The sequence below is a fragment of the Tachyglossus aculeatus genome, chromosome 2, assembly GCF_015852505.1.
Source record: "Tachyglossus aculeatus isolate mTacAcu1 chromosome 2, mTacAcu1.pri, whole genome shotgun sequence".
In the NCBI taxonomy this organism is placed as follows: domain Eukaryota; kingdom Metazoa; phylum Chordata; class Mammalia; order Monotremata; family Tachyglossidae; genus Tachyglossus; species Tachyglossus aculeatus.
Window position 1 is genome coordinate 137573011 of NC_052067.1, and position 142973 is coordinate 137715983.

Genomic DNA, 142973 nt, shown 5'->3' on the forward strand with positions numbered 1-142973 from the left:
GGTCATGCTGTTTCTGAGCATTTAGGAGAGTGCAATATAAGAGAGTTTGTAGATATGTTTCCTACCCACAGGGAGCTTACAGTCTAGAAGGGGAGATGACTATTAAAATAAATTATGGATATGGACAGAAGTGTTGGGGGGATGGGGAGTGAGGGGACTTCTCTGCAACTATCTGCTCGAAATGAGGCTGTCAAAAGGGGTCCGAACCCAATTCCAAATTGGGAGAGAAATTGAACACCGTCGATGGGGCAGATACTTCTGCCTCTCATGGACACTTCAGTGAGATGGATGACCCCACCCTTTTTCCAGGGGAAATGCTGCAAATGTCCTCCTACCAGTTCAGTCCTTCTCCAAAGTCTGAAAGAGAATGAGTGACCAAGGAACAGTGGAGAACACCTTTCTCAGAGAAGGAAGTCAAGCACTTCAGTGTTCAGTACAATGCCTGACACCTACTAAGGGCTTAAATATACCAGCAAAAAAAGTCTTCAGCAGGAATATTGCTCATTCCCATGAAATATGCAAGATTGTATACTGGAAAGCAGGGATCACGTCTACTAATTTTCTTGAACTCTCCCAAGTGTTTAGCACAGTGCTCTAAACATGCTAAGTGGTCGCCCAGCAGATGGGCTAAGTGATGGAAGAGGAGAAGGAGGGAGAAGAGGGTGTCTTTGTTACTCTTGGAGTTCTCGCCAAGGTCAGGCCCTAGTGGCTCCAACTTTTAGACTGTGAGCCCCCTTTCAGACTGTGAGCCCACTGTTGGGTAGGGACTGTCTCTATATGTTGTCAATTTGTACTTCCCGAGCGCTTAGTACAGTGCTCTGCACATAGTAAGCACTCAATAAATGCGATTGGTGATGATGATGATCATCATCATCATCTTGCTAAAGAAGCACCTAACCACCATGGACAGGGACCCCTCCCAGGTTTTTCCATTCCAGTGTTTAACCCCCAACAACTAAGACATACTTCATCACATCCAGCTCCACCCTTTCTCTGTGAAATAGCCACATTACCTCCCCTTGTCCTCCTGCTACACCTCAAAACCAGTTCATCAGACTTTCAAGACTTTAAAGGGATGAGGAATTTGAGGACTTTTTCGAGGATCCTTTTGGTCTTAACCCCATAGATGATGGGATTCACCATAGGCGGTACCAGGATGTAGATATTGGCCACAAAGATGTGGATGTGGGGGGCTATGTGGTCCCCTAACCTGTGTGTGAGGAAGGAGAAGAAGGCCGGGGTGTAGGACACCAAGATCATACATATGTGGGAGCCGCAGGTCCCCAGGGTCTTGAACCGGGCGTCCTTGGAGGGGAGGCGGAACACGGCCCGGAGGATGAGGACGTACGAACAGATGATTAGCAGGAAGTCCAACCCTCCCGTGACGAAGGCGACAATGAGGCTGTAGGCCCGGATAACCCGGGTCTCAGCACAAGCCAGCTTGACAAGCACCATGAACTCGCAGTAGGTGTGGGCAATGATGTTGGTCTTACAGTAGGGAAGCCATCTGAGCAGAAAGGGGTGGGCGCTGAGCAGCAGGGTCCCACGGAGGAAGATGGCCAGTCCCACCCCCCTGACGACCGAGTTGGTCAGGATGGCGGAATGTCTAAGCGGGTGGCAGATGGCCACATAGCGGTCGAAGGCCATGGCCAGGAAAAACCCAGACTCCATGGTGGAGAGAGAGTGGATCAAGAACATCTGGGTGAGGCAGCCTTCGAAGGAGATCTCTCCATCATTAAACCAGAAGAGGCTGAGTAGCTTGGGTACCACCGTGGTACAGATGACCAGATCGGGTCCTGCCAGCATGCAGAGGAAGAGGTACATGGGCTCCTGGAGACTGGGTTCCATTTTGATGATGATGAGAAGAGTAAAATTCCCCAGCAGGGCCATCAGGTAGACCAGGCCAAAGGGGATGGAGATCCAGATGTGGGCGGCCTCCAGCCCCGGGATGCCAAGCAGGATGAAGGTGGAGTGGTGGAGTCTGGTACTGTTGGAAGTGAACATGGTATAGGTTGTCAGGTGTCTTTAGCTAGAGGCAGTGGAAATCGCCCAACCTTGTGAGGCTGTCAGGTGATGAAAATGTCCAGTCCAGTCAAACAGACCTTAAGACACATCCTCAACTCTGAAAGGAACAACTTGGATAATTAGCATGCAATTGGCCTAGGTTGAAAGTTGACATGAGTGATTCTGAAACAATATGCTTTGTGTTAGCTTCACCTCAAAACCAGTCCATCACAGTTTCATTCCTTAAACTCATTTCTGATTCTTTGGGATTTAAAGTATTTTTTATTCATTTGCAGAGGCATTACCAGTCTTCATTATTCCCTTTAGACCGTATGCTTCTTGCGAGTAGGGTGTGTGTCTACCGACTCTATTGTATTGCACTCTTCCAATTATTTAGTACGGTATTTCTTCTAATCTGTAAGTCCCTCTGTGGACAGGGAATGTGTCTGCTGTCACTGTTGTATTGTACTCTCCCAGCACTCAGTACAGTGCCCTGCCTGCAGTAAGCTCTCAATAAGTCGATTAATTGATTGTTCGGCACACAGTACACAATCAAATGCCAATGATTGGTTCACATGAACTCGGTCCACCTGCTCACCCATCAACGTAGGGTCTTGCTTCCTTGATCTGTAATTGATTTTAATGTCGGTCTCTCCCAGTAGACTTTAAGTTCCTTGTGAGCCGGGAATATGTCTACCAACTCTGCTAGAATGTTCTGTTCCCAAGTGTTGAGTACAGTGCTCTGCATAAAGCCTTCAACAAACACCATTCATTGACTGACTGATTTTGGGGGTGGGGGTGGGGGGTGAGCTTGGACACAGACAGCTAAGGGGGTGGGGTACTAGCAGCAGGGCATTGAGGGAACAAGAGATGGGGTAAACAAGGAAAAGAGGAGGGAGGGAGGGAAGTAAAAGGAGGGAAAGAGGAGAGAGGGAGAGGGAATGAGAAGTAGGAAGAGGCGCTTACTGGTGCTTCTCCTCTTCCTCCTCTGCTCTTTTGGGTCCTTTCCAGGTATGAGGGGTGAGTCCAGGAGGCTCAGAGTAGAGGGAATGGAGAAAGGTGCTACAGGAGGGCTGCTTGGGGTGTGTTCTATGGGGCCACAGGGGCACCCAGCTAAAAAGGCATATAGTTCTTCTCACCCACAGCCTAAATTCTTATGGGAAAGGGTCATCCTCCCATCGCTCCCAAAATGATGACCTGAGCAAGCCTGCCACAGTGAGCATGTCCCTCTCCCCACTGGCCCAAGCTGGGATCCTGAGGCACAGCTGCAGAGGCTCCGGGCAGGACAGTTGGAGCCACTAGGGCCTGACCTTGGCGAGAACTCCAAGAGTCACAAAGACACCCTCTTCTCCCTCCTTCTCCTCTTCCATCAATTAGCCCATCTGTTGGGTTGGGCCGGAAGCTGTTCTTCCAGCCGGATCCAGTGCCCACAGGGGCAAGCTGCCCACCACATGCCCCCACTCATACACATACCATTCCAGGACACTGCCTGCAGCATGTGGGTGGAGGTGAGAGACAACTTGCCCCCATGGGCACTGGGGCTGTGGGGAGCCCTGCAGCCCAGGGAGAGCAATGGGCACTATACCCTGCCTGCAGAGGGCAAGGAGGTAGCCACCATTGGCACTCCATCTTTCATCCAATTGCATTTAATGAATTCATTCATTTGATCATATTTTGTGAGCACTCACTGCATGCAGAGCTCTGTACTAAGTGCTTGGTAGAGTAAAATGCAACAATAAACAGACACACCCTGCCCACATGAGCTTACAGTCTAGACAGGGGGAGACATATATGAATACAAAAAAAAATACAGCTATGTAAGTGCTGTGTGCCTGGGGTTGGGGAGAACAGAGGGAGCAAGTCAGGGAGACACAGAAAGGAGTGAGAAGAGGAAATGTGGGTTTAGTCAGGGAAGACCTCCTGGAGGAGATGTGCTTTCAATAAGGCTTTGAAGGAGGGGAGAGTAACTGCCTATTGGGTTTGAGGAGGGAAGGCATTTCAGACCAGAGACAGGACATGGGTGAGGGGTCAGCAAGAAGGCAGGCAAGATAGAGGGACAGTGAGAAGGTGACTATTAGAGGAGGGAAATGTGTGGGCTGGGTTGTAGTAGGAGAGTTGCGAGGTGGGGAGGAGGCAAGGTGATGGAGTGTTTTAAAGCCAATGGTGAGGAATTTCTTTTGATGCAGAGGTGGACAAGAAACCACTGGAGCTTTTTGAGGAATTGGGTGAAATGGCCTCAATGTTTTTATAGAAAAATGATCTGGGCGGCAGAGTGACTACTGGACTGGAGTGGAGAGATGAAGGAGACCAGGAGGTCAGCAAGGAAGCTGACCTCCAACCATTTTCTGACTCCTGCTCTAAACACTCTGGGGACAAAGCTACTGGCATTGCCCCCATGGTGCCAAATCCTTGAAGACCATCACCCCTATGAATTGGGCACCTCTGTCTCTAATGCTTAATCACTACTCATTCCTTTTCTGGTGGCCTTTGTTGTCTATGTGTATTTTATCTCTACAAATATTTGTTTGTTAAATGGGAGGAAAATGTTTTTCCTCAAACCCTAGAATCCAAGAACTAGTGGGGGACCTCATCCAGTCCCCTCTCCCAGGTGGTGCAAACTATCCAATACAGATGGGAGACAGTCCTATTGTACTAATCAGACACACACACACAACTTCCCTCAGGAACCTATTTCACTCACTGACAGTGAGCCAATATTCATATGTCTACAGGAAATTTGTTGGTTCCAAATCAGTCCTCCAGGAAGGCAGGAAACTTGTCAATCTCCTCCCTGAATTGGATTTAAAGAAATTTGTTCTGTTCTGGGTTTAAAGAAATTTGAGTCCCTTCAGCCTTCTATTGAAATCCCCCTCAGCAAGCTGGGAGTGAAGTTGACCTACCCATTCTACTGTAGCCACAAATCTGTGGGCCCGCAGTCTGTCATGCCTTACCAACTCTTGCTGCAATGGGTGGTCCCAGATATGCCCATTGTACACTATAGAGTAGAGCCAACTCCCTGGGAAAACAACAAAACCATGGGCTCTGTGGTTCCACTTTACCTGGTGATTCCATTTTCTGACTAAGGGGAAATTGCTTCATTTCAAAGGGGGAATAGTTTGATCTTTTCAGAAGAATTCCCGGGAGATAAATGCTGAACTAAGTCCTATGTGGAGATGTTCTATGGGAGAATTGGTACATTTTCTGTTGCATCTCAAGATTTGCCTCAGAGACCTCCATGCTGGGCCTGACCAATTGTTTGGGCTCCAAAATGCTGCCCCCAATTTTGCCCCTCCTTGCCCCCTCACCTTTACCCTCTTTTTCTAATTATTTTTGGGGGGTACTTGGTAAGAGCTTACTATGTGCCAGGCACTGTACTAAGTGCTGGAGTAGATCAATCAATCGTATTTATTGAGTGCTTACTGTGTGCAGAGCACTGTACTAAGCGCTTGGGAAGTACAAGTTGGCAACATATAGATACAGTCCCTGCCCAACAGTGGGCTCACAGTCTAAAAGCTACAAGCTAATCAGGTTGGACACAGCCCATGTCCCACGTAGGGCTGAGAGTGTTATTCCACATTTAACAGATGGCGGAACTGAGGCACAGAGTAGTGAAATGACTTGCCCCAGGTCACACATCAGGCAAGTAGTGGAACTGGGATTAGAACCCAGGTCCTTCTGACTCCCAGGCCTGTGGCCTATCCACTAGGCCACCCTCTTCCCCTGTGATTCTAAAAGGCTCCAGAAAAGAATGCAATATCTCTCTTCCTTCACTGGAAGATTGATTCCTCAGTTTCTGGGGGGTCCTAGCTGGGGTTTAAACAATCCTCGAAGATATAGAATTCTTCCTCAAAATCTCATTTTATCTTGTCAAGTCATCTCCAACCCATAGTGACTCCATGGACATCTCTCCCAAAACACTCCACTCTCCATCTGCAATGGTTCTGGTTTAGTATCCATAAACTTTTCATGGTAAAAATACAGAAATGGCTTACCATCGCCTTCTTCCACGCAGTGAACTTGAGTCTCTGTCCTCAACTCTCTCCCATGTCGCTGCTGCCCAGTATAGGTGAGTTTTGACCTGTAGCAGATCGCTTTCCACTCGCTAGCCACTGCCTCAATTAGGAATTGAATGGGTATGCCTCTGCTTGACTGTCCTGCCCATAACCGAGACTGGTAGAGTACTGGAAACTTTCCAGGTGCAACATTAAGAGGGTTCTTCAAAGTACAGGAGCTTTTATATTTCAAAACCTCATAGACATCATCTCCTCTTCACCCTTACCACATATTTATGGGACAGACAAGGATCATTTGCTCCTTTTAATAGGTAAGGAAATGGAGGTCCAGAGAGGTTTTAAGTGATGGAGCTGAGGTCTGTTAAGCAGGTCAGTGACAGAGTTGGGGCTAAAACCTAAGTCTTCTGATTTCAGATCTGTGCTCGTCCCACCAGGCAAGATGGTCTAAATCTACCCTACAACCCCCAGACTGTAGATTTCATACATTTTATTTCCCTGTTCCTAGTGGGAGATAAAACTGATTCATTCCAATAACTCAACCAATACTCATTTCCAGAGGAAATTGTCATGGCTTTGCATCACCCAAAATCCTGGCTTTCTCATCTCCGGCCTGAGCAGTCTAGTTCTAACTGTATCTTGTCCTAACTCTACCCCTGCGGTGATCTCTGTCAGCCCCCCATCCAGATTGTGAGCCCGCTGTTGGGTAGGGACCGTATTTATATGTTGCCAACTTGTACTTCGCAAGCACTTAGTACAGAGCTCTGCACACAGTAAGCGCTCAATAAATACGATTGAATGAATGAATACGATTGAATGAATGAATGAATCCCTCCCAACCTGAAGAGTCCACACTTGCCCACCTCCTTCCCATCTCACCTGGGTCCTCTCAGTCTCAGCGCAAACTGGTGGATTTCTCTTCAGTGTCCTCTAGGGAGGGTGGCTCCTCCTATCTGCAAGCCCCACACCCATCAGTAGGAACCCCAACCCACATCTCCCCTTCCCAGTTAGAACCCAGAGAGGCTGCTGGTGGGCAGTGCAAGGAGGTGGCTCGATGTGGACAGGGAATATTTCTGTTTTATGCATTGTTACATTGTACTCTCCCAAGCACTTAATCCGGTGCTTTGCACACAGTAATTGCTCAATAAAGACCGACTGACTGTGGGGTTGGAAGAATCCATATGCAAATCACTGAAACTCACCTCCCTTTCCAGTAAAGAAACTACTTAGAGGGACTATCTCCCCAACGCCCCCTCTTCACATCCACCTGGCCTACCCTCTCCCTCTCCTCCATGCATCGTCTCTGAGCAGACATTGCATCTTCCTTTTCTCCCACCCTCTCAGCCAGTCAGAGACCCTCACATAGTACTCAAGCCCCCTGACTCTGCGCAGAAATCCTGTGGAAGACCGGAGTGTTCCTCTTGGGCACAGGCTGAGGTAGGTGGAAACCTTTCCAGGTGCCACGTTCTTTCACTCACCTTGTCGTGGAAGCCCGCATGCCCGAAGTAAATGGGGCACCTGGTCACTGTCTGGGATAACTGCACCAGCAAAAGCAGTAGCCACACCAACCAATTATGCTTCTCCTCCCAAGTGCCCTCAGGTTCCCTGGACACTTGAGATAGTTTGGCTCAGATTGGAATTGCCAACAGGACCAGAGGGGTGGCAAGGAACAGAAGGCCCTTGGGTTTTCTATTGAGGACTGAGACCAAACCCCCAAGGGGCGTATCTCCCCCAACCCGAAAGATTGGGCTCCTTTGACTGAAAGTGATGGAAACCGCTTTCTATCTATCTCAGCTCTTAGTACCGTTCTTGGCACAATGGAAGTGCTTAACAAATGCCGCAGTTATTATTTCTTGGAAGTCCTTCTCAGGAGGCATAGCTGCTGCCATTCCCCACGTCTGCAATGACCTCCTTTCTCTTCTTCCCCCATCCATGTCAATTAATCAAGTAAACACTTGCTATGTGCCCGGCACTATACTAAACCCTGAGGTAGATATATTTGTACATATTTATTACTCTATTTATTTTACTTGTACATATTTACTACTCTATTTTATTAATGATCTGCATATAGCTATAATTCTACTTAGTCTAACGGTTTTGACACCTGTCTACTTCTTTAGTTTTGTTGTCTGTCTCCCCCTTCTAGACTGTGATCCCATTGTTGGGTAGGGACGGTCTCTATGTTGCCAACTTGTTCTTCCCAAGTGCATAGTACAGTGCTGTGCACACAGTAAGCACTCAATAAATACAATTGAATGAATACAAACTAATCAGTTTGGACACAGTTCCTGTCCCACCTTTGGCTCACTGTCTTAATTCCCATTTTACAAATGATTACAGATTGATGGATTACTTCATCTGTAAAGTGGGAATTAAGACAGTGAGCCAAAGGTGGGACAGGAACTGTGTCCAAACTGATTACTTTGTATCTACCCCAGGGCTTAGTATAGTGCCTGGCACATAATAAGCACTTAATAGGTTGAAGTGCCTGTACTAAGCACTTTGGAGAGTATGACAGAGTTGCAAGACATATTCCCTGCCCACAGTGAGCTTACAGCCTCTAGAGGGGGACAGACAATAATCTAAATAAATAATTTTAAATATATATTTTAAAGATATATGCCTAAGTGCTATGGGGTTGATAGTGGAGAGGATATCAAATGTCCAAAGGTCACAGATCTGTGTAATAATGATAGTAATGATGGTATTTGTTAAGTGCTTACCATGGGACAAACACTGTTCCAAGCATTTGAATAGTTACAAGCTAATCAGGTTGGACACATTCACTGTCCCACATGGAGTATACAGTCTTAATTCCCATTTTATAGATGAGATAACTGAGGTCCAGAGAAGTGAAGTGACTGTAGTGTGACAAGATCACACTACAGATAAGTGAGGGAGCTGGATTAGAACCCAGGTCTTTCTGACTCCCAAGCCCGTGCTCTATCCACTAGGCCTTTGCTTCTTTCAAAACTTTAGCAATTCTTCCACTTTCAGGAAGAAAGCCCTGAATAATGTCATTCCTGGGCTTCCCTCCCTGTCCCTCCACCCAGCATTTCTGTATCTCTTGTCTGTCGCCCTGAGGCTGGCAGAGATTCAGGGTGCTTTTCCCGAACTCTCAGAGGTCATTTTCCACATTGCAAGTCACTTCATTTCTCTGTGCCTCAGTTACCTAATCTGTAAAATGGGGATTAAGACTGTGAGCTCCCTGTGGGACAACCTGATCACCTTGTAACCTCCCCAGAGCTTAGAATAGTGCTTTGCACATAGTAAACGCTTAATAAATGTGATCCTCATCAAGTCACTTAACTTCTCTGTGCCTCAGTTACATCATCTGTAAAATAGGGATGAAGACTGGGAGCCCTATGTGAGACAACCTGATTACCTTGTATCTACCCCAGAGCTTAGAACAGTGCTTCGTACATAGGAAGTCCTTAACAAATCCATGATTATTATCATTATTATTACTAGACCCACCTATCAGCTGGCTTGTCTCCCTTCTGAACCCATTCTGCACATGCCTCTTCACACCTCCAAATCCTCCAGTGGTTCTCCTCAACAAACAGAACCTCCTTACCATCGGCACTCAGTCAGTTCTCTCCCACCTATATTGCCTTGCTGCTCTCCTACTATCAATCAATCAATCGTATTTATTGAGTGCTTACTGTGTGAAGAGCACTGTACTAAGCGCTTGGGAAGTATTAGTTGGCAACATATAGAGACAGTCCCTACCCAGCAGTGGGCTCACAGTCTAGAAGGGGGAGACAGAGAAAAAAACCAAACATATCAACAAAATAAAATAAATAGAATAGATATGTACAAGTAAAATAAATAGAGTAATAAACATGTACAAACATATATACATATATACATATATACAGGTGCTGTGGGGAAGGGAAGGAGGTAAGATGGGGGGGATGGAGAGGGGGACGAGGGGGAGAGGAAGGAAGGGGCTCAGTCTGGGAAGGCCTCCTGGAGGAGGTGAGCTCTCAGTAGGGCCTTGAAGGGAGGAAGAGAGCTAGCTTGGCGGATGTGGGGAGGGAGGGCATTCCAGGCCAGGGGGATGATGTAGGCCGGGGGTCGACTGCAGGACAGGCAAGAACGAGTCACGGTGAGGAGATTAGTGGCAGAGGAGCGGAGGGTGCGGCCTGCGCTTAAAGTCATCAGCTACTACTGTTCAGTACATACACTTTGTTCCTAAAATGCCCTCATACTTACTATACCTTAGGCTTATCCATCTCACCACTGACATCTTGCTCATATCCTCCTTCAGGCCTGGAACCCTTTCCCCCTTCAGATCCACAAACCCCCTCTTTCTTTTTTTTTTTAATGGTATGTGTTTAGAACCTGCTATGTGCCAAGCACTGAACTAAGCTCTGGGGTAGACACAAGTTAATCAGGTTGGATACAGGCCCTATCCCTCTCCCTGACTTTTCCGTCACTGTAGACGGCACTACCATCCTTCCCGTCTCACAAGCCCGCAACCTTGGTGTCATCCTCAACTCCGCTCTCTCATTCACCCCTCACATCCAATCCATTACCTAAACCTGCCGGTCTCACCTCCGCAACATTGCCAAGATCCACCCTTTCCTCTCCATCCAAACCGCTACCCTGCTGGTTCAATCTCTCATCCTATCCCAACTGGATTACTGCATCAGCCTCCTCTCTGATCTCCCATCCTCCTGTCTCTCCCCACTTCAGTCTATACTTCACTCTGCTGCCCAGATTAACTTTGTACAGAAACGCTCTGGGCATGTCACTCCCCTCCCCAAAAATCTCCAGCAGTTGCCTGTCAACCTACAAATCAAGCAAAAACTCCTCACTCTCGGCTTCAAGGCTCTCCATCACCTCACCCCCTCCTACCTCACCTCCCTTCTCTCCTTCTACAACCCAGATGGCACCCTCCGCTCCTCTGCCGCTAACCTGCTCACTGTGCCTTGATCTTGCCTGTCCTGCTGTCGACCCCCGGCCCTCATCCTTCCCATGGCCTGGAATGCCCTCCCTCCACACATCTGCCAAACTAGCTCTCTTCCTCCATTCAAAGCCCTACTGAGAGCTCACCTCCTCCAAGAGGCTTTCCCAGACTGAGCCCCCTTTTACCTCTCCTCTTCCCCATCCCTCCCTCTGCCCTACCCTCTTTCCTTCCCCACAACACTTGTATATATTTGTACAGATTTATTACTCTATTTATTTTACTTGTACATATTTACCATCCTATTTATTTTGTTAATGATGTGCATATAGCTTTAATTCTATTTGTTCCAAAGATTTTGGCACCTGCCTCCATGTTTTGTTTTGTTGTCTGTCGTCCCCTTCTAGACTGTGAACCCATTGTTGGGTAGGGACCGTCTCTATAGGTTGCCGATTTGTACTTCCCAAGTGCTTAGTACAGTGCTCTGCACACAGTAAGCACTCAGTAAATACGACTGAATGAATGAATCCCTCACAGGGACCAGAGAGCACCTCATAGAGCACCAGCCAGGGAGTCAGAAGGTTCTAATCCCACTTCTGCCACTTGTCTGCTATATGACCTTGGACAAGTCACTTCACTTCTCTGGGCCTCAGTTACCTCGTCTGTAAAATGGGGATTCATTCAATATTTGTTGAGCGCTTACTGTATGCAGAGCACTGTACTAAGTGCTTGGAGAGTACAATTCGGCAAGAAAGACAATCCCTGCCCATACCGGGCTTACAGTCTATAAGCCATTCACTTGGCCTTGTGATCTGAACTTGTAGAGTGACCCAGTGTTTAGGCATCCATTTCGGGATCCCCACCCCACCCCTAAGTGGCAGCGACAGGATTACAACTCAGTTCCCCTAATTTTGGAGGCGTGTGCTTTTTACCTCAGGTCGGGCTGCTGCAGGCCTTTTCCAGCACCACTCTAGGAGGAGCAGGGGCTCCCAAGGCCCCACATGGTGGTGTTTATGTGCCAAATGTCCCCGCTGGACCCCCCGGAAACGTGCCACCTCAGGGAGCCCAGTGCGCACGCACCAGCTGCAGAAGCCCCCGCAGGCCCAGGCTGGCCTGACCACTGCACACTTCCCACATGGAGTGGATGGAGACTGGAATACTGGGAAGCTATTTCACTCCCCACTGTGACTTCTCAAACCCCAGGCTTGCCTCCTTCTAGCTCCCTAAGGTTCCCTTAGCATCACGGCCCTATGTGCTGCTTTCCACGAGGGGATCAGTCAGGTCCCAAACTAGGGCAAGGCCCAGAGCCCCGATTCAAGACTATGAGCCACTTGGGGACAGGGACTATATCCAACCTGATTAACTCGTATCTACCTTAGTGCTTAGAACAGTGCTTGGCAAATAGGAAAAGCTTAACAAGTATCATAATTATTTAATCATTATTATTATTATACTTAAGGTTTGTACCTCTAGGCGCTGTTTCCACTCCAGTCTCCTTGGCTCACTGAAGGTGCCCAATGGGGTGAGAAAAGAGAGGTGGGGAGGAAAGCCTGCTGGAAGAGCTGGGGTTTGTGACTGTGGAGAGAGGGACCAGGCTTCCTTGACAGTAAAGCGAGCCTTGGTTGTGGGGAGGGATGTGGTGGGTAAATTGGCAGAGAGAGGGAGGCAGGACTGGCAGGTGACTGGAGAGACAGGTGGTTAGTCAATCATTAACTATGGAGTCTTGGGGGAGGAGCAGTTTGGGGGAGGAGGTCCAGCCAAGTGTATGATCACTGACCCCGCCCCCCACCTAGGATGAGCACCTGGTAGGGGACGGATAGTGACCACTTGCACCTGCCATGGCCAGAAAGGAAGTTTCAGCCAGCCAGGGGAGGTGGGAAAGGTGGAAATAAAGAGGGCTGTGGGTGCAACTCCTGTAGTTTCATTGCTGCTTATTCATATAACTATCAAAATGGAGAAGCAGCATGGCTTAATGGTAAGAGCCCTGCCTTGGGAGTCTAAGGACATGGGTTCTAATCCCACCTCCAATCTGATTCACTTGTATCTACCTTAGTGCTTAGAACAATGCTTGGCAAATAGGAAAAGCTTAACAAGTATCATAATTATTTAATCATTAGTATTATTATACTTAAGGCTTGTACCTCTTGTCTGCTGTGTGTTCTTGGGCAAGCCATTTAACTTCACTTTACCTCAGTTACCTCATCTGCCAAATGAGGATTAAGACTGTGAGCCCTGTGTGGGACAACCTGATTACCTTGTATCTACCCCAGCGCTTAGAACAATGCTTGGCACGTAGTAAATGTTTTACAAATACCATCATTATCATCATCATCAAAATGCTACCTATGTTGAGTTCCTGCCTCTCCCCAACAACCCTGACTCTCCTAATTACTGCCTTCCCTCAAGCATCCCCAAACCCTGCCCCTCCTGGGCACCTGCCTCTTCCCCTGCATCCCTGGGACCCTCAACTCTTACTCTCTCCCTTTTCACCCATGGCTCCACCAACCAGTGCCTATCCCCCACCACCCTGGGTCCTGACCCTTCCAGCATTCCTGACCCCAGCCTATTCCCAACCCCAGACCCTGCCCACCTCACTCCTTCCCCAGCAGGACCTCTTCTCATCTGCAAGCTTGCTGTGGGCAGGGAATATGTCCCTGTTTCTGATTGTATTGTACTCTCCCCATTGCACACAGGAAGTGTTCTGTAAATACAATTGACTGACTGACTGTGCGATGGAATCCTCTGGAATGACCAGAGACACTTCCCTCCATGTTCAGGATGGCAGTTCATCCCCTGCCACTGCCCCTGCTTCTGCCCAGCCCTGCCAACCCCAACCCTGCCAGTCAGCCTGGGTTTGGGAGCAGGGGAATGCCCGAGGGGAGTCTAATAGTGTGGCAATGGTCCCAGTAGGTGGAAAGAGGGTTAGGAGGTACAGAGACAGAAAAGCCAGGAGGGAAGGTGGTTTGCAAGAAGAAGGGAGTGCTGGTCTCATTTTCCCCACTCCCCACCATGCTCTCCACCCTCCATCTTTCCCCAGAGCTTCTGGTGTTCATTCATTCATTCATTCATTCATTCAATCACATTTATTGAGCACTTACTGTGTGCAAAGCACTGTACTAAGTGCTTGGGAAGTACAAGTTGGCAACATATAGAGACGGTCCCTACCCAACAGCGGGCTCACAGTCTAGAAGGGGGAGACGGACAACGAAACAAAACATATAAACCAAGTAAAATAAATATGTACAAGTAAAATAAATAGAGTAACAAATATGTACAAACATATATACATATATACAGGTGCTGTGAGGAAGGGAAGGAGGTAAGGCGGGGGAATGGGGAGGAGGATTGGGGGAGAGGAAGGAGGGGGCTCAGGCTGGGAAGGCCTCATTCATTCAATCATATTTATTGAGCGCTTACTGGGTGCATTCATTCATTCATTCAATGGTATTTATTGAGTGCTTACTGTGTGCAGAGCACAGTAAGCACCCATGCATGCATGCATAGGCCAGGGCTAGGCCCAACCCTTGCACCAGAGCCCTGCTGGGCTCCTGGGGTCCAGGCCCGGTTGCAGCCGAGCCCTCCTTCTCCATGCAGCCCCCTCCCTTGCAAGCCCCCCATGCAGCCCAGGCTTCGCCCCTCCCCTTAAAAGTGGCACTCACTCTGACCCCAGAATTCAGCTTTAACCCCTCTGATCCACAAATAACCCTCCGGTGGAGGGATAGAGGAAAAACTGCCAGATGTAGCTCGAGGGGCAGGCAGATGAACTGAGAAGACCCAGGCACTAGATTCAGTCTCTAGATTGTAAGCTCACTGTGGGCAGGGAATGTGTCTGTTTATTGTTTTATTGTAATAATAATAATGATGATGTCTGCTAAGCACTTACTATGTGCCGAGCACTGTTCTAAGCACTGGGGTAGATACAAGGTAATCAGGTTGTCTCACATGGGGCTCACACTCTTAATCCTCATTTTACAGATGGGATAACTGAGCTACAGAGAAGTTAAGTGACTTGCCTAAAGTCACACAGCTGCCAAGTGGCAGAGCTGGGATTAGACCCAGGACCTCTGACTCCCAAGCCTGTGCTCTTTTCACTAAGCCATGCTGCTACTTTCTTAAGCACACAGGACAGTGCTCTGCACACAGGAATCATTCAAAAGGAACAACTGGCTGGCTGACTGACAGACTGACTGAAAGGAGGGACAGATGGAGACACCAGCTCTGTTGGACAATGGAGCCAGAGTCCCCCTGATTATTCATTCATTCAATCATATTTATTGAGTGCTTACTGTGTGCAGAGCACTGTACTAAGTGCTTGGGAAGTACAAGTTGGCAACATATAGGAATGGTCCCTATCCAACAACGGCCTCACAGTCTAGAAGGGGGAGACAGACAACAAAACAAAACATGTGGTCAGGTGTCAAGTCATCAGAATAAATAGAAGTAAAGCTAGATGCACGTCATTGACAAAATAAATAGAATAGTAAATATGTACAAGTAAAACAAATTGAGTAATATAATCTGTACAAGCATATACAGGTGCTGTGGGGAGGGGAAGGAGGTAGGGTGGGAGGGATGGGGAGGGGGAGAGGAAAAAAGGGGCTCAGTTTGGGAAGGCCTCCTGGAGGAGGTGAGATCTCAGTAGGGCTCTGAAGAGAGGAAGAGAGCTAGCTTTGAGGATGTATGAAGGGAGGGCATTCCAGGCCAGGGGGAGGTTGTGGGTTAGGGTCAACAGCGGGACAAGTGAGAATGAGGCACAGAGTGGAGGTGAGCAGCAGAGGAGCAGAGGGTTCAGGCTGGGCTGTAGAAGGAGAGAAAGGAGGTGAGGTAGGAAGGGGCGAGATGATGGAGAGCCTTGAAAGCCGAGAGTGAGGAGTTTTTGCTTGATGCATAGGTTGACAGGCAACTGCTGCAGATTTTTGAAGAGGGAGTAACATGCCCAGAGCATTTCTGCACAAAGATGATCTGGGCAGCAGCATGAAGTATAGACTGAAGTGGGTAGAGACAGGAGGATGGGAGATCAGAGAGGAGGCTGATGCAGTAATCCAGTCGGGATAGGATGAGAGATTGAACGAGCAGGGTAGCGGTCTGGATGGAGAGGAAAAGGCGGATCTTGGCAATGTTGCGGAGGTGAGAACAGCAGGTTCTGGTGACGGATTGGATGTGAGGGGTGAACGAGAGGGCAGAGTCGAAGATGACACCAAGACTGAGGGCTTGTGAGACGGGAAGGATGGTAGTGCCATCTACAGTGATGGGAAAGTCAGGGAGAGGGCAGGGTTTGGGAGTGAAGATAAGGATTATGATTAGGGAGCAAGCCCACGTGTACACCATCATGACTGGCCTGATTCCCAGCTTGGTCCTCCCAGGCCTCTAGCCCATCCCGTGAGCTGCCCAGAGGGGCTGGAAAAACCTGAGTCAAATCTGTCTGACCAGTCAGTTCTCCCCACCCTATTTTCTCTCCCTACTGAATCACCCATGCACTTGGGTCTGCACCTCCTAAGCACTTGGATACTCACCCCACCCTCACCCTCACAACAGTTAGGATGTATCCATCTTTTCAGTTGCTTTTTAAAGGTATTTGTTAAGCATTTACTATGGGGCGAACACTGTTCTAATCGCTGAGGTAGATAATCGCTGGGTTAATTAGGTTAGACACGTCCCCATCCCTCATGGGGCTCACAGTGTGAGTAGGAGGGAACACAGGAGAACTGAGGCACAGAGAAGTTAAGTGACTTGCCCAAGGTCACATAGCAAGAAATTGGCTGAACCAGGATTAGAATAATAATACTTGTGCTACCATTTAGTATGTTTCAGGCACTGTACTAACCACAGGGGTGAACACAGGCCAATAGGGTGGGGCACAGTCCCTGTCCCACGAGGGTCTCACAGTCTTAATCCCCATTTTACAAATGAGGTAACTGAGGTCCAGAGAAGTTAAGTGACTTGTCTAAGGAAACACAGCAGGCAAGTGATGGAGCTGGGATTCAAACGCAGGTCCTCTGACTTCCAGACCCAGGCTCTTTCCACTAAGCTAAGCTGCTTCTACTAGCTGTGATTAATTTTATTGTCAGTCTCCTCCAGCTAGATCCAAAGTTCCTTGAGGGCAGGAATTGTGCCTACCACCTCTATTGCATTGCACTTTCCCAGTTATTTAGTACAGTGTTCTGTACATAGTGAGCACTAAGTGAATAGAACTGTTTTATTGACTGATTTGTTCATTGTACACAGACTCTGCCTTGTTCCAGAAGAGCAGCTCCTGAAGTCTTTCTCTCCCAGCTAGGCTGTAAAATCCTTGAGATCCTGGATTGTGTCCTCTTTCTCTATTATGATCACCCAAGCATTTAGGTCAATGCTCTGAAGAAGAGTAAACACTCAGTAAATTCAGAACACCCCTGTGCTGGGCAGCAGCAGAATGAGAGAGGGTCGAGGACAGAGACTCAAGTTGACTGCACGGAAGGAGGCCATGGTAAACCACTTACGCATTTTAACCCAAAAAAACTCTATGGATACTCAACCAGAACAACTGCAGATAGAAGAAGGGAATTTTGGGAGAGATGGGCCCATGGCATCTCTATGGGTCAGAGACAACTCGACGGCATAAGACAAGACAAATGCCGGTGGTCAACTGGTGGATCAATTGAGCACCTCCTAAAAGCAAGAAGAGAGCAGGGTACACAGCTCCACCTCCCCTGGCCATGTCATTATTATCATCATCATCATTATTATTATATTTGTTAAGGGTTTTTCTGGGTCCAGTACTGTTCTAGGCCTTGGGCTCGATATAAGATTATCAGGTTATCCACAGTCTCTGTCCCACATGGGGCTCACAGTCCAAGTAGGATAGAGAATCAGCACTGAATCCTCGTTTTACAGATAAGGAAATTGAGCCACTGAGAAGTATGTAATTGTACAAGGTCACACAGCAGGCAAGTGACAGAACCAGGATCAAAATTCAGGTCCTCTGACTCTCAGGCCCAGGCTCTTTCCACTAGACCATACTGCTCCTCATCCCATCGCACTCATTCATTCAGTCATATTTACTGAGAATTTTATGTATGCAAAGCACTTTAAGTGCTTGGGAGAGTAAAATATATCAATTCATTTCTTCGTTTACTCCAAACATTTGCTGTTATCAAGTGTATCTCCTTCTGTTCTTACTGTCTGTATACCAGGTGTGACTGCCTGTCTCTCCATTATATTGCAAGTTCTTGGAAGGCAGGAACTTCATCATTTACATTTATTGGGCACTTCCAAACACCTATTACAGGCTGTCCTGAGTTTACCTTTAGAACGACAACAAAATAATCTTTACAATGTTTCTATATGTACAAACAGTTCAGCTTTACAACACATCGGTTTCAACTTTATGACACTCATCTACTTGACAGCATTAGCTCCATTAACTGCCTGCAGTACTACATGGGAGATGTTGGGGTTGGGGCAGGGGGGACAGAAAGGCACAGGAGCCCCAGAAAATGGGGAACCAATTAAAAAAACTGCAGTGGGGAGAGAAAGGAGAAACAGAAATTAAAGAGGACAGGGAGATTGGAAGAGGAGAAGGTTGATAGGTCAGTTTTATTTCACGTGAAGTAATAATATGGAACCTCTCTGATTTAATACAAATACATTTATGTAGCTATATTACCCAAGTGTGATTTTCTAAGGTCACAATTCTGGAGTATCACTGAACCGGAACTAAGAGACAGGAGTGGATGTCCAGGGTATCCACTGAAAAGAGCTTAATTTGAGGAATGCAGAAATATCTTAAAATCCAGAGGTGGAAATAACCCCCGAGAGACAATCAAATCAAGCCTCATGCTTCCGGGCAGGTGAGTTTATTGTATCCTTTCAATCAATCAATCTATCAATAGTATTTATTAAGTGCTTATTCTGTGCAGTAGGCATACAGGGGAGTTCAAGTTAGAAGATGAGAGCTTGCCCTCAAAGAGTTTGCAGTCAAGTGGATATGACAGAGATTCAAATAAAGGACCGCTTATATCTGCCTCAGCTCTTAGAACAGTGCCTGGCATGCAGTAAGATTTAACAAATACCATAATTATTATTATTATCAAAGCATCTTAGTATTCAATGGAGAAATGTACTAATATTTAAATCCAGATCCAGCCCTGGGATCAGAATCTCCAAGGGAAGAACTACCAACAGATACTGAGGGGAGAAAATAAGAAGGTCTGTTCGGTAAAAACAACAATCTTTTTAGATTGTGAGCTTCCAGTGGACCACAGGTCATACTTGAACGATTATCCTGTACCTTTCCCCAGTCCTAGGGGAAAGTGCTTAGTGCGGAGGAAGAACTTAACCCATGCAATAGTAACAGCAATAATAGCAACAACAAAACAGCTGTAGATGAGTGCTGGGGAGAATATTTCATGGGCTCCATCCCACTCCCAAGCAAGGCCATGGGGAAGGAGCATGGCTAGTGGATAAAGCATGGGCCCGGGAGCCAGAAGCCCTGCATTCTAATCCTTGCTTTGCCACTTGCTTGCTGTGCGACGTTGGGCAAGTCACTTCATTTCTCTGGGTCTCAGTGTCCTCAACTTCAAAATGGGGATTTAATAATAATAATAATAGTGATAACAATGGTATTTGTTAAGCACTTACTGTGTGCAAAGCACTGTTCTAAGTGCTAGGGGGGATACAAGGTGATTAGGTTTTCTCATGTGGGACTCACAGTCTTAATCCCCATTTTACAGATGAGGTAACTGAGGCACAGAGAAGTTGAGAGACTTGCCCAAAGTCACACAGCAGGTAAGTGGCAGAGCCAGGATTGGAACCTATGACCTCTGACTCTGAAGCCCATATTCTTTCCACTGAGCCATACGGTTTTTTCAATACCTGTTCTCCCTCCTACATAGGGTGTGAGCCACATGTGTCACAGAGATTGTATTCAGTCTGCATCAGCCTCCTCTCTGATCTCCCATCCTCCTGTCTCTCCCCACTTCAGTCTATACTTCACTCTGCTGTCCGAATTATCTCTGTGCTGAAATGCTCTGGACGTGTTACTCCCCTCCTCAAAAATCTCCAGTGGCTGCCTGTCAACCTATGAATCAAGCGAAAACTCCTCACTCTCAGTTTATCACCTCACCGACCGTCCTACCTCACCTCCCTTCTCTCCTTCTCCAGCCCAGCCCACACCCACTGCTCCTCTGCCACCGCTAACCTCCTCACTGTACCTCATTCTCACCTGTACCACTGTCGACCCCCGGCCCATATCCTTCCCCTGTCCTGGAATGCCCTCCCTCTGCACACCCGCCAAGCTAGCTCTCTTTCTCCCTTCAAAGCCCTCCTGAGAGCTCACCTCCTCCAAGAGGCCTTCCCAGACTGAGCCCCCTTTTTCCTCTCCTCCTCCCCACCCCCCTGCCCTAGCTCCTTCCCCTCCCCACAGCACTTGTATCTATATTTGTACAGATTTATTACTCTATTTTACTTATACGTATTTACTATTCTATTTATCTTGTTAATGATGTGCATATAGCTTTAACTGTATTTGTTCTGAGGACTTTGTCACCTGTCTACATGTCTTGTTTTGTTGTCTGTCTCCCCCTTCTAGACTGTGAGTCCGTTGTTGGGTAGGGACGTATTTATATGTTGCTGACTTGTACTTCCCAAGTATTTAGTGCAGTGCTCGGCACACGGTGGGCGCTCAATAAATATGATTGAATGAATCAATGAATGACTTACCCGTATCTGCCCCAGTGCTTAAAACACTGCTTCACACACAGTAAGCACTTAACAAATGCCATAGGAAAAAAAAAGCCATACATAGTTCAATAGTGCTCTAAATTATTGGAATGGCTGCTTCTGCTTGCCCCTCCAGCAGGACGGGACTTTTTTCCATCAGTGTTTGGCAGAGGGTAAAGTAAAAACTCCACAGATCCCAGAGGCCCAGTGTTATGGAGACCTATGGCCTGCATGGTTGTCTTTCCAGATGCTTTACTACACTGCTAAGACCGCTAAGCTTCTCAGCCTCCATTGCCAAGGGGATTCTTTCATGAGAATGCGTGGGAAGCAGTGGATTGTGGGAAACAAATTTGGATTTGAGAAGACAAATTCCAATTTACTTTGTTGCAAGCTGGCAGTCACTTTCAGAGAAGGATGGGAATCAGTTTGAATGAGGGACGTTTTGTAGGGCAAGGATTTTCTGGCCAAGTTCCTTCTTGAGACAGGAGATTGATGTTGTGTGGAATAATATTGGCTGTTGATCAGATTCCAGATCAGAATATACTTGGATTCATGCTGAATAGACAAGTAGGTCAGAATCACTTTTCTGTTCCTTTGTTACTGGTTCTATTCTTTTTCCAAGGGGAGGCCTGTTATAAGTGTCCCTTTAAAATAAATCATGGGAGAGGTTAGGAGGAACATTGTAAATAATCAGTGAGAAAGAGATTTTGAGTGGCACAGTTTGGTTAAAGAATGAGGAAGAACAGCCATTGGTTAAGTCGGCTTGGCAAAGATAAATTTTGACTCCAGGTTCCTATAAATCCCACACGGAAAAGACTTGCCCATGTTTGATCATTCCTTTGTGAGACCTTAAATTAAATTCCTTTGCTGATGTACTGAATTTGGGAGGCTAGTGGGAACTATACTTATTGGGTGGAGTTATAATTTTGCTCTCCAGTTCACTACAACTACACTAGTGTATTTTTCAGTAAATTTTTCAGCCACTGGCTTTGATCGCCTATGTGTACCATTGCTTTAAACACAGATGAGATTGAGATATTAATTTTTCTTGTGTAGTTTTAACAGTAATGTACCTGGTATTCTGCTTAAACTTATGCCTTCTCTTTTGAACCATGTGCATTTTCATATATGCACATGGTGTAAGACTGATCTCATTCACGTATATACTCTTATGCCCCTTGTAATATCAGTTATCTTTTGGTAGCTCTAAGTACATCTTTAGGAGAATAGGGTGATTCTTAGAGAAATGAAGTCATTATTTTGAATATTAGCAGATTCCTGTAAAAGAACAGTATTCCCTTGAGACACTGGTTAATAAAAAACATATTTATCTTGTAAATTTTCCCTTCAGTATTTTTCAAATTTAAATAAACACATGCTGCCCATTTAGTAAAATTTATTTATATTCTTTTCGCAATAGCATGTAAATTTGTCTAGACTTCTGTTGTCAAAAGACTAAAATCAAAGATACAAAATTTATAATGGAAAGCGCAGCTCAACCATAGTGCAAATACCTAAAATAACCCTAGATATCCACCATATGTGTACTGCTGTAGCACTAATATATCCCCCATAAGAAAATGCTAAAGCTGGAACACAAAAGCATTAAGAAGACTAATGACAGTAGCTTTCCCACACAAAAGCAGAGGATCTCAAGTTATCGATTCAGCCAATTCATTTTTGTGGTGGTAACTTAAACGAAAACATATTTTCCACAGAAGTCACATCAGACCCTATCTCATAGGATAATAAATTGAGCCAAATGAACTCCCTCATGGAATTTAAGTGATTTCCAATTGCAGATAAATGCCTAAATCCAGGCAGACCCTTGGACTTCTGAAAAGAAGTAAATTATCTAAGGTCCTTTGCAATCCTAGGGTGGTGTCATTCTACCAATCTGAGGAGAATGACCTCCAAGATTCAAATAGCAATACGCCCATATAGGAACATCGACGTCAAAAGAATGAGCATTTTACTTCCAAAAAAAGAGCACATTTCCCTCATATTTCCCCATAAAATCAGGACTCCACTCTCTGTTGCTTTAAATATTACTAAGCTGCAGAGGGAAACCTGAAGAAATCCTTAAACTATTTTAGTATTATGAAACCAAGAACTTTTAAAAATGTTTGGTTCTGCATGATTCATAGATTTAGAGAGTGTATTACCCCTTTAGACTGTAAACTCCTTTAAAAAAAGGTGGGGGGGGGGGGTGTTTGTTAAGTGCTTACTATGTGACAGGCACTATACTAAGTAGATACAAGCTAATAGTAATAATGATGACATTTGTTAAGCACTTACTATGTGCTGAGCACTGTTCTAAGCACTGAGGAAGTTACAAAGAGATCAGGTTGTCTCACGGGGGGCTCACAGTCTTAGTCCCCATTTTGCAGATGAGGTAACTGAGGCCCAGAGAAGTTGGGTGTCTTGCCCAAAGTCACACAGCTGACAATGGGTGGAGCTGTGATTTGAACCCATGACCTCTGACTCCAAAGCCCGGGCTCTTTCCACTGAGCCACGCTGCTTCTTTGGTACATTCCCTGTCCCACATGGAGTTAATAATAATAATAATTTTGGTATTTGTTAAACACTTACTATGTGCAAAGCACTGTTCTAAGTGCTGGGGAGGATACAAGTTGATCAGATTGTCCCATATGGGGCTCACAGTCTTCATCCCCATTTTATAAGTGAGGTAACTGAGGCCCAGAGAGTGAAGTGACTTGCCCAAAGTCACACAGCTGACAAGAGGCGGAGCAGGGATTTGAACCCATGACCTCTGATTCCAAAGCCTGTACTCTTTCCAGTGACCGTATTAATCCCCATTATACAGACGAAGTAACTGAAGCACAAAGAAGTTAAGTGACATACCCATGGTTACACAGCAGACATGTGGAGGAGCCGGGACTAGAACCCAGGTCCTTCTGACACCCAAACCTGTGCTCTAACCACTGGCTCCTATCCACTAGCAGCCATGCTGCTTCTCCTTATAGGCAGGGAACCTGTCTACTATCTGTGGTACTGTACTGTCCCAAGCATTTAATACAGTGGTCTGTACATGGTAAGTGCTCAGTAGAGACCGTTAATTGATTAACCATTTTGAATTTGTAAGAGAAGCAGCGTGGCTCAGTGGAATGAGCATGGGCTTTGGAGTCAGAGGTCATGGGTTCAAATCCAGGCTCCACCACTTGTTAGCCGTGTGACTTTGGGCAAGTCACTTAACTTCTCTGTGCCTCAGTGACCTCATCTGTAAAGTGGGGATGAAAACCGTGAGTTCCCCGAGACAACCTGATCACCTTGTAACCTCCCCAACACTTAGAACAGTGCTTTGCACATAGTAAGTGCTTAATAAATGCCATTCGACTGTGAGCCCACTGTTGGGTAGGGACTGTCTCTATATGTTGCCAACTTGTACTTCCCAAGCGCTTAGTACAGTGCTCTGCACACAGAAAGCACTGAATAAATACGATTGATTGATTGATTGATTGATTATTATTTAGTGTTTTTATGGTATTTGTTAAGTGCTTACTATGTGCCAAGTACTGTACTAAGCTCTGAGGTAAATACAAAGTAATCAGTTTGGTCATAGTCCCTGTCCCACCTGGGGCTCACAATCTTAATCCCCATTTTACAGATGAGGGAACTGAGGCACAGAGAAGCAAGTGGTCACACAGTAGACAAGTGGCAGAGCTGAGATTAGAACTCAGGTCCTCCCGACTCCCAAGCCCGTGTTCTATTCATTAGGCTATGCTGTGTCTCAGTTTAATCGGGGGGAGACTTTCTCGAGTTCTTAAGTCTCTTACCCCTTTTAATAAAAAAAACTTTCTTCTTAGCTAGGTAAAAAGGATGTGGTTTCTTACATTCTTTTTACATGATTTGCATTTTTCTTTTTACTGGGAATATTGAATATGTGTTGAACATTCCCATTATCTTCATATGAAAAGAGTTGTAAAGAACATGATCTCTCCTCTTCAGTAAAGAAGAGGAACATGCTATACATAGCTATTCCACACTATCCTTGGATCGATATAGTATTCTAATTTCCTGTTTGAAAAATTAGGGGTCCTTATGAGTATATTCCTTTATTAAAACTTCAGGTCTCTTTAAATGCAGCACAAGATTTTGAAATTACTCCTCCTCGAAGTCTGGGTAGCACAGAAAGTGACAAGTATTCCATGCAACTTTCCAAATATAGTCAACTCTGCCCAAATGCCAGTTTTTCACTACATATTTTGGCCAAAACGTGATGTCCAAAACACATAGTGACACCATGCATCTGCCTGGGTACAGCGCTATGTAGTTTTGGAAGAAATGATCAAATATATGTGTATGTACATAAACATAAAGTGAGTACTACAATGTGAGTTTCCTGTACTGGTTGTACAAGAACAAAACCTGTGCATTATAGAATGGGTTGTATAGATTCTGTGTGTTTCGCACATAGTAAGTGCTTAACAAATACTATAAGTATTATTATTATTCTGCCTATATAAACACTCAGTTCTCTCACAACAAGCTGGAGGTCATGTTCCTGACAAGCCCCGTGCTAATAGAAACCTGTGCTATGAAACACATGTTTTAGTCGATACCTGACAAACATGCATGCACGTTGCTTCTGCCATCACTTAGTTTTTTATTCAGATCAATCAATCAATCAATCAATCAATCATATTTATTGAGCACTTACTGTGTGCAGAGCACTGTACTAATCGCTTGGGAAGTACAAGTACAAGTTGGCAACATATAGAGACAGTCCCTACCCAACAGTGGGCTCGTTGTCAGAAAAATATTCCATAATTACATAACACCATTTTACCCAAGATGTATAGCCCGTTATAGAATAATTGAGTGTATCTTGGGAGTTTAAGCTTTTTGTTAAAGGTCTTCTCTGACAGCAGGATTGTAATTGAAGCAACGTGGCTTTGTGGATAGAGCTAGGGCCTGGGAGTTAGAAGGACCTGGGTTCTATTGCTGACTCTGCCTGCTGTATGACTTTGGACAAGTCACTTAACTTCTCTATGCCTCAGTTACCTCATTTACAGAGTGGGGATTAAAACTGTAAACCCTATGTGGGACAGAGACTGTGTCCAAAGCTATTATCTTGAATCTACCTCAGCATTTAGTAAAGTGCCTGGCACACAGTAACTACTTAAGAAAAAACATTGGAAAAAAAAAGAGAAAAAGATTTGAATTAACCAGGGACGGTAATGGGATGCATTCAGCCTTGCTCTGGCTCCCTCTTTTCCCACGACCAGCATATGTCCTCCCCCTGGCCTGGAATGCCCTCCCTCCACACATCCGCCAAGCTAGCTCTCTTCCTCCCTTCAAAGCCCGAGAGCTCACCTCCTCCAGGAGGCCTTCCCAGACTGAACCCCCATTTTCCTCTCCTCCTCCCCACCCCCCAACACACCACATATCTCTTCCCACAGCACCTGTATATATGTTTGTACAGATTTATTACTCTATTTATTTTACTTGTACATATTTACTATTCTATTTATTTTGTTAATGATGTGCATTTAGCTTTAATTATATTTGTTTTGATGACTTGACACCCATCCACAGGTTTTGTATTGTTGTCTGCCTCCCCCTTCTAGACTGTGAGCGCGCTATTGGGTAGGGACCATCTCTATATGTTGCCAACTTGTACTTCTCAAGCGCCTAGTACATTGCTCTGCATACAGTAAGCGCTCAATAAATACAATTGAATGAATGAATGAATGAATGAATGAATGAATCCAAAGAGAAGCAGCATCTTAGAGAAGCAGCATGTCTTAGTGGAAAGAGCCCGAGCTTGGGAGTCAGAGGTCATGGATTCTAATCCCAGCTCTGCCATTTGTCAGCTGTGTGACTTTGGGCAAGTCACTTCACTTGTCTGGGCCTCAGTTACCCCATCTGTAAAGTGGGGATGAAGCCTGTGAGCCCCCCGTGGGACACACTGATCACCTTGTAACCTCCCCAGTGCTTAGAACAGTGTTTTGTACATAGTAAGTGCTTAATAAGCCATTGTTATTATTATCTACACTATGTGACCACTGATTGGTGTTTTAGTTGCAGATGGACAGTGTAACTTAGTGGAAGGAGCCCGGGCTTGGGAGTCAGAGGTCCTGGGTTCTAATCCTGGCTCCGCCACTTGTCTGCTGTGTGACCTTGGGCAAGCCACATAAGTTCTCTGTGCCTCAGTTACCTCATCTGTAAAATGGGATTAAGACTGTGAGCCCCACATGGGACAACCCGATAACCTTATATCTATCCTAGTGCTTGGAACAGTGCTTGGCACATAGTAAGCGCTTAACAAATACCATAATAATAATAATAATAATAATGCATTGATAAGCAGTTGGGTAATGCAATTCTGCTAACAAAGTCCTTAGCCTCTTTTCCTCATTTTTCTAATCTGTAAGAATCAGAATAGCAGGAATCTTCAAATTGACATTTATAAAGGTCCTGGTAAATCCACCAAAGTATATAATGAATACCATGGTAGTTATATCATTCAGTATAGCAAAGTGGATAGAACACCAGCCTGGGACTCATGAAGGTCATGAGTTCTAATGGTGGCTCTGCCACTTATCTTCTTCGTGACTTTGGGCAAATCACTTAACTTCTCTGTGCCTCAGTTACCTCACTTGTAACATGGGGAGCGAGACCATAAGCTCCACGTGGGACACAACCCAATTTGCATATATCCACCCCAGCGCTTAGTAGTACAGTGCCTGGCACATAGTAAGTGCTTAACAATTACCTTTATTATTTTACCATATTTTAATTACCATATAATAATTTCACCATATCATTATTATGACTACATTTGTCTCTCACAGGATAAATTTAGTCATCGGTCATCTTTGGTGGTAACAGTTAATGTTTCATATTTCTGTGATTTAGTGACCCTTTGTGGAACCCCCTGTAGAATTTGGTTATCACCTGTTCTCCTTTGTAAATGTGAAGGTGTATGTAACTCATAAGGTCTTTCATCTCAGAAAGTTCCTATTTTAATTGATTACATTATTGTGTCTTGCTTTCAAACCAATTACTCTGATTCACACCATATTTTCCCGTAAGACTCTTTACTTCCACCATTAATCTCTTGCAGGTAACCTTGTTGGGTGTTTTTAAAAATCGAATTGCTGCATAGCCTTTGAATTTCCCTTATCTAACTCTGAAGTAATATCATCAAAGAACAAAATTAGTTAAGTATGACCTACAATGGCTAACATTATGTTTGCTTTCCATTATTTAATGTGACTTTCCAGGTGCCTGTTGCTTCTCTTTCCCTGACCGCTTTCTAATCCCTTCAGATAGTTTCTGGTATTTTCCACACAAAGAGATGTTAATTTACAGTGTTGTAATTACCAAGTTTTTCTCAGTATTTTTGTCCTCTCCTTAAAGCCTTTTGTTACAACTCAGATTTTGGTTTCAGTGGACTCAGAGAATTCTCCGAAATCCCGTTGTTGGGTAGGGATGTAGCCAACTTGTACTTCCCAAGCGCTTAGTACAGTGCTCTGCACACAGTAAGTGCTCAATAAATATGATTGAATGAATGAAACAAATAAATATAAAGAGATGTAGGTAGGTGTAATAGGGTTGGGGAGAGGGAGTGTTTACTCACGTGTTTAGCAGGAAGAACTTAAAGGCACACACAGGTGATGTGGAAGTGTTGAAGTAATAGTAGGAGAGGAAATGGAGTGGCGAATTGAGAGATGAACCCTCCTCCTTTCCAGTTTATTGCCAGGAACAGTCAATCAATAAGTGGTATTTATTGAGAGCTTTACTCTGTGCAGAGTTGGTAGACATGATTCCTGCCCTCAGCTAGCCCCTCCCTGCATTCTCCTACCACTGTTTCTCCCCCAAGGTCCAGAAACCTCTTCCTAATATCCAGTTGCACCTTTTTTGGTGAAGTAATCCCATTTTTTCCTCCTTTTCATTCCCCGGTATAGAGGGGGACATTCGAGTAGCATTCCACTAGTGAAGTCAGTCTCCCCTCAGCTTTCTCTTATCCAAGATAAACAATCCTTTCCTCGCCTGACCCATTTTCCATCCTTTCCACTATTTGTGACACTTTTCTATGGACACTCTCTAGTAGCTACCCAGGGGAAAATAGGTCCTGGCTGAAAGATAAAGGACATTTAGGGTAATCAGTTGGAGAAGAGAAGGCTGAGGGATCATTTAATAATGGCCCTCAGGTATATGGGGGAAACATGGAGCCACTATTCTCTGTGTCCTCGGGGGACTGAACAAGGAAATGGACTAAAATGAAAGCACTGTGAGTTTGGTTTAACATATAGAGACATAAAACGCTGGGCAGAGGAGCCTCCATCCATGGGGTTTATTCAAAAAACAACTGGGACTGAGTGCTTCCAGATGATAGCTCTAGACTTCAGTCATTCAGTGACATTCACTGAGTGCTTACTGTGTGTAAAGCACTGTACTAAGAACTCTTTTTTGAACGGTATTTGTTTAGCACTTACTAAATGGTGGAGTAGATACAAGCAACTTCGGTTGGACACAGCCCATGTCCCACATGGGGCTCACAATCTTAATCCCCATTTTATAGATGAAATAACTGAGGCCCAGACAATTGAAGTAACATGCCTGAGGTCACACACAGACGAGTGGTGGATGAAGTCCTTCTGACTCCCAGATCTGTGCTCTATCCACTGGCTCATGCTGTTTCTGAGCACTTGGAAACAGTAGCTTAGAAACAGCTACTCTCTTAAAATGTAAGAGAGTAGGTAGATACATTCCCTACCCACAAGGAGCTTACAGTCTAGAAGGGGAAAATGAATATTAAAATAAATTACAGATATGGAAAGAAGTGTTGGGGGGATAGGGGAGTGGGGGTCTTCTCTGCAACTATCTGATCAAAATGAGACTGGCAAAAGTGATCCTAACCCAATTTCAAACTGGGAGAGAAATTCAACATTGTCTATGGGACAGACATCCCTGCCTCTCACAGACCTAGCAGTGAGATGGATGACCTCACCCTTTTTCCAGGGGAAAAGCAGGAAAGGTCCCCCTACCAGCTCAGTCCTTCTCCAAAGTCTGAAAGGGAATGGAAGACTAAGGAAAAGTGGAGAAGACCTTTCTCAGAAAAGGAAGTCAAGATTGTATACTGAAAAGCAATGGTCATGTCTAGTAATTCTCTTGAAATCTCCCAAGAGTTTAACACAGTGCTCTGCACATGTTAAGTGGTTAATAAACACCACTGATCAATTGATTGATCCACTGATCATCTGGCTAAAGGAGAACCTAACCACCACGGACAGAGACTCCTCCCAGGTTTTTCCATTCCAGGTTTAACTCCCAACAGCCAAAACTTCCTTCATCACAACCAGCTCCACCCTTTCTGGGTGAAATAACCACATTACCTCCCCTTGTCCTCCCACTACACCTCAAAACCAGTTCAATAGACTTTCAGGACTTTAAGGGGAAGAGGAACTTAAGGACTTTCTCACAGATCCTTTTGGTCCTCACCCCATAGATGATGGGATTCACCATAGGGGGCACCAGGATGTAGATGTTGGCCACAAAGATGTGGATGTGGGGGGCGATGTTGTGCCCAAACCTGTGTGTGAGGAAGGAGAAGAAGGCAGGGGTGTAGGACCCCAAGATCATACAGACGTGGGAGCCACAGGTCCCCAGGGTCTTGAGCCGGGCGTCCTTGGAGGGGAGGCAGAACACAGCCTGGAGGACGAGGATGTACATACAGATGATCAGCAGAAAGTCCAACCCTCCCGTGAGGAAGGCAACAATGAGACCATAGGCCCGGATGACCCGGGTCTCAGCACAAGCCAGCTTGACGAGCGCCATGAACTCACAGTAGGTGTGAGCGATAATGTTGATCCTACAGTAGGGAAGCCACATGAGCAGGAAGGGGTGGGGGCTGAGCATCAGGATCCCACGGAGGAAGACGGCCAACCCCACCCCCCTGATGACCGGGTGTGTCAAGATGGTGGAATGTCTAAGCGGGTGGCAGATGGCCACGTAGCGGTCGAAGGCCATGGCCAGGAAGAACCCAGACTCCATGGCAGACAGAGAGTGGATCAAGAACATGTGGGCGAGGCAGCCTTCTAAGGAGATCATCCCATCATTGAACCAAAAGAGGATGAGTAGCTTGGGTACCATCATGGTACAAACGGCCAGGTCAGCTCCCGCCACTATGCAGAGGAAGAGGTACATGGGCTCACGGAGACTGGGTTCCATCTTGATGATGATGAGAAGAGCAAAGTTCCCCAGCAGGGCCATCAGGTAGACCAGGCCAAAGGGGATGGAGATCCAGAAGTGGGCAGCCTCCAGCCCCGGGATGCCAAGCAGGATGAAGGTCGAGCAGTGCAGTCCGGTAGCATTGGAAGTGAACATGGTATAGGTTGTCTGGTGTCTTTAGCTAGAGGCAATGGAAATCACCCGACTTTATAAGACTATTAGGTGATGAAAATATCCAGTCCAGGCAAATAGACCTGAAGACACATCCTCAAAACTGAAAGGAACAACTTGGATAATTAGCACCCGATTGGCCTAGGTTGAAATTTGACATGAGTGATTCTGGAACAATATGCTTTGTGCTAGCTTCACCTTAAAACCAGTCCATCACAGTTTCATTCCTTAAACTCACTTCTGACTCTTTGGCCATTTAAACTCTTTTCTATCCATTTGCAGGGTCATCCCCACTCTGCATGTTCCCCTCTAGACCATAAGCTCTGTGCAAGCAGGGTATGTGCCTATCAACTATCATATTACACTCTTCCAATCATTTAGTATGGTATCTCTCTAATCTGTAAGTCCCCTTATGGGCATGGAATGTGCCTGTCAGCACTGTTGTATTGTACCTTCCCAAGCACTCAGTACAATTCTCTGCCTGCAGTAAGCACTCAATAAGTCAACTGATTGATTGATAGTTCAGGACACATTAAGCAATCAAATACCATTGATTGGTCCACATGAACTCTCTCCTTCTGCTCACCCATTCACGTAGGGTATTGCTTCCTCAATCTTTAATTAATTTTAATGTTGGCCTCACACACTAAACTTTAAGTTCCTTCTGAGCAGAGAACATGTCTACCAATTCTGTTGGAATAATAATAATAATAATAAATGGCATTTGTTAAGCACTTACTATGTGTGAAGCACTGTTCTAAGTGCTGGGGGGGATGAAAGGTGATCAGGTTGTCCCACGTAGTGCTAACAGTCTTAATCCCCATTTTGCAGATGAGGTAACTGAGGCTCAGAGAAGTTAAGTGACTTGTCTAAGGCACAAAGCAGACAAGTTCCTAGGTGTTCAGTACAGTGCTCTGCATAAAGCCTTCAACAAATACCATACATTGACTGACTGCTTCCAGCACTTAGAACAGTGCTTTGCACATAGTAAGTGCTTAACAAATTCCATCATCATTATTATTATTTTGAAGGGGTAGGGTGAACTTGGAGACAGACAGCTGAGAGGGGTACTAGGAGCAGGGCATTGAGGGGACCAGAGAGGGGGTAAGGAAGGAAAGGAAGAGGGAAGGAAGGAGAGAAAAGGAGAGGAAAAGGTGAGAAGGAGAGGGAATGGGAAGTAGGAAGAGGTGCTTACTGGTGCTTCTCCTCTGCTGTTTTGGGTCCTTTCCAGGTGTGAAGTTTGAGTCCAGGGGGCTCAGAATAGAGGGAGTGGAGGATAGTGCTCCAGGAGGGCTGCTTGGGGTGTGTTCTATGGGACCACAGGGGCACCCAGCTAAACTGGGGTATAGTTCTTCTCACCCTCAGCCTAAATTTTGATGGGAAAGGGTCATCCTCCCATCACTTCCAAAATGATGACCTGAGCAAGCCTGCCACAGTGTGCATGTCCCTCTCACCACTGGCCCAAGCTGGGATCCTGAGACACAGCTGTGGAGGATCCAGGCAGGACTGTTGGAGCCACTAGGTTCTGACCTGGGGAAGAACTCCAAGAGTCACAATGACACCCTCTTCTTCCTCCTTCTCCTCTTCCATCACTTAGCTCATCTGCTGTGTTGGATCGGAGGCTGTTCTTCCAGCCAGATCTGGTGCCCACAGGGGAAAGCTTACCAGCATCACCACCCCCCACCGACCCCATTTGAAGACACTGCCTGCAGCATGCAGGTGGAGGTGAGGGACAGCTCACCCCCATGGGCACTGGGGCTGTGGAGAGTCCTGCAGCCCAGGGAGAGCAATGGGCACTATACCCTGCCTGCAGAGGGCGAGGAGGCAAGCCACTATTGGCCCTCCACCTTTCATTCAATCGTATTTTGTGAATTAATTCATTCGATCATATTTCTTGAGCATTTTCTGTATGCAGAGTGCTATACTAAGCTCTTGGCAGTGTACACTACAACAAGAAACAGACACATTCCCTGCCCACATGAATTTACAGTCTAGAAGGGAGAGACAGACATTACTATAAAAAAACAATTACAGATATGTAAGGGCTGTGGCCTGGGGTTGGGGTGGAGGGAGAACAGAGGGAGCAAGTCAAGGTGACACAGAAAGGAGGAAAAGAAGAAGTAAAGGGGACTTAGTCAGGGAAGACCTCCTGGAGAAGATGTGTCTTCAATATGGCTTTGAAGGAGGGGAAAGTAATTGCCTGTCAGATTTGAGGAGGGTGGACTTTTCAGGCCAGAGACAGGACATGGGTGAACGGTCTACAGCAAGGTAGGAAAGATAAAGGGACAGTGAGAAAGTAAGCATTGGAGGAGGGAACAGTGTGAGCTGGGTTGTAGTAAGAGAGTAGCGAGGTGAGGAGGGGGCAAGGTGATGGAGTGTTTTAAATCCAATGGTGAGGAGTTTTTGGTTGAAGCAGAGGTGGACGGGCAACCACTGGAGTTCTTTAAGGTATGGGGTGCAATGTTCTGAACGTTTTTGTAGAAAAATGACCTGGGCAGCAGAGTGACATATGGATTGGAATGAGGAGATGAAGGAGACCAGGAGGTCAGCAAGGCAGCTGACCTCCAGCCATTCTCTGACTCCTGCTCTAAACATTTTGGGGACAAAGCTGCTTGTATTACCCCCATGGTGCCAAGTCCTTGAAGACAATCACCCCCACGAATTGGGTACCACTGGCTTTCATGCTTAGTCACTAATTCATTCCTTTTCCGATGGCCTTTTTTTTCTATTTGTAATCTATCTCCACAAATACTCATTTGTGAAATGGGAGGAAAGTGATTTTTGTCAAATCCTAGAATCTAAGAGCTAGTGGGGGACCTCATCCAGTCCCGGGTTCCCACGTGGTACAAATTAACCAGGACAGATGGGAGACAGTCCTATTGTGCTAATCAGACTCCATAACTTCCCTCAGGAACCTATTTTACTCACTGACAGTGAGTCAACATCCTTGTGACTACATGAATTCCGTTGGTTCCAAAGAGTCTTCCAGGAAGGCAGAAAACTTGTCCATCTCCTTCCTGAATAATACTGTTCTGGGTTTAAAAAAATTTAAGTCCCCTCAGCCTTCTCTTGAGATCCTCAACAGGCTGGAAGTGAAGATTACCTACCCATCCTTCTCGAGCCACGTATTCCTCTGCCTGCATTCTGTCATGCCTGACCAGCTCTTGCTGCAATGGGTGTTCCAGATATGCCCATCGTACACTATAGAGTAGAGCCAACTCCCCGGGAAAACAACAAAACCATGGGCTTTGTGGTTCTACTTTACCTGGTGATTCCAATTTCTGACTAAAAAGAAGTTGCTTCATTTCAAAATGGGCAATTCATTCATTCATTCAATCGTATTTATTGATCGCTTACTGTGTGCAGAGCACTGTACTAAGTGTTTGGGAAGTACAAGTTGGCAACATATAAAGACAGTCCCTACCCAACAGCGGGCTCACAGTCTAGAGGGGGGAGACAGACAACAAAACAAAACATATTAACAAAATAAAATAAATATAATAAATATGTACAAGTAAAATAAATAGAGTAATAAATACATACAAACATATATACATATATACAGGTGCTGCGGGGAGGGGAAGGAGGTAAGGCAGGGGGAATGGGGAGGGGGAGGAGGGGGAGAGGAAGGAGGGGGCTCAGTCTGGGAAGGCAATAGTTTGATCCTTTCAGAAGAATACCTTGGAAATAAATTCTGAACTAAGTCCTACGGGGGGATGTTCTATGGGGGTACAGTCCTTACCTTGGCTTGAGAACTGCATCTCAGGATTTGCCTCAGAGACCCCTATGCTGGGCCTGACCAGGTGTTTGGGCTCCAAAATGCCGAACCTAATTTTTCCCCTCCTTGCCCGGTCACCTCTACCCTCTTTTCTTAATTATTATTTTTGTTGGCACTTGGTAAGAGCTTACTATGTGCCAGGCTCTGTACTAAGTGCTGGAGTTGTTATAAGCTAAACAGATTGGACACAGCCCATGTTCCACATAAGGCTAAGAGTGTTATTCCCCATTTTACAGATGACAGAACTGAGGCACAGATTAGTGAAGTGACTTGTCCAAGGTCACACATCAGGCAAGTGGTAGAACTGGGATTAGAACCCATGTCTTTCTGACTCCCAGGCCTGTGGTAGGCCACCCTCTTCCCCTGGGATTCCAAAAGGCTCCAGAAAGGAGTCCAATATCTCTCTTCCTTCACTGGAAGATTGCTTCCTCAGTGTCTGTGGTAACCTGGCCAGGGTTTAAACAATCCTCAATCTTATGGCATTCTTCCTCAAAGTCTCATTTTATGCTGTCAAGTCATCTCCAACTCATGGCGACTCCATGGACATCTCTCCCAAAGCACCCCACTCTGCATCTGCAATATTTCTGGTAGAGTAACCGTAGAGTTTTCTTGGTAAAAATAAAGAAATGGCTTACCATTGCCTTCTTCCATGCAGTAAACTTGAGTCTCTGCCCTCGACTCTCTTCCATGCTGCTGCTGCCCAGCACAGGTGAGTTCTGACTTGTAGCAGATTGCCTTCCACTTGCTAACCACTGCCCAAATTAGGAATTGAATGGGTATTCCTCTGCTTGACTGTCTCTCTTGTAACCGAGACTGATAGAGTACTAGAAACTCTCCAGTTGTGACCCTGAGAGGGTTCCTCAAAGTACAGGAGCTTTCATATTTCAAAAACTCATAGAAAGCATCTGCATTTAACCCTCACCACATATTTATGAGAGAGACAAGGATCATTGACTCCTTTTTATAGGAAAGGAATCTGAGGTCAAGAGAGGTTAAGTGATGTTGCTGAGGTTTAATAAGCAGGTCATTGACAGTCGGGGCTAGAACCCAGGTCTCCTGACTTCATATCTGTGCTCTTCCCACTATGATAAGCTGGTCTAAACCTACCCTACATCCCCCAGACTGTAGATTTCATCCATGTTTATTTCCCTGCTCCTAGTGGAGATGAAACTGGGTCATTCCAATCACTCAACCAATACTCCTTTCCAGAGGAAAATGTCATGGTTTTTGCATCACCCCAATCTCCTGGCAATCTAATCTCTGACCTGAGCAGTCTATTTCCAGCTGAATCATGTCCTAAATCTATCCCTGTCATAATCTCTGTCAGCGCCCCACCCACCCCACCCTCCCAACCTGAGGATTCCACACTTGCCCACCTCCTTCCCATCTTAGCAGGGTCCTCTCAGTCTCAGTGCAAACTGGTGGATTTCTCTTCAGTGTTCTCTATGGAGGGTGGCTCCTATCTGCAAGCCCCACACCCATCAGTAGGAACCACAACCCACATCTCCCCTCCCCAGGTGGAACCCAGAGAAGCTGCTGGTGGGCAGTGCCTGGAGATGGCTCGATGTGGACAGGGAATGTGTCTGTTGTGTGCATTGTTACATTGTACTCTCCCAAGCACTTAATCCAGTGTTCTGCACACAGTAAGTGCTCAATAAAGACTGACTGTGGGGATGGATGAATCCATATGCAAAGCACTAAAGCTCACCTTGCTTTGCAGAAGGGAAACTACTTGGAGGAGCTGTCTCCTTAAAGCCCCCTCTTCACGACACCCCGGCCCTCCCTCTCCTTCTCCTCCATGTATCTTCCCTGAACAGACATTGCATCTTCTTTTTCTCCCACCTACCCTTTCAACCAGCCAGAAACCCTCATTCGGTACTCAAGACCCCTGACTCTGCCCAGAAACCCTGGGGAGGACCGGTGCGTTCCTCTTGGTCACAGGATGAGATAGGTGGAAACCGTTCCAGGTACCACATTTCTTCACTTACCTTGTCCAGGAAGCCTGCATGCCCAAAGTAGATGGGGCACCTGGCCACTGTCTGGCATAACCACACCAGCAAAAGCAGTAGCCACACCAACCAATGATGCTTCTCCTCCCAAGTGACCTCAGGTTCCCTGGGCACTTGAGAGAGGTTGGCTCAGATTGGAATTGCCATCAGGACCAGAGGGGTGGCAAAGAGCGGAAGGCCCTTGGGTTTCCTGATGAGGGACCTGAGACCAAACCCCCAAGGGCCGTATCTCCACTAACCCGAGAGACTGGGCTCCTCTGACTGAAAGTGATGGAAATGACTTTCTATCTTTCCCAGCTCTTAGTGCAGTGTTTGGTACATTAACAAGAGCTTAACAAGTACCTCAATTATTATTTCTTGGAAGACCTTCTCATGAGGCATATCCTCTGCCATTCCCCATATCTGAAATGTCCTCCCTTCTCTTCTTCCCCCATCCATGTCAATAAATCAATTAAGCCCTCACTATGTACCAGGCACTGTAATAAACCTTGCTGTAGATACAAACTAATCAGTTTGGACACAGTCCCTGTCCCACATGTGACTCACTGTTTTAAGTCCCATAATACAGATGATTACAGATTGATTGATGGATTAATTCATCTGTAAAATAGGAATTAAGACAGTGAGCCACAGGTGGGGCAGGAACTGTGTCCAAACTGATTAGCTTGTATTACTCCAGGGCTAGGTATAGTACCTGGAAATTAGTAAGCACTTAATAGATTGAAGTGACTCTACTAAGCTCTTGAGAGAGGAAGACAGAGTTGCGAGACAAATTGAGGGAGTCTGAATTAGAACCCAGGTCTCTCTGACTTCCAGACCCGTGCTCTATCCACTAGGCCTTTGCTTCTTTCAAACCTCTAGCTGGTCTTCCTCTTCCAGGAAGCCATCCCTGATTAACATCATTCCTGGGCTTCCCTCCCTGTCCCTCCATCCATCCCCAGCTTTTCTGTACCTCTAGTCTGAGGCTGGCAGAGAGTCTCTGCCAACCACAGGGTGCTTTTCCCTGACCCTCAGAGGTCAGTAATCTCTGGTGGAAGCAGGTGTGCTTTTCCACATTTCTCAGACCCACCTGTCAGTTGGCTTGTCTCCTTCCTGAAACCATTCTGCACATGCCTCTTCACACCTTCAAATACATCCAGTGGTTCTCCTCATTATATAGAAACTCCCTCCCTTCACCTTTAAGACACTCAGTCATCTCTCTCTCACCTACTTTACCTTGCTGCTCAACTACTACTATCCAGCACAAACACTTTAATTAAATGCCCACATACATACCATACCTTAGGCTCATCTGTCTCACCACTGACATCTTGCTCATATCTTCCTTCTGGCTTGGAGCCCCTTTCCCCTTCAGATCCACAAATCCCCTTTCTTTTTTTAAAAAAAGTTACGTGTTTAGCACTAGCTATGTGCCAAGCACTGTACTAAGCTCTGGAGTACATACAAGTTAATCATGTTGGACACAAGCCCTGTCCCTCTTAGGATCACAGTCTTAATCTGTATTTTGCAGATGAGGTACCTGAGGGACAGAGAAGTTAAGTGACTTGTCAAAAGCCATACAGCAGACAGGTGGTGGATCCAGGATTAGAACTCAGTTCTCCTGACTATCAGGCAGATGCATTTTCCATTAAGGCACACTGCTTCTCTTCATAGCCCTCCTAAAATCACATCTCCTCCAAGAAACTTTCCCTGACTTAACATTTCATTCCCCAATCTATTCTGATAATTATGGTATTTGTTATTCTCCCTGCTCTATTCTCCCTCCCCTCTGAGTCACTGATGCACTTGGGTCTCTACCCCTTAAATCCTTGGATACTCACCCCAGCCGTAGCCCCACAGCACTTACTTACACATCTTTATACTCTCACAGTTCCCCTAACTGTAATTATTTCCATGTCTGTCTCCCTAACTACATTGTAAGCTCCTGTAAGGCAGGAATCATGTTTGCCAACCCTATTGTATTATACTCTCCCAAGACTTTAGCACCATATTCTAAGTCCAGTAAGCATTCAATGAATACCATTAATTGAAAGATCGATTGGGCCTCAGTTTCCTCATCTGAAAAATGGGGATTCAAGTTCCATTCTAGATGCCCCCTTCAGACTGTGATCTCCATGTAGGACAGGGACTAGTTCACAAACTGAGAGCTCACCTCCTCCAGGAGGCCTTCCCAGACTGAGCCCCTTCCTTCCTCCCCGCCCTCCCCCTCCCCATCCCCCCCCACCTTACCTCCTTCCCCTCCCCACAGGACCTGTATATATGTATATATGCTTGTACATATTTATTACTCTTTATTTATTTATTTTATTTGTACACATTTATTCTATTTATTTTATTTTATTAATATGTTTTGTTTTGTTCTCTGTCTCCCCCTTATAGACTGTAAGCCCACTATTGGGTAGGGACCATCTCTATATGTTGCCAACTTGTACTTCCCAAGCGCTTAGTACATGCTCTGCACACAGGAAGTGCTCAATAAATACGATTGAATGAATGAATGAATGAAAAATGGCAAACTAGGAAGGGTTCCAGGCTGAGAGACCTTGAGAGGCCAGTCCACCCTAGTCTGGCTCCCACCTCCAGGTACCTGGGCATTTGCAATGCTTTGCATTTCCTTGGACAGAATCCAGTTCCTCCCAACTGGCCCAGCTCCTGTTCCAGAAAAAAAAAGCCACTGAAATAAAAATAATAATGACGATGGCATTTGTTAAGCACTTACTATGTGCCAAGCACTGTTCTAAGTGCTGGGGGGAACACAAGGTGGTCAGGTTGTCCCACGTCGGGCTCACAGTCTTAATCCCTATTTTCCAGATGAGGTAACTGAAGCTCAGTGGAAATAACTGAAATAACTGAAGAGAACATTCAATTGCACTAGAACAGACCCATTCCCTATACCTCAGATTCCTGTAAAAGATGAGAAGCAGCATGGAATAATAATGATGGTATTTGTTAAGCCCTTACTATATGTCAAGTACTGTTCTAACCACTGAGGTAGATACAAGGTAATCGGGTTGTCCCATGTGGGGCTCACTGTATTAATCCACGTTTTACAGATGAGGTAACTGAGGCCCAGAAAATTTAAGTGACTTGCCCAAAGCCAAACACCGGCCAGTGGTGGAGCCAGGATTAGGACCCACTATCTCTGACTCCCAAGCCCATGCTCTTTCCACTAAGCCATGCATTCAGCACCGGCCTGGGAGTCAGAAGGACATGGGTTCTAATCCCACTTCAGCCACTTGTCTGCTATTTGACCTTGGGAAAGTTACTTCACTTCTCTGGGCCTCAGTTACCTCATCTGTAAAACAGGAATTGAGACTATGTGCCCCATGTGGGAAAAGGACTACATCCAACCTGATTAACTTGTATCTACCTCAGTTCTTAGAACAATGCTTGGCATATAGGAAGTGCTTAACAAATATCATAATTATTTAATCATCATTATTATTCTACTTAGGGTTGGTACCTCCAGGAGCTGTTTCCCTTTCAGTCTCCTTGTCTCACGGAAGGTGCCCAATGGGGTGAGAAGAGAGAGGTGGGGAGGATGAGTTGAGGAAAACCTGCTGGAGGAGCTGGGGTTTGTGGCTGTGGAGAAAGGGACCAGGCTTCCATGACAGTAAAGTGAGCCTTAGTTTTGGGGAGTGATGTGATTGGGTAAATTGGCAGAGAGAGGGAGGCAGGACTGGTAGGTGGCTGGAGAGACAGGTGTTAGTCAATCAATAACTAAGAAGCCTTGTGGAAGGAGCAGTTTGGGGGTGGAGGTCCAGCCAAGTGGATGATCATTTGTTGACCACTACCCCCCCAGGATGAGCACCTGGTTGGGGGAGGGATAGTGACCACATCTGCCTGTCTGTGGCCAGAGAGGAACTTTCAGCCAGCCATGGGAGATGGGAAAGGGTCATGGGTGTGACTCCTATTGTATCATTCCTGCTTATTCATTAACTATCAAAATGGAGAAGCACCATGGCTTAGTGGCAAGAGCCCGGGCTTGGGAGTCTAAGGACTTGGGTTCCAATCCCACCTCCCCCACTTGTCCACTGTGTGACCTTGGGCAAGCCACTTAACTTCTCTATATCTCATTTACCTCATCAGCAAAATGAGGATTAAGATTGTGAGCCCCATGTGGGACAACCTGATTACCTTGTATCTACCCCAACACTTACAACAGTGCTTGGCACGTAGTAAGCATTTAAGAAATACCATCGTCATCATCATCAGAATGTTACCTAGATTGAGTCCCTGTCTCTCCCCAGCAACCCTGCCTCTTCCCAGCAACCCTGGCATCCCCAGCCCCTGCCCCTCCCCAGCACTGGCCTCTTCCCCTGCACCCCTGGGGCCCTCAACTCTTACTCTCTCCCTTTGTACCCATGGCACCCCCCAACCACTGCCACCATCCTGGCTCCTGACCCTCCCAGCATTCCTGACCCTGGCCTATACCCAACCTCTCACCTTGCCACCTCACTCCTTCCCTGGCTGCACCTCTTCTAGACTGCAGGCTTGCTGTGGGCAGGGAATACATCCCTGTTTCTGATTGTATTGTCCTCTCCCCATTGCACATGGTAACTGCTCTGTAAATACAATTGACTGACTGACTGTGAGATGGAACCCTCTGGAATGACCAGAGACACTTCCCACCATGTTCAGGATGGGCAGTTCATCCCCAGCTGCTGCCCCTGCTCCTGCCCCATGGCCCCGAGTCTGCCCAGCCCTGCCAAACCCAACACTACCAGTCAGCTTGGGTTTGGGAGCAGGGGAATGCCTGAGGGTAGTCTAATAGTGTGGCAAGGGTCCCAGTGGATGGAAAGAGGGTTAGGAGGTACAGAGACAGAAGAGCCCGGAGGGAAGGTTGTTTGCAAGAATAAGGAAGTGCTGGTCTCATTCTCCCCATGCCCCACCATCCTGACTGAATGACTGACTGACTGAGAGAAGAGGCAGATGGAGACACCAGCTCTGTTGGAAGATGGGGCCAGAGATGTTGGCCAGAGTCCCTCTGATCAGGGAGCAAGCCCACGTGTCCACCATCACCGACTGGCCTGATTCTCAGTTTGGTTCTCTCAGGCCTCTAGCCCATCCTGAGAGTTGCCCAGAGGGGCTGGAAAAACCTCAGAGTCAAGTCTGTCTGACCAGTCAGTTTTCCTCACCCTATTTTCTCTCCCTACTGAATCACCCATGCAGTTCAGTCTGCACCTCCTAAGCACTTGGATACTCACCCCATCCCCACCCTCACAACAGCTAGGACATATCCTTCTTTTCAGTTTTTTTTTTAAGATATTCGTTAAGCATTTACTATGTGGCATGAACATTGTTCTAATCACTGGGGTAAATATAAGGTAATTAGGTTAGACACTGTCCCCGTCTCACAGTATGAGTAGGAGGGAACACTGGAGAACTGAGGCATAGAGAACTTAAGTGACTTGTCCAAGGTCACACAGAAAACAATGGGCAGAGCCAGGATTAGAATAATAATAACAATTGTTCTATTTGCTAAGCGCTTACTATGTTTCATGCACTGTACTTAGCACTGGGGTGAACATAAGCCAATAGGGTGGGGCACAGTCCCAGTCCAATGAGGGTCTCACAGTCTTAATCCTCATTTTACAGATGAGGTAACTGAGGTGCAGGTAAATTAAGTGTCTTGTCAAAGGACACACAGCAGGCAAGTGCCAGAGATGTTATTAGAATGCAGGTCCTCTGACTTACAGACCCGGGCTCTTTCCATTAAGCTAAACTGCTTCTCCTACCTGTGATTAATTTTATTTCCAGTCTCCTCTGGCTAGATCCTAAATTCCTTCATTCATTCATTCAATCGTATTTAATTATTCATTCATTCATATTTATTCATTCATTCATTTCATTCAATCGCATTTATTGAGCACTTACTGTGTGCAGAGCACTGTAGTAAGTGCTTGGAAAGTACAACTTGGCAACATATAGAGACGGTTCCTACCCAACAATGGGCTCACAGACTAGAAGGGGGAGACAGACAACAAAACAAAACATGTGGACAGGTGTCAAGTCAACAGAATAAATACAAATAAAGTTAGATGCACATCATTAACAAAATAAATAGAATAGCAAATATGTACAAGTGAAACAAATAGAGTAATAAATCTGGTGCTGTGGGGAGGGTAGGAGGTAGGGTGGGGGGGATGGGGAGGAGGAGAGGAAAAAGGGGGCTCAGTCTGGGAAGGCCTCCTGGAGAAGGTGAGCTCTCAGTAGGGCTTTTAAGGGAGGAAGAGAGCTAGCTTGGCAGATGTGTGGAGGGAGGGCATTCCAGGACAGGGGGAGGACATGGGCTGGGGGTCGACGGTGGGACAGGCAAGAATGAGGCACAGTGAGGTTAGGAGCAGAGGAGTGGAGGGTGCAGGCTGGGCTGGAGAAGGAGAGAAGGGAGGTGAGGTAGGAGGGGGTGAGGTGATGGAGAGCCTTGAAGCTGAGAGTGAAGAGTTTTTGCTTGATGTGGGGGTTGACTGGTAGCCACTGGAGATTTTTGAGGAGGGAAATAACATGCCCAGAGCATTTCTGCACAAAGATGATCCAGACAGCAGCATGAAGTATATATAGACTGAAGAAGGGAGAGACAGGAGGATGGGAGATCAGAGAGGAGGCTGATGCAGTAATCCAGTTGGGATAGGATGACAGATTGAACCAGCAGGGTAGCAGTTTGGATGGAGAGGAAAGGGCGAATCTTGGTGATGTTGCAGAGGTGAGGCTGGCAGGTTTTGGTGACGATTGAATGTGAGGGGTGAACGAGAGAGTAGAGTCCAGGATGACACCAAGGTGGTAGGCTTGTGAGATAGGAAGGATGGTAGTGCCATCTACAGTGATGGAAAAGTCAGGGAGCATGCAGGGTTTGGGAGAGAAGTTGAGGAGTATGTGGTGGTCCACAATGTCAAAGGCAGCTGAGAGGTCAAGGGGGATTAGGTTAGAGTAGGAGCCGTTGGATTTGGCAAGCAGGAGGTCATTGGTGACCTTTGAGAGGGCAGTTTCTGTGGAATGTAGGGGACAGAAGCCAGATTGGAGGGGGTTGAGGAGAGAGTTGGCATTGAGAAATTCGAGGCAGCGGGTGTAGACTACTCATTCAAGGAGTTTGGAAAGGAATGATAGGAGGGAGATAGGGTGATAACTAGAAGGGGAGGTGGGGTCAAGAGAGGGGTTTTTTAGGATGGGGGAGACGTGGGCATGTCTGAAGGCAGAGGGGAAGGAACAAGTGGAGAGTGAGCAGTTGAAGATGGAAGTTAAGGAGGGGAGGAGGGACGGGCCGAGATTTTCATAAGATGAGAGGGAATGGGGTCAGAAGCTCAGGTGGCTGGAGTGGCACTTGAGATGAGGGAGGAGATCTCATCTGAGGATATTGCTGGAAAGGATGGAAGAGTAGCAGAGAGGGTTGAGAGCAGGGGGGTTAGAGAAGGGGGAGGAGTGACTTTGGGGAGCTCAGACCTGATGGAGTTAATTTTACTAATGAAGTAGGAGGCCAGATCGTTGGGGGTGAGGGAAGGAGGAGGGGGAGGAACAGGGGGCCTGAGAAGGAAGTTAAATATGCGGAAGACCTGATGGGGATGACGGGCATGTGTGTCATTAAGGGAGGAGAAATAGTTTTGTCTGGCAGAAGAGAAGGCAGAGTTAAGGCCGGAAAGGATAAACTTGCAGTGAACGAGGTTGGCTTGGTGTTCAGACTTTCACCAGCAGCGTTCAGCAGCTTGAGCATAAGAGCGAAGGAGGCTGACAGTGGCAGTGATCCAGGGCTGTGGGTTAGTGGTACGAGAGTGGCAAAGGGAAAGGGGAGCAAGCGAGTTGAGCTGAGTAGAGAGGGTAGAGTTGAGAACAGTAATCTCATCATCAAGACTGGGTAGAGAGGAAAGGGAGACGAGATGGGGTGTGATATGCTCAGAAAGATGGATGGGGTCGAGAGAGCGGAGGTCTCTGTAAGGTAGTAATATAGATTTACAGGGGAGAGGAGAGTAAGTGAGGAGGCAGGTGAGAAGGTTATGATCAGAGAGGGATTTCAGAGTTGGTGAGGGTGGAGATAGTGCAGTGGTAGGAGATGATGAGGTCAAGGGTGTGACCAAGTTGGTGAGTGGGCGAGGTGGGGTGGAGCAGGAGGTTGGCAGTGTCGAGGAGAGATAGAAGGCGCATGGCAGAGAAGTCACCAGGGACATCCATGTGGATGTTGAAGTCTCCGCGGATCAGAGTGGGCATGGAAAATGAGAGAAGGAAGGTGAGAAAGGGGTCAAAATCGTTAAAGAAGGTGTAGGTGGGGCCGGGGGGGGAGGGGTGGTAGATGACAGCTACAAGAATCTGGAGGGGGCGATAGAGGCGAATACTGTGGGCTTCAAAGGAGGGGAAGGAAAGGGAAGGTGGAGTTTCAAGCAGAAACTCCTCACCCTGGGCTTCAAGGCTGTCCATCACCTTGCCCCCTCCTACCTCACCTCCCTTCTCTCCTTCTACAGCCCAGCCCGCACCCTCCACTCCTCTGCCACTAATCTCCTCACCGTGCCTCGCTCTTGCCTGTCCCGCCGTCGACCCCCGGCCCACGTCATCCCCCTGGCCTGGAATGCCCTCCCTCCCCACATCCGCCAAGCTAGCTCTCTTCCTCCCTTCAAGGCCCTACTGAGAGCTCACCTCCTCCAGGAGGCCTTCCCAGACTGAGCTCCCTCTTTCCTCTCCCCCTCCTTCCCCTCTCCATCCCCCCTACCTTACCTCCTTCCCTTCCCCACAGCACCTGTATATATGTGCATATGTTTGTACGTATTTATTACTCTATTTATTTATTTATTTTACTTGTACATATCTAGTCTATTTATTTTATTTTGTTAAAATGTTTTGTTTTGTTCTCTGTCTCCCCCTTCTAGACTGTGAGCCCACTGTTGGGTAGGGACCATCTCTCTATGTTGCCAACTTGTACTTCCCAAGTGCTTAGTACAGTGCTCTGCACACAGTAAGTGCTCAATAAACGCAATCGATTGATTGATTGGGAGGACGGGTAATGCAAAAGTGATATTGGGGACCGAGAAGGAAACTGACAACTCCTCCTTTTCCAGTGAGTCTGGGGGAGTGGGAGAAGAAAAGGCCTCCACTGGAGACAGCAGCAGAAGAGACCATGTCATCCAGAGACAGCTATGTTTCAGTTAGCGCGAGGAGGAGGAGAGAGAGCTGGAAAGGAATAAATCCAGGATGAAAAGGAGGTTACCTATCATGGAGCGGGGGTTCCAAAGGCCACACTTAGCAGCAGCTGTGCAGGGAGAGGAGGGAAGGGGAAGGGTGCAAGGGGAGGGGAGGGTTTGGATTGGGGTGAGTTGGCGGGGGCCTGGGTGGGAAGAGTGGGAAGAGTGGTGGCAATGAGAAAGGAGAACTGGGATGAGGTGGGGGCGGGGAGAAGGGGAGGGAGGGGGCTGGGAGGGAGGAGTTGAGGGTTGGCGCTGGTACAGAGGGATCCTGGGTAGGGGGTGGGGGGAGAAGGGAGGAAAAGAGCTGGGTGGGAGAGGGGAAGGGGGAGGTGAGGAATGGGAATGGCAGTTGGGAGCAGGGGAATTGATAGTTCATGGTGAGGTCAGCAAGGTAAATGACAGCACAGCGGGAGGTTAACAATTGAAATGCAGTAACAATAATGCAGTAGCAATGATATAAGTAGGTGGTGACATCACAGAGGGTAGTTAACAATTAACATGATATGGCAGTAATAAAATAAACCGATGAAGATATCACAGAAAGCAGATAACAATTACTTTGTGATAGCAAAAAGTAAGCAGATGATGACATCACAGACAGGAGTTACAATTAACATGTGATGGCAGTGAAATAAGCAAGTGATGACATTACCGAGTGACGTTAACAATTAACATTCGATGGGAATAATAAAATAATCAGATGATATCACAGAGAGCAGTTAACAATTAACATGCAGAAGTGACCATAAGATGGGCAGATGATGCTCAAAGCAGAAGGATGAATTGTCCATAGGTCAGTCATGAGAGATGCTGGGGTTGGGGTGGCACAGGACAGATAGGCACAGGAACCATAGGAAATGGGGAAGCAATTTAAAAAAACTGCAGTGGGGAGAGAAAGGAGAAAAAGACGTTAAAGAGGAAGGGGAGGTTGAAAGGGGAGAAGGTCGGTAGGTCTGTTTTATTTCAAGTGAAGTAAAAATATGGAACCTCTCTGATTTAATGCAGATATATTCATGTAGCTATATTAGCCAAGTATGATTTTCTAAGGTCACAATTCTGGGATAATTTGGATGAAAATAGAGTATCAATGACCCGGAGCTAAGAGACAGGAGTGGATGTCTAGGGTATCCACTGAAAAGAGCTTAATTTGAGGAAAGTGGAAATGTCTTAAAATCCAGAGTTGGAAATACCCCCGGAGAGACAGTCAAATCAAGCCTCTTGCTTCCAGGCAGGTGAGTGTATTGTATCCGTTCAATCAATCAATCAGTAGTATTTACTAAGTGCTTACTCTGTGCAGTAGGCATACAATGGAGAGTTCAAGTTAGAAGATGAGAGCTAGCCCTCAAAGGGTTTGCAGTCAAGTGGAGAAGACAGAGATTCAAATAGAGCACTGTTAAGGGAAGCAAAAAAAATTTAAAGAGACATAGGTAAATGTAATGGGGTTGGGGAGAGGGGGTGTTTACCCATGTGTTCAGCAGGGAGAACTCAAGGGCACAGGAGATGCGGAAGTGTTGAAGTGAGAGTAGGAGAGGAAATGGAGTGGGAAATTGATGAACCCTCCTCCTTTCCAGCTTAATGCCAGGGTCAATCAATCAGTAAGTGGTGTTTATTGAGAGCTTTATTATCTGTGTTCTCGGGGGACTGAACAAAGGAAATGGACTAAAATGACAACTTTGTGAATTTGGTTTAACAGTCTCCATCCCTGGATTTCATTCAAAAAACAACGGGGACTGAGCTCTTCCAGATGATCTAGGAATGGACTAGGTGACCCAAGGCCTCCAGCTCTAGACTTCAATCATTCAATGGCATTCACTGAGTGCTTACTGTGTGTAAAGCACTGTACTAAGAACGTTTTTTTGAATGGTATTTGTTTAGCGCTTACTAAATAGTGGAGTAGATACTATCTACTCAGTACAGTACAGTACAATCCTGATGCGTATCATGGGCGTAAAAAAATACCATAAAAATTAAGTCCTCAGCAGGAATATTGCTCAATCCCAGGTAGTATGCAAGATTGTATACTGGAAAGCAGGAATCATGTCTACTAATTCTCTTGAAATCTCCCAAGTGTTTAGCACAGTGCTCTGCACATCCTAACTGGTCAATAAATACCATTGATCAGTTGATTGATTGATTGGTCATCTTGCTAAAGGATAACCTAAGCAGCACTGACAGAGATTCCTCCCAGGTTTTTCCATTCCTGGTTGGGGAACAGCCAAGACTTCCTTCATAACATCCAGCTGCATCCTTTCTCAGTGAAATAACCACATTACCTCCCCTTGTCCTCCTGCTACACCTCAAAACCAGTTCAATAGACTTTCAAGACTTTAAGGGGAAGAGGAACTTGAGGACTTTCTCACGGATCCTTTTGGTCTTCACCCCATAGATGATGGGATTCACCATAGGGGGCACCAGGATGTAGATGTTGGCCACAAAGATGTGGATGTGGGGGGCAATGTGGTGCCCTAACCTGTGTGTGAGGAAGGAGAAGAAGGCCGGGGTGTAGGACACCAAGATCATACAGATCTGGGAGCCGCAGGTCCCCAGGGTCTCGAGCAGGGCATCCTTAGAGGGGAGGTGGAACATGGCCTGGAGGATGAGGATGTATGAACAGATGATCAGCAGGAAGTCCAAGCCTCCCGTGAGGAAGGCAACAGTAAGGCTGTAGGTCCGGATGACCCGGGTCTTAGCACAAGCCAGCTTGACTAGTGCCATAAACTCACAGTAGGTGTGGGCAATGATGTCGGTCCTACAGAAAGGAAGCCACCTGAGCAGAAAGGGGTGGGCACTGATTAGCAGGGTCCCACGGAGGAAGGAGGCCGACCCCACCCCCAAGATGACTGAGTGTGTCAGGATGGCTGTCTGGCACTGTCTGGCATAACCACACCAGCAAAAGCAGTAGCCACACCAACCATTTATGCTTCTCCTCCCAAGTGTCCTCAGGTTCCTTGGGCACTCAAGAGAAGTTGGCTCAGGTCGGAATTGCCATCAGTACCAGAGGGGTGGCAAGGAGCGGAAAGCCCTCGGGTTTTCTGTTGAGGGACCTGAGACCAAACCCCCAAGGGCCATATCTCCACTAACCCGAGAGACTGGGCTCCTCTGACTGAAAGTGCTGGAAACCGCTTTCTAACTACCCCAGCACTTAGTACAGTGCTTGGCACATTGTAAGTGCTTAACAAATAGCACAGTTATTATTTCTTGGAAGATCTTCTCATGAGGCATAGCCTCTGCCATTCCCCACATCTGCAATGCCCTCCTTTCTCTTCTTCCCCCATCCATGTCAATCAATTAAGCGCTTTTTATATGCCCAGCACTATACTAAACACTATGATAGCTATATTTGTACATATTTATTACTCTGTTTATTTTACTTGTACATATTTACTACACTATTTTTTTATTGATGATGTGCATATAGCTATAATTCTATTTATTCTGACAGTTATGACACCAGTCTACTTATTTTGTTTTGTTGTCTGTCTCCCCCTTCTAGACTGTGATCCCGTTGTTGGGTAAGGACCGTCTCTATATGTTGCCGACTTGTACTTCCCAAGTGCTCAGTACATTGCTCTGCACATAGTAAGTGCTCAGTAAATACAATTGAATGAATACAAACTAATCAGTTTGGACACAGTCCCTGTCCCACCTGTGGCTCACTGTCTTAATTCCCATTTTACAAATGATTACAAATTGATCGATTACTTCACCTGTAAAATGGGAATTAAAACGGTGAGCCACAGGTGGGACAGGAACTGTGTCCAAACTGACTACTTTGTATCTACTTTGTATCTTTGTAGAAGCAGCGTGGCTCAGTGGGAAAGAGCACGGGCTTTGGAGTCAGAGGTCATGGGTTCAAATCCCGGCTCCGCCAATTAGCTGTGTGACTTTGGGCAAGTCACTTAACTTCTCTGTGCCTCAGTAACCTCATCTGTAAAATGGGGATGAAGACTGTGAGCCCCCCGTGGGACAACCTGATCATCTTGTAACCTCTCCAGCGCTTAGAACAGTGCTTTGCACATAGTAAGTGCTTAATAAATGCTATTATATATTATTATATTACCCCAGGGCTTAGTATAATGCCTGGCACATAATAAGCACTTGATAGATTGAAATGCCTGTACTAAGCACCTGGGAGAGTATGAGTTGCAAGACACATTCCCTGCCCACAGTGAGCTTACAGCCTCTAGAGGGGGACAGACAATAACCTAAATAAATAATATATAATTTAAAGATATGTGCCTAAATGCTATGAGGTTGATGGTGGAGAGGATATAAAATGTCCAAAGGTTACATATCCGTGTAATTATGATAGTAATGATGGTATTTGTTAAGGCTTAACATGGGACAGGCACTGCTCTAAGCATTTGGATAGATACAAGCTAATCAGGTTAGACAAATTCCCTGTCCCACATGGAGCACACAGTCTTAATTCCCATTTTACAGATGAGATAACTGAGGTCCAGAGAAGTGAAGAGACTTGCCCAACATCACACTACAGATAAGTGAGGAAACTGGATTAGAACCCTGGTCTTTCTGACTCCCAGGCCTGTGCTCTATCCACTATTTATTATTTATTTATCGTCTTTATTTAGCGCTTACTATGTGCAGAGCACTGTACTAAGCGCTTGGGAAGTACAAATTGGCAACATATAGAGACAGTCCCTACCCAACAGTGGGCTCACAGTCTAAAAGGGGGAGACAGAAAACAAAACCAAACATACTAACAAAATAAAATAAATAGAATAGATATGTACAAGTAAAATAAAGAAATAAATAGAGTAATAAATATGTACAAACATATATACATATATACAGGTGCTGTGGGGAAGGGAAGGAGGTAAGATGGGGGGGATGGAGAGGGGGACGAGGGGGAGAGGAAGGAAGGGGCTCAGTCTGGGAAGGCCTCTTGGAGGAGGTGAGCTCTCAGCAGGGCCTTGAAGGGAGGAAGAGAGCTAGCTTGGTGGATGGGCAGAGGGAGGGCATTCCAGGCCCGGAGGATGACGTGGGCCGAGGGTTGTTGGCAGAACAGGCGAGAACGAGGTACGGTGAGGAGATTAGCGGCGGAGGAGCAGAGGGTGCAGGCTGGGCTGTAGAAGGAGAGAAGGGAGGTGAGGTAGGAGGGGTCGAGGTGATGGAGAGCCTTGAAGCCCAGGGTGAGGAGTTTCTGCCTGATGCACAGATTGATTGGTAGCCACTGGAGATTTTTGAGGAGGGGAGTAATATGCCCAGAGCATTTCTGGACAAAGATATTCCGGGCAGCAATCAATCAATCAATCAATCAATCGTATTTATTGAGCACTTACTATGTGCAGAGCACTGTACTAAGCGCTTGGGAAGTACAAATTGGCATCATATAGAGACAGTCCCTACCCAACAGTGGGCTCACAGTCTAAAAGGGGGAGACAGAGAACAGAACCAAACATACCAACAAAATTAAGTAGGATAGAAATGTACAAGTAAAATAAATAAATAAATAAATAGAGTAATAAATATGTACAACCATATATACATATATACAGGTGCTGTGGGGAAGGGAAGGAGGTAAGACGGGGGGATGGAGAGGGGGACGAGGGGGAGAGGAAAGAAGGGGCTCAGTTTGGGAAGGCCTCCTGGAGGAGGTGAGCTCTCAGCAGGGCCTTGAAGGGAGGAAGAGAGCTAGCTTGGCGGATGGGCAGAGGGAGGGCATTCCAGGCCCGGGGGATGACGTGGGCCGGGGGTCGACGGCGGGACAGGCGAGAGCGAGGTACAGTGAGGAGATTAGCGGTGGAGGAGCGGAGGGTGCAGGCTGGGCAGTAGAAGGAGAGAAGGGAGGTGAGGTAGGAGGGGGCGAGGTGATGGAGAGCCTTGAAGCCCAGGGTGAGGAGTTTCTGCCTGATGCGCAGATTGATCGGTAGCCATTGGAGGTTTTTGAGGAGGGGAGTAATATGTCCAGAGCGTTTCTGGACAAAGATAATCCGGGCAGCAGCATGAAGTAGGGATTGAAGTGGAGAGAGACACGAGGATGGGAGATCAGAGAGAAGGCTAGTGCAGTAGTCCAGACGGGATAGGATGAGAGCTTGAATTAGCAGGGTAGCGGTTTGGATGGAGAGGAAAGGGCGGATCTTGACAACGTTGCGGAGCTGAAACCGGCAGGTTTTGGTGACGGCTTGGATGTGAGGGGTGAATGAGAGAGCGGAGTCGAGGATGACACCAAGGTTGCGGGCTTGTGAGACGGGAAGGATGGTAGTGCCGTCAACAGAGATGGGAAAGTCAGGGAGGGGACAAGGTTTGGGAGCGAAGACAAGGAGCTCAGTCTTCGACATGTTGAGCTTTAGGTGGCGGGCGGACCTCCAGATGGAGATGTCCTGAAGGCAGGAGGAGATGCGAGCCTGGAGGGAGGGGGAGAGAGCAGGGGCAGAGATGTAGATCTGGGTGTCATCAGCGTATAGATGATAGTTGAAGCCGTGGGAGCGAATGAGGTCACCAAGGGAGTGAGTGTATATTGAGAACAGAAGGGGACCAAGCACTGAACCTTGGGGAACATGAAGCATGCAGCATGAAGTGGAGAGAGACACAAGGATGGGAGATCACTAGGCCTCTGCTTCTTTCAAAACTTTAGCAAGTCTTCCTCTTCCAGGAATCCAGCCCTGACTAATGTCATTCCTGGTCTTCCCTCCCTGTCCTTCCACCCAGCATTTCTGTATCTCTAGTCTGTTGGCCTGAGGCTGGCAGAGATTCAGGGTGCTTTTCCCTGACTCTCAGAAGTCAGTAATCTCTAGGGGAAGCAGGTGTGCTTTTCCACATTGCTTAGAGAAGCAGCATACCTTAGTGGAAAGAGCACCGGCTTGAGAGTTAGAGGTCATGGGTTCGAATCCCAGCTCCACCACTTGTCAGCTGTGTGATTTTGGGTAAATCACTTCACTTCTCTGGGCTGCAGTTACATCATCTGTGAAATGGGGTTGAAGATTGTGAGCCCCATGTGGGACAACCTGATTACCTTGTATCTACCCCAGCGCTTAGAACAGTGCTTAGTACATAGTAAGTCCTTAACAAATACCATCATTATTATCGTTACTATTACTAGAACCGCCTATCAGCTGGATTGTCTCCCTTCTGAACCCATTCTGCACATGTCTCTTCACACCTCCAAATCCTCCAGTGGTTCTCCTCATCAAACAGAACCTCCTTACCGTCAGCACTCAGTCAGCTCTCTCCCACCTACATTGCCTTGCTGCTCTCCTACTACTAATAATAATGGTATTACTATTGAGCACACACAATTTGTTCCTAAAATGCCCACATACTATACCTTAGGCTCATTCATGCATTCAATCATATTTATTGAATGCTTACTGTGCTCAGAGCACTGTACTAAGCGCTTGGGAAGCACCACTGACATCTTGCTCATATCCTCCTTCTGGCCTGGAACCCCTTCCGACTTCAGATCCACAAACCCCCTCCCTTCCTTTTTTTTTTAATGGTATGTGTTTAGCACCTCTGTACCAAGCACTGAACTAAGCTCTGGGGTAACACAAGTTAATCAAGTTGGATACAGGCCATATCCTGCACCTTGACTTTCCCGTCACTGTACATGGCACTACCATCCTTCCCAACTCACAAGCCTGCAATTTTGGTGTCATCCTCAATTCTGCTCTAAAGTTCACCCCACACATCCAATCCATCACCAAAACCTGCTGGTCTCACCTCCACAACATCACCAAGAGCCGCCCTCTCCTCTCCATACAAACCGCAATCTTGCTGGTTCAATATCTCATCCTATCCCAACTGGAGTTACTGCATCACCCTCCTCTCTGATCTTCCATCCTTCTGTCTCTCCCTGCCTCAGTCTATACTTTACTCTGCTGCCCAAATTATCTTTGTACAGAAACACTCTGGGTATGTCACTCGCCTCCTCAAAAATCTCCAGTGGTTGCCTGTCAACCTACAAATGAAGCAAAAACTCCTCATTCTTGGCTTCAGGGCTCTCCATCACCTTGTCCCCTCCTACCTCCCCTCCCTTCTCTCCTTCTGCAGCCCAGCCCGCACCCTCCGCTCCTCTGCCGCCGCTAACCTCCTCACTATGCCTCATTCTCACTTGTCCCACCGTCGACCCCCGGCCCTCGTCCTTCCCCTGGCCTGGAATGCCCACTTCCAAACATCTGCCAAACTAGCTCTCTTCCTTGCTTCAAAGCCCTACTGAGAGCTCACCTCCTTCAGGAGGACTTCCCAGACTGAGCCCCCTTTTTCCTCTCCTCTTCCCCATCCCTCCCTGCCCTAACTCCTTCCCCTCCCCACAGCACTTGTATATATTTGTACAGATTTATTACTCTATTTTACTTGTACATATTCACTGTTCTATTTATTTTGTTAATTATGTGCATATAGCTTTAATTCTATTTGTTCTGACAATTTTGACAACTGTCTACATGTTTTGTTTTGTTGTCTGTCTCCCCCTTCTAGACTGTGAGCCCATTGCTGGGTAGGGACCGTCTCTAATGTTGCCAATTTGTACTTCCCAAGCACTTAGTACAGTGCTCTGCACACAGTAAGCACTCAATAAATATGATTGAATGAATGAATCCCTCACAGGGATCACAGAGCACCTCATAGAGCATCGGCCAGGAAATCGGGAGGTTCTAATCCCACTTCTGCCACTTGTCTGCTATATGACCTTGGACAAGTCACTTCACTTCTCTGGGCCTCAGTTACCTCATCTGTAAAATGGGGATTCATTCAATCATATTTATTGAGCACTTACTGTAGGCAGAGCACTGTACTAAGTGCTTGGAGAGTACAATTCAGCAAGAAAGACAATCCCTGCCCACACCGGGCTTACAGTCTATGAGCCATTCATTTGGCCTTGTGATCTGAACTTGTAGAGTGACCCAGTGTTTAGGCATCCATTTCGGGATCCCCACCCCACCCCTAAGTGGCAGCGACAGGATTACAACTCAGTTCCCCTAATTTTGGAGGCGTGTGCTTTTTACCTCAGGTCGGGCTGCTGCAGGCCTTTTCCAGCACCACTCTAGGAGGAGCAGGGGCTCCCAAGGCCCCACATGGTGGTGTTTATGTGCCAAATGTCCCCGCTGGACCCCCCGGAAACGTGCCACCTCAGGGAGCCCAGTGCGCATGCACCGGCTGCAGAAGCCCCCGCAGGCCCAGGCCGGCCTGACCACTGCACACTTCCCACATGGAGTGGATGGAGACTGGAATACTGGGAAGCTATTTCACTCCCCACTGTGACTTCTCCAACCCCAGGCTTGCCTCCTTCTAGCTCCCTAAGGTTCCCTCAGCATCACGGCCCTATGTGCTGCTTTCCATGAGGGGATCAGTCGGGTCCCAAACCGGGGCAAGGCCCAGAGCCCTGATTCAAGACTATGAGCCACTTGTGGGACAAGGACTATATCCAACCTGATTAACTTGTATCTACCTTAGTGCTTAGAGCAATGCTTGGCAAATAGGAAAATCTTACCAAGTATCATAATTATTTAATCATTATTATTATTCTACTTAAGATTTGTACCTCTAGATGCTGTTTCTACTCCAGTCTCCTTGCCTCACTGAAGGTGCCCAGTGGGGTGAGAAGAGAGAGGTGGGGAGGAAAGCCTGCTGGAGGAGCTGGGGTTTGTGACTGTGGAGAGAGGGACCAGGCTTCCTTGACAGTAGTGAGCCATAGTTGTGGGGAGGGATGTGGTTGGGTAAATCGGCAGAGAGAGGGAGGCAGGACTGGCAGGTGACTGGAGAGACAGGTGGTTAGTCAATCATTAACTAAGGAGCTTGTGGGAGTAGCAGTTTGGGAGAGGAGGTCCAGCCAAGTAGGTGAGCATTGGTTGTCACTGCCCCAAAGATGAGCACCTGGTGGGGGAGGGATTGTGACCACATACACCTGCCTTTGGCCGGAGAGGAAGTTTCAGCCAGCCAGAGGACGTGGGGAAATAAAGAGGGCTGTGGGTGTGACTCCTGTTGTATCATTGTTGCTTATTCATTAACTATCAAAATAGAGAAGCAGCATGGCTTAGTGGCAAGAGCTCCAGCTTGGGAGTCAAAGAATGTGGGTTCTAATCCCATCTCCCCAACTTGAATGCTGTGTGTCCTTGGGCAGGCCACTTAACTTCTCTGTACCTCAGTTACCTCATCTGTAAAATGAGGATTAAGACTGTGAGCCCCATGTGGGACAACCTGATTGCCTTGTATCTACCCCAGCACTTAAAACAGTGCTTAGCACATAGTAAGCATATAAAAAAATACCATCATCATCATCAAAACGCTGCCCACATTGAGTCCCTGCCTCTCCCCAGCAACTCTGGCTCTCCTAATCACTGCCTTCCCTAAAGCATCCCCACTACCTGCCCCTTCCAGGCACCTGCCTCTTCCTCTGCACCCCTGGGACCCTCAACTCTTACTCTCTCCTTTTTCAAGCGTGGCACCCCCAACCACTGCCTATACCCCACCACACTGGCTCCTGACCCTCCCAGCATTCCTGACCCCGGCCTATCCCCAACCCCAGACCCTGCCCACCTCACTCCTTCCCTGGCTGCACATCCTCTAGACTGCAAGCTTGCTGTGGGCAGGTAATATGTCCCTGTTTCTGGTTGTACTGTACTCTCCCCGTTGCACACAGTAAGTGCTCTGTAAATACAATTGACTGACTGACCATGTGATGGAACCCTCTGGAATGACCAGAGACACTTCCTGCCATGTTCTGGATGGGCAGTTCATCCCCTGCCACTGCCCGTGCTCCTACCCCATGGCCCTCAATCTTCCCAGCCCTGCCAACTCCAACTCTGCCAGTCAGCCTGGGTTTGGGATCAGGGGAATGCCTGAGGGTAGTCTAATAGTGTGGCAAGGGTCCCAGTGGGTGGAAAGAAGGTTAGGAGGTACAGAGACAGAAGAGCCTGGAGGGAAGGTGGTTTGCAAGAAGAAAGACGTGCTGGTCTCATTCTCCCCACTCTCCACCATCCTCTCCACCCTCCATCTCTCCCCAGAGCCTCTGGTGTCTCTCTGAACCCAGAATTCGGCTTTAACCTCTCTGATCCACGAATAACCCTCCAGTGGAGGGAGAGAGGAAGAGCTGCCAGACACAGCTCAAGGGGCATGCAGATGGACTGAGAAGATCCAGGCTCTAGATTCAGTCTCTAGATTGTAAGCTCGCTGTGGGCAGGGAATGTGTCTGTTTATTGTTATATTGTAATAACAATAATGATGGTATCTGCTAAGCGCTTACTATGTGCCGAGCACTGTTCTAAGTGCTGGGGTAGATACAAGGTAATCAGGTTGTCCCACATAGGGCTCGCACTCTTAATCCTCATTTTACAGATGGGGTAACTGAGGTACAGAGAAGTTAAGTGACTTTCCCAAAGTCACACAGCTGCCAAGTGGCAGAGATGGGATTAAACACATGACCTCTGACTCCCAAGCCCATGTACTTTCCACTAAGCCAAGCTGTTACTTTCCCAAGTGCATAGGACAGTGCTCTGCACACAGGAATCACTCAAAAGGAACAGCTGACTGGCTGAAAGATTGACTGACTGACTGAAAGGAGGGGCAGATGGAGACACTAGCCCTGTTGGGCGATGGAGCCAGAGTCTCCCTGATTAGGGAGCAAGCCTATGTGTCCACCACCACTGACTGGCCTGATTCCCAGCTTGGTTCTCCCAGGCCTCTAGCCCATCCCGGGAGCTGCCAAGAGGGGCTGGAAAAACCTCAGAGTCAAGTCTGTCTGACCAATTAGTTCTCCCCACCCTATTCTCCCTCTGTATTGCATCACACATGCACTTGGGTCTGCACCTCCTAAGAACTTGGATACTCACCCCACCCCCACGCTCACAACAGTTAGGACGTATCCTATTTTTCAGTTGCTTTTTTAAGGTATTTGTTAAGCATTTACTATGTGGTAAACACTGTTCTAATCACTGGGGTAGATACAGGTTAATTAGGTTAGACACTGTTCCCATCACTCATGGGGCTCACAGTATAAGTAGGAGGGAACACAGGAGAACTGAAGCACAGAGAAGTTAAGTGAGTTACCTAAGGTCACACAACAAACAATTGGCAGAACCAGGATTAGAATAATGATACTTGTTCTAGTGCTTACTATGTTTCAGGCACTGTACTAAGCACTGGGGTGAACACAAGCCAATAGGGTGGGGCATAAGGCAAGACCTGGCTCATGAGGGACTCACAGTCTTAATTTCCATTTTACAGATGAGGTAACTGAGGCTCAAATAAATTAAGTGACTTGTCAAAGGACACACAGCAGGCAACTGCTGGAGATGGTATTAGAACGCAGGTCCTCTGACTTTCAGATCCGGGCTCTTTCCACTAAGCTAAGCTGTTTCTCCTACCTGTGACTGATTTTATTGTCAGTCTCCTCTGGCTAGATCCTAAGTTCCTTGAGGACAGGAATTGTGTATACCTACTCCATTGCATTACACCTTCCCAAGTGTTTAGTACAGTGCTCTGTACATAGTGAGTGCTAAGTGAATAGAACTGAGTTACTGACTGATTTGTTCATCGTATACAAACTCTGTCTTGTCCCGGAAGAGCGGCCCCTGAAGAGGGAACCAGCTTCCTCCTATCTTTAATTTATTTATATGTCTTTCTCTCTTAACTAGACTATAAAATCCTTGAGATACTGGATTGTGTCCTCTTTCTCTATTATGATCTCCCAAGCACTTAGGTCAGTGCTCTGAAGAAGGAAGGGTAAACACTTGGTAAATTCAAAACTCCTCTGTGCTGGGCAGCAGCGTCATGGGAGAGGGAGAGGGTCGAGGACAGAGACTCAGGTTTACTGGGCGGAAGGAGGCCATGGTAAACCACTTGCGCATTTGTACCCAGAAAACTCTATGGATACTCAACCAGAACAATTGCAGATAAAAGAGGGGCATTCTGGGAGAGATGTGTCCATGGCATCGCTTTGAGTCTGAGATGACAAGACATATGTCGTTGGTCGACTGATGGATCAATTGAGCTCCTCAACAAGAGAGCAGGGTACGGAGTTCCACCTCCCCTGGCCATGTTATCATCATTATTATTATTATTATTATATTTGTTAAGGTCTTTTCTGTGTCAAGTACTGTTGTAACCCCTGGGATCAATACAAGATTATCAAGTTATCCAGAGTCTCTGTCCCACATGGAGCTCACAGTCTAAGTAGGTGGGAGAATCAACACTGAATCCTCGTTTTGCAGATAAGGAACTTGAGACACTGAGAAGTATGTAACTGTACAAGGTCACACAGCAGGCAAGTGGCAGAACCAGGATCAAAATCCAGGTCCTCTGACTCCCAGGCCCATGCTCTTTCCACTAGACCACACTGCTCCTCATTCCATCGTACTCATTCATTCAATCATATTTACTGAGAATTTTACGTATGTGAAGTACTGTACTAAGTGTTTGGGAGAGTAAAATATATCGATTCATTTCTTCATTTACTCCAAAAATTTGCTGTTATCAAGTGCTTCTCTTTCTGCTCTTACTGTATGTGTACCAGGTGTGACTGCCTGTCTTTCCATTATACTGCAAGTTCTTGGAAGGCAGGAACTTCATCATTTACTTTTATTGGGCACTTCCAAACACCTGTTACAGGCAGTCCTCAGTTTACATTTAAAGCAACAGCAAACAATCTTTACAATGTTTCTAAATGTACAAACAGTTAAGCTTTACAACGCATCGGTTTCAACTTTATGTCACTCACGTACTGGACAGCATTAGCTCCATTTATTGCCTGCAGTACTATATGGGAGAAGTTGGGTTTGGAGCAGGGGGGGACAGAAAGGCACAGGAGCCCCAGAAAATGGGGAAACAATTTAAAAAACTGCAGTGGGGAGAGAAAGGAGAAAAAGAGGTTAAAGAGGACAGGGAGTTTGGAAGAGAAGAAGTTCGGTAGGTCCGTTTTATTTCAAGTGAAGTAAAAACATGGAACCTCTCTGATTGAACACAAATACATTCATGTAGCTATATTACCCAGGTATGATTTTCTAAGGTCACAATTTTGGAGTAATTTGGGTAAAAATAGAGTATCTGTGACCCAGAACTAAGAGACAAGAGTGGATGTCTAGGTTACCCACTGAAAAGAGCTTAATTGGAGGAAAGTAGAAATATCTTAAAATCTAGAGTTGGAAATCACCTCCGAGAGACTATCAAATCATGACTCCTGATTCCAGGCAGATGAGTGTATTGTATCCTTTCAATCGATCAATCAATCAGTAGTATTTACTAAGTGCTTATTCTGTGCAGTAGGCATACAATGGAGAGTTCATGTTAGAAGATGAGAGCTTGCCCTCAAAGAGTTTGCAGTAAAGTGGAGAAGACAGAGATTCAAATAGAGCACCGTTAAGGGAAGCAAAAAAATTTAAAGAGACATAGGTAAGTGTAATAGGTTGGGGAGAGGGGGTTGGGGCCTCTGGGCCTCAGTTCCCTCATCTGTAATATGGGGATTAAGACTGTGAGCCCCACGTGGGACAACCTGATCACCTTGTATCTTCCCCAGCGCTTTGAATATTGCTTTCCACATAGTAAGTGCTTAATAAATGCCATAATTATTGTTATTATTATTATTATTATTATTACTCACCTGTTCAGTGGGGAGAACTCAAGGGCACAGGTCATGCAGAAGTGTTGAAGTGAGAGTAGGAGAGGAAATGGTTTGGGGAATTGAGAGATGAACCCTCCTCCTTTCCATCTTACTGCCAGGGATAATCAATCAATAAGTGGTATTTATTGAGAGCTTTACTATGTGCAGAGTTGGTAGACATGATTCCTGCCCTCAACTAGCCCCTCCCTGCATTCTCCTCCCAATGTTTCTCCCCCAAGGGCCAGAAACCTTTTCCTCATATCCAGTTGCATCTTTCTTCGGTAAAGTAATCCCATTATTTCCTTCTTTTCATTCTCCGGTATACAGGGGGACAGTCGAGTAGCATTCCATTCGTGAAGTCAGTCTCCCCTCAGCTTTCTCTTATCCAAGATAAACAAACCTTTCCTCACCAGATCGATTTTCCATCCTTTTCACTATTTGTGCCACTTATCTATGGACCCTCTCTAGTAGTTACCCAGTGAAAAATAGGTCCTGGCTTCAAGATAAAGGACACTGAGGGTATTCAGTTGGAAAAGAGAAGGCTGAGGGATAATTTTATAATGGCCCTGATGTATATGGAGGAGACATGGACCCATTATTCTCTGTGTCCTCAGGGGACTGAACAAAGGAAATGGACTGAAATGACAGTTTCGTTAGTTTGGTTTAACATATGGAAACATAAAACGCTGGGCAGGGGAGACTCCATCCCTGGATTTCATTCAAAGAACAACTGAAAATGAGCTCTTCCAGATGACCTAGGACTGGACTAGGTGACCCAAGGCCTCCAGCTCTAGACTTCAATCATACAATGACATTCACTGAGTGCTTACTGTGTGTAAAGCACTGTACTAAGAACTTTTTTTTGAATGGTATTTGTTTAGCGCTTACTAAGTAGTGGAGTAGATGCTATCTACTCAGTACAATACTGTACAAGCCTGACGCGTATTATGGGCGTAAAAAATACCATTGAAATAAAGTCCTCAGCAGGAATATTGCTCATTCCCAGGTAATAGGCAAGATTGTATACTGGAAAGCGGGGATCATGTCTACTAAGTCTCTTGAAATATCCCAAGTGTTTAGCACAGCACTCTGCACATGCTAACTGGTCAATAAACACCATTGATCAGTTGATTGATCGATTAGTCATCTTGCTAAAGGATAATCTAAGCACCACGGACAGAGATTCCTCCCATGTTTTTCCATCCCAGGTTTAACCCCCAGCAGCCAAGACTTCCTTCATCACATCCAGCCCCACATTACCCCCGCTTGTCCTCCTGCTACACCTCAAAACCTGTTCAATAGAATTTCAGGACTTTATGGGGAAGAGGAACTTGAGGACTTTCTCACGGATCCTTTTGGTCCTCACCCCATAGATGATGGGATTCACCATAGGGGGCACCAGGATGTAGATGTTGGCCACTGAGATGTGGATGTGGGGGGCGATGTGGTGCCCAAACCTGTGTGTGAGGAAGGAGAAGAAGGCCGGGGTGTAAAACACCAAAATCATACAGATGTGGGAGCCGCAGGTCCCCAGGGTCTTGAGCCGGGCATCCTTGGAGGGGAGGCGGAACACCGCCTGGAGGATGAGGACGTACGAACAGATGATCAGCAGAAAGTCCAACCCTCCCGTGAGGAAGGCGACAATGAGGCCATAGGCCCGGATGACCCGGGTCTCAGCACAAGCCAGCTTGACGAGCGCCATGAACTCGCAGTAGGTGTGAGCGATAATGTTGGTCCTACAATAGGGAAGCCACCTGAGCAGGAAGGGGTGGGCACTGAGCAGCAGGATCCCGCGGAGGAAGATGGCCAACCCCACCCCCCTAACGACCGGGTGGGTCAGGATGGCGGAATGTCTAAGTGGGTGGCAGATGGCCAAATAGCGGTCGAAGGCCATGGCCAGGAGGAACCCAGACTCCATGGTGGAGAGAGAGTGGATCAAGAACATCTGGGTGAGGCAGCCTTCAAAGGAGATCATCCCGTCATTGAACCAAAAGAGAATGAGTAGTTTGGGTACTGTAGTGGTACAAACGACCAGGTCGGCTCCCGCCAGCATGCAGAGGAAGAGGTACATGGGCTCGTGGAGACTGGGTTCCATCTTGATGATAATGAGAAGAGCCAAGTTCCCCAGCATTGCCATCAGGTAGACCAGGCCGAAGGGGATGGAGATCCACATGTGGGTGGCCTGCAGCCCCGGGATGCCAAGCAGGATGAAGGTGGAGTGGTGGAGTCTGGTACCGTTGGAATTAAACATGCTATAGCCTGTCAAGTGTCTTTAGTTAGAAGCAGTGGAAACCACCCAAACTTGTAAGACTATCAGGTGACAAAAATGTCCAGTCCGGTCGAATAGACCTGCAGCTACATCCTCAACACTGAAAGGAACAACTTGGATAATTAGCACCCGATTGACCTAGGTTGAAAGTTGACGTGAGTGATTTTGCAACAATATGCTTTGTTTTAGCTTCACCTCAAAATCAGTCTATCACAGTTTCATTCCTTAAACTCACTTCTGAGTCTTTGGGATTTAAACTCTTTTCCATTCATTTGCAGGGTCATCCCCACACGGCATGTTCTTCTCTAGACCATACGCTCCTTGCGAGCAGAGAATGTGTCTACTGACTCTATTGCATTGCACTCTTCCCATCATTTAGTATGGTACTCCCACTAATCTGTAAATCCCCTTGCAGGCAGGGAATGTGTCTGCCGGAACTGTTGTAATAATAATAATAATGTTGGTATTTGTTAAGCACTTACTATGTGCAAAGCACTGCTCTAAGTGCTGGGGGGAACACAAGAAGATGAGGTTGTCCCACGTGGGGCTCACAGTCTTAATCCCCATTTTACAGATGAGGGAACTGAGGCACAGAGAAGTGAAGCGGCTTGCCCAAGGTCACACAGCAGACATGTGGGGGAGGTGGTGTATTGTACTCTCCCAAGCACTCAGTACAGTGCTCTTCCTGCAGTAAACACTCAATAAGTCAATTGACTGACTGATTGTTTGGCACACAGTACACAATCAAATTCCAGTGATTGGTTCACGTGAACTCGGTCCATCTGCTCACCCATCCACGTAGGGTCTTGCTTCCTCAATCTGTAATTGATTTTAATGTCAGTCTCCCACACTAGACTTTACTTGTGAGCAGGGAACATGTCCACCAAGTCTATTGGATTGTAGTGATCCCATGTGTTGAGTACAGTGCTCTGCCTAAAGCCTTCAACTAATTCCATTCATTCACTGACTGATTTTGAGAGTGGTGGTGAACTTGGACACAGACAGTTAAGGGGGTGGGATACTAGGAGAAGGGCATTGAGGGGACAAGCGAGGAGGTAAAGAAGGAAAAGAAGAGGGAAGGAAGGAGAGAAAAGGAGGGGAAAAGGTGAGAAGGAGAGGGAATGGGAAGTAGGATGAGGTGCTTACTGGTGCTTCTCCTCTTCCTCCTCAGCTGTTTTGGGTCCTGTTTTGGTGAGGAGTGAGTCCAGGGGGCTCAGAGTAGAGGGAATGGAGGAAGGTTTTCCAGGAGGGCTGCTTGGGGTGTGTTTTTCTGGGCCACAGGGGCACCCAGCTACAAGGGGCACCCAGTTACAAGGGGCACACAGCAACAGGGGTTCTTTGGGCTGAAGGTTCTTCTCACCCTCAGCCCAAATTCCCATGGGAAAGGATCATCCTTCCATCACTCCCAAAACGATGACCTGAGCAAGCCTGCCACATTGAGCATGTCCCTCTCACCAATCAATCAATCAATCATATTTATTGAGCACTTACTGTATGCAGAGCACTGTACTAAGTGCTTGGGAAGTACAAGTTGGCAACATATAGAGACAGTCCCTACCCAATAGTGGGCTCACCACTAACTCAAGCTGGGATCCTTAGACACAAGTGTGGAGGCCCCGGGCAGGACTGTTGGAGCCACTAGGGCCTGACCTAGGTGAGAACTCCAAGAGTCAAAATGACACCCTCTTCTTCCTCCTTCTCCTCTTCCATCACTTAGCTCATCTGCTGGGCTATTCAGAGGCAGGTCTTCCAGTCAGATCCAGTGCCCACAGGGGCAAGCTGTCCACCCCCACTCCCCGACCCCATTCCAGGACACTGCCTGCAGCATATGGGTGGAGGTGAGGGACAACTATCCCCCATAGGCACTGGGTCTGGGGAGAATCCTACAGCCCAGGGAGAGCAATGGATACTATACCCTGCTTGCAGAGGGCAAGGAGTTGAGCCACTAGCAGCACTCCACCTTTCATTCAATCATATTTTATAAATTCACTCATTTGATTTTATTTCTTGAGCACTTACTGCATGCAGAGTGTTGTACTAAGCTCTTGGCAGAGTACAATACAACAATAAACAGACACATTCCCTGCCCAAATGAGCTTACAGTCTATATGGGGGAGACAGATATTACTATAAAAAAACCAGATATTTAAGTGTTGTGGGGCTGGGAGTGGGGAAGAACAGAGGGAGCAAGTCAGGGAGACACAGAAAGGAGTGAAAGAAAATGAAAGGGGGGCTTAGTCAGGTAAGACCTGATGGAAGAGATGTGCCTTCAATAAGACTTTGAAGGCGGGGAGAGTAATTACCTGTCAGATTTGAAGAGGGAGGGCATTTCAGGCCAGAGACAGAACATGGGTGAGGGGTTATCATCATCATCCTCATCAATCGAATTTATTGAGCGCTTACTGTGTGCAGAGCACTGTACTAAGCGCTTGGGAAGTACAAATTGGCAAAATATAGAGACAGTCCCTACCCAACAGTGGGCTCACAGTCTAAAAGGGGGAGACAGAGAACAAAACCAAACATACTAACAAAATAAAATAAATAGAATAGATATGTACAAGTAAAATAAATAAATAAATAAATAAATAGAATAATAAATATGTACAAACATATATACATATATACAGGTGCTGTGGGGAAGGGAAGGAGGTAAGATGGGGGATGGAGAGGGGGACGAGGGGAAGAGGAAGGAAGGGGCTCAGTCTGGGAAGGCCTTGAAGGGAGGAAGAGAGCTAGCTTGGCTGATGGGCAGAGGGAGGGCATTCCAGGCCCGGGGGATGACGTGGGCCGGGGGTCGATGGCGGGACAGGTGAGAATGAGGTACGGTGAGGAGATTAGCGGCGGAGGAGCGGAGGGTGCGGGCTGGGCTGTAGAAGGAGAGAAGGGAGGTGAGATAGGAGGGGGCAAGGTGATGGAGAGCCTTGAAGCCCAGGGTGAGGAGTTTCTGCCTGATGCGCAGATTGATTGGTAGCCACTGGAGATTATTGAGGAGGGGAGTAATATGCCCCGAGCGTTTCTGGACAATCTGGACAATCTGGTTATCAGCAAGATAGGCAAGATTGAGTGACAGTGAGAAAGTGAGCATTAGAGGAGGGAACTGTGTGAGCTGGGTTGTATTAGGAGAGTAGAGAAGTGAGGATGGGGCAAGTGATGGAGTGTTTTAAAGCCAATGTTGAGGAGTTTTTGTTTGATGCAGAGGTGGACAGGCAATCACTGGAGTTTTTTGAGGAATGGGGTGAAATGGTCTCAACATTTTTGTAGAAAAATGATCTGGGCAGCAGAGTGACATATGGACTGGAGTGGGGAGATGAAGGGGACCAGCAAGTCAGCATGGAGGCTGATTCCTGCTGTAAACACTCTGGAGACAAAGCTACTGGCATTACCCCCATGGTGCCAAATCTGTGAAGACCATCATCATCTACATGGATTGGGCACACCTGCCTCTAATGCTTAATCACTACTTCATTCCTTATCCTACAGCCTTGTTTTCTATGTGTATTCTATCTCTGCAAATATCCGTTTGTGAAAGGAGAGGAAAGTGTTTTTTCTCAAATGCTAGAATCCAAGACCTAGTGGGGGACCTCATCCATCCCCCTGCTCCCAGGTGGTACAAACTATACAGGACAGATGGCAGACAGTCCTATTGTACTAATCAGACTCCAAAACTTCCCTCAGACACCTATTTTTCTCCCTGACATTGAGCCAACATCCTTGTGTCTACATGAACTTTGTTGGTTCCAAAAGAGTCTTCCAGGGAGCAAAAACTTGTCCATTTCCTTCCTGAATAATACTGTTCTGGGTTTAAAGAATTTTAAATCCCCTCAGCCTTTCCTTTGAAATCCCCCTCAGGAGGCTGGGAGTGAAGTTTACCTACCCACCCTTCTCAAGCCACATATTCCTGTACCTGCATTCTGTCATGCCTCATCAGCTCTAGCTGCACTGGGTGTTCCTAGATCTGCCCATTGTACACTACAGAGTAGAGCCAACTCCCTGGGAAAACAACAAATCCATGGGCTTTGTGATTCTATTTTACCTGGCAATTCCAATTTCTGACTAAAAGGAAATTGCTTCATTTCAAAAGGGACAATAGCTTGATCCTTTCAGAAGAATTCTCTGGAAATAAATTCTGAACTAAGTCCTATGTGGGGATGTTCACTGGGGGTATAGTGCCTTCCTTGGCTTGAGAACTGGCTACATTTTCCATTGCATCTCAGGACTTGCCTCAGAGACCCCCATGCTGGGCCTGACCAGGTATTTGGGCTCCAAAATGCTGCCCCCAAGTTTGCCCCTCCTTGCCCCATCACCTCTACCCTCTTTTCTTAATTATTTTTTTGGCACTTGGTAAGAGCTTACTATGTGCCAGGCACCTTACAAAGTTCAGGAGTAGATACTAGCTAATTAGGTTGGACACAGTCCATGTTCCAAATAGGGCTGAGAGTGTTATTCCCCATTTTACAGATGAGGGACCTGAGGCACAGAGTAGCAAAGTGACTTGCCCAAGGGGTCACACATCAGGCAAGTGGAGGAACTGGGATTAGAACCCAGGTCCTTCTGACTCCCAGGACTATGGTCTAAACACTAGGCCACCCTCTTCCCCTGTGATTCCAAAAGGCTCCAGAATGAAGTCCAATATCTCTTTTCCTTCACTGGAATTTTGTTTCCTCAGTCTCTGTGGTATACTGGTCAGGGTTTAAACAATCCTCGATGATATAGAATTCTTCCTCAAAGTCTTGTGCTGTCAAGTCATGCTGTCAAGTCATCTCCAGCCCATAGCAACTCTATGGCCATCTCTCCCAAAACACCCCACTCTCCATCGGCCATAGTCTGGTAGAGTATCCATAGACTTTTCTTGTTAAAAATACTGAAATGGCTTCTTCCATGCAGTCAACTTGAGTCTCTGCCCTCGACTCTCTCCCGTGCCACTGCTGCCCAGCACAGGAGAGTTTTGACTTGTAGCAGATTGCCTTCCACTCTCTAGCCACTGCCTAAATTAGGAATTGTATAGGTATTTCTCTATTTGGAGTAATGGTTGAGTGATTGAGTCCCATAACTGAGACTTGGTAGAGTACTGGAAACTCTCTAGGTGCCACCCTGAGAGGATTCCTCAAAGTACAGGAGCTTTTATATTTCAAAAACTCATAGACATTATCTCCTTTTCACCCTCACCACATATTTATGAGAGATACAAGGATCATTGACTCCTTCTTATAGGTAAGAAAACTGAGGTCCAGACAGGTTAAGCGATGTAGCTGAGGTCTAATAAGCAGGTCAGGTAAAGTTGGGGTTAGAACCCAGGTCTCCTGACTTCAGATCTGTGCTCTTCCCACTAGGCTAAGCTGGTCTAAATCTACCCTACATCCCCCAGACTGTAGATTTCATCCATTTTTATTTCCCAGCTCCTAGTGGAGATGAAGCTAATTCATTCCAATCACTCAACCAATACTCATTTCCAGAGGAAAACGTCATGGCTTTGCATCACCCAAAATGCTGGCTTTCTCATCTCCAGCCTGAGCAGGCTAGTTCCAGCTGTATCTTGTTCTAAATCTATCCCTGTCATAATCTCTGTCAGCCCCCCACCGACCCCACCCTCCCCATTCCTCCCAACCTGAGAAGTCCACACTTGCCCACCTCCTTCCCATCTTACCTGGGTCCTCTCAGTCTCAGCACAAACTGGTGGATTTCTCTTCAGTGTCCTCTATGGAGGGTGGCTCCACCTATCTGCAAGCCCCACACCCATCAGTAGGAACTCCAACCCACATCTCCCCTCCCCAGTTGGAACCCGGAGAGGCTGCTGGTGGGCGGTTGCAAGGAGGTAGCTCGATGTGGACAGGAAATGTTTCTGTTGTGTGCATTGTTATATTGTACTCTCCCAAGAGCTTAGCCCAGTGCTCTGCACACAGTACGTGCTCAATAAAGACTGACTGACTGTGGGGTTGGAAGAATCTATATGCAAATAACTAAAACCCGCTTCCCTTTGCAGAAAGGAAACTATTTAGAGGGGCTATCTCCCCAATGTCCCCTCTTCACATCCCCCCGCCCACTTTTTCCCCCTCCTCCATGCATCATCCCTGAGCAGACATTGTGTCTTCTTTTTCTCCCACCCTCTCAGCCAGCCAGAGACCCTTACTCAGTGCTCAAGCCCCCTGACTCTGCCCAGAAATCCTGGGGAGGACTGGTACGTTCCTCTTGGGCACAGGCTGAGGTAGGTGGAAACCTTTTCAGGCGCCACATTCTTTCACTCACCTTGTCCAGGAAGCCCACATGCCCAAAGTAGATGGGGCACCTGGCCACTGTCTGGGATAACCGCACCAGCAAAATCAGTAGCCACATCAACCAATTATGCTTCTCCTCCCAAGTGCCCTCAGGTTCCCTGGGCACTTAAGAGAGGTTGGCTCAGATTGGAATTGCCATCAGGACCAGGGGGTGGCAAGGAGCGGAACTCCCAAGGGCCATATCTCCACCAACCCGAGAGACTGGGCTCCTCTCACTGAAAGTGATGGAAACTGCTTTCTATCTACCCCAGCTCTTAGTACAGTGCTTGGCATGTTGTAAGTGTTTAACAAATACCACAGTTATTATTTCTTGGAAGACCTTCTCATGAGCTCACTGAGGCACAGAGAAGTGACTTGCCCAAAGTCACACAGCTGATAGGTGGCAGAGCTGGGGTTAGAACCCACAACCTCTGATTCCCAGGCCTGGGCTGTTACTACTAAGCCACGCTGTTTCTCTAATAAGAGGGTTGGGACACTGTCCTCTCCATCCATGACAAGCAGCATGGCTTAGTGGGTAGAGCATGGGCTTGGGAGTTAGAAAGGCCTGTATTCTAATCCCAAACCAGCCACTTGTTTGCTGTGTGACCATGGGTAAAGTGATTCACTTCTCTGTGCTTCGGTTACCTCATCTGTAAAAGGGGAATTAAGACTGGGAGTCCCATGTGGGATATGATCTAATAATAATAGTATAAGCTCAGGGGGAGCTACAAGATAATCAGGTTCATTCATTCAGTCATATTTATTGGGCGCTTACTGTGTGCAGAGCACTGTACTAAGCGCTTGGGAAGTTGGACACAGTCCGAAGCTTGTATCTATCCTTGTACTGAGTGGAGAGCCTGACACACAGGAAACATTGAACAGGTACCGTTGTCTGTCTCCCCCTTCTAGACTGTGAGCCCACTGTTGGGTAGGGACCGTCACTATATGTTGCCAACTTGTACTTCCCAAGCACTTAGTACAGTGCTCTGCACATAGTAAGCGCTCAATAAATGCGATTGAATGAATGAATGAATGAATGAGGCGTAGCCTCTGCCATTCCCCACATCTGCAATGCCCTCCCTTCTCTTCTTCCCCCATCCATGTCAATCAATCAATTACGCACTTACTATGTGTCAAGCCCTGTACTAAACCCTGCGCTAGATACAAACTAATAAGTCTGGACACAGTCCCTGTCCCATGTGCAGCTCACTGTCTTAATTCCCATTTTACAGATGATTAAAGATGGATTGATAACTTCATCTGTAAAATGGGAATTAAGACAGTGAGCCACAGGTGGGGTAGGAACTGTGTCCAAACTGATTAGTGTATATCGACTCCAGGCTTAGTATAGTGCTGGGCACATAGTAACTGCTTAATTAATTGATTGAAGTGCCTGTACTAAGCACTTGGGAGAGTATGAAAGAGTTGTGAGACACATTCCCTGCCCACAGTGATCTTACAGCCTATAGAGGGGGACAGACAATAATCTAAATAAATTATTTATAAGTATGTACCTAAATGCTGTGGAGTTGATGGAGGAGAGACTATCAAATTTCCAAAGTTCACAGATCCATGTAATAATGATAGTAATGATGGTATTTGTTAAGTGCTTACTACAGGACAGCCACTGTTCTAAGCATTTAGATAAGTACAAGCTAGTCAGGTTGGACACGTTCCCTGTCCCACATGGAGCACACAGTCTTAATTCCCATTTTACAGATGAGATAACTGAGGTCCGGAGAAGTGAAGTGACTTGCCCCAGGTCATACAACAGAGAAGTTAGAGAGTCTGGATTAGAACCCAGGTCCTTCTGATTCCCAGGCCCATGCTCTATCCACTAGGCTTTTGCTTCTTTCAAAACTCTAGCAAGTCTTCCTCTTCCAGGAAGCCAGCCTTAATTAACATCATTCCTGGGCTTCCCTCCGTGCCCCCTACACCCATCCCCAGCTTTTCTGTATCTCTAGTCTGTGGCCCTGAGGCTGGCAGAGATTCAGGGTGCTTTTCCCTGACCCTCAGAGGTCAGTAATCTCTAGTGGAAGCAGGTGTGCTTTTTCCATGTTACTTAGAGAAGCAGCATGGCTTAGTGGAAAGAGCACTGGGCGGCGGGGTCAGAAGTCGTGGGTTTGAATCCCAGCTCCACCACTTATCAGCTGTGTGACTTTAGGCAACTCACTTAACTTCTCTGGATGTCAGTTAAGTCATTTGTAAAATGGGGATGAAGACTGTGAGCCCCATGTGGGACAACCCTATTACCTTGTATCTACCCCAGCACTTAGAACAGTGTTTGGCTCATAGTGAGTATTTAATACAGTGCTCTGCACACAGTAAGTGCTCAATAAATATGATCTAATGAATGAACTAATACCACCATTATTATTATTATTAGACTTACCTGTCGGCTGGCTTGTCTCCCTTCTGAATCCATTCTGCACATGCCTCTTCACACCTCCAAATCCTCCAGTGGCTCTGCTCATCAAACAGAAATTCCTTACCATCGGCACTCAGTCAACTCTCTCCCAATTACATTACCTTGTTGCTCTCCTACTACTATTCAGCACCTACACTTAGTTCCTAAAATGCCCACACACGTACTATACCTTAGGCTCATCTGTCTCACCACTGACATCTTGCTCATAGCCTCCTATGAGCTTCTGGCCTGGAATCCCTGGAAGGGTCCCAGTTCAGATCCATAAACCCCCTCTCTTTCTTTTATTTTCTTGTAATGGTATGTGTTTAGCACTTGCTATGTGTCAAGCACTGTACTAAGCACTGAGGTAAACACAAGTTAATCAGGTTGGACACAGGCCCTGTCCCTCATAGGGATCACAGAGCACCTCATAGAGCACCGGCCTGGGGGTTAGAAGGTCATGGGTTCAAATCCCACTTCTGCCACTTGTCTGCTGTGTGACCTTGGGCAAGTCACTTCACTTCTCTGGGCCTAACTTACCTCATCTGTAAATCGGGGATTGAGACTGTGATCCCCATGTGGGACAGGGACTGTGTTCAACCTGATTAACTTGTTTCTACCTCAGTGCTCAGAACAATGCTTGGCACATAGGAAGTGCTTAACAAGTATCATAATTATTTAATCATTATTATTATTCTATTTAAGGTTTGTACCTCCAGGTGCTGTTTCTCTTTCAGTCTCCTTGTCTCATGGAAGGTGCCTAATGGAGTGAGAAGAGAGAGGTGAGGAGGAAGAGTAGAGGAAAGTCTACTGGAGGAGCTGGGGTTTGTGACTGTGGAGAGAGGGACAAGGCTTCCATGACAGAAAGTGAGCCTTGGTTGTGGGGAGGGATGTGGTTCAGTAAATTAGCAGAGAGAGGGAGGCAGGACTAGCAGGTGGCTGGAGAGACAGGTGGTTAGTCAATCATTAACTAAGGAGCCTTTGGGAGGAGCAGTTTGGGGGAGGAGGTCCAGCAAATGGAAGAACATTTGTTCACCCCCAACCCCCCCCCCCCCCCCCCGCACCCGAGGATGAGCACCTGGTTGGGGGAGGGATAGTAACCACATCCACCGGCCCATGGCCAGAGAGGAAGTTTTAGCCAGCCAGAGGAGGTGGGAAAGGGGGAAATAAAGAGGGTCATGGGTGTGACTCCTATTTTATCATTCCTGCTTATTCATTGACTATCAAAATGGAGAAGCAGCACGGCTTAGTGACAAGAGCCCGGGCTTGGGAGTCTAAGGACTTGGGTTCTAATCCCACCTCCCCCACTTGTCTGCTGTGTGTACTTGGGCAAGCCACTTAACGTCTCTGTGCCTCAGTTACCTCATCGGTAAAATGAGGATTAAAACTATGAGCCCCATGTGGGACAATCTGATTTCCATGTATCTACCCCAGCGCTTAGAATAGTGCCTGGCACATAGTAAACGTTTAACAAATACCATCATCATCATCAAAATGCTACCTACGTTGAGTCCCTGCCTCTCCCCAGCAACCCTGGCACTCCTAATCACTGCCTTCCCTCAAGCATCCCCACCTCTTGCCCCTCCCCAGCACCTGCCTCTTCCCCTGCACCCCTGGGACACTCAACTCTTACTGTCTCCCTTTTCACCCATGGCACCTCCAGCCACTGCCTATACCCCACCACACTGGCTCCTGACCCTCCCAGCATTCCTGACCTCAGGCTATTCCCAACCCCAGACCTTGCCCACCTTACTCCTTCCCCAGCTGCAGACTGCAAGCTTGCTGTGGGCAGGGAATACATCCCAGTTTCTGATTGTATTGTACTCTACGCATTGCACACAGTAAGTGCTCTGTAAATACAACTGACTGACTGACTGTGCGATGGAACACACTGGAATGACCAGAGACACTTCCCACCATGTTCAGGATGGGAAGTTTATCCCCTGCCGCTGCCCCTGCTCCTGCCCTATGGCCTCCAATCTTCTCAGCTCTGCCAACCCCAACCCTGCCAGTCAGCCTGGGCTTGGGAGAAGGGGAATGCCCGAGGGGAGTCTAATAGTGTGGCAAGGGTCCCAGTGGGTGGAAAGAGGGTTAAGAGGTACAGAGACCGAAGAGCCTGGAGGGAAGGTGTTTTGCAAGAAGAAGGATGTGCTAGTCTTGTTCTCCCCACTCCCCACCATCTTCTCCACCCTCCATCTCTCCCCAGAGCTTCTGGTGTCTCTCTGAACCCAGAATTCAGCTTTAACCTCTCTGATCCACGAATAACCCTCCGGTGGAGAAAGAGGAAGAGCTGCCAGACACAACTCGAGGAGTAGGCAGATGGACTGAGAAAACCCAGGCTCTAGATTCAGTCTCTAGATTGTAAGCTCTCTGTGGGCAGGGAATGTGTCTGTTTATTGTCATATTGTAATAATAATAATGATGGTATCTGCTAAGTGCTTACTAGGTGTCGAGCACTGTTCTAAGCAATGGGGTAGATACAAGGTAATCAGGTTGTCCTACATGGAGCTCAAATGTTTAATCCTCATTTTACAGGTGGGGTAATTGAGGTACAGGGAAGTTAAGTGACTTGCCCAAAGTCACACAGCTGCCAAGTGGCAGAGCTGGGATTAGACACACGACCTCTGACTCCCAAGCCCGTGCTTTCCACTAAGCCATGCTGCTACTTTCCCAAGTGCACAGGACAGTGCTCTGCACACAGGAATCACTCAAAAGGAACAACTGACTGGATGAATGACTGACTGAAAGGAGGGGCAGATGGAGACAACAGCTCTGTGAGGCGAGGGAGCCACAGTCCCCCTAATTAGGGAGCAAGCCCACGTGTCCATCATCGCTGACTGGCCTGATTCCCAGCTTGGTTCTCCCAGGCCTCTAGCCCATCCCGAGAGCTGCCCAGAGGGGCTGGAAAAACCTGAGTCAAGTCCGTCTGACCAGTTAGTTCTCCCCACCCTGTTCTCCCTCTCTATTGCATCACACATGCACTTGCGTCTGCACCTCCTAAGCACTTAGATACACACCCCAACCCCACCCTCACAACAGTTAGGATGTATCCTTCTTTTCAGTTGCTTTTTTTAAGGTATTTGTTATGCATTTACTATATGGCAAACACTATTCTCATCACTGGGGTAAATACAGGTTAATTAGGTTATACACTGTCCCCGTCCCACACGGGGCTCACAGTATAAGAGGGAACACAGGAGAAAAGAGGCACAGAGAAGTTAAGTGACTTGCCCAAGGTCACACAGCAAACAACTGGCAGAACCAGAATTAGAATAATAATAATTGTGCTAGTGCTTACTATGTTTCAGGCACTGTACTAAGCACTGGGGTGAACACAAGCCAATTTCGTGGGGCACAGTCCCTGTCCCATGAGGGACTCACAGTTTTAATCACCATTTTACAGATGAGGTAACTGAGGTCCAGAGAAGTTAAGTGACTCACATAAGGACACACAGAAGGCAAATGTTGGAGCTACAATTAGAACGTAGGTCCTCTAACTTCCAGACCCAGGCTCTTTCCACTAAACTAAGCTGCTTCTCCTACCTGTGATTAATTTTATTGTCAGTCTCCTCTGGCTAGATCCTAAGTTCCTTGAGGGCAGGAATTGTGTATACCTACTTCATTGCATTGCACCTTCCCAAGTGTTTAGTACAGTGCTTTGTACATAGTGAGCGCTAAGTGAATAGAACTGATGTATTGACTGATTTGTTCATCGTATACAGACTCTGCCTTGTCCCAGAAGAGCAGCCCCTGAAGACAGAACCAGCTTCCTCCTATCTTTAATTTATTTAGATGTCTTTCTCTCCCAGCTAAACTCTAAAATCCTTGAGATCCTGAATTGTGTCCCCTTTCTCTATTATGATCTCCCAAGCACTTAGGTCAATGGTCTGAAGAGTAAACATTTGGTAAATTCAGAACTCCCCTGTGCTGGGCAGCAGCAGCATGGGAGAGGGTCGAGGACAGAGACTCAAGTTGACTGTGTGGAAGGAGGCCATGGTAAACCACTTCCGCAATTTTACCCAGAAAACTCTATGGATACACTACCAGAACAATTGCGGATAGAAAAGGGGCATTCTGGGGGAGATGTGTCCATGGCATCACTATGGGTCAGAGATGACTCAACGGCATAAGACAAGACAAATGCCGTTGGTCGACTGATGGATCAATTGAGCTCCTCCTAAAAACAAGAAGAGACCAGGGTACGGAGCTCCACCTCCCCTGGCCATGTCATTATTATTATTATTATTATTATTATTATTATTATTATTATTATTATTATTATTATTATTATTATTATTATTATTATTAAGATTGTTATTCTTATTATATTTGTTAAGGGCTTTTCTGGGTCAAGTACTGTTCTAACCACTGGGGTCGATACAAGATTATCAAGTTAACCCCATTCTCTGTCCCACATGGGGCTCACAGTCTAAGTAGGTTGGAGAATAGGCACTGAATCCTCATTTTAAAGGTAAGGAAATTGAGACCCTGAGAAGTATGTAACTGTACAAGGTCACACAGCAGGCAGGTAGCAGAACCAGGATCAGAATCCAGGTCCTCTGACTCCCAGACCCATGCTCTTTCCACTAGACAACACTGCTCCTCATTCCATAACACTCATTAATTCATTCATTTAATCATATATATGCAAAGCATTGTACTAAGAAGCAGCATGACTCAGTGGAAAGTGCACGGGCTTTGGAGTCAGAGGTCATGGGCTCAAATCCTGGTTCTACCAATTGTCAGCTGTATGACTTTGGGTAAGTCACTTAACTTCTCTGTGCCTCAGTTCCCTCATCTGTAAAATGGGGATTAGGACTGTGAGCCCCACGTGGGACAATCTGATCACCTTGTATCCCCCCCAGCGCTTAGAACAGTGATTTGCACAAAGAAAGTGCTTAACAAATACCATTATTATTATTATTATTATTATTGTTATTGGGAGAGTAAAATATATGGATTCACTTCTTCATTTACTCCAAACATTTGCTGTTATCAAGTGTTTCTCCTTCTGTTCTTACTGTCTGTATACTAGGTGTGACTGCCTGTCTCTCCACTTTACTGCAAGTTCTTGGAAGTCAGGAACTTCATCATTTACTTTTATTGGGCACTTCCAAGCACCTATTACAGGCAGTCCTCAGTTTATGTTTAGAGCGACAGCAAAACAACCTTTACAATGTTTATAAATGTACAAACAGTTCAGCTTTACAACACATCGGTTTGAAATTTATGACACTCACCTACTTGACAGCATTAGCTCTATTTACTGCCTGCAGTACTACATGGGAGATGTTGGGGTGGGGCGGCACAGGACAGAAATGCACAGGAGCAACAGGAAATGGGCAAACAATTTAAAAAAAACTGCAGTGGGGAGAGAAAGGAGAAAAAGAGATTAAAGAGGACGGGGAGGTTGGAAGAGGAGAAGGTCGGTAGGTCCGTTTTATTTCAATTGAAGTAAAAATATGGAACCTCTCTGATTTAATACAAATACATTCATGTTGCTACATTACCCAAGTATGATTTTCTAAGGTCACAATTCTGGGGTAATTTAGGTAACAACAGAGTATCAATGACCCGGAGTTAAGAGACAGGAGTGGATGTCTAGGGTACCCATTGAAAAGAGCTTAATTTGAGGAAAGTAGAAATATCTTAAAATCCAGAGTTGGAAACAACCCCCCAAGAGACAATCAAATCAAGCCTCATGATTCCAGGCAGGTGAGTTTATTGTATTCTTTCAATCGATCAATCTATCAATAATATTTATTAACCGCTTATTCTGTGCAGTAGGCACACTATGGAGAGTTCAAGTTAGAAGATGAGAGCTTGCCCTCAAGGAGTTTGCAGTCAAGTGGAGGAGACAGAGATTCAAATAAAGTACCGCTAAGGGAAGCAAACAAATATAAAGAGATGTGTAATGGCATTGGGGGGAGTGGGTCATGTGTTTAGCGGGGAGAACTCAAAGGCACAGGTGATGCGGAAGTGTTGAAGTAATAGTAGGAGAGGAAATGGAGTGGGGAATTGAGAGATGAACCCTCCTCCTTTCCAACTTATTACCAGGAACAATCAATCAGGAAGTGGTATTTATTGAGAGCTTTACTGTGTGCAGAATTGGTGGACATGATTCCTGCCCTCAGCTAGGCCCTCCCTGCATTCCCCTCCCAGTGTTTCTCCCCCAAGGGCCAGAAACCTCTTCCTCATATCCAGTTGCACCTTTTTTTGGTGAAGTAATCCCATTATTTCCTCCTTTTCATTCCCCTGTATATAGGGAGACAGTCGAATAGCATTCCATTCGTGAGTCAGTCACCCCTCAGCTTTCTATTATCCAAGATAAAAAAAATCCTTTCCTCGCTGGACCCATTTTCCATCCTTTCCACTATTTCTGCCATTTTTCTATGGACACTCTCTAGTAGCTACACAGTGGAAAATAGGTCCTGGCTGAAAGATAAAGGACATTGAGGGTATTCAGTTGGAGAAGAGAAGGCTGAGGGATAATTTTATAATGGCCCTCATGTCTATGGAGGAGACATGGACGCATTTTTCTCTGTGTCTTCGGGAGACTGAACAAAGGAAATGGACTAAAATGACAGCATTGTGAGTTTGGTTTAACATATGGAGACATAAAACGCTGGGCAGGGGAGCCCCAATCCCTGGATTTCATTCAAAAAACAATGGGGACTGAGCTCTTCCGGATGACCTAGGACAAGACTGGGTGACGCAAGGCTTCCAGCTCTAGACTTCAATCATTCCATGACATTCACTGAGTGCTTACTATGTGTAAAGCACTGTACTAAGAACCTTTTTTTTGAACAGTATTTGTTTAGCGCTTACTAAATGGTGGAGTAGATACAAGCAACTTCGGTTGGACACAGTCCATGTCCCACATGGGATTTACAATCTTAATCCCCATTTTATAGATGAAATAACTGAGGCCCAGAGAATTGAAGTGGCATACCTGAGGTCACACAGGAGACAAGTGGTGGATAAAATCCTTCTGACTCAAAGATCTGTGCTCTATCCACTGGTTCATGCTGTTTCTGAGCACTTCAAAACAGTAGCTGAGAAACAGCTACTCTCTTACAATATAAGAGAGTAGGTAGATGCATTCGCTACCCACAAGGAGCTTACAGTCTAGAAGGGGAGATGAATATTAAAATAAATTCCGGATATGGACAGAAATGTTGGGGGGATGGGGGTGAGGGGACTTCTCTGCAACTATCTGCTCAAAATGAGACTGGCAAATGTGGTCCAAACCCAATTCCAAATTGGGAGAGAAATTGAACATTATCTTTGGGGCAGACATCCGTGCCTCTCACAGACCCTGCAGTGAGATGGATGACCCCACCCTTTTCCTGAGGAAAAGCAGGAAAGGTCCCCCTACCAGCTCAGTCTTTCTCCAAAGTCTGAAAGGGAATGGATGACCAAGGAAAAGTGGAGAACACCTTTCTCAGAAAAGGAAGTCAAGTCCTTCAGTGTTAAGTACAATCCTGATGCGTATTATGGATGTAAAAAATACCATCAAAATAAAGTCCTCAGCAGGAATATTGCTCAATCCCAGGCAATATGCAAGATTGTACACTGGAAAGCAGGGATCATGTCTACTAATTCTTTTGAAATCTCACAAGTGTTTAACACAGTGCTCTGCATATGTTAAGAGGTCAATAAACACCACTGATCAGTTGACTGATCAATTGATCATCTTGCTAATGGAGAACCTAAACACAATGGACAGAGACTCCTCCCAGGTTTTTCCATTCCAGGTTTAACCCCCAACAGCCAAGACTTCCTTCATCACATCCAGCCCCACATTACCTCCCCTTGTCCTCCTGCTACACCTCCTGCTAAACCTGTTCAATAGACTTTTAGGACTTTATGGGGAAGAGGAATTTGAGGACTTTCTCATGGATCCTTTTGGTCCTCACCCCATATATGATGGGATTCACCATAGGGGGCACCAGGACATAGATGTTGGCCACAAAGATGTGGATGTCGGGGGTGATGTGGTGCCCAAACCTGTGTGTGAGGAAGGAGAAGAAGGCTGGGATGTAGGACACCAAGATCATACAAACGTGGGAGCAACATGTCCCCAGGGTCTTGAGCTGGGCGTCTTTGGAGGGAAGGCGGAACACAGCCCGGAGGATGAGGATGTACGAACAGATGATCAGCAGAAAGTCCAACCCTGCTACGAGGAAGGCGACAGTGAGGCCGTAGGTTCGGATGACCAGGGTCTCAGCACAAGCCAGCTTGACAAGTGCCATGAACTCGCAGTAGGTGTGAGCGATAATGTTGGTCCTACAGTAGGGAAGCCACCTGAGCAATAAGGGGTGGCCGCTGAGCATCAGGATCCCACGGAGGAATGAAATAACCACATTACCTCCCCTTGTCCTCCTGCTACACCTCAAAACCAGTTCAATAGACATTCAGGACTTTAAGGGGAAGAGGAACTTGAGGACTTTCTCACGGATCCTTTTGGTCCTCACCCCATAGATGATGGGATTCACCATAGGGGGCACCAGGATGTAGATGTTGGCCACAAAGATGTGGATGTGGGGGGCGATGTGGTGCCCAAACCTGTGTGTGAGAAAGGAGAAGAAGGCCAGGGTGTAGGACACCAAGATCATACAGATGTGGGTGCCGCAGGTCCCCAGGGTCTTGAGCCGGGCGTCCTTGGAGGGGAGGTGGAACACAGCCCGGAGGATGAGGACATACGAACAGATGATCAGCAGGAAGTCCAACCCTCCCGTGAGGAAGGCGACAATGAGGCCATAGGCTCGGATGACCCGGGTCTCAGCACAAGCCAGCTTGACTAGAGCCATGAACTCGCAGTAGGTGTGGGCAATGATGTTGGTCCTACAATAGGGAAGCCACCTGAGCAGGAAGGGGTGGGCACTGAGCAGCAGGATCCCAAGGAGGAAGATGGCCAACCCCACCCCCCTGAGGACTGGGTGGGTCAGGATGGCAGAATGTCTAAGTGGGTGGCAGATGGCCGAGTAGCGGTTGAAGGCCATGGCCAGGAGGAACCCAGACTCCATGGTGGAGAAAGCGTGGATCAAGAACATTTGGGTGAGGCAGCCTTCAAAGGAGATCATCCCATCATTAAACCAAAAGAGGCTGAGTAGCTTGGGTACCGTCGTCGTACAGACGACCAGGTTGGCTCCCGCCAGCATGCAGAGGAAGAGGTACATGGGCTCATGGAGACTGTGTTCCATCTTGATGATGATGAGAAGAGCAAAGTTCCCCAGCAGGGCAATCAGGTAGACCAGGCCAAAGGGGATGGAGATCCATATGTGGGCAGCCTCCAGCCCCGGGATGCCAAGCAGGATGAAGGTCGAGCGGTGGAGTCTGGTACCATTCGAAGTGAACATGGTATATGTTGCCTGATGTCTTCAGCTAGAGGCAGTGGAAATCACCCAACCTTGTAAGGCTGTCATGTGATGAAAATGTCCAGTCCAGTCAAATAGACCTGAATACACATCCTCAACACTGAAAGGAACAACTTGGATAATTAGCACCCAATTGGACTAGGTTGAAAGTTGACCTGAGTGATTCTGGAACAATATGTTTTGTGTTAGCTTCACCTCAAAACCAGTCCATCAGAGTTTCATTCCTTAAACTCACTTCTGACTCTTTGGGATTTAAACTCTTTTCTCTCCATTTGCAGGGGCATCCCCACTCTGCAAGTTCCCCTCTAGACCGTATGCTCCTTGCGAGCAGGTTGTGTGCTTATAGACTCTATTGTATTACACTCTTCCAATCATTTAATATGGTATCCCTCTAATCTGTAAGCCCCCTTATGGGGGTGGAATGTGCCTGCTAGTGTGTTGTATTGTACCTTCCCAAGCACTCAGTACAATGCTCTGCCTGCAGTAAGCACTGAATAAGTCAATTGATTGATTGATTGTTTGGCACACAGTAAGCAATCAAATACCATTGATTGGTTCACATGAACTCGGTCCATCTGCTCATCCATCCACGTAGGGTCTTGCTTCCTCAATCTGTAATTGATTTTAATGTCAGCCTCACCCACTAGGCTTTAAGTTCCTTCTGAGCAGAGAACATGTCTACCAACTCTGTTGGAATAATAATAATGGCATTTGTTAAGTGTTTACTATGTGTGAAGCACTGTTCTAAGTCCTGAGGGAATAGAAGGTGATCAGGTTGTCCTACGTTGGGCTCACATTCTTAATCCCCATTTTACAGATGTGGTAACTGAGCCTCAGAGAAGTTAAGTGATTTGTTCAAGGCACACAGCAGACATGTTCCCAGGTGTTTAGTATAGTGCTCTGCATAAAGTCTTCAACAAATACCATGCATTGACTGACTGATTTTTGCGGGGGAGGGTGAACTTGGACACAGACAGCTGAGGGGGTGGGGTACTAGGAGCAGGACATTAAGGGGACCAGAAAGGGGGTAAAGAAGGAAAGGGAGAGGGAAGGAAGGAGACAAAAAGAGGGGGAAAGGTGAGCAGGAGAGGGAATGGGAAGTAGGACAAGGTGGTTACTGGTTCTTCTCCTCTTCCTCCTCTGCTGTTTTGGGTCCTTTCCAGGTGTGAGGAGTGAGTCCAGGGGGCTAAGAGTAGAGGGAATGGAGGAAGGTGTTCCAGGAGGGCTGCTTGGGGTGTGTTCTGCGAGGCCACAGGGGCACCCAGCTAAAAAGGGATATAGTTCTTCTCACCCTCAGCCTAAATTCTCATGGAAAAGGGTCATCCTCCCATCACTCCCAAAATGATGACCTGAGCAAGCCTGCCACAGTGAGCATGTCCCTCTCACCACTGGCCCAAGCTGGGATCCTGAGACACAGCTGTGGAGGCCCCGGGCAGGACTGTTGGAGCCACTAGGGCTTGAACTTGTCGAGAACTCCAAGAGTCACAATGACACCCTCTTCTTCCTCCTTCTCCTCTTCCATTACTTAGCTCATCTGCTGGGTTGGGTCGGAGGCTGTTCTTCCAGGGAGATCAGGTGCCCACAGGGGCAAGCTGACTAACCCCCCCCCCCCCCCCAACCCCATTTGAGGACACGGCCTGCAGCATGCAGGTGGAGGTGAGAGACAACTCTCCCCCATGGGCACTGGGCCTGGGGAGAGTCCTCCAGCCCAGGGAGAGCAATGGGCACTAAACCCTGCCTGCAGAGGGCAAGGAGACAAGCCACTACTGGCCCTCCACCTTTCATTCAATCATATTTTATGAATTCATTCGTTTGATCATATTTCTTGAGAATTTTCTGCATGCAGAGTGCTGTGCTAAGCTCTTGGCAGCATACACTACAACAAGAAACAGACACATTCCCTGCCCACATAATAATAATAATGGCATGTATTAAGCACTTACTATGTGCAAAGCACTGTTCTAAGTGCTGGGGAGGTTACAAAGTGATCAGATTGTCCCACAGGGGGCTCAAAGTCTTAATCCTCATTTTACAGATGAGGTAACAGAGGCCCAGAGAAGTGAAGTGACTTGCCCAAGGTCACACAGCTGACAATTGGTGGAGCAGGGATTTGAACCCATGACCTCTGACTCCAAAGCCCGGGCTCTTTCCACTGAGTCACGCTGCTTCTCTATAAGTTCTCTATGAGTTTACATGAACTTACAGTCTAGAAGGGGGAGACAGACATTAATATTAAAAAAAATACAGACATGTAAGGGCTGTGGGCTTGGGCCAGGGGTTGGTGGGGTGGGGGGGAGGGGGCGGAAAGCAGAGGGAGCAAGTCAAGGCCACACAGAAAGGAGTGAGAGAAGAGGTAAGGGGGGCTTAATCAGGGAAGACTTCCTGGAGAAAATGTGTCTTCAATACGGCTTTGAAGGAGGGGAGAGTAACTGCCTGTCAGATTTGAGGAGGGAGGGCTTTTCAGGTCAGAGACAGGACATGGGTGAAGGGTCAGCAGCAAGGTAGGAAAGATAGAGGGACAGTGAGAAACTGAGCATTAGAGGAGGGAACTGTGTGAGCTGGGTTGTAGTAGGAGAGTAGCGAGGTGAAGAGGGGGCAAGGTGATGGAGTGTTTTAAAGCCAATGGTGAGGACTTTTGTTTGAAGCAGAGGTGGATGGGCAACCACTGGAGTTCTTTAAGGTATGGGGTGAAATGTTCATTCATTAATTCATTCATTCAATCGTATTTATTGAGAGCTTACTGTGTGCAGAGCACTGTACTAAGCGCTTGGGAAGTACAAGTTGGCAACATATAGAGATGGTCCCTACCCAACAGCAGGATCACAATCTAGAAGGGGGAGACAGACAACAAAACAAAACATATTAACAAAATAAAATAAATAGAATAGTAAATATATATAAGTATAGTAAATAGTAAATATGTACAATTTGTACAAAATATGTACAAACATGTTCAAATGTTCTGAACGTTTTTGTAGAAATACGACCTGAGCAGCAGAGTGACGAGATGAAGGAGACCAAGAGGTCAGCAAGAAGGCTGACCTCCAGCCATTTTCTGACTCCTGCTCTAAACATTTTGGGGACAAAGCTGACTGTATAACCCCCATGGTGCCAGGTCCTTGAAGACCACCACCCCCATGAATTGGGTACCACTGTCTCTCATGCTTAATCACTACTTCATTCCTTTTCCGACGGCCTTTTTTTTCTATGTGTATTCTATCTCCACAAATACTCTTTTGTGAAATGGGAGGAAAGTGCTTTTCCTCAAATCCTAGAATCCAAGAGCTAGTGGGGGACCTCATCCAGTCCTGGACACCCAGGTAGTACAAATTATCCAGGACAGATGGGAGACAGTCCTATTGTACTAATCAGACTCCACAACTTCCCTCAGACATCTATTTTTCTCCCGGACAGTGAGGCAACCTCCTTGTATCTACATGAACTTTGTTGGTTCCAGAAGAGTATTCCAGGGATGCAAGAAACTTTTCTATCTCCTCCCCGAATAATACTGTTCTGGGTTTTAAGAATTTTAAGTCACCTCAGCCTTCTATTGAAATTTCCCTCAGCAGGCTGGAAGTGAAGTTTACCTACCCATTCTTCTCGAGCCACGTATTCCTGTGCCTGCATTCTGTTATGCTTGACAAGCTCTTGCAGAAATGGGTGGTCCCAGATATGTCCATTGTACCCTATAAAATAGAGACAACTCCCTGTGGTTCCACTTTACCTGGCAATTCCAATTTCTGACTAAAAGGAAGTTGCTTCATTTCAAAAGGGGCAGTAGTTTGATCCTTTCAGAAGAATTCTCTGGTGATAAATTCTGAACTAAGTCCTAAGTGGGGATGTTCTCGGGGGGTACACAGTGCTTTCCTTGGCTTGAGAACTGGCTACATTTTCCATTGCATCTCAGGATTTGCCTCAGAGACCCCCATGCTGGGCCTGACCAGGTGTTTGGGCTCCAAAATGCTGAACCTAATTTTGCCCCTCCTTGCACCATCACCTCTACCCTCTTTTCTTAATTTTTGTTTTTGGCAATTGGTAAAAGCTTACTATGTGCCAGGCTCTGTACTAAATGCTGGAGTGGTTATAAGCTAAACAAGTTGGACACAGCCCATGTCCCACATAGGGCTGAGAGTGTTATTCCCCATTTTACAGATGATGGAACTGAGGCACAGAGTGGTGAAGTGACTTGTCCAAGGTCACACATCAGGCAAATCAATCAATCTTATTTATTGAGTGCTTACTGTGTGCAGAGCACTGTACTAAGCACTTATAAAACTGGGATTAGAACCCAGGTCCTTCTGACTCCCAGGACTGTGGTCTATCCATTAGGGCACCCTCTTTCCCTCTGATTCCAAAAGGCTCCAGAAAGGAGTCCAATATCTCTCTTCCTTCACTTCCTTCTCTTCCTCAGTATCTGTGGTATCCTGGCCAGGGTTTAAACAATTCTCAATCTTATGGCATTCTTCCTCAAAGTCTCATCTTTTGCTGTCAAGTCATCTCCAGCTCATAAGAACTCCATGGACAGCTCTCCCAAAGCACCCCACACTGCATCTGCAATAGTTCTGGTAGAGTAACCATAGAGTTTTCTTGGTAAAAATAAAGAAATGGCTTACCATTGCCTTCTTCCATGCAGTAAACTTGAGTCTCTGACCTCGACTCTCTTCCATGCTGCTGCTGCCGCCCAGCACAGGTGCGTTTTGACTTATAGCAGATTGCCTTCCACTCGCTAGCCACTGCCCAAATTAGGAATTGAATGGGTATTCCTCTGCTTGACTATCCCTCCTGTAACTGAGACTGGTAGAGTACTAGAAACTCTCCAGGTGTGACCCTGAGAGGGTTCCTCAAAGTACAGGAGCTTTTATATTTCAAAAACTCATAGACATCGTATCCTTTTCACCCTCACCACATATTTATGAGAGAGACAAGGATCATTGACTCCTTTTTATAGGTATGGAAACTGAGGTCCAGAGAGTTTAAGTGATGTTGCTGGGGTTTAATAATCAGGTCAGTGACAGTCAGGGCTAGAACCCCGGTCTCCTAAATTCAGGTCTGGGCTCTTCATTTTTGGCAATTGGTAAGAGCTTACTATGTGCCAGGCTCTGTACTAAGTGCTGGAGTGGTTATAAGCTAAACAGGTTGGACACAGCCCACATAGGGCTGAGAGTGTTATTCCCCATTTCATAGATGATGGAACTGAGGCACAGCTGGTCTAAATCTACCCTACATCCACCAGACTGTAGGTTTCAACCATTTTTATTTCCCTGCTCCTAATGGAGGTGAAACTGGGTCATTCCAGTCCCGCCATCGACTCCCGGCATCCCCCGGGCCTGGAATGCCCTCCCTCTGCCCATCCGCCAAGCTAGCTCTCTTCCTCCCTTCAAGGCCCTACTGAGAGCTCACCTCCTTCAGGAGGCCTTCCCAGACTGAGCCCCTTCCTTCCTCCCCCTTGTCCCCCTCTCCATCCCCCTTATCATATCTCCTTCCCTTCCCCATAGCACCTGTATATATGTATATATATTTGTACATATTTATTACTCTATTTATTTATTTATTTATTTATTTTACTTGTGCATATCTATTCTATTTATTTTATTTTGTTAGTATGTCTTGGTTTTGTTCTCTGTCTCCCCCTTTTAGACTGTGAGTTCACTGTTGGGTAGGGACTGTCTCTATATGTTGCCAACTTGTACTTCCCAAGCGCTTAGTACAGTGCTCTGCACAAAGTAAGCACTCAATAAATACAATTGATTGATTGATTGATTGATTCCTCTCCCCCTCGTCCCCCTCTCCATCCCCCACAACTTACCTCCTTCCCTTCCCCACAGCACCTGTATATATGTATATATGTTTGTACATATTTATTACTCTATTTATTTATTTATTTATTTTACTAGAATATCTATTCTATTTATTTTATTTTGTTAGTATGCTTGGTTTTGTTCTCTGTCTCCCCCTTTTAGACTGTGAGCCCACTGTTGGGTAGGGACTGTCTCTAGATGTTGCCAACTTGTACTTCCCAAGCGCTTAGTACAGTGCTCTGCACACAGTAAGTGCTCAATAAATCCGATTGATTGATTGATTGATTGATTCCATTCACTCAACCAATACTCCTTTCCAGAGGAAAATGTTATGGCTTTGCATCACCCCATCTCCTGGCTTTCTCATCTCCGGGCTGAGCAGTCTAGTTCCAACTGTTTCTTGTCCTAAATCTATCCCTGTCATGATCTCTGTCAGCCCCCCACCCACCCCACCCTCCCTATCCCTCCCAACCTGAGGAGTCCACACTTGACCCCCTCCTTCCCATCTCATCGGGGTCCTCTCAGTTTCAGTGTAAACTGGTGGATTTCTCTTCAGTGTCCTCTATGAAGGGTGGCTCCTCCTATCTGCAAGCCCCACACCCATCAGTGGGAAGCCCAACCCTCATCTCCCCTCCCCAGGTGGAACTCAGAGAGGCTACTGGTGGGTAATGCCTGGAGATGGCTCGATGTGGACAGGGAATATGTCTGTTGTGTGCATTGTTACATTGTACTCTCCCAAGCACTAAATCTAGTGCTCTGCACACAGTAAGCGCTCAATAAAGACTGACTGATTGTGGAGATGGATGAATCCATATGCAAAGCACTAAAACTCACCTCACTTTGCAGAAGGGAAACTACTTGGAGGAGCTGTCTCCTTAACGCACCCTCTTCATGAACCCTCGGACCTCCCTCTCCTCCTCCTCCATGTATCTTCCCTGAGCAGACATTGCATCTTCTTTTTCTCCCACCCTTTCAACCAGCTAGAGACCCTCACTCGGTACTCAAGATCCCTGACTCTGCCCAGAAATCCTGGGGAGGACGGGTGTGTTCCTCTTGGGCACAGGATGAGGTAGGTGGAAACCATTCCAGGTACCACGTTTCTTCACTTACCTTGTCCAGGAAGCCTGCATGACCAAAGTAGATGGGGCACCTGGCCACTGTCTGGCATTGTCTGACATAACCGCACCAGCAAAAGCAGTAGCCACACCAACCAATGATGCTTCTACTCCCAAGTGACCTCAGGTTCCCTGAGCACTTGAGAGAGGTTGGATCAGATTGGAATTGCCATCAGGACCAGAGGGGTGGCAAAGAGCAGAAGGCCCTTGGGTTTTCTGATGAGGGATCTGAGACCAAACCCCCAAGGGCTGTATCTCCACTAACCCAAGAGACTGGGCTCCTCTGACTGAAAGTGATGGAAACTGCTTTCTATCTTTCCCAACTCTTAGTGCAGTGTTTGGCACATTAACAAGAGCTTAACAAGTATCACAATTATTATTTCTTGGAAGACCTTTTCATGAGGCATAGGCCCTGTCATTCCCCACATCTGTAATGCCCTCCTTTCTCTTCTTTCCCCATCCTTGTCAATCTGTCAATTAAGCACTTACTATGTACCAGGCACTGTAACAAACCCTGCTGTAGATACAAATGAATCAGTTTGGACACAGTCCCTGTCCCACAGGTGACTCATTGTCTTAATTCCCATTTAACAGATGATTACAGATTGATTGATTACTTCATCTGTAAAATAGGAATTAAGACATTGAGCCACAGGTAGGGCAGGAACTGTGTCCAAACTGATTAGCTTGTATTGCTCCAGGGCTTAGTATAGTATCCAGGGCTTACTATAGTACCTGGCAATTAGTAAGTGCTTAATTAATTGATTGAAGTGACTCTACCAAGCTCTTGAGAGAGGAAGACAGAGTTGAGAGACTCACTGAGGGAGTCTGGATTAGAACCCAGGTCTCTCTGACTTCCAGGCCCGTGCTCTATCCACTAGGCTTTTGCTTCTTTCAAACCTCTAGCAGGTCTTCCTCTTCCAGGAAGCAAGCCCTGATTAACATCATTCCTGGGCTTCCCTCCCTGTCCCTCCACCCATCCTCAGCTTTTCTGTATCTCTAGTCTGTGGCCCTGAGGCTGGCAGAGATTCAGGGTGCTTTTCCCTGACCCTCAGAGGTCAGTAATCTCTGATGGAAGCAGGTGTGCTTTTCTACATTGTTCAGACTCACCTGTCACTTGGCTTGTCTCCTTTCTGAAACCATTCTGCACATACCTCTTCACACCTTCAAATCCATCCAGCGGTTCTCCTCATTATATAGAAACTCCCTCCCTTCACCTTTAAGACATTCAGTCATCTCTCTCTCACCTACTTTACCTTGCTGCTCAACTACTACTATCCAGCACAAACACTTTGTTAATTAAATGCCCACATACTTACCATACCTTAGGCTCATCTGTCTCACCACTGACATCTTTCTCATATCCTCCTTCGGGCCTGGAGCCCCTTCCCCCTTCAGATCCACAAATCTCCTTTCTTTTTTTTAATGTTATGTGTTTAGCACTAGCTATGTGCCAAGCACTTTATTAAGCTCTGGGTTAGACATAAGTTAATTTATGTTGGACAAACTCCCTGTCCCTCATAGGGATCACACTCTTAATCCCCATTATGCAGGTGAGGTACCTGGGGTACAGAGAAGTTAAGTGACTTGTCAAAAGTCATACAGCAGACAGGTGGTGGATCTGGGATTAAAACTCAGTTCTCCTATCAGGCCCATGCTTTTTCCCTTAGGGCACACTGCTTCTCTTCATAGCCCTCCTAAAATCACGTAGGGACTGTCTCTCTATGTTGCCGACTTGGACTTCCCAAGCGCTTAGTACAGTGCTCTGCACACAGTAAGCACTCAATAAATATGATTGATTGGTTGATTGATTGATTGATCTCCTCCAAGAAACTCTCCCTGACTTAATATTTCATTCCCCACCCTCTTCTGATAATTATGGTATTTGTTATTCTTCCTGTTCTATTCTCCCTCCCCTCTGAGTCACTTATGCACTTGGGTCCCTACACCTTAAATTCTTGCACACTCACCCCAGCCATAGCCCCACGCACTTACTTGCACATCTTTATACTCTCACAGTTCCCCTAACTGTAATTATTTCCATGTCTGTTTCCCTCATTACATTGTAAGCTCCTTTAAGGCAGGAATCATGTTTGTCAACCCTATTGTATTGTACTCTCCCAAGACCTTAGCACCATATTCTAAACCCAGTAAGCATTCAATGAATGCCATTAATTGAAAGATCGATTGGGCCTCAGTTTCCTCATCTGTAAAATGGGGATTCAGTTTCTATTCTAGATGCCGCCCTTCAGACTGTGATCCCCAGGTAGGACAGGGACTAGTTCACAAACCAAAATGGCAAACTAGGAAGGGCTCCAGGCTGAGGGACCTTGAGAGGCCAGTCCGCCCTAGTCTGGCCCCCACCTCCAGGCAACCGGGCATTTGCAATGCTTTGCATTTCCTTGGACAGAATCCAGTTCCTCCCAACTGGCCCAACTCCTGTTCCACAAAAAAAAAAGCCATTGAAATAACTGAAGGGAAAGTTCAGTTTCATTAGAACAGACCCATTCCCTATACCTCAGTTTCCTGTAAAAGATGAGAATCAATCAATCTGCGCATCAGGCAGAAACTCCTCACCCTGGGCTTCAAGGCTCTCCATCACCTCGCCCCCTCCTACCTCACCTCCCTTCTCTCCTTCTACAGCCCAGCCCGCACCCTCCACTCCTCCGCCGCTAATCTCCTCACCGTACCTCGTTCTCGCCTGTCCCGCCATCGACCACTGGCCCACGTCATCCCCCAGGCCTGGAATGCCCTCCCTCTGCCCCTCCGCCAAGCTAGCTCTCTTCCTCCCTTCAAGGCCCTGCTGAGAGCTCACCTCCTCCAGGAGGCCTTCCCAGACTGAGCCCCTTCCTTCCTCTCCCCCTCGTCCCCCTCCCCATCCCCCCATCTTACCTCCTTCCCTTCCCCACAGCACCTGTATATATGTATATATGTTTGTACATATTTATTACTCTATTTATTTATTTATTTATTTATTGTACATAGCTATTCTATTTATTTTATTTTGTTAGTATGTTTGGTTTTGTTCTCTGTCTCCCCCTTTTAAACTGGAGCCCACTGCTGGGTAGGGACTGTCTCTATATGTTGCCAATTTGTACTTCCCAAGTGCTTAGTACAGTGCTCTGCCCATAGTAAGCGCTCAATAAATATGATTGATGATGATGATGATGATGAGAAGCACCATGGAATAATAATGATGGCATTTGTTAAGCCCTTACTATATGCCAAGTACTGTTCTAACCACAGAGGTAGATACAAGGTAATCGGGTTGTCCCACGTGGGGCTCACAGTATTAATCCACATTTTACAGATGAGGTAACTGAGGCCCAGAAAATTTAAGTGACTTGCCCAAAGCCAAATAGCTGACAAGTGGCGGAGCAAGGATTAGAACCCACTATCTCTGACTCCCAAGCCCATGCTCTTTCCACTAAGCCATGCATTCAGCCCTGGCCTGGGAGTCAGAAAGACATGGGTTCTAATCCCACTTCAGCCACTCATCTGCTGTTTGACCTTAGGCAATTTACTTCACTTCTCTGGGCCTCAGTTACCTCATCTGTAAAACAGGGATTGAGACTATGATCCCCATGTGGGAAAGGGACTGTGTCCAACCTGATTAACTTGTATCTACCTCAGTGCTTAAAACAATGCTTGGCACATAGTAAGTGTTTAACAAGTATCATAATTATTTCATCATCATTATTATTCTACTTAAGGTTTGTACCTCCAAGACCTGTTTCCCTGTCAGTCTCCTTGTCTCACTGAAGGTGCCCAATGGGGTGAGAAGAGAGAGGTGGGGAGGATGAGTTGAGGAAAGCCTGCTGGAGGAGCTGGGGTTTGTGGCTGTACAGAGAGGGACCAGGCTTCTGTGACAGTAAGGTGAGCCTTAGTTTTGGGGACTGGTGTGATTGGGTAAATTGGCAGAGAAAAGGAGGCAGGACTGGTAGGTGACTGGAGAGACAGGTGGTTAGTCAATAATTAACTAAGGAGCCTTGGGGAAGGAGCAGTTTGGGGGAGGAGGTCAAGCCAAGTGGATGATCATTTGTTGACCCCCCCAACCCCAACAGGATAAGCACCTGGTTGGGGGAGGGATAGTGACCACATCTGCCTGCCCATGGCCGGAGAGGAACTTTCAGCCAGCCACAGGAAGTGGGAAAGGGGGAAATAAAGAGGGTCATGGGTGTGACTCCTATTTTATCATTCCTGCTTATTCATTAACTATCAAAATGGAGAAGCACCATGGCTTAGTGGCAAGAGCCCGGGCTTGGGAGTCTAAGGACTTGGGTTCTAACCCCACCTCCCCCACTTGTCCGCTGTGTGACCTTGGGCAAGTCACTTAACTTCTCTGTATCTCAATTACCTCATCTGTAAAATGAGGATTAAGACTGTGAGCCCCATGTAGGACAACCTGATTACCTTGTATCTACCCCAGCACTTATGACAGTGCTTGGCAGGGGCCTGGACAGGGAGAGGGGAAAGAGGGGTGGCGGTGAGAAAGGAGAACTAGGATGGAGTGGGTGTGAGGAGGAGGGGAGGGAGGGGGCTGCAAGTGAGGAGTTGAGGGTTGGCGCTGGAACAGAGGGATCCTGGGGAGGGGTGGGGCTGGGGGGAAAGGGAGGAAAAGAGCTGGGTGGAAGAGGGGAAGGAGAATTTGAGGAATGGGAAGGGCAGTTGGGAGCAGGGGAATTGATTTATTGAGCACTTACTGTGTGCAGAGCACTGTACTAAGCGCTTGGGAAGTACAAGTTGGCAACATATAGAGACGGTCCCTACCCAACAGCAGGCTCACAGTCTAGAAGGGGGAGACAGACAACAAAATTGAGAGCGGGAATTGTGTCTACTTAATTGCATTGCACCTTCACAAGTGTTTAGTACAGTGCTCTGTACATAGTGAGTACTAAGTAAATAGCACTGATATATTGACTGATTTGTTCATTGTATACAGACTCTGCCTTGTCCCAGAAGAGCAGCCCCTAAAGATAGAACTAGCTTCCTCCTATCTGTAATTTATTGAAATTTCTTTCTCTCCCAGCTAGACTGTAAAATCCTTGAGATCCTGGACTGTGTCCTCTTTCTCTATTATGATCTCCCAAATACTTACTCTGAAGAAGAGTAAACACTTGGTAAATTCAAAACTCCCCTGTGCTGGGCAACAGTGGCATGGGAGAGGGTTGAGGACAGAGACTCAAGTTTACTGCACGGAAGGAGGCCATGGTAAACCACTTCTGCATTTTTACCCAGAAAACTCTATGGAAACACTACCAGAAAAATTGTGGATAGAAGAGGGGAATTTTGGGAGAGATGTGTCCATGGCATCGCTATGGGTCGGAGATGACTCGACAGCATAAGACAAGACAAATGCCGTTGGTCGACTGATGGATCAATTGAGCTCCTCCTAAAAGCAAGAAGAGGCAAATAGGATGGAGAATCAGCACTGAATCCTCGTTTTACAGGTAAGGAAACTGAGACCCTGAAAAGTATGTAACTGTACAAGGTCACACAGCAGGCAAGTAGCAGAGCCAGGATTACAATCTAGGTCCTCTGATTCCCAGGCCCATGCTCTTTTCCTAGACCACACTGCTCCTCATTCCATCTCACTCATTCATTCATTCATTCATTCATTCAATCATATTTACTGAGAATTTTATGTATGCAAAGCACTGTACCAAGTGCTTGGGAGAGTAAAATATATCGATTCATTTCTTCATTTACTCCAAACATTTGCTATTATCAAGTGTTTCTCCTCCTGTTCTTACTGTCTGTTTACTAGGTGTGACTGCCTGTCTCTCCATTATACTGCAAGTTCTTGGAGGGCAGGAACTTCATCCTTGACTTTTATTGGGAACTTCCAAGCACCTATTACAGGCAGTCCTTAGTTTAAGTTTAGAGTGACAGCAAAACAATCTTTACAGTGTTTCTAAATGTACAGCAGTTCAGCTGTACAACACATCAGTTTCAACTTTATGACACTCATGTACTTGACAGCATTAGCTCTATTTACTGTCTGCAGTACTACATGAGACATGTTGGAGTTGGGACAGCATGGGACAAATTGGCACAGGAGCTACAGGAAATGGGAAACAATTTAAAAAACTGCAGTGGGGAGAGAAAGGAAATAAAGAGGCTAAAGAGGATGGGGAGGTTGGAAGGGGAGAAGGTTGGTAGGTCTGTTTTATTTCAAGTGATGTAAAAATATGGAACCTCTCTGATTTAATACAAATACATTCATGTAGTTATATTACCCAAGTATAATTTTCTAAGGTTACAATTTTGGGGTAATTTGGGTAAAACTAGAGTATCAATGACCCAGAGCTAAGAGACAGGAGTGGATGTCTAGGGTACCCATTGAAAAGAGCTTAATTTGAGGAAAGTGGAAATATCTTAAAATCTAGAGTTGGAAATAACCCCAAAGAGACTATTAAATCAAGCCTCCTGCTTCCAGGCAGGTGAGTGTATTGTATTCTTTCAATCAATCAATCTATCATTAGTACTTACTAAGTGCTTATTCTGTGCAGTAGGCATACAATGGAGAGTTCATGTTAGAAGATGAGAGCTAGCCCTCAAAGAGTTTGCAGTCAAGTGGAGAAGACAGAGATTCAAATAAAGTACCACTAAGGGAAGCAAACAACTTTAAAGAGACATAGGTAAGTGTAATGGGGTTGGGGAGAGGGGGTGTTTACCCATGTGTTCAGCGGGGAGAACTCAAGGGCACAAGTAATGCGGAAGTGTTGAAGTGAGAGTAGAAGAGGAAATGGTTTGGGGAATGAGAGATGAACCCTCCTCCTTTCCAGCTTATTGCCAGGGTCAATCAATCAATAAGTGGTATTTATTGAGAGCTTACTGTGTGCAGAGTTGGTGGACATGATTCCTGCCCTGAGCTAGACCCTCCCTGCATTCCCCTCCCAGTGTTTCTCCCCCAAGGGCCAGAAACCTCTTCCTCATATCCAGCTGCACCTTTTTTTGGTGAAGTAATCCCATTATTTCCTCCTTTCCATTCCCCGCTATACAGGGGGACAGCGAAGTAGCATTCCATTTGTGAAGTAAGTCTCCCCTCAGCTTTCCCTTATGCAAGATAAACAATTCTCTCCTCACCGGACCTATTTCCATCCTTTCCACTATTTGTGCTACTTTTCTACGGACCCTCTCTAGTAGCTAACCCAGTGGAAAATAGGTCCTGGCTGAAAGGTAAAGGACATTGAGGGTATTCAGTTGGAGAAGAGAAGGCTGAGGGATAATTTTTTAATTGCCCTCATGTATATGGAGGGGACATGGACCCATTATTCTCTGAGTCCTCGGGGGACTGAACAAAGGAAATGGACTAAAATGACAACCTTGTGAGTTTGGTTTAATGTATGGAGATAAAAAATGCTAGGCAGAGAAGCCTCCATCCCTGGATTTCATTCAAAAAACAACCGGGACTGAACTATTCTGGATGACCTAGGACCAGAATAGGTGACTCAAGGCCTCCAGCTCTAGACGTCAATCATTCAATGACATCACTGAGTGCTTACTGTGTGTGAAGCACTGTACTAAGAACTTTTTTTTGAACAGTATTTGTTTAGTGCTTACTAAACGGTGGAGTATATACTATCTGTTCAGTTCAGTACAATCCTGGCACGTATTATGGGTGTAAAAAAATACCATCACAATAAAGTCCTCAGCAGGAATATTGCTCAAGCCCAGGCAATATGCAAGATTGTATACTGGAAAGCAGGGATCATGTCTACTAATTCTTTTGAAATCTCACAAGTTTTTAGCACAGTGCTCTGCATATGTTAAGAGGTCAATAAACACCACTGATCAGTTGACTGATCAATTGATCATCTTGCTAATGGAGAACCTAACCACCACAGACAGAGACTCCTCCCAGGTTTTTCCATTCCAGTTTTAACCCCCAACAGCCAAGACTTCCTTCATCACATCCAGCCCCACATTACCTCCCCTTGTCCTCCTGCTACACCTCCTGCTAAACCTGTTCAATAGACTTTCAGGATTTTATGGGGAAGAGGAACTTGAGGACTTTCTCACGGATCCTTTTGGTTCTCACCCCATAGATGATGGGATTCACCATAGGGGGCACCAGGACGTAGATGTTGGCCACAAAGATGTGGATGTGGGGGGCGATGTGGTGCCCAAACCTGTGTGTGAGGAAGGAGAAGAAGGCTGGGATGTAGGACACCAAGATCATGCAAACGTGGGAGCCACATGTCCCCAGGGTCTTGAGCCGGGCGTCTTTGGAAAGGAGGCGGAATACAGCCCGGAGGATGAGGATGTATGAACAGATGATCAGCAGAAAGTCCAACCCTGCTACGAGGAAGGCGACAGTGAGGCCGTAGGCTCGGATGACCCGGGTCTCCGCACAAGCCAGCTTGACGAGTGCCATGAACTCGCAGTAGGTGTGAGCGATAATGTTGGTCCTACAGTAGGGAAGCCACCTGAGCAATAAGGGGTGGCCGCTGAGCATCAGGATCCCACGGAGGAAGAGGGCCAACCCCATCCCATTGACGACTGGGTGGGTCAGGATGGAGGAATGTCTCAGCGGATGGCAGATGGCCACGTAGCGGTCGAAGGCCATGGCCAGAAAGAACCCAGACACTATGGAGGAGAAAGAGTGGACAAAGAACATCTGGGTGAGGCAGCCTTCGAAGGAGATCTCCCTGTCATTGAACCAGAAGAGGCTGAGTAGCTTGGGTACCACCGTACTACAGGTGACCAGGTCGGCTCCCGCCACCATGCAGAGGAAGAGGTACATGGGCTCACGGAGACTGGCTTCCATCTTAATGATGATGAGAAGAGTAAAGTTTGCCAGCAGGGCCATCAGGTAGACCAGGCCAAAGGGGATGGAGATCCACATGTGGGCAGCCTCCAGCCCCGGGATGCCAAGCAGGATGAAAGTGGAGGGGTGGAGTCTGGTACTGTTGGAAGTGAACATGGTATAGGTTGCCTGGTGTCTTTAGCTAGAGGCAGTGGAAATCGCCCGACCTTGTAAGGCTATCAGGTGATGAAAATGTCCAGTCGAATAGACCTGAAGACACATCCTCAACACTGAAAGGAACAACTTGGATAATTAGCACCCGATTGGCCTAGGTCGAAAGTTGATGTGAGTGATTCTGGAACAATATGCTTTGTGTTAGCTTCACCTCAAAACCAGTCCATCAGAGTTTCATTACTTAAACCCACTTCTGACTCTGTGGGATTTAAACTCTTTTCTCTCTATTTGCAGGGGCAACCCCACTCTGCCTGTTCCCCTCTAGACTGTATTCTCCTTGCAAGGAGGGTGTGTGCCTTTCGACTCCATTGTATTACACTCTTCCAATCATTTAGTATGGTATCCCTCTAATCGGTAAGCCCCCTTATGGGCATGGAATGTGCCTGCCAGTGCTGTTGTATTGTACCTTCCCAAGCACTCAATACAGTGCTCTGCCTGCAGTAAGCACTCAATAAGTCAAGTGATTGATTGATTGTTTGGCACACAGTAAGCAATCATATACCATTGATAGGTTCACATGAACTCGGTCCATTTGCTCATCCATCCACGTAGGGTCTTGCTTCCTCGATCTGTAATTGATTTTAATGTCGGCCTCACCCACTAGACTTTAAGTTCCTTCTGAGCAGAGAACATGTCTACCAACTCTGTTGGAATAATAATAATAATAATAATAATAATGTCATTTGTTAAGTGCTTACTATGTGTGAAGTACTGTTCTAAGCGCTGGGGTGGGGGTGGGGGGGATACAAGGTGATTAGGTTGTCCCACATAGGTCTCACAGTCTTAATGCCCATTTTACAGATGAGGTATCTGAGCCGCAGAGAAGTTAAGTGACTTATCCAAGGCACACTGCGGACATGTTCCCAGGTGTTTAGTACTGTGCTCTGCATAAAGCCTTCAACAAATAACATGCACTGACTGAATGACTTTTTGGGGGGAGGTGAACTTGGACACACACAGCTGAGGGGGGTGCGGTACTAGGAGCAGGGTATTGAGGGGACCAGAGGGGGTGTAAAGGAGGAAAAAATAGAGGGAAGGAAGAAGAGAAAGGTAGGGGAAAAGGTGAGGAGAGGGAAAGGGAAGTAGGACAAGGTGCTTACTGGTGCTTCTCCTCTTCCTCCTCTGCTGTTTGGGGTCCTTTCCAGGTGTGAGGAGTGAGTCCAGGGGGCTCAGAGTAGAGGGAATGGAGGAAGGTGTTCCAGGAGGGCTGCTTGAGGTGTGTTCTGCGGGGCCACAAGGGCACCCAGCTAAAAAGGTGCATAGTTCTTCTCACCCTCAGCCTAAATTCTAGGGAAAGGGTCATCTTCCCATCACTCACAGAATGATTACCTGAGCAAGCCTGCCACAGTGAGCATGTCCTTCTCACCACTGACCCAAGCTGGGATCCTGAGACACAGCTGTGGAGGCCCCGGGCAGGACTGTTGGAGCCAGTAGGGCCTGAACTTGGCAAGAACTCCCAGAATCACAATTACACCCTCTTCTTCCTCCTCTCCTCTTCCATCACTTAGCTCACCTGCTGGACTGGGTCAGAGGCTCTTCTTCCAGGCAGATCTGGTGCCAACAGGGGCAAGCTAACACCCCCCCCACCCCATTTGTGGACACTGCCTGCAGCATGTGGGTGGAGGTGAGGGACAGCTCTCCCCCTTGGGCACTGGGGCTGGGAAGAGTCCTGCAGCCCAGGGAGAGCAATGGACACTAAACCCTGCCTACAGAGGGCAAGAAGCAAGCCACTATTGGCCCTCCATCTTTCATTCAATTGTATTTTATGAATTCATTCATTTGATGGTATTTCTTGAGCATTTTCTGCATGCAGAGTGCTGTACTAAGCTCTTAGTAGTGTACACTACAAGAAACAGACACTTTCCCTGCCCACATGAACTTACAGTCTAGAAGGGGGAGTCAGTCATTAATATAAAAAAATTACAGATATGTAAGGGCTATGAGCCTGGGGGTGGGAGTGCGGGGAGAACAGAGAGAGCAAGTCAAGGTGACACAGAAAGTTGTGAGAGAAGAGGTAAAGAAGGTTTAGTCAGGGAAGGCTTCCTGGAGAAGATATGTCTTCAATATGGCTTTGAAGGAGGGGAGAGTAATTGCCTGTCAGATTTGAGGAGGGAGGGCTTTTCAGGCCAGAGACAGGACATGGATGAATGGTCAACAGCAAGGTAGGAAAGATAGAGGGTAGGTGAGAAAGTGAGCATTAGAGGAGGGAACTGTGTAAGCTGGGTTGCAGTAGAAGAGTAGCAAGGTGAAGAGGGGGCAAGGTGATGGAGTGTTTTAAAGGCAATGGTGAGGAGTTTTTGTTTGATGCAAAGGTGGACAGGCAACCACTGGAGTTTTTTGAGGAATGGGGTAAAATGACTTCAGTGTTTTTGGAGAAAAATGATCTGGGCAGCAGAGTGACCTATGGATTGGAGTGAGGAGATGAAGGAGACCAGGAGGTCAGCAAGGCGGCTGACCTCCAGCCATTCTCTGACTCCTGCTCTAAACATGTTGGGGACAAAGCTGCTTGTATTACCCCCATGGTGCGATGTCCTTCAAGACCATCACCTCCACGAATTGGGTACCACTGTCTCTCATGCTTAATCACTACTTCATTCCTTTTCTGACGGCCTTTTTTTTCTATGTGTGTTCTATCTCCACAAATACTCATTCATGAAACGGGAGGAAAATGTTTTTCCTCAAATCCTAGAATCCAAGAGCTAGTGGGGAACCTCATCCAGTCCCGGGTTCCCGGGTGGTACAAATTATCCAGGACAGATGGGAGACAGTCCTATTGTACTAATCAGACTCCACAACTTCCCTCAGGAACCTATTTTACTCACTGACAGTGAGGCAACCTCCTTGTGACTACATCATCATCAATCGTATTTATTGAGCTCTTACTATGTGCAGAGCACTGTACTAAGCACTTAGCACTACATGAACTCTGAACTCTGAACATGTAATTCATGAACTACATGAACACTGTTGGTTCCAAAAGAGTCTCCCAGGAAGGCCGGAAACTTGCCGATCTCCTCCCTGGATAATCCTGTTGTGAGTTGAAAGAATTTTAAGTCACCTCAGCCTTCTATTGAAATCCCCCTCAGCAGGCTGGAAGTGAAGTTTACCTACCCATCCTTCTATAGCCACTTATGCCTGTGCCTGCATTCTGTCATGCGTAACAACCTCTCGCAGAAATGGGTGGTCCCAGATATGCACATCGTGCACTATAGATTAGAGCCAACTCCCTGGGAAAACAAGAAAACCATAAGCTTTGTGGTTCCACTTTACCTGGCAATTCCAGACTAAGGAAGTTGCTTTATTTCAAAAGGGGCAATAGTTTGATCCTTTCAGAAGAATTCCCTGGTGATAAATTCTGAACTAAGTCCTAAGTGGGGATGTTCTTGGGGGGTACACAGTGCTTTCCTTGGCTTGAGAACTGGCTACATTTTCCATTTCATCTCAGGATTTGCCTCAGAGACCCCCATGCTGGGCCTGACCAGGTGTTTTGGCTCCAAAATGCTAAACCTAATTTTGCCCCTCCTTGCCCCATCACCTCTACTCTCTTTTCTTAATTTTTTTTTGGCAATTGGTAAGAGCTTACTATGTGCCAGGCTCTGTACTAAGTGCTGGAGTAGTTATAAGATAAACAGGTTGGACACAGCCCATGTCCCACACAGGACTGAGAGTGTTATTCCCCATTTTGCAGATAACGGAACTGAGGCACAGAATAGTGAAGTGACTTGCCCAAGGTCACACATCAGGCAAGTGGCAGAACTGGAATTAGAACCCAGGTCCTTCTGACTCCCAGGCCTGTGGTCTATCCACTAGGCCACCCTCTTCCCCTCTGATTCCCAAAGGCTCCAGAAAGGAGTCCAATATCTCTCTTCCTTCACTGGAAGTTTGATTCCGCTGTGTCTGTGGTATCCTGGCCAGGGTTTAAACAATCCTCAATCTTATGGCATTCTTCCTCAAAGTCTCATCTTTTGCTGTCAAGTCATCTCCAACTCATAGAAACTCCATGGACATCTGTCCCCAAACACTCCACTTTCCATCTGAAATAGTTCTGGTAGAGTAACCATAGAGTTTTCTTGGTAAAAATACAGAAATGGCTTACCATTGCCTTCTTCCCTGCAGTAAACTTGAGTCTCTGCCCTTGACTCTCTTCCATGACGCTGCTGCCTGGCACAGATGAGTTTTGGCTTGTAGAAGATCACCTTCCACTCACTAGCCACTGCCCAAATTAGGAAGTGAATAAGTATGCCTCTGATTGACTGTAACTCCCATAACCGAGACTGGTAGAGTACTGGAAACTCTCCAGGAGCAACCCTGACTGGGTTCCTCAAAGTACAGGAGCCTTAATATTTCAAAAATTCATAGATATTATCTCTTTTTCACCCTCATTACATATTTATGAGAGAGAAAAGGATCACTAACTCCTTTTTATAGGTAAGGAAACTGAGGGCCAGAGAGGTTAAGTGATGTAGCTGAGGTTTAATAAGCGGGTCAGTGACAGTCAGGGCTAGAACCCTGGTCTCCTGACTTCTGATCTGTGCTCTTTCCACTAGGCTAAACTGGTCTAAATCTACCCTTCATCCCCCAGACTGTAGATTTCATCCATTTTTATTTATCTGCTCCTAGTGGAGAGGAAACTGGTTCAATCCAATCACTCAACCAATACTCCTTTCCAGAGGAAAACATCATGGCTTTGCATCAACCCAATCTCCTGGCAATTTAATGTCGACCTGAGCAGTCTAGTTCCAGCTGAATCTTGTCCTAAATCTACCCCTGTTGTGATTTCTGTCAGCCCCCCACCCACCCACACCCTCCCCATCCCTTCCAAGCTGAGGAGTCCACACTTGCCCCCCCCCCCCCCCATTCCCATCTCACCTGTGTCCTCTTAATTTCACCACAAACTGGTGGATTTCTCTTCAGTGTCTTCTATGGGGGAAGGCTCTACCTATCTGCAAGCCCCACATCCATCAGTAGGAACCCCAACCCACATCTCCCTCCCCAGGTGGAACCCAGAGAGGCTGCTGGTCGACAGTGCCTAGAGATTGCTCTATGTGGACAGGAAATGTGTCTGTTTTATGCATTGTTCCATTGTACTCTCATTCATTCATTCATTCATTCAATCGTATTTATTGAGTGCTTACTGTGTGCTGAGCAATGTACTAAGCGCCTGGGAAGTACAAATTGGCAACAAATGGAGACAGTCCCTACCCAACAACCCGCTCACAGTCTAGAAGGGGGAGACAGACAACAAAACAAAGCATGGGGACAGGTGTCAAGTCGTCAGAACAAATAGAATTAAAGCTAGATGCACATCATTAACAAAATAAATAGAATAGTACATATGTACAAGTAAAATAGAGTAATATATCTGTACAAACATATATACAGGTACTATGGGGAGGAGAAGAAGATAGGGCAGTGGTGATGGGGAGGAGGAGAGGAAAAAGGGGGCCCCGTCTGGGAAGGCCTCTTGGAGGAGGTGAGCTCTCAGTTGGGCTTTGAAGGGAACAAGAGAGCTAGCTTGGTGGATGTGTTGAGGGAGGGCATTCCAGGCCAGGGTGAGGACGTGGGCTGGGTGTCGAGAGCAGGACAGGCGAGAATGAGGTACAGTGAGGAGGTTAGTGGCAGAGGAACTGATGGTGTGGGCTGGGCTGGAGAAGGAGAGAAGGGAGGTGAGGTAGGAGGGGGCGAGGTGATGGAGAGCCTTGAAGCCAAGAGTGAGGACATTTTGCTTGATGCGTAGATTGACTGGCAGCCACTGGAGATTTTTGAGGAGGGGTGTAACATACCCAGAGCATTTCTTAACAAAGATGATCCAGGCAGCAGCGTGAAGTATAGACTGAAGTGGGGAAAGACAGGAGGATGGGAGATCAGAGAGGAGGCTGATGCAGTAATCCAGTCTGGATAGGATGAGAAATTGAACCAGCAAGGTAGCGGTTTGGATGGAGAGGAAAGGGCGGATCTTGGCGATGTTATGGAGGAGAGACCGGCATTTTTTTGTGACAGATTGGATGTGAGGGGCGAATGAGAGAGCAGAGTCGAGGATGACACCAAGGTTGCGGGCCTGTGAGATGGCAAGGATGGTAGTGCCGTCTATATTGATGGGAAAGTTAGGGAGAGGGCAGAGTTTGGGAGGGAAGATAAGGAGTTCAGTCTTGGACATATTGAATTTTAGATGGCAGGCAGACATCCAGATGGAGATGTCCTGAGGGCAGGAGGAGAAACGAGCCTGAAGGTAGGGAGAGAGAGCAGGGGCAGAGATGTAGATTTGGGTGTCATCAGTGTAGAGATGATAGTTGAAGCCATGGAAGCGAATGAGTTCACCAAGGGAGTGAGTGTAGATAGAGAACAGAAGGGGACCAAGAACTGACCTTTAAAGAACCCCTACAGTAAGGGGATGCGGGGGGGTGGGGGGGTGGGGAGGAGGAGCCCACAAAGGAGACTGAGAATGAATGGCCAGAGATATAAGAGGAGAATCAGTAGAGGACAGAGTCTGTGAAGCCAAGGTTGGATAGCATGTTGGATAGCATGTTCAGGCTCGTGTCCCTCCCTTCAGGCTCATGTCTCCTCCTGCCTTCAAGACATCTCATCTGGATGTCTTCCCACCATCTAAAACTCAAGATGTCCAAGACTGAACTCCTTATCTTCCCTCCTAAACTCTGCCTTCTCCCTGACTTTCCCATCACTGTTGACAGCACTACCATCCTTGCTGTCTCACAGGCCTGCAGCCTTGGTGTCATCCTTGAGTCTGCTCTCTCATTCATCCCTCACATCCAATCCATCACCAAAACCTGCCAGTCTCACCTCTGCAACATCACCAAGATCTGCCCTTTCCTCTCCATCCAAACCGCTACCCTGTTGGTTCAATCTCTCATCCTATCCCGACTGGATTACTGCATCAGCCTCCTCTCTGATCTCCCATCCTCCTGTCTCTCCCCACTTCAATCTATACTTCACACTGCTGCCCGGATCATCTTTGTGCAGTAACGCTCTGGGCATGTTACTCCCCTCCTCAAAAATCTCCAGTGGCTACCACTCAACCTACGCATCAGGCAAAAACTCCTCACTCTTGACTTCAAGGCTCTCCATCACCTCGCCCCCTCCTACCTCACCTCCCTTCTCTCCTTCTCCAGCCCAGCCCACACCCTCCACTCCTCTGCCGCTAACCTCTTCTCTGTGCCTTGTTCTCGCCTGTCCCGCCGTCAACTCCCGGCCCATGCCCTCCCCGTGGCTTGGAATGCCTTCCCTCTGCACATCCGCCAAGCTAGCTCTCTTCCTCCCTTCAAAGCCCTACTGAGAGCTCACCTCCTCCAGGAGGCCTTTCCAGACTGAGCCCCCTCTTTACTCTCCTCCTCCTCCCCATCCCCCACCTCACCTCCTTCCCCTCCCCACAGCACCTGTATATATGTTTGTACAGGTTTATTACTCTATTTCACTTGTACATATTTACTATTCTATTTATTTTATTTTGTTAATATGTGTTGTTTTGTTGTCTGTCTCCCCCTTCTAGACTGCGAGCCCGCTATTGGGTAGGGACCGTCTCTATATGTTACAAACTTATACTTCCCAAGCGCTTAGTACAGTGCTCTGCACACAGTAAGTGCTCAATAAATACGATTGAATGAATGAATGTTGAGGAGAAGAGGGTGGTCCACAGTCTCGAAGGCAGTTGAGAGGTCGAGGAGGATTAGGAAATAGAAGGAGCCATTGGATTTGGCAAGAAGGAGGTCATCGGTGACCTTTAGTGGGTAGTTTCAGTGAAGTTTAGGGGACAGAAGCCAGATTGGAGGGGGTCAAGGAGAGAGTTGGCATTGAGGAATTAGAGGCAGCAGGTGTAGACGACTTGTTCAAGGAGTTTGGAAAGGAATGGTAAGAGGGAGATAGGGCAATAACTAGAAAAGAAAGTGAGGTAAAGAGAGGGTCTTTTAGGAAGGGGGAGACGTGGGCATGTTTGAAGGCAGAGGGAAAGGAACCAGTGGAGAGTGAGTAGTTGAAGATGGAAGTTAAGGAGAGAAGGAATGATCTGCAAATAGTAAGTGCTCAATAAAGACTGATTGTGGGGTTGGACAAATCCATATGCATATCACTAAAACTCTCCTCCCTGTGCAGAAAGAAAACTATTTAGAGTAGCTGTCTCCCCAATGCCCCCTCTTCACGACCCCCTGGCCCTCAATCTTCCTCATCTCCATGCATCTTTCCTGAGCAGACATTGCATCTTTTTCTCCCACCCTCTCAGCCAGGCAGAGACCCTCACTCGGTAGAAATCCTGGGGAGGACCGGTGCCTTCTTCTTGGGCACAGGATGAGGTAGACGGAAACCTTTCCAGGTACCATGTTTCTTCACTCACCTTGTCCTGGAAGCCCGCATGCCCAAAGTAGATGCGGCACCTGGCCACTGTCTGGCATACCTGGCACCAGCAGCAGTAGTGCCCACACCAACGAATGATGCTTCTCCTCCCAAGTGCCCTCAGGTTCCCTGGACACTTAAGAGAGTTTGGCTCAGAATGGAATTGCCCACAGGACCAGAGGGGTGGCAAGGAGCAGAAGGCCCTCGGGTTTTCTGTTGAGGGACCTGAGACAAAACCCCCAAGGGCCATATCTCCACCAACCCGAGAGATTAGGCTCCTCTAACTGAAAGTGATGGAAACTGCTATGCTTAACAAATACCACAATTATTATTTCTTGGAAGACCTACTCATGAGGCATAGCCTCTGCCATTCCCCACATTTGCAATGCCCTCCCTTCTCTTCTTCCCCCATCCATGTCAATCAATCAATTAAATACTTCCTATGTGCCAGGCACTGTACTAAACCCTGCAATAGATACAAACTAATCAGTTTGGACACAGTCCCTGTTCCACATGTGACTTACTGCCTTAATTCAGATTTACAGATTCCCATTTTATGGATGAGTTTACGGATGGTTACAGATTGATTGATTACTTCAACTGTAAAACAGGAATTGACAGTGAGCCACAGGTGGGGCAGGAACTGTGTCCAAACTGATTAGCTTTTATTACTCCAGCACTTAGTATAGTGCCTGGCAGTAAGTGCTTAATTAATTGATTGAAGTGCCTGTACTAAGTGCTTGGAAGAGGATGACAGAGTTGCGAGACACACTCCCTGCCCATAGTGAACCTACAGCCTATAGAGGGAGATGGACAATAATCTAAATAAATAATTTATAATACATAATTTAAAAGTATGTACCTAAATGCTGTGGGGTTGATGGAGGAGAGCATATCAAATGTCCAAAGGTCACAGATCCGTGTAATATGATGGTAATGATGGTATTTGTTAAGTGCTTACTATGGGACAGGCACTGTTCTTAGCATTTGGGTAGATACAAGCTAATCAGGTTTGACACATTCCCTCTCCCACATGGAGTACAGTCTTAAATCCCATTTTACAGATGAGATAACCGAGGTCCAGAAAAGTGAAGTGACTTGCCCAAGGTCACACTACGGATATGTGGAGGAGCCAGGATTGGAACTCCGGTCCTTCTGACTCCCAGGCCCGTGCTTTATCCACTAGGCCATTGCTTCTTTCAGTACTCTAGCAAGTCTTTCTCTTCCAGGAAGCCAGCCTTGATTAACATCATTCCTGGGCTTCCCTTCCTGTCCCTCCACCCATCCCCAGCTTTTCTGTATCTCTAGTCTGTGGCTCTGAGGCTGGCAGAGATTCAGGGTGCTTTTTCCTGACCCTCAGAGGTCAGTAATCTCCAGTGGAAGCAGGTGTGCTTTCCCACGTTACTCAGACCCACCTGTCAGCTGGCTTGTCTCCTTTCTTACACCATTCTTCACAAGCCTCTTCACACCTTCAAATCCTCCAGTGGTTCTCCTCATTAAACAGAAACTCGCTACTGTCAGCTTTAAGACACAGTCATCTCTCTCCCACCTACATTACCTTGCTGCCCTTCTACTACTATCCAGCACAAACACTTTGTTCCTCAAATGCCTACACGTATACTATACCCTAGGCTCGAATGTCTCACCACTGACATCTTGCTCATATCCTCCTTCTGGCCTGCAGCCCCTTCCCCCTTCAGATCCACAAATCCCCACTCTTTCTTTTTTTTTAATATTATGTGTTTAGCACTAGCTATGTGCCAAGCACTTTACTAAGCTCTGGGGTAGATACAGGTTAATCAGGTTGGACACAGGCCCTGTCCCTCATAGGGATCACAGTCTTAATCCCCATTTTGCAGATGAGGTACCTGAGGCACAGAGAAGTTAAGTGACTTGTCAAAAGTCATACAGCAGACAGGTGGTGGAGCTAGGATCAGAACCCAGGTCTCCTGACTATCAGGAACATGCTTTTTCCATTAGGCCACACCGCTTCTCTTCATAGCCCTCCTAAAATCACATCTCCAAGAAACTTTCCCTTACTTAACATTTGATTCCCCACCCTATTCTGATCATTATGGTATTTGTTATTCTCCCTGTTCTAGTCTCCCTCCCTTCTGAATCACTTATGCACTTGGGTCTCTACCCCTTAAATCCTTGGATACTCACCCCAGTAGTAGCCCCACAGCACTTACTTACACTTCTTTATACTCTCACAGTTCCCCTAACTGTAGTTATTTCCATTTCTGTCTCCCTCACTATATCGTAAGCTCCTTTAAGACAGGAATCATGTTTGCCAACCCTATTGTATTATACTCTCCCAAGACATTAGCACCATATTCTAAACCCAGTAAGCATTCAATAAATAGCATTAATTGAGAAATCGATTGGGCCTCAATTTCCTCATCTGTAAAAAGGGGATTCAATTTCTATTCTCGATGCCCCCCTTTGGTCTGTGAGCCCCACGTAGGACAAGGACTAGGTCACAAACCAACACGGCAAAATAAGAAGAGTTCCAGGCTGAGGAACCCTGAGAGGACAGTCCGTCCCATTCTTGCTCCGACCTCCAGGCACCTGGGCATTTGCAGTGCTTTGCATTTCCTTGGACAGAATCTGGTTCCTCCCCACCGGCCCAGCTTCTGTTCCAGAGAAAAAAGCCATTGAAATAACTGAAGGGAAAGTTCAATTACATTAGAACAGACCCATTCTCTATCCCTCAGTTTCCTGTAAAAGATGAGAAGCAGCATGGAATAATAATGATGGTATTTATTAAGCGCTTACTCTATGCCAAGCACTGTTCTAAGTGCAGAGGTAGATACAAGTTAATTCGATTGTCCCACATCGGGCTCACATTCTTAATCCCCATTTTACAGATGAAGTAACTGAAGCCCAGAGAAGTTAAATGACTTGCCCAAAGCCAAACAGCTGACAAGTGGTGGAGCCAGGATTAGAATTCATTATCTCTGACTCCCAAACCCCTGCTCTTTCCACTAAGCCATGCATAGAGCAGCGGCCTGGGAGTCAGAAGGACATGGGTTCTAATCCCACTTCTGCCACTTGTCTGCTGTTTGACCTTGGGCAAATTACTTCTCTGGGCCTCAGTTATCTCATCTGTGAAACAGGGATTGAGATTATGAGCCCCATGTGGGAAAGGGACTGCGTCCAACCTGGCTAGCTTGTATCTACCTCAGTGCTTAGAGTAATGCTTGGCACATAGTAAGTGCTTAATAAGTATCATAATTATTCAATTATCATTATTATTCTACTTGAGGTTTGTACCTCCAGGGGCTCTTTCCCCTTCAGTCTCCTTGTCTTACTAACGGTGCCAATGGGGTGAGAAGAGAGAGGTGGGGAGGATGAATTGAGGAAAGCCTGCTGGATGATCTGGGGATTGTGGCTGTGGAGAAGGAGACCAGGCTTCTGTGACAGTAAAGTGAGCCTCAGTTTCTGGGAGGGATGTGCTTGGGTAAATTGGCAGAGAGAGGGAGGCAGGACTGACAGGTGGCTGGAGAGACAGTTGGTCAGTCAATCATTAACTAACCCCAGTAGTAGCCCCACAGCACTTACTTTCTTTATACTCTCACAGTTCCCCTAACTGTAGTTATTTCCATTTCTGTCTCCCTCACTATATTGTAAGCTCCTTTAAGACAGGAATCATGTTTGCCAACCCTATTGTATTATACTCTCCCAAGACATTAGCACCATATTCTAAACCCAGTAAGCATTCAATAAATAGCATTAATTGAGAAATCGATTGGGCCTCAATTTCCTCATCTGGAAAAAGGGGATTCAATTTCTATTCTCGAAATTGGGGGAGGGGGAGGAGCAGTTAGGGGAGGGGGTCCAGCCAAGTGGACGATCATTTGTTGACTCCACCCAAGGATGAGCACATGGTTGGGGGAGGGATAGTGACCACATCCGTCTGCCCATAGTCAGAAAGGAAGTTTCAGCCAGCCTGGGGAGGAGGGAAAGGGGGAAATAAAGAGGGTCATGGCTGTGACTCCTGTTGTATCATTCCTGCTTATTCATCAACTATTAAAATGGAGAAGCACCGTGGATTAGTGGCAAGAGGCTGGGCTTGGGAGTCAGGGAACATGGGTCCCAATCCCACCTCCCCCACTTGTCTGCTGTGTGACCTTGGGCAAGCCACTTAACTTCTCTGTATCTCAGTTACCTCATCAGTAAAATGAGGATTAAGACCATGAGTCCCATGTGGGACAATCTAATTACCTTGTACCTACCCCAGCACTTACAACAGTGCTTGGCACATAGTAAGTGTTTAACAAGTACCATCATCATCATTGAAATGTTACCTAGGTTGAGCCCCTGCCTCTCCCCCGCAAACCTGCCTCTCCCCAGTAACTCTGGCATACCCAGCCCCTGCCCCTCCCAGGCACCTACCTCCTCTCCTGCACCCCTGGGACCCTCAACTCTTACTCTCTTCCTTTGTACCCATGGCATCCCCAACCACTGCCTATCTACCACTACCCTGGCTCCTGACCCTCCCAGCATTTCTGACCCCAGCCTATCCCCAACCCCGGACCCTGCACACCTGACTCCTTCCCCGGCTGTACCTCCTCTAGACTGCAAGCTTGCTGTGGGCAGGGAATGTGTCCATGTTCCTGGATGTGTTGTACTTTCCCCATTGCACACAGTAAGTGCTCTGTAAATACAATTGACTGACTGACTGTGTGATGGAACCCTCAGGAATGACCACAGACTCTTCCCGCCATGTTCTGGATGGGCAGTTCATTCCCTGCCCCTGCCCCTGCTCCTGCCCCCAGTCTGCCCAGCCCTGCCAACTGAACCCTGCCAGCCAGCCTGAGTTTGGGAGCAGGGCACTATCCTAGGGTATCCTGGGGGTAGTGTTGTGAGGGTCCCAGTGGGTGGAGAGAGGGCTAGGAGGTACAGAAGAGCCCGGAGGAAAGGTGGTTTGCAAGGAGAAGGGAGTGCTGGTTTCGTTCTCCCCACACCCCATCATCCTCTCCACCCTCCATCTCTCCCCAGAACTTCTGGTGTCTCTCTGACCCACGAATAACCCTCCAGTGGAGGGAGAGAGGAAGAGCTGGCAGACACAGCTCGAAGGGCAGGCAGATGGACTGAGAAGATCCAGGCTCTAGATTCCATCTCTAGATTGTAAGCTCATTGTGGGCAGGAAATGTCTGCTTATTGTTATATTGTAATAATAATGATGATGGTATTTGATAAGCGCTTACCATGTGCTGAGCACTGTTCTAAGCTCTGGGATAGATACAAGGTGATGAGGCTGTCCAGCGTGGGTCTCACAGTCTCAAACCCCATTTTTACAGATAAGCTAAGGCTTAGAGAAGTTAAGTGACTTGCCCAAAGTCACACAGCTGCCAAGTGGCAGAGCCAGGATTAGAACCCATGATCTCTGACACTTAAGCCCATGCACCTTCCACTAAGCCAGGCTGCTACTTTCCCAAGCACTTAGGACAGTGCTCTGCACACAGGAATCACCCAAAAGGTACAATTCACTGACTGACTGAATGACTAACTGACTGAGAGGAGGGACAGATGGAGACAACCAGCTCTGTCGGGCGATGGGGCCAGAGATGTTGGCCAGAGTCCCCCTGATTAGGGAACAAGCCCACGTGTCCACCATCGCTGACTGGCCTGATTCCCAGCTTTGTTCTCCCAGGCCTTTAGCCCATCCTGAAAGCTGCCCAGCGGGGCTGGAAAAACCTCAGAGTCTAGTCTGCCTGACCAGTCAGTTCTCCCCACCCTATTTTCTCTCCCTACTAAATCACCCATGCAGTTGGGTCTGCACCTCCTAGTAATAATAATAATAATGGCATTTTTTAATCACTTACTATGTACAAATCACTGTTCTAAGCACTGGGGAGGTTACAAGGAGATCAGGTTGTCCCACAGAGGGCTCACACTCTTAATCTCCATTTTACAGATGAGGAAACTGAGGCACAGAGAAGTTAAGTGACTTGCCCAAAGTCACAGAGCTGGCAATTGGCAAAGCCAGGATTTGAACCCATGACCTCTGACTCCAAAGCCTGTGCAATTTGCACTGAGCCACACTGCTCCTGAGCACTTGGGTACTCACCCTCATGAAAATTTGGACGTATCCTTCTATTCAGTTTTAACGTGGTATTCGTTAAGCATTTACTATGTGGAGAACACTGTTCAAATCACTGGGGTAAATGCAGGTTGATTAGGTTAAACACTGTCTCCGTCCCTCACGGGGCTCACAGTGTGAGTCGGAGAGAACACAGGAGAACTGAAGCACAGAGAAGTTAAGTGACTTGCCCAAGGTCACACAGCAAACAAATGGCAGAACCAGGATTAGAATAATAATAATTGTGCTAGTGCTTACTATGTTTCAGGCACTGTACTAAGCACTGGGGTGAACACAAGCCAATAGGGTGGGGCACAGTCCATGTCCCACGAGGGACTCACAGTCTTAATCCCCATTTTACAGATGAGGTAACTGAGGTCCAGATAAATTAAGTGACTTGTCAAAGGACAAACAGCAGGCAAGTGCTGGAGATGGTATTAGAATGCAAGTCCTCTGACTTCCAGACCAGGGCTCTTTCCACTAAGCTAAGCTACTTCTCCTTCCTGTGATTAATTTTATTGTCAGTCTCCTCCAACTAGATTCTAAATTCCTTGAGGGCAGGAATTGTGTCTACCTACTCTATTGCATTGCACCTTCCCAAGTGTTTAGTACAGTGCTCTGTACATAGTGAGCACTAAGTAATTAGCACTGATTTATTGACTGATTTGTTCGTTGTATACAGACTCTGCCTTGTCCCAGAAGAGCAGCCCCTGAAGAGAGAACCAGCTTCCTCCTATCTGTAATTCATTGAAACGTCTTTCTCTCCCAGCTAGACTGTAAAATCCCTGAGATCCTGGATTGTGTCCTCCTTCTCTATTATGATCTCCCAAGCACTTAGGTCAATGCTCTGAAAAAGAGTAAACACTTGGTAAATTCAAAACTCCCCTGTGCTGGGCAGCAACGGCATGGGAGAGAGTCGAGGACAAAGACTCAAGTTTACTGCGCGGAAGGAGGCCATGGTAAAACACTTCCACATTTTTCCCCAGAAAACTCTGTGGCTACTCAACCAGAAGAATTGCGGATAGAAGAGGGGAATTTTGGGAGAGATGTGTCCATGGCATCACTATGGGTCGGAGACAACTCAAGACACCAGACAAGACAAATTGTGCTAGTGTGCTAGATTGCACACAAATTGTGCTAGACAAGGCACCAGACAAGACAAATACCATTGGTCGACTGATGGATCAATTGAGCTCCTCCTAAATCAATTAATCAATCAATCAATCATATTTATTGAGTGCTTACTGTGTTCAGAGCACTGTGCTAAGTGCTTGGGAAGTACAAGTTGGCAACATATAGAGACGGTCCCTACCCAACAGTGGGCTCAGAGAACAAAACCAAAAATATTAATGAAATAAAATAAATAGAATAGATATGTACAAGTAAAATAAATAAATAGAGTAATAAATATGTACAAACATATATACATATATACAGGTGCTGTGGGGAAGGGAAGGAGGTAAGGCGGGGGAGATGGAGAGGGGGAGGAGAGGGAGAGGAAGGAGGGGGCTCAGTCTGGGAAGGCCTCCTGGAGGAGCTGAGCTCTCAGTAGGACCTTCATCAATCGTATTTACTGAGCGCTTACTGTGTGCAGAGCACTATACTAAGCGCTTGGGAAGTACAAGTTGGCAACATATAGAGACAGTCCCTACCCAGCAGTGGGGTCACAGTCTAAAAGGGGGAGACAGAGAACAAAACCAAACATACTAACAAAATAACAAAATAAAATAAATAGAATGTACAAGTAAAATAAATAAATAAATAGAGTAATAAATATGTACAAACATATATACATATATACAGGTGCTGTGGGGAAGGGAAGTAGGTAAGATGGGGGGGATGGAGAGGGGGACGAGGGGGAGAGGAAGGAAGGGGCTCAGTCTGGGAAGGCCTCCTGGAAGAGGTGAGCTCTCAGTATGGCCTTGAAGGGAGGAAGAGAGCTAGCTTGGAGGATGTGAGGAGGGAGGGCATTCCAGGCCAGGGGGATGACGTGGGCTGTGGGTAGATGGCGGGACAGGCGAGAACGAGGCACGATGAGGAGATTAGTGACAGAGGAGCAGAGGGTGTGGGCTGGGCTGTAGAAGGAGAGAAGGGAGGTGACGTAGGAGGGGGTGAGGGGATGGAGAGCCTTGAAGCCGAGGGTGAGGAGTTTCTGCCTGATGTGTAGGTTGATTGGTAGCCACTGGAGATTTTTGAGGAGGGGTGTAACATGCCCAGAGCATTTCTGGACAAAGACAGTCCGGGCAGCAGCGTGAAGTATGGATTGAAGTGGGGAGAGACAAGAGGATGGGAGATCGGAGAGGAAGCTGATACAGTAGTCCAGACGGGATAGGATGAGAGCTTGAACGAGCAGGGTAGTGGTTTGAATGGAGAGGAAAGGACAGATCTTGGCGATGTTGCAGAGCTGAGACCAGCAGGTTTTGGTGATGGCTTGGGTGTGAGGGGTGAACGAGAGAGCGGAGTTGAGGATGACACCAAGGTTGCAGGCTTGTGAGACGGGAAGGATGGTAGTGCCATCAACAGTGATGGGAAAGTCAGGGAGAGGGCAGGATTTGGGAGGGAAGACAAGGAGTGCAGTCTTGGACATGTTGAGTTTTAGGTGGTGGGCAGACATCCAGATGGAGATGTCCTGAAGGCAGGAGGAGATGCGAGCCTAGAGGGAGGGAGAGAGAGCAGGGGCAGAGATGTAGATTTGGTGTCATCAGCGTAGAGATGATAGTTGAAGCCGTGGGAGCGAATGAGGTCACCAAGGGAGTGAGTGTAGATCGAGAACTGAAGGGGACCAAGAACTGAACCTTGAGGAACCCCCACAGTAAGGGGATGGGAGGGGGAGGAGGAGCCCGCAAAAGAGACTGAGAATGAATGACCGGAGAGATAAGAGGAGAACCAGGAGAGGACGGAGTCTGTGAAGCCAAGGTTGGATAGCGTGTTGAGGAGAAGGGGGTGGTCCACAGTGTCGAAGGCAGCTGAGAGGTCGAGGAGGATTAGGACAGAGTATGAGCCGTTGGATTTGGCAAGCAGGAGGTCATTGGTGACCTTTGAGAGGGCAGTTTCTGTGGAATGTAGGGGACGGAAGCCAGACTGGAGGGGGTTGAGAAGAGAGTTGGTGTTGAGGAATTCGAGGCAGCACATGTAGGTGACTTGTTCAAGGAGTTTGGAAAGGAATGTTAGGAGGGAGATAGGGCAATAACTAGAAGGTGAGGTGGGGTCAAGAGAGGGGCTTTTTAGGATGGGAGAGACATGGGCATGTTTGAAGGCAGAGAGGAAGGAACCAGTGGAGAGTGAGTGGTTGAAGATGGAAGTTAAGGAGGGGAGAAGGGATGGAGTGAGAGATTTCACGAGATGAGAGGGAATGGGGTCAGAAGCACAGGTGGCTGGAGTAGCACTTGAGGGGAGGGAGGAGAGCTCCTCTGAGGATACTGCTGGGAAGGACGGGAGAATAGCAGAGAGTGTTGAGAGCCGGGGGGTTGGAGAAGGGTAGGGATTGACTTTGGGGAGGTCAGACCTGATGGATTTAATTTTATTAATGAAGTAGGAGGCCAGATCGTTGGGGGTGAGGGAAGGAGGAGGGGGAGGAACCGGGGGCCTGAGAAGGGAGTTGAATGTACGGAAGAGCTGGCGGGGATGATGGGCATGGATGTCAATAAGGGAGGAGAAATAGTTTTGTCTGGCAGAGGAGAGGGCTAAGTTGAGGCAGGAAAGGATAAACTTGAAGTGAACGAGGTTGGCATGGCCCCCTTCTAGACTGTGAGCCCACTGTTGGGTAGGGACTGTCTCTGTTGCCACCTTGTACTTCCCAAGCACTTAGTACAGTGCTCTGCACACAGTAAGTGCTCAAAAATGCGATTGATTGATTGATTGATTGTTTTAGACTAAAAACAAGAAGAGAGCAGGGTATGGAGCTCCACTTCCCCTGGCCATGTCATTATTATCATTATTATTATTATTATTTTGTTAAGCGCTTTTCTGCATCAAGTACTGGTCTAACCCCTGGGGTCGATACAAGATTATCAAGTTATCCACAGTCTCTGTCCCACATGGGGCTCGCAGTCTAAGTAGGTTGGAGAATAGGCACTGAATCATCATTTTACAGGTAAGGAAACTGAAACACTGAGAAGTACATAACTGTACAAGGTCACACATTAGACAAGTGGCAGAACTAGGATTAGAATCCATGTCCTCTGACTCCCAGGCCCCTACTCTTTCCACTAGACCACACTGCTCCTCATTCCATAGCACTCATTCATTCATTCAATCATATTTACTGAGAATTTTATGTATGCAAAGCACTGTACTAAGTGCTTGGGAGAGTAAAATACATTGATTCATTTCTTCATTTACTCCAAACATTTGCTATTATCAAGTCTTTCTCCTTCTGTTTTTACTGTCTGTTTAGTAGGTGTGACAGCCTGTCTCTTCATTATACTGCAAGTTCTTGGAAGGCAGGAACTTCATCATTTACTATTATTGGGCACTTCCAAACACCTATTACAGGCTGTCCTCAGCTTAAGTTTAGACTGACAGCAAAACAATCTTTACAATGTTTCTAAATGTACAAACAGTTCAGCTTTACACTACATCAGTTTAAACTTTATGACACTCACATACTTGACAGCATTAGCTCTATTACTGTCTGCAGTACTACATGAGAGATGTTAGGGTTGGGGCAGCGAGGGACAGATAGGCACAGGAGCCAAAGGAAATGGGGAAGCAATTTTTAAAAACTGCGCTGGGGAGAAAAAAGAGAAGAAGAGGTTAAAGAGGATGGGGAGGTTGGAAGCGGAGGTCGGTAGGTCTGTTTCATTTCAACTGAAGTAAAACAATGGAACCTCTCTGATTTAATACAAATCCATTCATGTAGCTATATTACTCAAGTACAATTTTTTAAGGTTACAATTTTGGGGTGATTTCGGTAAAACTAGAGTACCAGTGACCCGGAGCTAAGAGACAGGAGTGGATGTTTAGGGTACCCACTGAAAAGAGCTTAATTTGAGGAAAGTGGAAATATCTTAAAATCCAGAGTTGGAAATAAACCCCGAGAGACTATCAAATCAAGCCTCATGCTTCCAGGCAGGTAGTTTATTGTATCCTTTCAATCAGTCTATCTATGAGTATCAGTATCAGTAATATTTATTAAGTGCTTATTCTGTGCAGTAGGCATACAATGAAGAGTTCATGTTAGAAGATGAGAGTTTGCCCTCAAAGAGTTTGCAGTCAAGTGGAGAAGACAGAGATTAAAATAAAGTACCACAAAGGGAAACAAATATAAAGAGACGTAGGTAAGTGTGATGGGGTGGGGAGAGGGGGTGTTTACTCACGAGTTTAGTAGGGAGAACTCAAGGGCACAGGTGATGTGGAAGTGTTGAAGTGAGAGTAGGAGAGGAAATGGAGTGGGGAATTGAGAGATGAACCCTTCTCCTTTCCAGCTTATTGCCAGGGACAATCATTCATTCATTCATTCAATCATATTTATTGAGCGCTTACGTGTGCAGAGCACTGTACTAAGTGCTTGGGATGTACAAGTTGGCAACATATAGGACAGTTCCTATTCAACAGTGGGCTCACAGTCTAGAAGGGGGAGACAGAGAACAAAACATATTAACAAAATAAAATAAATAGAATAAATATGTACAAATAAAATAGAGTAATAAATACATACAAACATATATACGTATATACAGGTGCTGTGGGGAGGGGAAGGAGGTAAGGCGGGGGGATGGAGAGGGGGAGGAGGGAGAGAGAAAGGAGGAGGAGGGGGAAAGAGGGGGAGGAGGGGGAGAGTAAGTAAGTGGTGTTTATTGAGAGCTTTACTGTGCGCAGAGTTGGTGGACATGATTCCTGACCTCAGCTAGCCCCTCCTGCATTCCTCTCCCAGTGTTTCTCCCCCAAAGGCCAGAAACCTCTTCCTCATATCCAGTTGCACCTTTTTTCAGGGAAGTAATCCCATTATTTCCTCCTTTTCATTCCCCGCTATACAGGGGGACAGTTGAGTAGCATTCCACTTGTGAAGTCTGTCTCCCCTCCGCATCCTCTTATCCAAGATAGACAATCCTCTCCTCACTGGACCCATTTTTCATCCTTTCCACTATTTGTGCTACTTTTCTATGGACCTTCCCTAGTAGCTACCCAGTGGAAAATAGGTCCTGGCTGAAAGATAAAGGATATTGAGGGTATTCAGTTGGAGAAGAGAAGGCTGAGGGATAATTTTATAATGGCCCTCATGTATATGGAGGAGACATGGATGCTTTATTCTCTGTGTCCTCGAGGGACTGAACAAAGGAAATGGACTAAAATGACAGCTTTGTGAGTTTGGTTTAACATATGGAGTCATAAAACGCTGGGCAGGGGAGCCTCCATCCCTGGATTTCATTCAAAAAGCAATGGGGACTGAGCTCTTCCAGATGACCTAGGACCTGACTAGGTGGCCCAAGGCCTCCAGCTCTAGACTTCAATCATTTGATAACATTCACTGAGTGCTTACTGTGTGTAAAGCACTGTACTAAGAACCTTTTTTTTTTGAACGGTATTTGTTTAGCTCTTACTAAATGGTGGAGTAGATACTATCTACTCAGTACAGTACAGTACAATCCTGACGTGTATTATGGGCATAAAAAATACCATCGAAATAAAGTCCTCAGCAGGAATATTCCTCAATCCCAGGCAATGTGCAAGACTATATACTGGAAAGCAGGATTCATGTGTACTAATTCTTTTGAAATCTCCCAAGTGTTTAGCATAGTGCTCTGCACATTCTAAGTGGTCAATAAACACCATTGATCAGTTGATTGATCGATAGATCATCTTGTTAAAGGAGAACCTAACCACCCTGGACAGAGACTCCTCCCAGGTTTTTCCATTCCATGTTTAACCCCCAACAGCCAAGACTTCCTTCATCACACCCAGCTCCACCCTGTCTTGGTGAAATAACCACATTACCCTTGTCCTCCTGCTACACATCAAAACCAGTTCAATAGACTTTCAGAACTTTAAAGGGAAGAGGAACTTGAGGACTTTCTCACGGATCTTTTTGGTCCTCACCCCATAGATGATGGGATTCACCATAGGGGGCACCAGAATGTAGATGTTGGCCACAAAGATGTGGACGTGGGGGGTGATGTGGTGCCCAAACCTATGTGTGAGGAAGGAGAAGTAGGCCGGGGTGTAGAACACCAAGATCACACAGACGTGGGAGCTGCATGTCCCCAGGGTCTTGAGCCGGGCGTCCTTGGACGGGAGGCGGAACACGGCCCGGAGAATGAGGATGTATGAACAGATGATCAGCAGGAAGTCCAAGCCTCCTGTGAGGAAGGCGACAGTGAGGCTGTAGGCCCGGATGAGCCGGGTCTCAGCACAAGCCAGCTTAACTAGCGCCATGAACTCGCAGTAGGTGTGGGCAATGATGTTGCTCCTACAGTAGGGAAGCCACCTGAGCACTATGGGGTGGGGGCTGCAAAGCAGGGTCCCACGGAGGAAGACTGCCAACCCCACCCCTCTGATGACCGAGTGGGTCAGGATGGCAGAATGTCTCAGCGGGTGGCAGATGGCCACATAGCGGTCGAAGGCCATGACCAGGAAGAACCCAGACTCCATATTGGAGAGAGAATGGATCAAGAACATCTGGGTGAGACAGCCTTTGAAGGAGATCTCCCCGTCATTGAACCAGAAGAGGCTGAGTAATTTGGGTACCACCGTAGTACAGGTGACCAGGTCGGCTCCTGCCAGCATGCAGAGGAAGAGGTACATGGGCTCATGGAGACTGGGTTCCATCTTGATGATGATGAGAAGAGCAAAGTTCGCCAGTAGGGCCATCAGGTAGACCAGGCAGAAGGGGATGGACATCCAGATATGGGTGGCCTCCAGCCCCGGGATGCCAAGCAAGATGAAGGTGGAGCGGTGGAGTATGGTACCATTGGAAGTTAACATGGTATAGCTGTCAAGGGTGTTTAGTTAGGGGCAGTGGAAATCACCCGACCTTGTAAGGCTATCAGATGATGAAAATGTCCAGTCCAGTCGAACAGACCTGAAGACACATCCTCAACACTGAAAGGAACAACTTGGATAATTAGCACCCGATTGGCCTAGGTCGAAAGTTGACGTGAATGATTCTGGAAACATATGCTTTGTGTTAGCTTCACCTCAAAACCAGTCCATCACAGTTTCATTCCTTAAACTCACTTCTGACTCTTTGGGATTTAAGATCTTTTCTATTCCTTTGCAGGGGCGTCCCTACTCTGCATGTTCCCCTCTAGACCGTAGGCTCCTTGCGAGCAGGGTGTGTGTCTACCTATTCTATTGTATTGCACTCTTCCAATCATTTAGTACGGTATTTCTTCTAACCTGTAAGCCCCTTTGTGGACAGGAAACATGTCTGCCGGCGCTGTTGTATTGTACTCTCCCAAGCACTCAGTACTGTGCTCTGCCTGCAGTAACCACTCAATAAGTCAATTTATTGATTGATTGTTCGGCACACAGTAGGGAATCATATACCATTGATGGGTTCACATGAACTCGGTCCATCTGTTCACCCATCCAAGTAGGGTCTTGCTTCCTCGATCTGTAATTGATTTTAATATTGGCCTCTCTCAATAGACTTTAAATTCCTTGTGAGCAGGAAACATGTCTACTAACTCTGTTGGAGTGTTCTGTTCCCAAGTGTTGAGTACAGTGCTCTTCATAAAGCCTTCAACAAATACCATTCATTGACTGACTGATTTTGAGGGGGATGGTGAACTTGGACACGGACAGCTAAGGGGGTAGGGTACTTGGAGAAGCAGCGTGGCTCAGTGGAAAGAGCATGTGAGGTCATGGGCTCAAATCCCGGCTCCACCAATTGTCAGCTGGGTGACTTCGGGCAAGTCACTTAACTTCTCTGTGCCTCAGTTACCTCATCTGTAAAATGGGGATTAAGACTGTGAGCCCCCCGTGTGACAACCTGATCACCTTGTAACCTCCCCAGCGCTTAGAACAGTGAGTTGCACATAGTAAATGCTTATTAAATGTCATTATTATTATATTATTATTATTACTAGGAGCAGGGCATTGAGGGGACAAGAGAGGGGGTAAAGAAGGAAAAGAAGAGGGAAGGAAGGAGATAAAGGAGGGAAAGAGGAGTAAAGGAGAGGGAATGGGAAGTAGGACAAGGTGACTACTGGTGCTTCTCCTCTTCCTCCTCTGCTGTTTTGGGTCCTTTCCAGGTGTGAGGAATGAGTCCAGGAGGCTCAGAGTAGAGGGAATGGAGGAAGGTGTTCCAGGAGGGCTGCTTGGGGTGTGTTCTGCGGGGCCACAGGGGCACCCAGCTAAAAAGGGGCACAGTTCTTTTCACCCTCAGCCTAAATTCTCATGGGAAAGGGTCATACTCCCATCAGTCACAAAACGATGACTTGAATAAGCCTGCCACATTGAGCATGACCCTCTCCCCACTGGCCCAAGCTGGGATTCTGAGACACAGCTATGGAGGCCCCGGGCAGGACTGTCGGAGCCACTAAGACCTGACCTTGGCGAGAACTCCAAGAGTCACAATGACTCCTTCTTCTTCCTCCTTCTACTCTTCCATCACTTATCCCATCTGCTGGTTTGGGCCCGAGACTGTTCTTCCAGCTGGATCCAGTGCCCACAGGGCAAGATGCCCACCACCCCGCATCACACATACACCATTCCAGGACACTGCCTGCAGCATGCGAGTGGAGGTGAGAGACAACTCGCCCCCATGGGCACTGGGGCTGGGGGGAGTCCTGCAGCCCAGGGAGAGCAATGGGCACTATACCCTGCCTGCAGAGGGCAAGGAGGCAAGCCACTATTGGCACTCCATCCTTCATCCAATCGTATTTGATGAATTCATTCATTCAATCATATTTGTTGACCACTTACTGCATGCAGAGCACTGTACTAAGCCCTTGGCAGGGTAACATGAAACAATAAACAGACACATTCTCTGCTCCCTGCCCTCATGAGCTTACAGTCTAGACAGGGGGAGACAGATATTGATATAAAAAAAATTACAGCTATGTACGTGTTGTGGGGCTGTGGGGGAGAACAGAGGGAGCAGGTCAGGGAGACACAGAAAGAAGTTAGAGAAGAGGAAACAGGGGTTTAGTCAGGGAAGACCTCCTGGAGGAGATGTGCCTTCAATAAGGCTTTGAAGGAGGAGAGAGTAATTGCCTATCAGATTTGAGGAGGGAAGGCATTTTAAACCAGAGACAGGACCTGGGTGAGGGGTCGGCAACAAGGTAGGCAAGATAGAGGGATAGTGAGAAGGTGAGCATTAGAGGAGGGAAATGTGTGGGCTGGGTTGTAGTAGGAGAGTTGCGAGGTGGGGAGGGGGCAAGGTGATGGAGTGTTTTAAAGCCTATTGTGAGGAGTTTTTGTTTGAGGCACAGGTGGATGGTCAACCACTGGAGTTTCTTGAGGAATGGGATGAAATGGCCTCAACGTTTTTGTAGAAAAATGATCTGGGCTGCAGAATGACAATTGGACTGGAGTGGAGAGATGAAGGAGACCAGGAGGTCAGCAAGGAGGCTGACCTCCAGCCATTTTCTGACTCCTGCTCTAAACACTCTGGGGACAAAGCTACTGGCATTGCCCCCATGGTGCCAAATCCTTGAAGACCATCACCCCCACGAATTGGGCACCTCTGTCTCTAATGCTTAATCACTATTTCATTCCATTTCATTTGAATCACTATTTCATTAGAAAAGCAGCTTGGCTCAGTGGAAAGAGCATGGGATTTGGAGTCACAGGTCATGGGTTCAAATGCCAGCTCCGCCACATGTCTGCTGTGTGACCTTGGGCAAGTCACTTAACTTCTTGGATCTTCAGTTACCTCTTCTGGAAAATGGGGATGATGACTGTGAGGCCCACACAGGGCAACCTGATCACCTTGTATCCCCCCTCAGTGCTTTGAACAGTGCTTTGCACATAGTAAGTGCTTAACAAATGCCATCATTATTAGAGAAGCGGTGTGGCTCAGTGGAATGAGCCCGGGCTTTGGAGTTAGAGGTCATGGGTTTGAATCCCAGCTCCACTAATTGTCAGCTGTGTGACCTTGGGCAAGTCACTTAACTTCTCTGTGCCTCAGTTACCTCATCTGTAAAATGGGGATTGACTGTGAGCCCCACGGGGGACAACCTGATCACCTTGTAACCTCACCAGCGTTTAGAACAGTGCTTTGCACATAGTAAGCGCTTAATAAATGTCATCATTATTATTATTATTATTATTCCATTTCTGGTGGCCTTTATTGTCTATGTGTATTTTTTCACTACAAATACTCATTTTATGAAATGGGAGGAAAGTGTTTCTCCTCACAACCTAGAATCCAAGAACTAGTGGGGGACCTCATCCAATCCCCTGCTCTCAGGTGGTACAAACTGTCCAGAACAGATGGGAGACAGTACTATTGTACTACTCGAACTCCACAACTTTCCTCAGGAACCTATTTTACTCACTGACAGTGAGACAACATTCTTGTGTCTACCCGAACTTTGTTGGTTCCAAAATAGTCTTCCAGGAAGGCAGAAAACTTGTCAATCCCCTCCCTGAATAATACCATTCTGGGTTTAAAGAATTTTGAGTCCCCTCAGCCTTCTACTGAAATCCCCCTCAGGAGGCTGGGAGTGAAGTTTACCTACCCATTCTACTCTAACCACAAATCTGTGTGCCTGCAGTCTGTCATGACTTACCAGCTCTTGCTGCAATGGGTCATCCCAGATATGCCCATTTTACACCATAGAGTAGAGCCAACTCCCTGGGAGAACAAAAGCATGGGCTTTGTGTTTCCGTTTTACCTGGTGATTCCAATTTCTAAGGGGAAATTGCTTCATTTCAAAGAAGGAATAGTTTGATCCTTTCAAAAGATTTCCCTGGAGATGAGTGCTGAATTACATCCTACATGGGGATGTTCTCTGGGAGAACAGGGTACATTTTCCATTGCATCTCAGGATTTGCCTCAGAGATCTCCATGCTGAGCCTGACCAATTGTTTGGGCTCCAAAATGCTGTCCCCAATTTTGCCCCTCTTTGCCCCATCACCTCTACCCTCTTTTCCTAATTATTTTTTGGGAGGCACTTGGTAAGAGCTTACTAGGTGCCAGGCACCGTATTAAAGGCTGGAGTAGATACAAGCTAATCAGGTTGGACACAGCCCATGTCCCACATAGGGGTGAGAATGTTATTCTGCATTTAAAAGATGACAGAACTGAGGCACAGAGTAGTGAAGTGACTTGCCCAAGGCGTCACACATCAGGCAAGTAGTGGAACTGGGATTAGAACTCAGGTCCTTCTGACTCCCGGAGCCTGTGGTCTACCCACTAGGCCACCCTCTTCCCCCGTGATTCCAAAAGGTTCCAGAAAGAAGTCCAATATCTCTCTTCCTTCACTGGAAGTTTTATTTCTCAGTCTCTGTGGGGTCCTGGCTGGGGTTTAAATAATCTTTGATGATATAGAGTTCTTCCTCAGAATCTCACCTTATGCTGTCAAGTCATCTTCAACCCATAACGACTCCATGGACATCTCTCCCAAAACACCCCACTCTCCATCTGCAATAGTTCTGGTAGAGTATCCATAGATTTTCATGGTAAAAATACAGAAATGGCTTACCTTTACCTTCTTCCATGCAGTAAACATGAGTCTCTGCCCTCGACTCTCTCCCATGTCGCTGATGCCCAGTATAGGTGAGCTTTGACCTGTAACAGATCGCCTTCCACTTGCTAGCCACTGCCCAAATTAGGAATTGAATGGGTATTCCTCTGCTTGACTGTCCCGCATGTAACCGAGACTCGTAGAGTACTGGAAACTCTCCAGGTGCGACTCTGAGAGGGTTCCTCAAAGTGAAGGAGCTTTTATATTTCAAAAACTCATAAACATCATCTCTCCTTCACCCTCACCACTTATTTATGAGATAGACAAGGATCATTGACTATTTTTTATAGGTAAGGAAATGTAGGTCCAGAGAGGTTTTAAGTGATGGAGCTGAGGTCTATTAAGTAGGTCAGTGACAGAATCGGGGCTGAAACCTAAGTCTTCTGATTTCAGATCTGTGCTCTTCCCACTAGGCAAAGATGGTCTAAATCTACCCTACAACCCCCAGACAGTAGATTTCATCCATTTTTATTTCCCTGCTCCTAGTGGAGATGAAACTGGTTCATTCCAATCACTCAACCAATTCTCATCTCCAGAGTAAAACGTCATGACTTTGCATCACCCCAAATCCTGCCTTCCTCATCTCTGGCCTGAGCATTCTAGTTCCAGCTGCATCTTGTCCTAAATCTACCCCTGTCGTGATCTCTGTCAGCCCCCCACCCACCCCACCTTCCCCATCCCTCCAAACCTAAGGAGTCCACACTTGCCCCACTCCTTCCCATCTCACCTGGCTCCTCTCAATCTCAGTGCAAACTGGTGGATTTCTCTTCAGTGTCCTCTATGGAGGGTGGCTCCACCTATCTGCAAGCCCCACACCTATCAGTAGGAACCCCAACCCACGTCTTCCCTCCCCAGTTGGAACCCAGAGAGGCTGCTGGTAGGCAGTGCAAGGAGGTGGCTCATTGTGGACAGGGAATGTTTCTGTTGTGTGCACTGTTACATCGTACTCTCCCAAGCGCATAGTCCAGTGCTCTGCAGAGTACATGCTCGTTAAAGACTGACTGACTGTGGGGTTGGAGGAATCCATATGCAAATCACTAAAACTTGCAGAAAGGAAACTATTTAGAGGGGCTCTCTCCCCAGTGCTCCCTCTTCACATCCCCCTGACCCACCCTCTCCCTCTCCTCCATGCATCATCCCTGAGCAGACATTGCATCTTCTTTTTCTCCCACCCTCTCAGCCTGCCAGAGACCCTCACTCGGTACTCAAGCCCCCTGACTCTGCCCAGAAATCCTGGGGAAGACCAGTGCGTTCCTCTTGGGCACAGGCTGAGGAAGGTGGAAACCTTTCCAGGTGCCACGTTCTTTCACTCACCTTGTCCAGGAAGCATGCATTCCCAAAGAAGATGGGGCACCCGGCCACTGTCTGGCATAACCGCACCAGCAAAAGCATGAACCACACCAACTAGTTATGCTTCTCCTCCCAAGTGCTCTCAGGTTCCCTGGGCACTTAAGAGAGGTTGGCTCAGATTGGAATTGCCATCAGGACCAGAGGGGTGGCAAGGAGCAGAAGGTCCTCAAGTTTTCTGTTGAGGGAGCTGAGAACAAACCCCAAGGGCCATATCTGCACCTACCCGAGAGATTGGGCTCCTCTGACTGAAAGTGATGGAAACCACTTTCTAACTACCCCAGTTCTTAGTACAGTGCTTGGCACCTTGTAAGTGCTTAACAAATACTACAGTCATTATTTCATGGAAGACTTTCTCATGATGCATAGCCTCTGCCATTCCCCACATCTGCAATTCCCTCCCTTCTCTTCTTCTCCCATCCATGTCAATCAATCAATTAAGTGCTTACTCTTTTCCAGGCACTGTACTAAGCCCTGGGGCAGATACAAACTAATAAGTTTGGACACAGTCCCTGTCCCATATGTAGCTCACTGTCTTAATTCCCATTGTACAAATAATTACAGATTGATTACTTCATCTGTAAAATAGGAATTAAGACAGTGAGCCACAGGTTGGGCAGGAACTGTGTCCAAACTGATTAGTTTGTATTGACCCCAGGGCTTAGTATAGTGCCTGGCACACAGTAAGTGCTTAATTAATTGGTTGAAGTGACTGTACTAAGCACTTGGGAGAGTGTGACAGAGTTGCGAGACATATTCCCTGCCCACAGTGAGTGTACAGCCTATAGAGGGGGACAGACAATAATCTAGATAAATAATTTATAATATATAATTTAAAGATATATACCTAAATGCTGTGGGGTTGATTGTGGAGAGGATATCAAATTTCCAAAGTTCACAGATCCATGTAATAATGATAGTAATGATGGTATTTGTTAAGTCTTCTAGACTGTGAGCCCACTGTTGGGTAGGGACCATCTCTATATGTTGCCAACTTGAACTTCGCAAGCACTTAGTACAGTGCTCTGCACACAGTAAGTGCTCAATAAATATGATTGAATGAATGAATGAATTAGCTTGTATCTACCCAAATGCTTAAAACAGTGACTGTCCCATAGTAAGCACTTCATTCATTCATTCATTCAATCATATTTATTGAGCGCTTACTGTGTGCAGAGCACTGTACTAAGTGCTTGGAAATACAAGTTGGCAACATATAGAGATGGTTCCTAATAATAATAATAATCATAATGGCATTTATTAAGTGCTTACTATGTTCAAAGCACTGTTCTAAGCGCTGGGGAGGTTGCAAAGTGATCAGGTTGTCCCTCGTGGGGCTCACAATCTTAATCCCCATTTTACAGGTGAGGTAACTGAGGCACAGAGAAGTGAAGTGACTTGCCCAAAGTCACACAGCTGACAATTGGCGGAGCTGGGATTTGAACCCATGACCTCTGACTCCAAAGCCCGGGCTCTTTCCACTGAGCCACGCTGCTTTTCCTACCCAACAACAGGCTCACAGTCTACAAGGGGGAGATAGACAACAAAACAAAACGTGTGGTCAGGTGTCAAGTCATCAGAATAATTAGAAGTAAAGCTAGATGCACATCATTGACAAAGTAAATAGAATAGTAAATATGTACAAGTACAATAGAGTAATAAATCTGTAAAAGCATATTTACAGGTGCTGTGGGGAGGGGAAGGAGAGTTGAACACATTCCCTGCCCCACATGGAGCACACAGTCATAAATCCCATTTTACATATGAGATAACTGAGGTCCAGAGAAGTGAAGTGACTTGCCCAAGGTCACACTACAGATAAGTGAGAGAGTCTGGATTAGAACTCAGGTCCTTCTGACTCCCAAGCCCATGCTCTATCCACTAGACTTTTGCTTCTTTCAAAACTCTAGTAAGTCTTCCTCTTCCAGGAAGCCAGCCCTGATTCACATCAGTTCTGGGCTTCCCTCCCTGTCCCTCCACCCATCCCCAGCTTTTCTGTATCTCTTGTCTGTGGCCCTGAGGCTGGCAGAGATTCAGGGTGCTTTTCCCTGACCCTCAGAGGTCAGTAATCTCTAGTGGAAGCAGGTATGGAGCACACAGTCATAAATCCCATTTTACATATGAGATAACTGAGGTCCAGAGAAGTGAAGTGACTTGCCCAAGGTCACACTACAGATAAGTGAGAGAGTCTGGATTAGAACTCAGGTCCTTCTGACTCCCAAGCCCATGCTCTATCCACTAGACTTTTGCTTCTTTCAAAACTCTAGTAAGTCTTCCTCTTCCAGGAAGCCAGCCCTGATTCACATCAGTTCTGGGCTTCCCTCCCTGTCCCTCCACCCATCCCCAGCTTTTCTGTATCTCTTGTCTGTGGCCCTGAGGCTGGCAGAGATTCAGGGTGCTTTTCCCTGACCCTCAGAGGTCAGTAATCTCTAGTGGAAGCAGGTATGCTTTTTCCATGTTGCTTAGAGAAGCAGCGTGGTTTAGTGGAAAGAGTACGGGGGCCTGAAGACAGGGTTTGGCTTAAAGCATTCACATAAATTACCCAAGTGGATGAGCAGCTGGAAAGAGGCTGGTATGGGACACAGACTGTTGAACAAATCTGAGGAGTGGTCTTTGTTGCAAGCAAGGGCATGATGCTGAGAATGAAAGCACTGTAATGGGAGGGTTAAGGATGGTGGCTGCAGTAACCTTGAGCGACCCCAGAAGCAGCTGGAATAGACTGACTGGACCCTCGTTGACCAGTAGAAAGGAGACTAGTGTTAAACCTTATAGTTTTTCTAATCAGAGCTCTCTGTTGGAAACTCACGAGAAGCAGCGTGGCTTAGTGGATAGAGCACAGGCCTGGGAGTCAGCAGAACCTGAGTTCTAATCCCAGATCCGTTACTATCCTACCGTCAACCGCTGGCCCACGTACTACCTCTGGCCTGGAATGCCCTCCCTCCACACATCCACCAAACTAGCTCTCTTCCTCCCTTCAAAGCCCTATTGCGAGCTCACCTCCTCCAGGAGGCCTTCCCAGACTGAGCCCCCTTTTTCCTCTCCTCCTCCCCTCCCTATCGCCCCCCCACCCACCCACCCTACCCCTTTCGCCTCCCTTCAGCACTTGGATATATTTGTACATATTTATTACTCATTTTATTAATGATGTGTATATAGCTATAATTCTATTTATTCTGATAGTATTGACACCTTTCTATTTGTGTTGTTGTCTGTCTCCTCCTTCTAGACTGTGAGTCCATTTTTGGGTTGGGACAGTCTCTATATGTTGCTGATTTATACTTCCCAAGCACTTAGTACAGTGCTCTGCACACAGTAAGTGCTCAATAAATGCAAATGAACCCAGGTCCTTCTGACTCCCAAGCCCATGCTCTATCCACTAGGCTTTTGCTTCTTTCAAAACTCTAGCAAGTCTTCCTCTTCCAGGAAGCCAGCCTTAATTAACATCATTCCTGGGCTTCCCTCCCTGCCCCCTACACCCATCCCCAGCTTTTTTGTATCTCTAGTCTGTGGCCCTGAGGCTGGCAGAGATTCAGGGTGCTTTTCCCTGACCCTCAGAGGTCAGTAATCTCTAGTGGAAGCAGGTGTGCTTTTTCCATGTTGCTTAGAGAAGCAGCATGGCTTAGTGGAAAGAGCACTGGGGGCAGGGTCAGAAGTCGTGGGTTTGAATCCCAGCTCCACCACTTATCAGCTGTGTGACTTTAGGCAACTCACTTAATTTCCCTGGATTTCAGTTGTCATTTGTAAAATGGGGATGAATACTGCGAGCCCCATGCGGGACAACCCTATTACCTTGTATCTACCCCAGCACTTAGAACAGTGCTTGGCTCATAGTGAGTATTTAATACAGTGCTCTGCACACAGTAAGTGCTCAATAAATACGATTTAATGAATGAACTAATACCACCATTATTATTATTAGACCTACCTGTCAGCTGGCTTGTCTCTCTTCTGAATCCATTCTGCACATAATAATAATAATGATGGCATTTATTAAGCACTTACTATGTGCAAAGCACTACACCTGCAAATCCTCCAGTGGCTCTGCTTATCAAACAGAAATTCCTTACCGTCGGCACTCAGTCAACTCTCTCCCAATTACATTACCTTGTTGCTCTCCTACTACTATTCAGTACCTACACTTAGTTCCTAAAATGCCCACACACTTACTATACCTTAGGCTCATCTGTCTCACCACTGACATCTTGCTCATAGCCTCCTATGAGCTTCTGGCCTGGAACCCCTTCCCAGTTCAGATCCATAAACCCCCTCTCTTTCTTTTTTTTTCTTTTAATGGCATGCGTTTAGCACTTATGTGCCAAGCACTGTACTAAGCACTGAGGTAGACACAAGTTAATCAGGTTGGACACAGGCCCTGTCCCTCATAGGGATCACAGGACACCTCATAGAGCACCAGCCTGGGGGTCAGAAGGTCATGGGTTCAAATCCCACTTCTGCCACTTGTCTGCTGTGTGACCTTGGGAAGTCACTTCACTTCTCGCGCCTAAATTACCTCATCTGTAAATTGGGGATTGAGACTGTGATCCCCATGTGGGACAGGGACTGTGTCCAACCTGATTAACTTAACCTCAGTGCTCAGAACAATGCTTGGCACATAGGAAGTGCTTAACAAGTATCACAATTATTTAATCATTATTATTATTCTTAAGGTTTGTACCTCCAGGTGCTATTTCCCCTTCAGTCTCCTTGTCTCACGGAAGGTGCCTAATGGGGTGAGAAGAGAGAGGTGGGGAGGAAGAGTAGAGGAAAGTCTGCTGGAGGAGCTGGGGTTTGTGACTGTGGAGAGAGGGACAAGGCTTCCATGACAGAAAGTGAGCCTTGGTTGTGAGGAGGGATATGGCTGGGTAAATTAGCAGAGAGAGGGAGGCAGGACTGGCAGGTGGCTGGAGAGACAGGTGGTTAGTCAATCATTAGCTAAGGAGCCTTTGGGAGGAGCAATCTGGGGGAGCAGGTCCAGCAAATGGAAGATCATTTGTTGACACTCCCCCACCCCCGAGGATGAGCACCTGGTTGGGGGAGGGATAGTGACCACATCCACCAGCCCATGGCCAGAGAGGAAGTTTTAGCCAGCCAGGGGAGGTGGGAAAGGGGGAAATAAAGAGGGTCATGGGTGTGACTCTTATTTTATCATTCCTGCTTATTCATTAACTATCAAAACAGGAGAAGCAGCATGGCTTAGTGGAAAGAGCCCGGGCTTGGGAGTCTACGGACTTGGGTTCTAATCCCATCTCCCCCACTTGTCTTCTGTGTGTCCTTGGGCAAATCACTGTACTTCTCAGTATCTCAGTTACCTCATCTGTAAAATGAGGATTAGGACTGTGAACCCCATGAGGGACAACCTGATTTCCTTGTATCTACCTCAGACTTAGAACAGTGCATGGCACATAGTAAGCATTTAACAAATACCATCATCATCATCATCAAAATGCTACCTACGTTGAGTCCCTGCCTTTCCCCAGCAACCTTGGCTCTCCTAATCACTGTCTTCCCTCAAGCATCCCCAGCCCCTGCCTCTCCTGGCACCTGCCTCTTCCCCTGCACCCCTGGCACACTCAACTCTTACTCTCTCCCTTTTCACCCATGGCAACCCCAACCATTGCCTATCCCCCACCACACTGGCTCCTGACCCTCCCAGAATTCCTGACCCCAGCCTATTCCCAACCCCAGACCCTGCCCACCTCACTCCTTCCCTGGCTGCATCTCCTCTAGACTGCAAGCTTGTTGTGGGCAGGGAATATTTCCCAGTTTCTGATTGTATTGTACTCTGTGCATTGCACACAGTAAGTGCTCTGTAAATACAATTGACCGACCGACTGACTGTTGTGATGGAACCTTCTGGAATGACCAGAGACACTTCCCGCCATGTTCAGGATGGGCAATTCATCCACTGCCACTGCTCCTTCTCCTGCCCCATGGCTCCCAGCCCTGCCCACCCCAACCCTGTCAGTCAGCCTGGGTTTGGGAGCAGTGGAATGCCCGAGGGGAGTCTAATAGTGCGGCAAGGATCCCAGTGGGTGGAAAGATGGTTAAGAGGTACAGAGGAAGAAGAGCCCAGAGGGAAGATGGTCACACAGTCACACAGCTGCCAAGTGGCAGAGCTGGGATTAGAACCCATGACCTCTGACTTCCAAGCCCATGCTCTTTCCACTAAGCCATGCTGCTACTTTCCCAAGTATGTAGGACAGTGCTCTGCACACAGGAATCGCTCAAAAGGAACAATTGACTGGCTGACTGACTGACTGACTGACTGACTGACTGACTGACTGAAAGGAGGGGCAGATGGAGACACCAGCACTGTCAGGCGATGGAGCCAGAGTCCCCCTGATTAGGGAGCAAGCCCACGTGTCCACCATCGCTGATTGGCCTGATTCCCAGCTTGGTTCTCCCAGGCCCCTAGCCCATCCAGAGAGCTGTACAGGGGGGCTGGAAAAACCTCAGAGTCAAGTCTGTCTGACCAGTTAGTTCTCCCCACCCTATTCTCCCTCCCTATTGTATCACCCATGCACTTGGGTCTGCACCTCCTAAGCACTTAGTTACTCACCCCACCCCCAACCTCACAACAGTTAGGATGTATACTTCTTTTCAGTTGCTTTATTTAAGGTATTCGTAAAGCATTTACTATCTGGCAAACACTGTTCTAATCACTGGAATAGATACGGGTTAATTAGGTTAGACACTGTCCCCATCCTGCAAGGAGCTCACAGTATAATAAGAGGGAACACAGGAAAACTGAGGCACTAGAGAAGTTAAGTAACTTGCCCAAGGTCACACAGCAAACAATAGGCTGAACCAGGATTAGAATAATAATAATTGTGCTAGTGTTTACTGTGTTTCAGGCATTGTACTAAGCACTGGGGTGAACACAAGCCAATAGGGTGGGGCACAGTCCCTGTCCCACCAAGGACTCACAGTCTTAATCCCCATTTTACAGATGAGGTAACTGAGGTCCAGAGAAGTTAAGTAACTTGCCTAAGGACACACAGCAAGCAAATGTTGGAGCTGGAATTAGAATGCAGGTCCTCTGACTTCTAGACCCGGGCTTTTTCCACTAAGCTAAGCTTCTTCTCCTACCTGTGATTAATTTTATTGGCAGTCTCCTCTGGCTAGATCCTAAGTTCCTTGAGGGCAGGAATTGTGTCTACCTACTCTATTGCATTGCACCTTCCCAAGTGTTTAATACAGTGCTCTGTACATAGTGAGCATTAAGTGAATAGGACTGATTTATTGACTGATTCGTTCATTGTATACAGACTCTGCCTTGTCACAGAAGAGCAGCCCCTGAAGAGAGAATCAGCTTCCTCCTATCTGTAATTTATTGAAACGTCTTTCTCTCCCAGCTAGATGGTAAAATCCTTGAGATCCTGGATTGTGTCCTCTTTCTCTATTATGATCTCCCAAGCACTTAGGTCAATGCTCGGAGGAAGAGTAAACACTTGGTAAATTCAAAACTCCCCTGTGCTGGGCAGTAGCGGCATGGGAGAGGATCGAGGGCAGAGACTCAGGTTTGCTGCGCTGAAGGGGGGCATGGTAAAACACTTCTGCATTTTTACCCAGAAAACTCTTTGGATACACTACCAGAACAATTCTGGATAGAAGAGGGGCATTCTGGCAGAGATGTTTCCATGGCATCGCTATGGGTTGGAGACGACTCGACGGCATAAGACAAGACAAACATCGTTGGTCTACTGATGGATCAATTGAGCTACTCCTAAAAACAAGAAGAGAGCAGGGCATGGAGCTCCACCTCCCCTGGCCATGTTATCATTATTATTATTATTATTATCATTATTATCATTATTATTATTATTACTATTATATTTGTTAAGGGCTTTTCTGTGTCAAGTACTGTTCTAACCCCAGGGGTCGATACAAGATTATCAATTTATCCACAGTCTCTGTCACACATGGGGCTCACAGTCTAAGTAGGTTGGAGAATAGGCACTGAATCCTCATTTTACAGATAAGAAAATTGAGACACTGAGAAGAATATAGCTGTACAAGGTCACACAGCAGACAGATAACAGAACCAGGATTAGAATCTAGGTCCTCTGACTCCCAGGCCCCTGCTCTTTCCACTAGACCACACTGCTCCTCATCGCATCGCACTCATTCATTCATTTGTTCATTCAATCATATTTACTGAGAAGTCTATGTATGCAAAGCACTGTATTAAGTGCTTGGGAGAGTAAAATATATCGATTCATTTCTTCATTTACTTCAAACATTTGCTGTTATCAAGTGTTTCTCTTCCTGTTCTTACTGTCTGTTTACTAGCAGTGACTGTCTGTCTCTTCATTATACTGCAAGTTCTTGGAAGACAGGAACTTCATCATTTACCTTTATTGGGCACATCTAAGCACCTATTACAGGCAGTCCTCAGTTCAAGTTTAGAGTGACAGCAAAACAATCTTTACAATGTTTCTAAATGTACAGCAGTTCAGCTTTACAACACATCAGTTTCAACTTTATGACACATACTTGACAGCATTAGCTCTATTTACTGTCTGCAGTACTACATGGGAGATGTTGGGATTGGAGTGGCATGGGACAGATATGCAAAGGAGCCACAGGAAATGGGCAAGCAATTTAAAAAAACTGTGGTGGGGAGAGAAAGGAGAAAAAGAGGTTAAAGAAGATGGAGAGGTTGGAAGGGGAGAAGGTTGGTAGGTCTGTTTTATTTCAAGTGAATGCTCTGCACACAGTAGGCGCTCAATAAATAAGATTGAATGAATATGGAACCTCTCTGATTTAATGCAAATACATCCATGTAGCTCTATTACCCAAGTACGATTTTCTAAAGTTACAATTTTGGGGAAATTTGGGTAAAACTATAGTATCAATGACCCAGAGCTAAGAGACAGGAGTGGATGTCTAGGGAAGCACTTAATAAATGCCATTATTATTAGCACTTAGAACAGTGCTTTGCACATAGTAAGCGCTTAACAAATACCATCATTATTATTATTATTATTATTACCCACTGAAAAGAGCTTAATTTGAGGAAAGTGGAAATATCTTAAAATCCAGAGTTGGAAATAACCCCTGAGAGACTATCAAATTAGCTTCCTGCTTCCAGACAAGTGAATGTATTGTATCCTATCAATCAATCCATCTATCAGTACCATTCACTAAGTGCTCATTCTGTGTAGTGGGCATACAATGGAGAGTTCATGTTAGAAGATGAGAGCTTGCCCTCAAAGAGTTTGCAGTCATTCATTCATTCATTCAATCGTACTTATTGAGCACTTACTGTGTGCAGAGCACTGTACTAAGCACTTGAGAAGTACAAGTTGGCAACATAGAGAGGTGGTCCCTACCCAACAACAGGCTCACAATCTAGAAGGGGGAGACAGACAACAAAACAAAACATGTGGATAGGTGTCAAGTGGAGAAGACAGAGATTCAAATAAAGTTCCACTAAGGGAAGCAAACAAATTTAAAGAGACATAGGTAAGTGTAATGGTGTTGGGGAGAGGGGGTGTTTATCCATGTGTTTAGCAGGGAGAACTCAAAGGCACAGGTGATGCATAAGTGTTGAAGTGAGAGTAGCAGAGGAAATGGAGTGGGGAATTGGGAGATGAACCCTCCTCCTTTCCAGCTTATTGCCAGGGACAATCAATCAAAAAGTGGTATTTATTGAGAGCTTTACTGTGTGCAGAGTTGGTGGACATGGTTCCTGCCCTGAGCTAGCCCCTCCTTGCATTCCCCTCCCATTGTTTCTCCCCCAAGGGCCTCTTCCTCATATCCAGTTGCCCAGTGAAGTAATCCCATTTCCTCCTTTCCATTCCCCGCTATACAGGACAGTCGAGTAGCATTCCACTTGTGAAGTACCTCTCCCCTCAGCTTTCTCTTATCCAAGGTAAACAATCCTCTCCTCACTGGACTCATTTTCCATTCTTTCTACTATTTGTGCTACTTTTCACTGAGTGCTTACTGTGTGTAAAGCACTGTACTAAGACTTTTTTTTTTGAATGGTAGTTGTTTAGCGTTTACTAACTGGTGGAATAGATACAAGCAACTTCGGGTGGACACAGTCCATGTCCCACATGGGGCTCACAGTCTTAATCCCCATTTTATAGATGAAGTAACTGAGGCCCCGAGAAGTGAAGTGACTTGCCCAAGGTCACACAGCAGACGAGAGGTAGATGAAGTCCTTCTGACTCCCAGTTCTGTGCTCTACCCACTGGGTCATGCTGTTTCTGAGCATTTAGGAGAGTACAATATAAGAGAGTTTGTAGATATGTTTCCTACCCACAGGGAGCTTACAGTCTAGAAGGGGAGATGACTATTAAAATAAATTATGGATATGGACAGAAGTGTTGGGGGGATGGGGAGCGAGGGGACTTCTCTGCAACTATCTGCTCGAAATGAGGCTGGCCAAAGGGGTCCGAACCCAATTCCAAATTGGGAGAGAAATTGAACACCGTCGATGGGGCAGATATTTCTGCCTCTCATGGACACTGCAGTGAGATGGATGACCCCACCTTTTTTCCAGGGGAAATGCTGCAAATGTCCTCCTACCAGTTCAGTCCTTCTCCAAAGTCTGAAAGAGAATGAATGACCAAGGAACAGTGGAGAACACCTTTCTCAGAGAAGGAAGTCAAGCACTTCAGTGTTCAGTACAATGCCTGACACCTACTAAGGGCTTAAATATACCAGCAAAAAAAGTCTTCAGCAGGAATATTGCTCATTCCCATGAAATATGCAAGATTGTATACTGGAAAGCAGGGATCATTTCTACTAATTTTTTGAACTCTCCCAAGTGTTTAGCCCAGTGCTCTAAACATGCTAAGTGGTCAATAAACACCACTGATTGATGGATTGATTGATCAATTGATCATCTTGCTAAAGAAGCACCTAACCACCACGGACAGAGAACCCCCCCGGGTTTCTCCATTCCATTGTTTAACCCCCAACAGCCAAGACTTCCTTCATCACATCCAGTTCTACCCTTTCTCTGTGAAATAACCACATTACCTCCCCTTGTCCTCCTGCTACACCTCAAAACCAGTTCATCAGACTTTCAAGACTTTAAGGGGATGAGGAATTTGAGGACTTTTTCAAAAATCCTTTTGGTCTTCACCCCATAGATGATGGGATTCACCATAGGGGGCACCAGGATGTAGATGTTGGCCACAAAGATGTGGATGTGGGGGGCGATGTGGTGCCCTAACCTGTGTGTGAGGAAGGAGAAGAAGGCCGGGGTGTAGGACACCAAGATCATACAGATGTGGGAGCCGCAGGTCCCCAGGGTCTTGAGCCGCGCGTGTTTGGAGGGAAGGCGGAACACGGCCCGGAGGATGAGTACGTATGAACAGATGATGAGCAGGAAGTCCAACCCTCCCGTGAGGAAGGCGACAATGAGGCTGTAGGACCGGATGACCCGGGTCTCAGCACAAGCCAGCTTGACTATTGCCATGAACTCGCAGTAGGTGTGGGCAATGATGTTGGTCCTACAGTAGGGAACCCACCTGAGCAGAAAGGGGTGGGCGCTGAGCAGCAGGGTCCCACGGAGGAAGATGGCCAACCCCACACCCCTGACGACCGAGTGGGTCAGGATGGCAGAATGTCTCAGCGGGAGGCAGATGGCCACATAGCGGTCAAAGGCCATGGCCAGGAAAAACCCAGATGCCATGGCGGAGAGAGAGTGGATCAAGAACATCTGGGTGAGGCAGCCTTCGAAGGAGATCTCTCCATCATTAAACCAGAAGAGGCTGAGAAGCTTGGGTACCACCGTGGTACAGATGACCAGATCGGCTCCCGCCAGCATGCAGAGGAAGAGGTACATGGGCTCATGGAGACTGGGTTCCATCTTGATGATAATGAGAAGAGCAAAGTTCCCCAGCAAGGCCATCAGGTAGACCAGGCAGAAAGGGATGGAGATCCAGATGTGGGCGGCCTCCAGCCCTGGGATGCCAAGCAGGATAAAGGTGGAGCGGTGGAGTCTGGTACCATTGGAAGTGAACATGGTATAGGTTGTCAGGTGTCTTTAGCTAGAGGCAGTGGAAATCGCCCGACCTGGTAAGGCTATCAGGTGACCAAAATTGTCCAGTCCAGTCGAATAGACCTTAAGACTCATCCTCAACTCTGAAAGGAATAACTTGGGTAATTAGCACCTGATTGGCCTAGGTCGAAAGTTGACATGAGTTATTCTGGAACAATATGCTCTGTGTTAGCTTCACCTCAAAACCAGTCCATAGCAATTTCATTCCTTAAACTCACTTCTGACACTTTGGGATTAAAAATCAATCAATCAATCGTATTTATTGAGCACTTACTGTGTGCAGAGCACTGTACTAAGCGCTTGGGAAATACAAGTTGGCAACATATAAAGACAGTCCCTACCCAACAGTGGGCTCACAGTCTAGGAGGGGGAGACAGAGAACAAAACCAAACATATTAACAAAATAAAATAAATAGAATAGATAGGTACACATAAAATAAATAAATAAATAAATAAATAAATAAATAAATAGAGTAATAAATATGTACAAACATATATACATATATACAGGCGCTGTGGGGAAGGGAAGGAGGTAAGACGGGGGGATGCAGAGGGGGACGAGGGGGAGAGGAAGGAAGGGGCTCAGTCTGGGAAGGCCTCCTGGAGGAGGTGAGCTCTCAGTAGGGCTTTGAAGTGAGAAAGAGAGCTAGGTTGGCGGATGGGCAGAGGGAGGGCATTCCAGGCCGGGGGATGATGTGGGCCGGGGGTCGATGGTGGGACAGGCGAGAACGAGGCACGGTGAGGAGATTAGCGGCAGAGGAGCGGAGGGTGCATACTGGGCTGTAGAAAGAGGGAAGGGAGGTGAGGTAGGAGGGGGCGAGGTGATGGACAGCCTTGAAGCTGAGGGTGAGGAGTTTCTGCCTGATGCACAGATTGATTGGTAGCCACTAGAAATTTTTGAGGAGGGGAGTAACATGCCCAGAGCGTTTCTGGACAAAGACAATCCAGGCAGCAGCATGAAGTATGGATTGAAGTGGGGAGAGACACGAGAATGGGAGATCAAAGAGAAGGCTGATGCAGTAGTCCAGACGGGATAAGATGAGAGCTTGAACGAGCAGGATAGCGGTTTGGATGGAAAGGAAAGGGCAGATCTTGACAATGTTGCAGAGCTGAGACCGGCAGGTTTTGGTGGCAGCTTGGATGTGAGGGGTGAATGAGAGAGCGGAGTCGAGGATGACACCAAGTTTGCGGGCTTGTGAGACGGGAAGGATGGTAATGCCATCAACAGTGATGGGAAAGTCAGGGAGAGGGCAGGGTTTGGGAGGGAAGACAAGGAGTTCAGTCTTGGACATGTTGAGTTTTAGGTGGTGGGCAGACATCCAGATGGAGATGTCCTGAAGGCAGAAGGAGATGTGAGCCCGGAGGGAGGGGGAGAGAGCAGGGGCAGAGATGTAAATCTGGGTATCATCAGAGATGATAGTTGAAGCTGTGGGAGTGAATGAGGTCACCAAGGGAGTGAGTGTAGATCGAGAACAGAAGGGGACCAAGAAATGAACCTTGGGGAACCCCCACAGTAAGGGGATGGGAGGAGGAGGAGGAGCCTGCAGAAGAGACTGAGAATGAACTACCGGAGAGATAAGAGGAGAACCAGGAGAGTACGGAGTCTGTGAAGCCAAGGTTGGATAGTGTGTTGAGGAGAAGGGGGTGGTCCACAGTGTCGAAGGCAGCTGAGAGGTCGAGGAGGATTAGGATATAAATATTTTCTATTCATTTGCAGGGGCACCCCCACTCTGCATGTTCCCCTCTAGACCCGTATGCTTCTTGTGAGCAAAGTGTGTGCCTACCTACTCTATTGTATTGCACTCTTCCAGTCATTTAGAACTGTATTTCTTCTAATCTGTAAGCCCTTTTGTGGGCAGGAAATGTGTCTGCCTGCACTGTTGTATTGTACTCTCCCAAGCACAGAGTACAGTGCTCTGCTTGCAGTAAGCCCTCAATAAGTCAATTGATTGACTGATTGTTGGGCAAACAGTACACAATCTAATACCATTGATTGGTTCACATGAACTTGGTCCATCCACTCACCCACCCCATAGGGTCTTGCTTCCTTGATCTTTAAATGATTTTAATGTCGGTCTCTCCCAGTAAACTTCAAGTTCCTTCTGAGCAGGAAACATGTCTACCAACTCCTTTGGAATGTTCTGTTCCAAGTGTTGAGTACAGGGCTCTGCAGAAAGTTTTCAACAAACACCATTCATTCATTCAATCGTATTTATTGAATGAATGAATGAATGAATGAATGAATGGTGTTTGTTGAAGACTTTCTGCAGAGCACTGTACTCAACACTTGGGAACAGAACATTCCAAAAGAGTTGGTAGACATGTTTCCTGCTCAGAAGGAACTTGAAGTTTATTGGGAGAGACCGACATTAAAATAATTTAAAGATCAAGGAAGCAAGACCCTGACTGATTTTGACAGGGGTGGAGAACTTGGACACAGACAGCTTGAGGGAGTGGGGTACTAGGAGCAAGGCATTGAGGGGACAAGAATGGGGGTAAAGAAGGAAAAGAAGAGGGAAGGAAGGAGATAAAAGGAGAAAAGAGGTGAGAGAGAGAGGGAATGGGAAGTAGGAAGAGGTGCCTACTGGTACTTCTCCTTTTCCTCCTCTGCTGTTTTGGGTCCTTACCAGTGTGAGGAATGAGTCCAGGGGGCTCAGAGTAGAGGGAATGGAGGAAGGTGTTCCAGGAGGGCTGCTTGGGGTGTGTTCTGCGGGGCCACAGGGGCACCCAACTAAAAAGACATATAGTTCTTCTCACCCTCAGCCTAAATTCTCATGGGAAAGGGTCATCCTCCCATCACTCTCAAAACGATGACCTGAGCAAGCCTGCCACAGTAAGCATGTCCCCTTCCCCACTAGCCCAAGCCGGGATCCTAAGACACACCTGTGGAGGCCCCGGGCAGGACTGTTGCCAACCTGTAATACCCAAGCACTTAGTACAGTGCTCTGCACACAGTAAGCACTCAATAAATATGATTGAATGAATGACTGTTGGAGCCACTAGGACCTGACCTTGGCGAGAACTCCAAGAGTCACAATGACACCTTCTTCTTCCTCCTTCTCCTCTTCCATCACTTAGCCCATCTGCTGAGTTGGGTCAGAGGCTCTTCTTCCAGCCGGATCCAGTGCCTACAAGCTGCCCACAACCCCTGCTCACACACACACCATTCCAGGACACTACCTGCAGCATGCAGGTGAGAGACAACTCGCCCCCATGGGCACTGGGGCTGGGGGGAATCCTGCAGCCCAGGGAGAGCAATGGGCACTATACCCTGCCTGCAGAGGGCAAGGAGGCAAGACACTATTAGCACTCCTTCTTTCATCCAATCATATTTTATGCATTCATTCATTCGATCATATTTTTTGACTACTTACTGCATGCAGAGTACTGTATTAAGCGCTTGGCAGGGTAACATACAACAATAAACAGACACATTCCCTGCCCACATGAGCTTACAGTCTAGGGGGGGCAGACAGATATTAATACAAAAACAATTACAGCTATGTAAGTGCTGTGGGGCTGTGGGTGTGGGGAGGGGAGAACAGAGGGAGCAAGTCAGGGAGACACAGAAAGAAGTGAGAGAAGAGGAAATGGGGGTTTAGGCAGGGAAGATCCCCTGGAGGAGATGTGCCTTCAATAAGGCTTTGAAGGAGGGGAGAGTAATTGCTTATCAGATCTGAGGAGGGAGGGCATTTCAGACCAGAGACAGGATATGGGTGAGGGGTCAGCAGCAAGGTAGGCAAGTTAGAGATACAGTGAGAAGGTGAGCTTTAGAGGAGGGAAATGTATGGGCTGGATTGTAGTAGAAGAGTTGCGAGGTGGGGAGGGGGCAAGGTGATGGAGTGTTTTAAAGCCAATGGTGAGGGTTTTTGTTTGATGCAGAGGTGGATGGTCAACCACTGGAGTTTTTTGAGGAATGGGGTGAAATTGCCTCAATGATTTTGTAGAAAAATGATCTGGGCAGCAGAATGACTATTGGATTGGAGTGGAGAGATGAAGGAGACCAGGAGGTCAGCAAGGAGGCTGACCTCCAGCCATTTTCTGACTCCTGCTCTAAACACTCTGGGGACAAAGCTACTGGTATTGCCCCCATGGTGCCAAATCCTTGAAGACCATCACCCCCACCTCTGGGCACCTCTGTCTCTAATGCTTAATCACTACTTCATTCCTTTTCTGGTGGCCTTTATTGTCTATGTGTATTTCATTTCTACAAATACTCATTTGTGAACTGGGAGGAAAGTGTTTTTCCTCAAATCCTAGAATCCAAGAACTAGTGGGTGACCTTATCCAGACCCCTGCTCCCAGGTGGTACAAACTATCCAGGACAGATGGGAAACTGTCCTACTGTACTAATCAGACTCCACACCTTCCCTCAGGCACCTGCTTTTCTCCCTGACAGTAAGCCAACATTCTTGTGTCTACACAAACTTTGTTGGTTCCAAAAGAGTCTTCCAGGGATGCAGGAAACTTGTCAATCACCTCCCTGAATAATAATGTTCTGGGTTTAAAGAAATTTAAGTCCCCTCAGCCTTCTATTGAAATCCTCTTCAGCAGGCTGGGAGTGAAGTTTACCTACCCATTCTACTCAAGCCACTAATCTGTGTGCCTGCAGTCTGTCATGCCTTACCAGCTCTTGCTGCAATGGGTGGTCCCAGATATGCCCATTGTTCACTATAGAGTAGAGCCAACTCCCTGGGAAAACAACAAAACCATGGGCTTTGTGGTTCCACTTTACCAGGTGATTCCAATTTCTGACTAAGGGGAAATTGCTTCATTTCAAAAGAGGGAATAGTTTGATCCTTTCAGAAGAATTCCCTGGAGATAAATGCTGAACTAAGTCCTATGTGGGGATGTTCTTTGGGAGAACTGGCAACATTTTCCATTGTCTCTCAGGATTTGCCTCAGAAACCAATTGTTTGGGCTCCAAAATGCTGCCCCCAAATTTGCCCCTCCTTGCCCCATCACCTCTACCCTCTTTTCCTAATTATTTTTTGGGAGGCACTTGGTAAGAGCTTACTAGGTGCCAGGCACTGTAGTAAGTTCTGGAGTAGATACAAGCTAATCAGGTTGGATACAGCCCATAGGGCTGAGAGTGTTATTCCATATTTAACAGATGACGGAACTGAGGCACAGAGTAGTGAAGTGACTTGCCCAAGGTCACACATCAGGCGAGTAGTGGAACTGGGATTAGAAACCAGGTCCTTCTGACTCCCTGGCCCATGGTCTATCCACTAGGCCACCCTCTTCCCCTGTGATTCCAAAAGTCTCCAGAAAGGAGTCCAATATCTCTCTTCCTTCCCTGGAAGATTGATTCCTCAGTCTCTGTGGGGTCCTGGACGGGGTTTAAACAATCCTCGATGATATAGAATTCTTCCTCAAAATCTTGTCTTATGCTGTCAAGTCATCTCCAACCCATAGCGACTCCATGGACATCTCTCCCAAAACACCCCACTCTCCATCTGCAATAGTTCTGGTAGAGTATCCCATAGACTTTTCATGTTAAAATACAGAAATGGCTTACCATTGCCTTCTTCCAGGCAGTAAACTTGAGTCTCTGCCCTCGATTCTCTCCCATGTCGCGGCTGCCCAGGATAGGTGAGTTTTGACCTGTAGCAGATCACCTTCCACTCACTAGCCACAGCCCAAATAGGGAATTGAATGGGTATTCCTCTGTTTGACTGTCCCGCCCGTAACTGAGACTGGTAGAGTACTGGAAACTCTGCACATTCGACCCTGAGAGGGTTCCTCAAAGTACAGGAGCTTTATCTTTCAAAAACTCATAGACATCATCTCCTCTTCACCCTCACCACATATTTATGAGAGACAAGGATCAT

General features: G+C 46.8%; 10 protein-coding genes and 2 non-coding genes across 12 annotated transcripts in view; all 12 read right to left on the minus strand.

Moving 5' to 3' along the window:
• Positions 1-1059: 1059 nt before the first annotated feature.
• Positions 1060-2004, minus strand: LOC119943694 (olfactory receptor 52K2-like). Its single transcript, XM_038764821.1, has one exon. The coding sequence runs from the start codon at positions 2002-2004 to the stop codon at positions 1060-1062; it is 945 nt and encodes a 314-aa protein (XP_038620749.1).
• A 28032-nt stretch (positions 2005-30036) lies between these two features.
• LOC119943701 (olfactory receptor 52D1-like) lies at positions 30037-30981 on the minus strand. Its single transcript, XM_038764836.1, has one exon. The coding sequence runs from the start codon at positions 30979-30981 to the stop codon at positions 30037-30039; it is 945 nt and encodes a 314-aa protein (XP_038620764.1).
• A 4512-nt stretch (positions 30982-35493) lies between these two features.
• LOC119924616 lies at positions 35494-35631 on the minus strand. The gene has a single exon (XR_005449320.1). It is a non-coding gene; the product is annotated as a small nucleolar RNA SNORA7 (small nucleolar RNA).
• A 12635-nt stretch (positions 35632-48266) lies between these two features.
• Positions 48267-60536, minus strand: LOC119943709 (putative olfactory receptor 52P1). Its single transcript, XM_038764848.1, has 2 exons — positions 60502-60536; positions 48267-48819 (listed from the first exon to the last, which is right to left on the minus strand). Exons 1-2 carry the CDS (start codon positions 60534-60536, stop codon positions 48267-48269), a joined length of 588 nt encoding a protein of 195 aa, XP_038620776.1.
• Positions 60537-61624: 1088 nt separating this feature from the next.
• On the minus strand, positions 61625-73080 carry LOC119943718 (olfactory receptor 52D1-like). Its single transcript, XM_038764860.1, has 5 exons — positions 73077-73080; positions 71619-71677; positions 68985-69064; positions 61833-62771; positions 61625-61664 (listed from the first exon to the last, which is right to left on the minus strand). Exons 1-5 carry the CDS (start codon positions 73078-73080, stop codon positions 61625-61627), a joined length of 1122 nt encoding a protein of 373 aa, XP_038620788.1.
• Positions 73081-79287: 6207 nt separating this feature from the next.
• LOC119943727 (olfactory receptor 52D1-like) lies at positions 79288-79845 on the minus strand. The gene has a single exon (XM_038764871.1). It carries the CDS (start codon positions 79843-79845, stop codon positions 79288-79290), a length of 558 nt encoding a protein of 185 aa, XP_038620799.1.
• LOC119943735 (olfactory receptor 52D1-like) lies at positions 79846-80790 on the minus strand. The gene has a single exon (XM_038764885.1). The coding sequence runs from the start codon at positions 80788-80790 to the stop codon at positions 79846-79848; it is 945 nt and encodes a 314-aa protein (XP_038620813.1).
• Positions 80791-85508: 4718 nt separating this feature from the next.
• Positions 85509-85646, minus strand: LOC119924383. The gene has a single exon (XR_005449115.1). It is a non-coding gene; the product is annotated as a small nucleolar RNA SNORA7 (small nucleolar RNA).
• A 10059-nt stretch (positions 85647-95705) lies between these two features.
• LOC119943743 (olfactory receptor 52D1-like) lies at positions 95706-96650 on the minus strand. The gene has a single exon (XM_038764898.1). The coding sequence runs from the start codon at positions 96648-96650 to the stop codon at positions 95706-95708; it is 945 nt and encodes a 314-aa protein (XP_038620826.1).
• A 21463-nt stretch (positions 96651-118113) lies between these two features.
• Positions 118114-119058, minus strand: LOC119943749 (olfactory receptor 52D1-like). Its single transcript, XM_038764910.1, has one exon. The coding sequence runs from the start codon at positions 119056-119058 to the stop codon at positions 118114-118116; it is 945 nt and encodes a 314-aa protein (XP_038620838.1).
• A 17100-nt stretch (positions 119059-136158) lies between these two features.
• On the minus strand, positions 136159-137103 carry LOC119943758 (olfactory receptor 52D1-like). Its single transcript, XM_038764923.1, has one exon. It carries the CDS (start codon positions 137101-137103, stop codon positions 136159-136161), a length of 945 nt encoding a protein of 314 aa, XP_038620851.1.
• Positions 137104-137114: 11 nt separating this feature from the next.
• Positions 137115-142973, minus strand: part of LOC119943769 (olfactory receptor 52D1-like) — a 19409-nt gene continuing 13550 nt past the window's right edge. Inside the window, exons 2-4 of the mRNA XM_038764933.1 lie at positions 139767-139846; positions 139547-139600; positions 137115-137128 (exon numbers count right to left, since the gene is read on the minus strand). Coding sequence (XP_038620861.1) covers positions 137115-137128; positions 139547-139600; positions 139767-139846 — 148 coding nt within the window. The remainder of the gene's footprint in view (positions 137129-139546; positions 139601-139766; positions 139847-142973) is intronic.

Coding starts and splice junctions, on each gene's coding strand:
- LOC119943735 (XM_038764885.1), bottom strand. CDS start 80,790: ATGTTCACTTCGAATGGTACCAGACTCCACCGCTCGACCTTCATCCTG.
- LOC119943743 (XM_038764898.1), bottom strand. CDS start 96,650: ATGTTCACTTCCAACAGTACCAGACTCCACCCCTCCACTTTCATCCTG.
- LOC119943709 (XM_038764848.1), bottom strand. CDS start 60,536: ATGACCTGTGCCCTTGAGTTCTCCCCACTGAACAG. Junction 48,820..60,501: donor GAGTTCTCCCCACTGAACAG/GTGAGTAATAAT, acceptor TGGTTATGCCAG/ACAGTGCCAGACAGCCATCC.
- LOC119943718 (XM_038764860.1), bottom strand. Junction 69,065..71,618: donor GTGAGACAGATGAGCCTAAG/GTATAGTACGTG, acceptor CGGTTATCCCAG/ACAGTGGCCAGGTGCCCCAT. Junction 62,772..68,984: donor AGAATGTGGCGCCTGAAAAG/GTTTCCACCTAC, acceptor TTCTAACTAAAG/ACACTTGACAGGCTATAGCA.
- LOC119943758 (XM_038764923.1), bottom strand. CDS start 137,103: ATGTTCACTTCCAATGGTACCAGACTCCACCGCTCCACCTTTATCCTG.
- LOC119943694 (XM_038764821.1), bottom strand. CDS start 2,004: ATGTTCACTTCCAACAGTACCAGACTCCACCACTCCACCTTCATCCTG.
- LOC119943749 (XM_038764910.1), bottom strand. CDS start 119,058: ATGTTAACTTCCAATGGTACCATACTCCACCGCTCCACCTTCATCTTG.
- LOC119943727 (XM_038764871.1), bottom strand. CDS start 79,845: ATGTCTATTGAACTGGTTTTGAGGTGTAGCAGGAGGACAAGGGGAGGT.
- LOC119943701 (XM_038764836.1), bottom strand. CDS start 30,981: ATGTTCACTTCCAATGCTACCGGACTGCACTGCTCGACCTTCATCCTG.